The sequence below is a fragment of the Trifolium pratense genome, linkage group LG1 (assembly GCF_020283565.1).
Source record: "Trifolium pratense cultivar HEN17-A07 linkage group LG1, ARS_RC_1.1, whole genome shotgun sequence".
In the NCBI taxonomy this organism is placed as follows: domain Eukaryota; kingdom Viridiplantae; phylum Streptophyta; class Magnoliopsida; order Fabales; family Fabaceae; genus Trifolium; species Trifolium pratense.
The window spans coordinates 42,012,393-42,124,710 of NC_060059.1; the positions used below are offsets into that span (position 1 = coordinate 42,012,393).

At 32.6% G+C, this 112,318-nt stretch overlaps 15 protein-coding genes and 1 long non-coding RNA gene across 19 annotated transcripts; 8 read left to right on the forward strand and 8 right to left on the reverse strand.

The window, feature by feature from the left end:
- The first annotated feature begins 5,787 nt into the window (after positions 1–5,787).
- Positions 5,788–9,560, forward strand: LOC123886621 (inositol-pentakisphosphate 2-kinase-like). Of its 2 annotated transcripts, none has more exons than XM_045935932.1 (8): positions 5,788–6,110; positions 6,236–6,337; positions 6,715–6,924; positions 7,151–7,298; positions 7,735–7,775; positions 7,933–8,043; positions 8,191–8,787; positions 9,186–9,560. In XM_045935932.1, exons 1-8 carry the CDS (start codon positions 5,988–5,990, stop codon positions 9,315–9,317), a joined length of 1,464 nt encoding a protein of 487 aa, XP_045791888.1. In that variant the 5' UTR covers positions 5,788–5,987; the 3' UTR covers positions 9,318–9,560. The 2 variants fall into 2 exon arrangements, with proteins under 2 accessions (XP_045791888.1, XP_045791883.1); XM_045935927.1 differs by having other exon boundaries at positions 5,948–6,110; positions 7,151–7,334.
- A 1,346-nt stretch (positions 9,561–10,906) lies between these two features.
- Positions 10,907–15,929, reverse strand: LOC123886632 (phosphatidylinositol/phosphatidylcholine transfer protein SFH8-like). The gene is made up of 14 exons (XM_045935938.1): positions 15,659–15,929; positions 14,919–15,222; positions 14,297–14,396; positions 13,879–14,145; positions 13,699–13,776; positions 13,492–13,593; positions 13,299–13,348; positions 13,107–13,206; positions 12,897–12,995; positions 12,689–12,802; positions 12,439–12,574; positions 11,948–12,321; positions 11,294–11,368; positions 10,907–11,190 (listed from the first exon to the last, which is right to left on the reverse strand). The coding sequence occupies exons 1-14, from the start codon at positions 15,690–15,692 to the stop codon at positions 11,167–11,169; spliced, it is 1,857 nt and encodes a 618-aa protein (XP_045791894.1). The 5' UTR covers positions 15,693–15,929; the 3' UTR covers positions 10,907–11,166.
- Positions 15,930–20,537: 4,608 nt separating this feature from the next.
- Positions 20,538–21,861, forward strand: LOC123886641. Its single transcript, XR_006801298.1, has 3 exons — positions 20,538–21,139; positions 21,224–21,281; positions 21,392–21,861. It is a non-coding gene; the product is annotated as an uncharacterized LOC123886641 (long non-coding RNA).
- Positions 21,862–22,977: 1,116 nt separating this feature from the next.
- LOC123886644 (bifunctional nuclease 1-like) lies at positions 22,978–27,234 on the reverse strand. 2 transcript variants are annotated; one of them, XM_045935943.1, is made up of 11 exons: positions 27,007–27,234; positions 25,480–25,792; positions 25,134–25,298; positions 24,970–25,019; positions 24,744–24,800; positions 24,563–24,628; positions 24,377–24,451; positions 23,964–24,082; positions 23,760–23,851; positions 23,384–23,438; positions 22,978–23,317 (listed from the first exon to the last, which is right to left on the reverse strand). In XM_045935943.1, the coding sequence occupies exons 2-11, from the start codon at positions 25,781–25,783 to the stop codon at positions 23,311–23,313; spliced, it is 990 nt and encodes a 329-aa protein (XP_045791899.1). In that variant the 5' UTR covers positions 25,784–25,792; positions 27,007–27,234; the 3' UTR covers positions 22,978–23,310. The 2 variants fall into 2 exon arrangements, with proteins under 2 accessions (XP_045791899.1, XP_045791904.1); XM_045935948.1 differs by having other exon boundaries at positions 25,480–25,794; positions 27,012–27,202.
- Positions 27,235–36,418: 9,184 nt separating this feature from the next.
- On the forward strand, positions 36,419–37,832 carry LOC123886654 (bZIP transcription factor 11-like). The gene has a single exon (XM_045935952.1). It carries the CDS (start codon positions 36,971–36,973, stop codon positions 37,457–37,459), a length of 489 nt encoding a protein of 162 aa, XP_045791908.1. The 5' UTR covers positions 36,419–36,970; the 3' UTR covers positions 37,460–37,832.
- A 3,753-nt stretch (positions 37,833–41,585) lies between these two features.
- LOC123886661 lies at positions 41,586–45,775 on the forward strand. Of its 2 annotated transcripts, XM_045935958.1 has the most exons (6): positions 41,586–41,881; positions 42,649–42,757; positions 42,977–43,016; positions 43,149–43,481; positions 44,562–44,593; positions 44,692–45,775. In XM_045935958.1, exons 4-6 carry the CDS (start codon positions 43,154–43,156, stop codon positions 45,637–45,639), a joined length of 1,308 nt encoding a protein of 435 aa, XP_045791914.1. In that variant the 5' UTR covers positions 41,586–41,881; positions 42,649–42,757; positions 42,977–43,016; positions 43,149–43,153; the 3' UTR covers positions 45,640–45,775. The 2 variants fall into 2 exon arrangements, with proteins under 2 accessions (XP_045791914.1, XP_045791920.1); XM_045935964.1 differs by having other exon boundaries at positions 41,588–41,881; positions 42,977–43,481.
- A 4,933-nt stretch (positions 45,776–50,708) lies between these two features.
- LOC123886670 (sm-like protein LSM6A) lies at positions 50,709–53,401 on the reverse strand. The gene is made up of 4 exons (XM_045935969.1): positions 53,240–53,401; positions 52,996–53,133; positions 51,082–51,195; positions 50,709–50,992 (listed from the first exon to the last, which is right to left on the reverse strand). Exons 2-4 carry the CDS (start codon positions 53,099–53,101, stop codon positions 50,946–50,948), a joined length of 267 nt encoding a protein of 88 aa, XP_045791925.1. The 5' UTR covers positions 53,102–53,133; positions 53,240–53,401; the 3' UTR covers positions 50,709–50,945.
- Positions 53,402–55,336: 1,935 nt separating this feature from the next.
- LOC123886685 (probable pectinesterase 55) lies at positions 55,337–61,126 on the reverse strand. The gene is made up of 5 exons (XM_045935982.1): positions 60,894–61,126; positions 60,342–60,501; positions 57,165–57,368; positions 56,651–56,877; positions 55,337–55,689 (listed from the first exon to the last, which is right to left on the reverse strand). The coding sequence occupies exons 1-5, from the start codon at positions 61,124–61,126 to the stop codon at positions 55,527–55,529; spliced, it is 987 nt and encodes a 328-aa protein (XP_045791938.1). The 3' UTR covers positions 55,337–55,526.
- Positions 61,127–63,898: 2,772 nt separating this feature from the next.
- LOC123886677 (protein YeeZ) lies at positions 63,899–67,282 on the reverse strand. The gene is made up of 8 exons (XM_045935973.1): positions 67,050–67,282; positions 66,866–66,958; positions 66,119–66,197; positions 65,928–66,006; positions 65,747–65,786; positions 65,516–65,650; positions 65,135–65,275; positions 63,899–64,326 (listed from the first exon to the last, which is right to left on the reverse strand). Exons 1-8 carry the CDS (start codon positions 67,241–67,243, stop codon positions 64,026–64,028), a joined length of 1,062 nt encoding a protein of 353 aa, XP_045791929.1. The 5' UTR covers positions 67,244–67,282; the 3' UTR covers positions 63,899–64,025.
- Positions 67,283–69,220: 1,938 nt separating this feature from the next.
- Positions 69,221–71,755, forward strand: LOC123886712 (TLC domain-containing protein 5-like). Its single transcript, XM_045936007.1, has 5 exons — positions 69,221–69,991; positions 70,101–70,244; positions 70,668–70,787; positions 71,157–71,252; positions 71,375–71,755. The coding sequence occupies exons 1-5, from the start codon at positions 69,773–69,775 to the stop codon at positions 71,522–71,524; spliced, it is 729 nt and encodes a 242-aa protein (XP_045791963.1). The 5' UTR covers positions 69,221–69,772; the 3' UTR covers positions 71,525–71,755.
- A 144-nt stretch (positions 71,756–71,899) lies between these two features.
- Positions 71,900–76,012, forward strand: LOC123886722 (TLC domain-containing protein 5-like). The gene is made up of 5 exons (XM_045936017.1): positions 71,900–73,527; positions 73,639–73,779; positions 74,273–74,392; positions 75,304–75,399; positions 75,490–76,012. Exons 1-5 carry the CDS (start codon positions 73,309–73,311, stop codon positions 75,637–75,639), a joined length of 726 nt encoding a protein of 241 aa, XP_045791973.1. The 5' UTR covers positions 71,900–73,308; the 3' UTR covers positions 75,640–76,012.
- A 3,717-nt stretch (positions 76,013–79,729) lies between these two features.
- Positions 79,730–81,815, forward strand: LOC123886730 (TLC domain-containing protein 5-like). Its single transcript, XM_045936025.1, has 5 exons — positions 79,730–79,998; positions 80,079–80,219; positions 80,603–80,722; positions 81,056–81,151; positions 81,466–81,815. The coding sequence occupies exons 1-5, from the start codon at positions 79,780–79,782 to the stop codon at positions 81,601–81,603; spliced, it is 714 nt and encodes a 237-aa protein (XP_045791981.1). The 5' UTR covers positions 79,730–79,779; the 3' UTR covers positions 81,604–81,815.
- Positions 81,816–81,819: 4 nt separating this feature from the next.
- LOC123886702 (DDB1- and CUL4-associated factor 13-like) lies at positions 81,820–91,848 on the reverse strand. The gene is made up of 16 exons (XM_045935995.1): positions 91,571–91,848; positions 91,360–91,449; positions 91,154–91,265; positions 85,019–85,046; positions 84,586–84,684; positions 84,419–84,485; positions 84,295–84,329; positions 84,133–84,207; positions 83,941–84,036; positions 83,784–83,847; positions 83,521–83,574; positions 83,306–83,391; positions 83,154–83,214; positions 83,001–83,065; positions 82,718–82,823; positions 81,820–82,405 (listed from the first exon to the last, which is right to left on the reverse strand). Exons 1-16 carry the CDS (start codon positions 91,634–91,636, stop codon positions 82,154–82,156), a joined length of 1,356 nt encoding a protein of 451 aa, XP_045791951.1. The 5' UTR covers positions 91,637–91,848; the 3' UTR covers positions 81,820–82,153.
- A 1,398-nt stretch (positions 91,849–93,246) lies between these two features.
- LOC123886741 (peroxidase 9) lies at positions 93,247–96,223 on the reverse strand. The gene is made up of 4 exons (XM_045936037.1): positions 94,838–96,223; positions 94,537–94,728; positions 94,143–94,308; positions 93,247–93,930 (listed from the first exon to the last, which is right to left on the reverse strand). Exons 1-4 carry the CDS (start codon positions 95,105–95,107, stop codon positions 93,518–93,520), a joined length of 1,041 nt encoding a protein of 346 aa, XP_045791993.1. The 5' UTR covers positions 95,108–96,223; the 3' UTR covers positions 93,247–93,517.
- Positions 96,224–96,362: 139 nt separating this feature from the next.
- Positions 96,363–102,710, reverse strand: LOC123886738 (GTPase HflX). Its single transcript, XM_045936033.1, has 13 exons — positions 102,121–102,710; positions 101,903–102,045; positions 100,969–101,085; positions 100,357–100,471; positions 99,674–99,814; positions 99,364–99,459; positions 99,144–99,257; positions 98,759–98,827; positions 98,527–98,597; positions 98,311–98,404; positions 97,074–97,202; positions 96,866–96,955; positions 96,363–96,734 (listed from the first exon to the last, which is right to left on the reverse strand). Exons 1-13 carry the CDS (start codon positions 102,484–102,486, stop codon positions 96,636–96,638), a joined length of 1,644 nt encoding a protein of 547 aa, XP_045791989.1. The 5' UTR covers positions 102,487–102,710; the 3' UTR covers positions 96,363–96,635.
- A 5,320-nt stretch (positions 102,711–108,030) lies between these two features.
- Positions 108,031–110,245, forward strand: LOC123886750 (peptide-N4-(N-acetyl-beta-glucosaminyl)asparagine amidase A-like). The gene has a single exon (XM_045936045.1). It carries the CDS (start codon positions 108,147–108,149, stop codon positions 109,977–109,979), a length of 1,833 nt encoding a protein of 610 aa, XP_045792001.1. The 5' UTR covers positions 108,031–108,146; the 3' UTR covers positions 109,980–110,245.
- Positions 110,246–112,318: the final 2,073 nt, after the last annotated feature.

A 112,318-nucleotide genomic window follows, 5' to 3' on the forward strand; every position in this document is an offset into this window, starting at 1 on the left:
TTAGTGAAAAGGACATTGATAATTCAGTTTTGAGGATTCGCGGTGCAGTGAAGTACATTCAATCTTCCGGTACTAGGTATGATAAATTCAAGGCTTGTATTGATCCACAAAAAGTAGAATATAAGGGTTTTGTCAACTTAGATGGTGACACAAGATGGAATTCTACTTATTTGATGCTTGAGGCTGCTTTGAAACATATGTCAACATTTGCAAAGTTAGAGATGCATGATCGTGCCTATGTTAGGGAGTTACAAAGTGGGAAAGGTCTCCCTTTGCTCGAGGATTGGGAATATGTGCACTCAATTCTCCCATTTTTAGCATTGTTTCACGATGCTACAGTGCGCATCTCTGGTTCCTCCTATGCAACTAGCAATATGTACATGTTTGAGGTATTTGGGATTGGAAAGAAAATAAGGGAAATGTGTGATCATCTAGATTTGCGTATAAGATCGATGGCTAAAAGTATGAAGATAAAGTATGATAAGTATTGGGGGGAACCCAACAGCCTAAACTCGTTGCTTTTGATTGCTCTTATATTAGATCCCAGGCACAAAATGAAGTTTATCAATTGGTATGCTGAGCATTTCTTTGGTAGCGATGAGGCAAAAAGTTTCAAAGAAAATGTAAATTCAAGTTTGAATTCACTTTTCAACGAGTATAATGGCCAGGTGGGAGAGTCTCATGCTAGCTCACAAGAATACCGACCAAATGAAGGTGGTAAAGCTGATCCGTATGGCTTTAAGCCATTCTACAAGTCAAGTGGACGCAACAAAGCTGATTCTGAAGTAACAAAGTACTTGGATGAAATATTAGAGGAAGAAGGGGATTTAGATGTCCTAATTTGGTGGAAGGATAATTGTACTCGATATCCAGTCCTTGCAAGAATTGCAAGAGAAGTGTTGGCTATACCAGTCTCTACGGTTGCCTCTGAATCTGCCTTTAGTACCGGAGGGAGAGTGCTTGATGCATATAGGAGTTCACTGTCAGCAATAACAGTGGAAGCATTGATTTGCACACAAGATTGGGTTAAAAAAAAAGATCATGGCATTGAGACATCATCTTTGGTTTCATATGATGATCTTAACACTCTACAGCAACTTGAGCAAGGTAAGATTAAAAGATTGGGCTGCTTTGTTTGGTTTTTTAACTTTGGTTTAGTTACTTTGTTTGACTGTTTCTTCATTTTAGTTTGTCAATTAGTTTTCTCTAGTTTGTAATTTTTCTTCACTTCTTGCTGCGTGGTGGTGTTGTCTGAGTTAATTCTTAGCTTGCGAAGTTAGTAATAATGAATTCCTTTTTGTGTTTTGCAGATTTTTTATCAAATCTTGGTAGTTCTTCGGCTTCTACGAGGCTCGATGACGATTGAAGGTAATTATGTCCCAATATTAGTAATTTTTAGGCTATAATGATGGAGTTGAATGAGTATGATGAGTTGAATTAGGCAGTTATAATTATTGTGACAGATTAGTTTGCATAGATATTGTCTAGTGAGTTTCATTGTAATAATGCTGCCTATGTCCTTCTGCATAATTGAACTGGTGTAGTCAGTAGTGTACTTAGCTATTATCTTGTGAGCTTCATGGTATTGGTGTTTTGCTGTGAAGCTATTTGTTTTGGAATTAGTGTTTAATTAGATGATGCAAATGCTGTGAAGCTATTGTCTTGTGAGCTTCATGGTAATTAGATGTACAATAGTGATTTGTATAAAATTAGTGCTTAATTATATTGTGACTTGACTGCCATCAGGTGCTTGGGTTGGAAGTATGAAAGAGCCTATGAAGAAACTGAGAAATGCAAAGAAGGATATTAAATTGCTTGGATTTCATTATTGTTTGATATAACATGTGTAATGACTAATGAGTTACAACTTAGGTATTTGAGAGTTTGAGCTCTTTGTGGTTGGATCTCATTATTATTTGATTTGATATTAGAACATGCAGAGTTTGTTCTCAGTTGAATTGTACTGGCATTTGTATTTGGAAGTGATGAAATTGTGAACAAGTACTTCTTCTTTGTTAAATTTCACATCATTCTTCTTACTTCTTCTTTAGCTGTTTTGCCTCATTGCCTTTTCTCTTGCTTTTCTTGCACTACTACTTTCTCTTTCTTTTGCAACTTTCCAACACTCTCTCTGCTCTGTTATGCCTTGTGTGAGAAACAACTAAACAAATGGGAGAGAAAGTAATATATATGCGACCCACACACTAATTCATGACAACGCCTATGAAGAAGTATAAACTTTTTTCTTAAAAAAATCAGTTTTAAAATTAATTTGAGTAAAAAAAAAAAGGTTTTAAAATTGGTTTGAGTAAAAAAACCGGTTTAAAATTGGTTTGAGTAAAAAAAACCGGTTTAAAATTGGTTCAAGTGAATAATCCGATTTTTATTACAAACCGGTTATGAATTGGTTTCAAACTGGTTATGAACCATATCCAAATTGGTTTTATAAAATAACCGGTTTGTCATGAAATGGTTTTGGATCTAAACCAAAACCAAAAATTAGGTGTGGTGTGGTGTGGTTTTCAAACCATGCACACCCCTAGTTCTTTTGGTGTTGGTCGATCCAACATGTTTGAGGTTGCATTTATAGCTTCAACTATTTCTAAAATTACCCTTAACGCATTAGGTCCTGATGAGCAACCTAAGTCAGCAATTCCCATTTTCATTATTGGCCAACTTTTTGAGCATATAATTTCCATAATAGCTTTCTCTGTTGCTTGTTTTGTCAATGATATTATCTTCCTCTACAAAAAAATTATTTACCCAAAAAAATATGTAATATTTTCATTAATTGTATGCGTTTTTTTTATAATAATGATGGTCTAAGTTCGAATAAAGAGATTAAGCAGATATAACTTTGGATCGTAATATGTAACAAAAAAAAACTTTGGATAGTAATAATTCTCATAACATCAACTACAAAAATATGTCTAATCCGGTAATGATCCAAATTAAAAAACGCCCTAGCTAATACATATATGCGCACTGATTGACCTCCGAATAAAAATGAACCACAATTATTTTCCAATTTAATTTCAACAATCGACGAATATTCTGCCCCAAAACTTGCGCCAAAATACTTTTAGACAAAACATGTCTTGATTAGCTAAGTAACCACAAATGATCAGTCAACATTTAACTCAATTTTGCATCAAATCTAGCCTTTTAGTGTACTTCAATCCTTCAACAACTTAGTTAAATAAGCACTAAAGATACCTATCTAGCAATTTAGTAAAACCACCAATTCGTTGTCCCCCACTCTTCTAATTGAGAAGAGTATATTCGTTGACATGTGTATTTCAACCATTTTGATTTTGTCACATTATTTGTATATATTTTATTGATTTTTTATGTTGTGGGTTTGTGTCACATTATGCTCATAGGGAATGCTTTGTGTAAAGGATCATAATCTTTGTCTTTTCTTGAGTGCTTTCAAGTCTACTGTTCTGTTATTCGTATCACACGTACGCACTTGAACAACTTTTTTCGAGAGCAATTGAATTGATTTGGTTCTAACAAATTACATTGTCAATTTTTTTTAATCTATTAGAAAAAAGTCGAAGAAGTATGAACTTGTATTTAACTAAAAATAACTACATATATATATATATATATATATATATATATATATATATATATATATATATATATATATATATCTTGACGGTTACAACAATCTAGTTATTATATGTACTAATCAATATATACCTGGACTGAGGAGTTCATGGCATAGCTAGTTTCACCAGCTCCTTTGTTCATGTGAAGAGTTTCCACAGTTTCCATTTCTTTCAATTATAGGACACTAAATCTTAAGCAAATGAATATGTACATACATGACTAGATAGAGGAGTATAAATAGAACATGGAAAATGCTAACCGGTGCTCCGGGATACTGGTTAAGATAACTAAAGATAATAATATTATTTTAAAATTTATGAAGTTAACGTGTTAAAAGTTTAAATTTTTGTTTTTTCAATGCAATTTTTTTCTTTTCTTTTTGTTTTTAGTTCTTTAATATGACTCATAAAACATTTATGTGTCTATACCATGCAAAGCGTGTATCATCTCATGAACACAGATGAAACATATGGCAGTGATTTGTCCTAGGATCACATTCCCAGAAATAGAAATTAGTTGGCTACAACTCATCACATTAAAATTGGGTCAGGTTCTTTACCAAAAAAAAAAAAAAAAAAAAATTGGGTCAGGTTACTCATACAATGTGCATCTCTTAAATATACAGTGGTCCATCAAAATGACACTTATAATATTAAAATGTGACTATTTATCACATGGTTCACAGGTGGTCCATCGTGGATAAGTGATCTACTGAATATGAATTTTACAAAATTTGTTATTGGATTGAAAGTTTATATCGTATAGATCATCTATAAATTTTTTAAATTTTTTTGAAAATCATTTGATATGTTATTGATGTTAAATATGCTTGGATCTCAACCCCAAAAGCTAGCTCAAAGGGTGAGGTTGTCCTCACATATTTATACACTTCACATCCCGGGAACCTAAGCAATGTGGGACTTCAAACAATCTCAAACAACACAATAACACATTCAACACCCACCCTCACGCCTAGCGTGGTCCTGGGTCAAATGCCCACATTGCAGTCCTTAACCCGGCTCTGATACCATGTTAAATATGCTTGGATCTCAACCCCAAAAGCTAGCTCAAAGGGTGAGGTTGTCCTCACATATTTATACACTTCACATCCCGGGAACCTAAGCAATGTGGGACTTCAAACAATCTCAAACAACACAATAACACATTCAACAATTGAGACCCATCAAGATTTACATTATTTACGTTATTTAATAAACCGTTAATCTTGATGTGTCTCAATAACATATCAAATGGTTTTTAATTTTTCTAAATTTTTCTATGGATAATCTATATGATCTAAACTTTCAATCAAACGGTGGATTTTGTAAAATTCGTATTCGTTATAATGTTATTCGTGATCGGTCCACCATGAACTACTTGATGAAGTGGTTCATATTAGAATTTACCTAGTTATAAATTCTGGTGGCAATATAACTTCTTTCAGAGGTGTTGGGGTACTTGGTGGATGTCTTTCAAAGGTTTTGGTGTTGTGTATGGTGCAGCGACTCTTGTTTTAACTTAGGGGATGTTGTTTCGGTTGTGGTTGATGCGACGAGATTTCTTGTTAAGTAGGATTGGTGGAGATTGTTGGTATGTGGTTATTTTGCTCTTGTTGTACATTTGTAGGGCCAGTAATTAAAAAAATATTCGTCCATGTATCATTTCAATTTACTATAATTTTTCTATCATTCTCTTCTATCTTCTTCCTCTGGACACATGTTAGTATTCTAAAAAAAAAAATCTCACTAAAGTCCAAATGCGTCTCCTTCACTATAGTAAATTAAGCGAGATATGAATTAATTAAATGCACATATGCCCTTTCACATGTATCATCATGATCTTTGGCAGCAATATCATATATTGCCATTCCAATTCTTTTAAGTAATTAATTAACTAGTATCCCACTAATAAATATAGTGGATCTTGCATAAAAAAATAATATAATGGACAATATTTTTTAATTAATAAAATTAATTATTGCTATTTTTATAGTAAATTAAGCGAGATATAAGTTAATTAAATGCACATGCGCCCTTTTGTCATTAATATATTATTATAAGAATATTTATGGTTATATATGGTATCTGTTATACAAATTTTGTGGATCCCTCAAGAAAAAAAAAAGTTACTAATCAAATTTTGTGGATCCATCATGGATTGTTAGTTTGTTACAATGAGTTGTCATAAAAGTTACTATGTTGTTAGTAGTGTTACAATTGTTCAATTTCTCATTTCATAACACTTATAAATTTTGTCCCAATTCCAAAATCTCACAAAATTAGGTTTTACTACTCTTTTCTTTCAAGTTTACTCTGTACTGTAGTAATCAGAAATTAACTTTAGAGAAGTTAAGTTTAATTAAAAGCATAATGAGAATGAATATTAGAGAGATCATTGAAGAAAAAATGTTCTTAGCACTCCTAATTAAAACATTACAGTGTTGGTGTAACACAATCAAACAACACACGATCACAGAGAAACCCAACAAAAAGGTATCATTCCTGGTCCCACCCACTTTGTTCTTGTGGTTCAAAAGCTATGTATCATTTATATTTTGGAGTGTGTTCTCAAACTGTTTGATGAAATGCTAAACTGAAATTTTTATGTGAAAACACAGATGGAGTTGACTTTAACTGAAGAAGATGCAGCTCATTGGGTTTATAGAGGTGAAGGTGCTGCTAATATTGTTCTCTCTTACACTGGTTCTTCACCTTATTATGTGAGTTCTTTCTTCTTCTTCTTTTTTTTTTTTTTTTTTGTTTCTGCTTGTAACTGAATTTTGCTTAAGTTAATGTTTATCCTAATCCTAAGCCAAACTTGTATTCTGTTGAGAGTTTATTTGAATTTGTCATTGTTTCATGTTTGGATTGTAAAATTCCTTTATTTCAGCTTATTTGAATAAAATTTGCATGTTAGCTTATTGAATAAGCATCCAAGATCTCTTTGGATTGAATTGTTTGAACTTATCTATTGGCATCAACACTTTTGACACAGTTTGGAAGAACTTATGGAAACAAATTTTGACATGTCCATAAGAGCTTAATTTAGCTGTTGATCTAAACAATTAAAGTGTTTATCCAAATGTATCTTACTTAGATTGGGAAAGTGATGCGCATTCGTAAGTCTCCAAGGAAGGAATCAGCGTTGCAGGGAGTTAGGAATACCTTAGCTCTGACTCCACATGAACGCCTCATCTGGAAAGATGCACATGAACTTATTTCCTCTTCAGATAAAGAAATTGCTGGCCAATTATATGTTGATCATGTCATGAAGCCTTTGCTTGGTTCCAAGTATGTTGATGCTGGGGTATGTAGTGACTGTTCACTATTCCAATTAAACTGTTTTTATTGTCATATTGGAAACACATTAACCCAAAATGGTTCTTTTTATCATCATTACATGGATGCTTACCTTTAGGATTCCAAATCACCAACTTTTTTTATTGATATAAATGATTTTGTGAATGCCCTATTGCATGAATAGGTTTTTGTGATTATGCTCTCTGACCTATATCTATTTTGGTACTTTCTAGACTCACATTCTGGTGACCAAGGAATTCCTTGAGACAGTTGAGAAGAATGTTTTAAGTCAACGTCCTGCATCGCGAGTTGATGATTCACGGGTTGATACACAATGTGATTTTGGTCTTCTCATGTCGGATCATTCAATCTTCCCTCACGGTATTGTGACACGTATCATTGCACTTGATTCTGCTGGTTACCATTTCTCTTTTTTCATTTGAATTAAAGATCTAAATATTAGCAGTGTATTGTGTAGCATACCTTACTTGCTCAGAAATCATCAATTGTATTTATAAATGTGTGAGAAGTTAGTATTTAAACTTGAAACTACTACACTGCTTGGATTACACTGCCTCTCATTGGTTGTAATATGAACATGCAATACTGGTGGGTGTAAATGTTTAGTCTTATATGAGAACTTCTAACAGAAAAGAGTAATAATAATATTATATTAAGCTGCATAATCTTTCATTTTGAGCGCTGTCCCCGGTAGTATTTACCTAGTATGTAGTATTAAGCAGTTGATCTATGTCTTTTAAACACAAACTTGTCAGATAATTAAAAGTTATTTAGTAAGCTTCCTGTTTCATTTCAGGTAATCAAGAATCTATCCCCAGCATATCAGTTGAGATAAAGGTATGGTCTCCTCCATTATGTTATTGTCCTTTGGTTTTTTTTTCCTCCTATTAAAGAATAGCATAAGTTTAGAATGAATATCTCTATTTTCTCCCATCATGTTATTGTCCTTTGGCTTGATCGTAACATTTTAACTTTCCTGTTTCTCAAAAAATAGCCTAAATGTGGATTTCTTCCTCTTTCAACATTCATATCTGAAGGAACTGCTATCAAAAAGAGGGTTACTCGATTTGAAATGCATCAAGCTCTGAAATTGCAACGTGGAGAGGTACATCCTCAAATTTAATTTTGGATACCGGTCTTATAGCTTCTAGCCAGCATTTTATCATTTGTCTTTTGATTGATGTATTAAGAGAATATCCGTTATTTTTTTTCTAGAGCTAAACCTGTAAGAAAATTTTCAATATGTTTGCAGATTTCACAGCAGAGTGTGTACGACCCACTTGATCTTTACTCTGGATCCAAGGAAAGAATTCATAAAGCTGTCAAAGATCTCTTTACTACTCCTCAAAACAATTTTCGCGTATTTTTGAATGGTTCTCTCATACTCGGAGGACTAGGAGGTGGTGCTAAAAGTACAGATGCATGTATTGCTAAAGTACTTGAAGATGAACTTCACTCGGTCATTCAAGCTGATGATGGCCAATGTACGGAGAACTTATTTACTCTTGTTACCGAAGCCGTGCACAAATCAGGAGTCCTTGATAAGCTCGTGGAGGTTCAGAAGCTTGATAGTATTGACGTAGAAGGAGTCATTCATGCTTATTATGACAGTACTTCTCAACAGTGCAAGGTGTGTAGAGAACTGAGTGAAGAACAGGCAAAAAAATATACCTCTTTGCATTCTGTGTCATTAGATGAAAGCTTGCGAATCGTGAAGGACTACCTGATTGCCGCAACTGCAAAAGACTGCAGTTTGATGCTATGTTTTAGACCAAGGCAAGAGAAGGAGTCGGGATCAACCTACAATTCTATATATCTTGAGTCAACTAAGCAAGCTTTTGATTATAAGGTAGGCAGAACTTTACAGCTATTATTATTGGTTTAAACTTTTGGTGTCTAGTGCTCCGTATGAATATGTTCAGTTAATTTTCAGTTGGGAGATATCTAGGTTTTCCTTACCAGTGTCATTTTTCCACTTGCTTGAGAAAATAGCTCTCTCTATATTTTGTGATGATTGCAATTCTTTTGTTAAAGAAAATGCAATGACAACATGGGAAAGTTCTTTGCATGCATATCATAATTTTCATAATATAGTTATGAATTTCATTTCCTTTAAGCCATATTTTTGGTACATTATTGTCATTTTTGAAGAGTCCATTTTATTTATCTTTACCTACAAAAAATATTACAGCTATATAGCTTGTGAGATTAAATGTCTTAGCTTGCTTGCAATTTGATTTGTATTAGGTTCATTTTATTGACCTCGACTTAAAGCGTTTGAGTAAAGTGGAAGATTACTATGAGTTAGATAAGAAGATAGTGAGCTGCTACAAACAAATGATCAAAACGGATAATGGAAGAAACGAAGATGCAAACTAGCATGGACTTGAAGTTGCATACTGAGATTTCTTCCTCACAAAATGATGTTGTGGTGACTGGTGGTGCTTGTTGAAAGGTGAAGAAGAAACTTGGTATGAATATTTTGCTTCATTACCCTCCTAACCTGCTGTACTACCCTACTATCAATTTTCTGTATACTGAGACTATATCACATTAACTCTTTTACATAATGATTTTGTGTTTGTATTTATATTATCTTTCTATTCATTCCATTCTTTGTTGTCTCATAAATCATTATGATGCATTGGATTGTGGAGGCTTGTTCTAAGATAAATAAATACATTGAGGTTCCATATTTTAATCAAGAGACACTGTTTATGTGAGATGGTAATTAGTAGAAATATACATGTGATATGACAGCTATATAATCAAATACGTGTTGGCTTTAACATTATTATGTCTGGTTGCCGACTTGTTCCATTGACACATACAACTAACTTACAAGAACTAATAAGACAACCTCTTTGTCTCTGCTGTTAACTTGTAGTAAGAAACAATTCAGCCTGACTTTTCTGCTTAACAACATAAATTTTTTAAGCAAACAAAGAACAAATAAAAAACATGCATATAGCTAAAGAATGGTAAGTGTGTTTAGAAAATTTAAAACTGGAACATTGCGGTAGCTTTGAAGCTACTTCACTCTAGAGAATGATGAAAAGGATTTTGAGACAATGCGTAATAGATATTCGGTGCACTTATTTGATTCATGATTGTGGCAACTTCGTCATTGATGATCTAATCTCATTTTAAAGAAGTCTTTCATCCAATGATGAAGTTGTCACAATCATAATCTTGAAATAATAGTTTATCATTCTCCTTTTAGCTATGTAAAGCTAGTCAATTGAAACCAGCAAAAGAACCTGGTGCATAAATGGGAGTCTAGAACCACCTAAAATTTCAAATGTGCCCCCATTAACATTCAAAGCTTAAAAATAGACGTTGAAAATCTCATGATGAGGTCTTATGTATTTTTTGTACAAGATTTTAGAGGATAGGGTTTTGTAAGAAGCTCATAATCTGGTCGATTATATTAAGTTTTTCCTAGGCTAGATTATCTTTAAAAAAAAAATTGCTGAGTAATTTATTCAACAACTAATGAGAATTAACTATATAAGAAACCCAAAAGGTAAAAAAAAAAGGTGATAGAAATAAGATTACGGATAGAGAACTCCATAGATTTCGTCAAAAATTCCCCGACTTAAAAAAACAAATACAGCTACAAAACTTGTGAGCTGACACAGCTTGTCCTATTCACTTTCCTTTACATAAAAAACTCCGTCAAAGTTCTAAATAGTTAAAACAATTGATTTGGTCATGAAAGATACGTGGTTGTCTTGTTAATCCTATTAATCATTGAAAAGTTCTGAAAATTTAATATAGAGTTGAAAGTCCTTTACATTAAGGAATGAGTCATACAAACACCTATATCCACCAAATTCCAACCAACCAATATAGACCTTTGTAATGATCATCTTTCCAAATGGAAATTTTCCTAATAACGTCCAACTTTAACCAAAGGCATGGATGAAATGAAAGTATATAAATTATAAAAGTTCTAACAATGACTGTGGATCAAACTTTAACTTAAATTCAACTTGATAAATATCATGCTATTAATAATTTACAATTCAACACTCAAACTCAACAATATTAAAATTTAGAGAGATAAGTAGCCACAAGAGAAAATTAATATTGTTCCATCACACAATATAAATTTATACAGAAAATGTACAAGCCAACATGAAAAAAATGAGCAGTGGAAATATACAAGCAGAAAAGAAGTAAAATCCTTCACATTTGTGTAGCAGCTTCGTTCTGTACAGTTAACTCAAAACCAGCACAACTTCCTTTTCTGTTTTACAAAAAGAGATTGTACATTTAAAGAGTTTCCATGCAAGATAGTGTCAAGTATTTGAACTTTGAAACTATACAAAATGCAAATATATTTGACTTACCTCGAATTTTCTTCTTTCCTGACTGTCTATGTATGCCATAAGTTCTTCTTGTCTAATCAAAGCATCGTATAAAGCCTGTTTAACAAATAGAAAACACTTGTCTTTATACATATACCAAATTTATTGAACAGTTTAGCACTCAGCTAATCTTAGTTTAAACGGCAATGGCCAGGTGCCGAGGGATTGTATAAAAAGTGAATAAATAGTGTGAAAATATATATGGTCGGCCACAGAGTAAGCACGTAAGTTTTTCAATGCATGTCTAACACAGATCAAGTTTGCCTGACCCGTGAGATATAACAAAGATCTCACAGGTGCAATTTGGTAGACAAGAACCTCGACTCTAAGCAGTAATCTACCTACAGGTCAAGTGCATAACCTCAGACTCGGGAAATATGCTTATAATTTGTTTACATTTAATGTTTCAGGTTTATCTAAATAAACATGTTACTTAGTTAAGTTATAACTTGACATTCACAATCAGAATATGATAACTGAGCAGAGTATTGGTGGACAGGCAAATTCGTTGGCAAATGATATCACAAAATACAATATTTTTCCTTGAAATTGAGAACTAATAAAACATCAGGAATTTCATTTTATTTAGTTTGAAGCAATAAGGCAAGTTTAATTTTTTAAGTGAAATGCAGTTACCTTCTTTGTAGTGATCAATTCAGCTTCCAAGGCATCCACGCGATAAACAGCAGCATTCAGCAGCTCCTCTTTCTCACCTGGCATTACATTAGGTTTTGACTGCAGCATTTCAACCTTCTCTTCAAGCTCACAAAGGCGTTTCAAAGCAGACGGGACAAGTTCTTCCTTTGTCGATGTGGGAGCAGGTGATGGGGGACGAGATTCTTCCTTGTTTATTGGTTGGACACAGTCGGAGTCATTTTCCTTTATTCCCTTAGTCATACGAAATGCTATTGAACGAGCAAAAGTAAAAATGGCAACAAAGAAGCCAATGATAATAGCCCATATATATGCACGTTTTCCATCCGATCCTCCAGTCCTTAATTGATATTTTTCTGCAACAAATAACAAATACATTACTAACAAACATACATATTTTTCTTAGACGCAAATAACGAGTAAAATATCAATCAAAAATTCAATAACTATGCATCAAGTGTGAAGTGTCCAACCTGTTGTGCTATGTGAGTTTTGAGTCGTGACTTGTTTCTCCATCCATGCAACATCGACAGTCTTGTCAACCATCGGAACGTACTCATCATACTCAGGGAAACCGACAGAAAGACCAGCCCTACCAGCCAACCTTGCCTGGACAAACACCAAAGCAATTGTATTTAATTCAGAGTAAAAGGTATCTAGATCTAATTTATCTTTTGTTTCGTTCGTTTTGCAACAACAATATCAAATCCCATGGCCACTTACTTCTTCATGGACAGGAGTCAACCTAGGGTTTGTATAATTCCCACTTGCTTTGGGGGAAGTGATATCTTCAACTTCAGACCCTGATTCTCCTGTTGATGTATCACTACTTCTTATCTGCCCCCAAAATCCAAACAAAGAGCTTATCAGAAATATGCAATCCGAAAAATTCTAATATATGACGTATCTAAGACGGAATTAGAAACTATACCATTGGATAAGATGCCTTGTCACATTGAATCACTCTCCCCTCATCATTAGAAATCGTTACTATTTGTCTAGGACATTGTATTTCACCATTGAGAACCATCTGCATACATACTACTGCTTTAGCTGAGTTACAAAGAAGCCATTACAAGATAACTGGTATATATTTCGGAAGAAACAAAGTCTAAAATCTACATAATAAGAAGAAAAGAACCTTTAAAATGTTAGGATCTTGCCATGGCCCTTTATCAGACCTCATACAACCGCCTTGATCTATACAAGTACAACTGCCACCAAGAAATTCTGGCAGCTCACTGAAAAACCACACAGATAGTGAGAATGTCAAATGATAATGCAAGTTGATTGAAAAATAACACAATTAAGAACAGGAATGTGTAGTAGTTACCTGGCATCAATAATTTCAAACAACTTATTCTGGAACTTGTTTCCAAGAACCTAATGAAACATCAGAATATTAATTAATTTAATTAATGCTATATATACACTATAGATTAGTCTGTCAACCGTAAAAGTTTGTTATTAGATTGAAATACTAAAGTAAACAAATATAGTTAATAACTCAAATAACTAATACATACATTTATCTTTGAACTAGTTTTGGGATCAATGAATGTTTTCACCGTGTTCCAAAGCAGCTTGAAACCAGGACCAGCATTGATTATAAACATTCGGCATAGTGTCTGCATTGAATCATTTACAGGTTAGAATGGCGAATAAAACAATTAAGTTTCAGAAGCCATGAAGAATTGAAAACTATCAAAAAAATTATGATTAAAGTAACATACTTCAGGATAGTAATCACCGTCAATTTTCTGCAGCCGCATGATTAGTTCCCGTGCAGTCTTTGTGAAGTTTTTGAAACCCTACGAAGCATAAGAATAATGCAAACACATTATTGACTAAATTTAAGTCAAAATGGTTCCAAGGAAACTTTCAATTAAAGATCATTTATACAGTAAACTTACCACACCATGAACATCCAAAATGGTTGTACTGGAATCTATATGTCTCTTGGCAGCAATAGAACAAGCAGGAAACTTAACTGCAAACGTTTTCTCAAAACCCTGTACATGGTATTTTAAATACCTTTCCATGGTAGTTACTTGCATAAGCTTATTGGGATCAACTTTACCTAGTCTCTCAATATAAATAGGTCTTCCTTCCTTATCAACACCATGATAACCATGTGGATAGTATTGCATGACTTCGTCCAGCTCGCTAAACTCAAAATCCTAGAGAGAAAGAGAGGAAACCAAAGCGGGTATTGTATGAACAATGGATTCAAGAAAACTAAAATGTACGGATGATCGATTCAAACATGATCAATCAAAGAAGAAAACCAAATAAAAGGTTTAGTATACTTTTCTATATTGGATGACTCACCTCCATAATTGTATCGGTACCATACTCTTTCCTCCATTGGATCATGTTGGCCCACATCTGCTTTGCCTTCTCAATGTCAAATTTCCTTGCTTTCAAGAATCTACAAAAAAAAAAAAGTCAGATAATTCAAATTTTAAATTTAATCCAAGGTGAACAAGTCATTTGTAAAATCTCTAGTTTGAATTTGCAACGATATCCTCTATGCAAAGCACAAAATGTAGTGATTGAAACCAATCTACATAGATGACTCGTTGATTTAGTTCTGTAGTTGTAGGGTTCAAATTTGGTCCCGAACATTAAAAAGAATTCCAAAATGATCTCTGAGATAGAAAATCTTTAGTCACATAGTCACATTAGTACATCAAAGACAGTTTAGGGACCGAATTGAACAACCCAAAAGGATTAATCTAATCGAGAATTTTCAATTTCATCGACTATTTTTGAATTTCGCTAATTATAGAAACCAATTTACCCAACACCTACAATTTCAAAAACTAAATTGGTGAATCTAATCAGAGGTATAACAAAATCAATTAACCATGCATTTATTATGATATTAAAAATGATATTTATCTAATCCTCATTTAGTTAAATTAACTGGGAATCAATAGGGAGCAGTAACCTCAATAATGTATGATAGTCATCAAGTCTTGATGGCAACAAATTATCTGAAATAAGTAAATGTCGAAAACCATCCACTGCTTGTAACTCCTTAACATCTCGAACGTCCTCAATTGCAAGTGAATTACTCCGACTTGCATTCTTTCTCCGGCTTTTCTTCCTAAGAGAATGCCTAAATTTACTCGAAGCATTTATGGCTTTCTTTTTCAAACTCCCAATTCTTGTTCGCCGATCATCTTCCGAATTCTCAAAATCTGATTTTCTCTCCCTTCTTTCATCATGATGACCAGAAAAACCTTCAAAACCTAATCAACAAAGTTCCAATTCAATAATCCAGAATTAAAACCAAATGCAGAAGTCAATGAGATATAAATTCATTTCATAAAGGATTAGCGACGCAGATTGTTGTCAGCTTATCTTTCGTTCCTGTGTAATTATCTTGAATATATAACTTCAACTAATTAATCAAAATTATTTTAATCAACATTTCAGATATGAAAATGAGATTATACCAAAAATCATTACTAATTTGTTGAACCTAATACTAATACAGTATTATGTATATATGTATTAATTAATCTTAATATTAATCTAAATTCAGCTCAATTAACCTCAATTATAGTTAATTCAGTGACCTAAATCAGTATATAAGATAATTGGATTCAAGATTCATCAAAAGATAATTTAATAAAAATTCATAAAAAAATAAAAATAAAAATAAAAAACTCAAAAAAATCTTACATGGACGAGCGAAGCGATCAAGAGGACCTGACATGTGGAGAATGAATTGGTAAACAAAAATTGTTGAATTTTTTGTGAATTAAAGGAAGCATGAAAATAGAAAGTATGAAACAGGGGAATAAAAAACTGAAACAGAACAAAATTTAGAATTTAGAATATAAAGATCAAATTTTAGTTTCTTTTTTTGTTTTATAGTAGGTGTCGGCAGAAAAGGAAAAAAAATTGATTATTGGAATAAATTAATAAACGGTGAAACTGATGAAAAAAAGTTAAAAAGCTGTATAAATTAAAGTCAGAGATGGTTACCTCTTTCAACTTGCCAAGGCCGCCACTAATATTAATTTTTTAAAAAAATTATATACTTTCTTTGGGCATGTTGCCTTGTTACAAAAAAGAATATATTTTTTGAGTCATGCCAAAAAAGAATATTATATACGTTGATGTGATTTTTTTAATATTATATATTATTTAAATATAAATAAAATAGTTATGGATAAAAAAAAAATTACTTAGACAAACTTATCTCATATCATTATTTAAAAATTAAAATGTGGCCACTTAAATACTTATCTATTTTTTAAAATAATTTTTCATCTTTCAGAAGAAGCCGGTGGAGTTTCATTTTCACACATTGCACTATTTCTTGTTTTTCATTACGACAAATTCATGTATATTTTTTAGTTTTAATCTTCTAATTATCATAAACAAGGAGACAGTTCGACGCTCTAAATTCTAATAAAAAATTATTTTTACCATAATTCAATTTTTTTTCAAACTATTCATCTTGAAAAGACACCCGCCATGTCTATTTCTATAGGCCCACTATTTATTTTACGAAACTAGAGTACATCCAAATTCCAAGTTGTCATCTTCTATTTTCCCCTTCATTTTATTTTTCCATTCATTATTTTTTTTTTTATTTGTTGTTCATTCATTATTTTATTACATTGTATATCATTATGTCAAATTTGTATAGTATAATAATATGGAGTTAATATTAATTAACCAAAAGTCAATCATGTATAGTTTAACTGAGTTGTACTTCAACTACTATATATTCTATTAAGAAATCACAAAATCACAAACTCACATAAAGTTGATGAGTACTTAGTATTAATCAATATTTTAGGTGTAATGTGCACGAGTTGGGGGCCAAAAGCATGTATGGACAAGAATGGCTTTCCTTCAACCGAAGGCATTATTTGACCTTTCATTCACCCTATTATAATTAAATTTAAAGGTATAATATAATAACATCATTCACCTTATTGTAGACCCTGTGGCATTGCATTGACATGCTTATATTTACAATTAGTTGATTAGGACATGTGAAAAATGAAAGACGGTTGTTTACTTGTTTACATAAATTAATGTCTTGCTTAATTATGTAGTAATGTTTAAGAAATGATGATACTTTGACATCATCGTACTTTTAATATGTATGTAAGGTGTAAGTTATAATAAAAGATACAAAATAAAAAAGAAATAGAGACAGAGATAAATGTAAGAATAATAGGCCTTGCCTTTTCATTACATTGTGATAGGTTATATACAAAGAGAGTTTTCTATACAATCATGACTCATCAAATACAATTATTGACTAATCAAATATAATTATTACTAATCAAATATAATTATTGCTAATCAAATACAATAATAGTCTAATACACCCCCGTAGTCGAAACTGAAGGTTGACGAATGTTGAGACTATCACGAAAATCTTCAAAGAGTTGCAACGGAAGTCCTTTGGTAAATATGTCAGCAATCTGGTAACGAGAGGGAACATGTAAGACTCGTACTTGGCCGCGAGCAACTTTTTCACGCACAAAATGTATATCCATCTCGATGTGTTTGGTGCGCTGATGTTGAACTGGGTTGCCGGATAGATAAACTGCACTCACATTATCACAATAGACTAGAGTTGCTGTTGTAACTGGACAATATAGTTCTAATAGTAAGTTTCTGATCCAACAAGATTCAGACACTACATTAGCTACTCCGCGGTACTCGGCTTCTGCACTAGACCGAGAAAGAGTGTGTTGGCGTTTGGCAGACCATGAAATCAAATTGTCCCCAAGATAAACACAATAGCCAGAGGTGGATCGTCTAGTGTCTGGGCAACCAGCCCAATCTGCATCGGTGTAAGATACCAATTTGCTAACAGAGGAGGGATATAAGTGAAGGCCAAAATCAAGAGTGCCGTGAATATACCGAATGATACGCTTTAGAGCTGACATATGTTGCGTTTTAGGGTCATGCATGAATAAGCACACTTGTTGCACAGCGTAAGAGATATCTGGTCTTGTAAAAGTTAAATATTGCAATGCACCGGCAAGACTTCGATACTCGGTTGGGTCATGATATGGATTCCCAGAAGAGCCACTGAGTTTTGCCTTAGTGTCGACTGGTGTAGGTGATGACTTGCAAGAGGACATGCCTGCTCGTTCTATAATTTCCTCTGCATATTTCTTTTGAGACAAAAAAAGACCACTTGTATGTTTAGTGACAGAAATTCCCAAAAAATAACTCAAAGGACCCAAATCCTTCATGGCAAATTCAGAGCTAAGTTGAGACATAATAGAGTCACGAAGAGCATCAGAGGAAGCAGTAAGAATTATGTCATCCACATATAGAAGGATATAAGCAGTATCATTACCGTGATGATAAATGAATAAAGAGTGATCAGAAATACTATGAGAGAACCCCAATTTGGCAACATAGTCAGTGAATCTTTGGTACCAGGCACGAGGAGCTTGTTTGAGACCATAAAGTGATTTCTTGAGAAGACAGACATGCTCAGGATACCGCGGATTACGAAATCCAGGAGGTTGGTGCATATACACGGTTTCGTCAAGATTTCCATGCAAAAAGGCATTCTTGACGTCTAGTTGATGAAGACACCATGACTTGGATAATGCAATGCTGAGTACCGTGCGAATAGTGGCCGGTTTGACGACAGGGCTGAAAGTTTCACCACAATCGACACCTGATTGTTGATTAGCACCATTACCTACAAGCCGAGCTTTGTATCGCTCAAAAGAACCATCAGATTTCTTTTTGTGCCTGAAAATCCACAAACTTCGAATAACATTAGCATTAGAGGGACGAGGAACTAATTCCCATGTCTTATTTTCAATAAGAGCATCATATTCGTCTTTCATGGCCATTTTCCAATTATGATCATTTAATGCATCAATGGGATTTGTAGGCAAAGGAGAGATAGATTGGTGGGTTGATGTATGTAGGTTGAAAAGTTTACGGGGTTTGAAAATGCCATGTTGTGCTCGGGTTGTCATTTGAGGTGAGTGAGGTGCAGGAGGGGAAAAGGATGTTTGAGTAGAAGGAGAGGAGGTGGTAGGTGTTGTTTGTGTAGATGAGGTTGTTGTATGAGTCGTGGGTGTAGTTTGTTGGACTGAGGAGGTTATTGAGGGGGAAAAGGTTGTTTGATTCGTGGTTTGAGGGGGAGGAGTTTGTTGTGTTGCTGATGATGGTGGTTGAGTGACTGTTATGTTGGGAGATGAGGTTGGTGGAGAATAAAGAAGAGGGATATATGGTCAAAGAATGGGATGCAACTTTGTTGAATAGAAATATTATAATTATTACTAATCAAATATAATTATTGCTAATCAAATACAATAATAGTCTAATACTTATGAAAGAAAACCTGTCACTATAACCTTAGCTATAGTGTCTTATGTATAGTGATGGATGATTTATTAATTTACATCAATGGATCACAAACACAATTATCATCAAAGAATCACAAGCACAAACACTTTCAGTTACTAACTCTTGATAAGTCCACTTTACCTTATAACTTACTGATTACTAATACTATTGAAGTTTTCTCTCCCGACCCCGTCTTTCTTTTATATCCCCAAAAATCTCATTTTGTCTCTTGCGATTTGAAAAAATTTGGCCAACTTATTTTGGTTTTTATGAACCAAAATTTTTAAACATGGAAAAAAATTTGGTTTATATAAACCAAAATAAGATAAATTTACCCCCCAAAAAGAAGAAAGATTTATGTGAAAATTCGTGTAGAGCTACCTGTGGTAAATTTAGTATATCTTTCTTAATATAAGTCGTATGCTAATGATTTTTAATCTAGCGTAAAGGAAACAAAATTTACTACAAGATTGACACCGGAATTGTTAAATTTCATTAAGTATAGTATGAAAAAATCTACCTACAAGTTTGAGAAAAGTTTATGCAAAATGTTGTAGAGATACCTGTGGTAAATTTATAATAGCTCTCTGAATATAAGTCGTATGCTAATGATTTTTAATCTAGTGTAAAGAATACAAAATGTATTACAGGATTGACACCGAAATTGTTAAATTTCATTAAGTATAGTATTAGAAAATCTACCTACAAGTTTGAGAAAAGTTTATGCTCTGTTTCTGTACCAGTACCCATTATTTGGTCAAACTGAACCAATTGGATAGTTAACCCTCAAAACAAAAATTATATTTGTATTCTTGACACCCTAAGCTTTCCAACGAGTGGTCGTTTACTCAAATCGGACATCGTTTAGTATTTCAAATAAATTGTGGAAGTTGAGGGTTTCATGCATAATTTATGCAGGAAATCTGGAAAAAAATTTGGAACACAATATTTCGGTTTATATTAACCGAAATTTTTTAGCATGATAAAAAAATTTGGTTTGTATAAACCGAAGTACCCCAAGGGCTAAAACGAAAATTTAGGGAATAGAAAAGAAATGTGGGGGTTGGAAGAGAAAACTTCAATACTATTATATATACCAAAAAACATGTCCAAGAAACTACTGTCTTTAAGGGGCTAAAACACAACCAAACTCAATATTTTTTGAAAATTGCTTTTTAGGCCCCTCTATTTGCTCTGAAACCCCCCAACAATCCCAAAATACCCCTAAATTTAGGTTCCAGTTCAGTTCGGTTGCTGCAACCCGAATACAATTTTCTTTCGTATCGTAGGAACCGAAGTATTATCTTCCAAACTGCAGAAGGGGTCGCCCTATCTCACTTTTCCTTTCCTTTCACTTTCAACAACACCTTTGTCTAATGTTTCCATCTTCATCTTCCTAACTTGTAGATGAAAACAGAACAACAACACTTTTGTGTTCCGAAAACGCTTCATGTTCATCTTCCGAAAACGTCATCTCAACATCTCCATCTTCCTTAGATTCGGTTTCTATATACCGAAAAAGCTTCGATTCGGTTTCTATATACCGAAAAAGCTTCGCTTCGGTTTTTATATACCGAAAAAGCTTCGATTCGGTTTCTACCGTCCGAAAACGCTTAGATTCGGTTTCTATCTTCCGAAAACGCTTTAAAAGTCCATGAATTTGCGATTTGTTTTCCATGAATTTGGGTTTTCCATGAATTTAGAGCTTACTTCAGAAGTCAGATTGTGAACTTATTTGGTTTGAGATCATGTTACTATGAATTTTGCCAAAAGTGGAGGACATGGGATCTAGGGTTCAGAATGTCAATAAAGGTTTTTTTGTTGTTTCTCTCTTATTTGCATTTTTTACTTTAATCTGTATTTCTGCAGTGTGTGCAATGGTTCTTCTTTCTGCAGAATGACTAGGCTAATTCTGCATGAGTTGGAACCACAGGTACTAGAAAATTGCCATACGGTGAGTCAAAAATCCTATAATTTCCAGTGCAACCATCTTGTTGTGCTTGTGTTATTGCAGAGTATTTGTTCTGTGGACCTGCAAAATTGATTCCACTAGTTTGTCTGCAGCAGCTGTCACATTCTTTCCATCTGATGAAATTCGAGTCCCAAGTAAAGGTGCTTCATCATTGATTTTCCTCCTCTTTCTTGCTTCTGATGGCATCAGCTTGTTAATGATTGTTGTTTAGTGATCTAAAGCTTTAAAAAGTGAATGAATATAGTAGGTGAGGAATCTGCTGCATCGGTCTGTCTATTGTGAGATAAAAATATGCAAGTTTCACTGAAGTGGAAGGGGTAACAATTGAAGCAATAGCTGAGGCTAAAGGTAGTAACTAAATAGGAACTGCCGACACCTTACACTTTAATTGTTTAGGCGATTTGCTTGTGACTTAGGCAGAGAAAAGAGTGCCTTCATTTTGGCTCAATGCTATGAAAAACAATGATTTCAGCTGAAGAGGTAATTTGGAAAAAGGATTCAATTGCTACTTACCCTTAAATGCTTGAATTTTTTTAGCCATAAAATTAATTTTGTTATGATGTTTCCATGACTTTCAGTCTATTCTAATTTTGATTTTTCCATGGAATGTGATAATGCTAATTTTGTTCAAACATTCCATGACTTTTATGTTTCCACATCTAGCGCTAATCTAGTGCTGGAGAATGTTTGATTTTTTTTACATATTTTGCATGTTTTGCGGGGGTTTAGAACCTCCTCAAAATTAGCGCAGTAAGAACACAACATACCACAGTTGCTTAAAACCCCGCAAGTATGACATAGAACCCCCATAAAACAGGTTTAAAACCCCCGCAATTAAGCACGTTATTTTTTTGTAGCGTTTTCCCCATTTCGGTAGTTACGTACCAAAATAGTCTTGTTTCGTATTGTAGGTACCAAAATGGTTTTTAAGGGCAAATTGGTCAAGACGGGGGGCCTGGAAGTATAATAGGAGGGTCTAAAAAGCAATTTTCATATTTTTTTGAGAAAAACCAAACTCAATATTTTTGTATACCGAAAATAAAGATTACAAATTTACAAGTTCTATTTGATTATCAAAATAGTAAATACATAGTATTTATTATTAGACTATTATTGTATTTGATTAGCAATAATTATATTTGATTAGTAATAATTATATTTGATTAGTCAATAATTGTATTTGATGAGCCTGATGTTAGGATTTTAGGATCAGTACCTGATGCTTACTGATACCATGTAAGAATAATAGGCCTTGCCTTTTCATTACATTGTGATAGGTTATATACAAAGAGAGTTTTCTATACAATCATGACTCATCAAATACAATTATTGACTAATCAAATATAATTATTACTAATCAAATATAATTATTGCTAATCAAATACAATAATAGTCTAATAATAAGATGAGAGTGTCCAAACACATTTCACATTTTATAATTAACCTGACTCGGTTACCATACAACAATTCATGAGATGGAAGTTCCCAAAACACATGTACATCCAACCATAATACTAGAACCTTAACAAAGTGAAACTCCAATACATCTTTAATAGTTATACCGACAATTTTTGCTACCGTTGTGGGTTTTCACTATCGTTTTAATAGCACTTCGATGCAAAATGCAACAGTACATTTTAAAGTTTTCTGTTCAGAGTAATTGAGGTAACAATTGAAGTGAGTGGTCAATTGATTGCTCAATGTAACCAACCATGCATTTAAAGTTATCTATAAGCAAGTCTACCTAAATTTACATATAACACACACAAAACATAGAACTGAGTGCTTATGTAGCATTGTGCCATATAAGTTAAAAGCAGTTACATATAAACAGCTTCTGAGGATTGGAACAAGCATACGAAAAGTTACACGAGATATATTAACATTAATGTTTAAACATATACAAATATTCACAATGCCAGCATATATATAGGCTGAAGGAAGGGAGAGACGAGACTGCTATCAGCTGTATCGCGAATATTTAGATTGTGTGTACAATTTAAGAGTTCCATCAGGATCTACAACAAAATAAAATTGTCAATTTTATACCGGTGTAAATTTGTCATATAAAATTAATTCCATACCTTTTCTTGACGTTTTTACCAGCCCTATGTTGATTAAGTTTGTCCCTCCATAACGCTGGAGTTGCATCAGAAACATGAGATGTGAAAGTAACAAGATCAGAGAAGTACAGATACAGTTTATATTGTAGTCCACAAGAAATGTGGAACTTGCATGAAAAATGTTGGATTTTATTCAAACCATTAGAGAGTAACATGACAGGATCCTCAATATAGCTAGCTTATGAACAAAATCACTGGTATATTGACAGTTACTGTGATCAATCACATCACATGACATCGAAAACAAGATTGCCATACATCATATGTACATTTAGAACAGAAATCCAAAAATCAAAATCATAATCAGTAAATGAAATGATCAGAAGACAATAATTACCAGCATCACTGTAACGCTCTTCACCAACAGCTTTCAACATGTTGTTCAAAAGATTGAATTCATCGGTTTCAGCACAAGGCTGACCGTTTGGCCTGCAATGTCACGTTTAGTTAAAAAGTTAAAAGATGTCGTTTACGATGCAAAGGACTAAACTTACAGACAAGTCACATTGTCTTATAACTACGTAGTATTTCAGAAACATACTTGTCCATTTCTGTCAATAACCGGCCATCAAAACCAGGGAACTGTATTGACACTTTGCCTGATTCAATTACTCTCATTCCATCACTGTGCGCCAAGTACTTGTTGACTTGTATTGGCACCTACAACATTCATAAAATAGTAAAATGTTTGATGAACAATTTTCAATTTTAACCAGTATAAGTAAGGATTTGCCATTCAGCCAATACAATGAAATTATGCATCCATGGATATAAGTTTTTCCCCAATAATGAATCCTTTTGAGAAAGAATAATGCTAGGAAAAAAAAATGTCGCCACTTAACTTTTCTAACATCAAACATGCCAAAAATGATCAACTGTCACACCCAAGCCGCAAGAGAATGCAATATGCTTCAAGTGATGATGTAGCTGAATGTATGAATTTACAAAGACTACCTTGCATCTAATTGCAATATTGATAGCATCTGAAGGTCGAAGGTCAAAGCTCCTACATTCTGCCTCTTTTCCAACCTATACAAAATATATACACTGTCAAACAGAACTCAAGGTGAATGTTGCATGTTTTTATCCTTTTTTAGGGGTGAGGACTGAGGGGAATGAGAAGGAGTACAAAGGGAATGCCTTGGTAAGATACAACTGGGCAAAGTATGCATCATCGACTCTCCTAGTCACTCTGACAAGTCTAACCTGCAGAAGCACAATATGACATGATGTGATTATCAATATAATCATGGAATCTGATGAAAAGACCACAAAATAATCAAGATTAGGAGTAAGGGTATAAAAAGAAACAGAATCATACTTGGTAATCCATCTTTTCAATCATCTCCATCACTACTTCATATAAAGTAGGTCTAGCCTGATGCAGCAACCGAATAGTTAATATTCATGTGGCTAAATTACATAGAACCGTAATCTTTCTGGATCAAACAATTGATTTATTATACATCATGGAAAAACCAGGAAAAGAAGCCTTGAGATATATGTGACGGTAACATAGTGAAATTCAAGTGACAAAGAAGACATACAATTTGAACATTGCGCACTGCTGCCATTAGTAAGACGCTTGGCATCTCCGCTGCAAATAAAGACATTCCAGAAATTTAAATGGTAAACATATATAATTATCAGAATCAAATTCAAGAATTAGACTTCTACGATGAAATACATATAGCATGCGAGAAAGACATACAAACAATTATAGGGAGAAGTAGACCATCTTCCATCTTCAAAACAATAGCGGGATGTGGTGAATAATCTGGTAGATGGCCTCCCTGAGGATTGTTTTGGACGCATCTCAAGTGTTTTCCGTCCCTCATTTTGATAATGAAACCATCTGCTCCACTCTTCACCTCAACTAGTCAACAAAATCACAGAACAAGTCTGTTTCTTAAACAAATTTTGCAAAAGCTTCTTGCTCTAGAATAACACATATTTAGTTAGCCGAGTTTGACCATTCAACTAAAAACATACATTTGATCATACTTTCATTTACTTTCAATATTGATTTTTTATTCAATTTGAATAGCTAAACATACCAGCTTCAATCACACTTGACCTAACATAATCTTCATCTTTTTCATCGAAATTTTCTGCCGTACTTCCGCCATCATTCGAGGACGGATTTAAACTACAATGCACTATTGTCTTGCTTTTTCGCGTGTTTATGTGCCAAGAAAGGAAACCCGTCCTAGTCTTGCCGCTGCCACTAAGTTCCTTGAGTCCCCAAAACTCAGGTCTAACACAGCTAGCATTCATTGGCCCAATCATAGGAAGGCTACAGAACCCTGCAACTTTGGGATGAACAGAGGGACACATAACTTGTCCTTGCAGAGAACCCATTCTCAAAATCTACACACACAGAAAATTTCCATGTCCACATTATCGTCTAGGAATTAAAAATAATCCAATTGCAAAAATAACTCCGCAGAATTTATCAATGACACAAAGAATTTCATTTTGGACTTTGTAGCTGAGCTTTTAGCATACAAAAAATTTAGTAATACACACAAATTGGTTAACAACTTAAAAATATTTCATGACATGTCCCAACATACAACACTTGACAGTGTAAATTTTTTTACACATGCATCCAATAAAATCACATCAGAGTGCCACTTTTATAGATTTGTTCCTAAAATATAGCTCCAAATGTCTATGTGTCATGATTTGATCCGATGCATGTGTAAAATAATTTTACAATGTTAGCAAATATAAATTAAAGGGTCATGTTAACCGGTGCCCCCCGGGGGCACCGGTTAAGGAAACCAAAAAAGGAAAATTCTAAATTGAAAAATAACACTTTTTACACTTTCGATGAGTTGACCGCACAAACTCCAATATATACATTACTATATTTACTTCCTTAAACGGTGCCCCGGGCCCGGGGCACTGTTTAGCATTTTCCTAAATTAAATCCTATTATCTATAAGTCAAACAAAAAAACAAACTAGATTGGCATAAGCACTTGTGAGACTTTTCGGGAAAACATATGAAAACAACTTATGACATGTTCATAAGCAATTTTCAGCTTAATTTCATAAGCTCTCCAAGATAGCTTATGAAAATAGCTTACAGGTTATACGAAAACAATTTAACTTTATTTTTATGTTTTGTTATAGAAATAGCTTATAAGAAGCGCTGATCATGATAAGTGTTTATGCTATAAACCGCAAATTAAGTTGTTTATCCAAACATGATCTTAGACTTCAAAATCCATTTTAATTTGTTCTGATTCTGACATTCAAATCATATTGCTTCCCAAATCCCAATCATACGATGCATGATAATTAAGCTACTAAACTCTTAGATTAAGATTGATAATCCTATTTCTTTATTTTTAGTATAGTGAATTAAGTGATGATCTAATAATTTATGAAAACTAGAATAAAAAAGCAAAACTATAACGGTTGAAACATGAATATCTCAGATTGGTAATAAAATTAAACATGCACACAAAAAGGATAACAAATATATGATTAAATAATGAAAAATTTGATTAACCGCTAAATTAATTAATTAACTGATAGTAATAATTTATAGCAACATAGTTTATTTGTTCATACCTTAATTGTTTGGGAAATTATTACGATTAAGAGAACGAAAGCTTTGGGAGCGATCACCGAAACAAGTTTGGTTTGGGAAATAAGATAAGAGATTTTTTCTTTTTTCTTTCTTTGTTTGAGAAATGAAATGAAAAATGTCAAAGCTAAGAAAAAAAATTGAAAAGGAAAGAAAAGAAAAAGAAAGAGTGAGAAGTGAAAGTTTCGTTTCTCACGTAACCGAATTTACCGCAGGTGAAGCTTAGTGAAGACAAATGGACAATAAATTGTGATTTGTGTTGTGAGTCACTTTTTTAATTTTATTTTTTGAGGCTATGACTTGTATTTTATTTTGTTAAATTGAATTGAAAAAAGACAATAAATAGAACAACCTTAATGGTTAAAGAATTCATGAAATAATAACATTTTATTTTTAAGATGACAAGTACTTTAACTTTTATTGATTCATATGTATGTTATAAAGGATTAAATATAGGTCTTCGTGAGCTTAGTTTAGTTGATTAGAACATCGCATTATATATATAATGGTCGGATTTAAACTTCGAACAGTGAGACGATGAGATGGGTGGTTCACTTGATTAAGGATACATGGAAATGAATTGCGGCTAACATCAGTTGTATGATTTAAAATTGATGGTGATATGATTAGGGGTGATTACGAGTCGGGTTAGGTAAGTTTTGACCTAAAAAATCGTTATCCGATCCAATTAAAATTTAATTGTGTTGAATAAAATATCTGTATATTTTTTATATTAAATCCGTACCAATTTAACCTTATAGGGTCGGTTTGAGTCAAACAAAAATTTTATTGGTCAACATATTATTTTATTTGATCAAAACTCGTGACTTTACATGAGATTCATAAATATTAACAGTGATTAAAACATGTATTAGAGACTGTGCTTCTATCACAATTGATACAAAGTACATCCTTTAGTTTTTATATATAAGTATAAATTCTTTTTTCAGATTCATTGAATAACTTATGCGTTTGTTTGAGATTTTTTAAAAAAATGATATTTTTTGAAAAAAAATCATTTTCAAGAAAATCATTTTTTGTAGAGATTTTGAAAAAAATCTAAAGTTATTTGCCGTTTATTTACAATTATTAAAATCTATTTTTTTAAGATGGTGAGGAATGATGAATGATAAAAAAAAATATATTTTGATAAAAGCTATTGAAAATATATTCTCATTTTGATTAAAAAAATGATTTTTTTTTTTACTAAATTGATTTTTGAAAAAATCTGAAACAAACACAAGTAAGATAAAAAAGTGGAACTTTTTTTGGGAAAAATAAATTTATTTGATGAAAAATCTGAAACAAACATGCCCTGAATCCGCACAACCATAGCTCTTCGTGACACTACATTACTAAACACCCCCTGACATATGTTACAAACCTCTCGCGGAAAACTAATAACTCATATATGTTTCTATAAGCCTAGTTGTTTTACTTCGGCCCAAAACCAGGACCTCTCATAATCCAATACTAGTTGTTACCTAGAAGGGGCTGTTGTTTTACACACCCCATCTCATTGCTACAAAACCCATATCAATAATTAATTCTCGGGGTTAATATATTGATGAGTTTTGTAGCAAAAGTGAATACTCCCTCTATTTTAAAATAAGTGTTACACTTGACTATTGCACATATGTTAATGTAGAACATTGACGGTTAATATTTTTAGTTATATAAAGTATAATGTTAAAAATTATAAAAAGCTGGTATATAGAAAATTCTCATTGAGACAAATCCAACAATATCTTATATGTTAATATTTGTTTTTATATGTTAATTGAAAAAATATAGTCAAAATAGAATATGTGAATAGCGCAAATAGTCAAATTCTAACATTCATTTTGAGATAAACGAAATGATAAGTTATTTGAAAGTTACACACAAAGTAGAGGAAATATAGTTCAAACCCCGCTCATAGCATCCAATCCAATAATTTTGAATTTTTGATATTCTTTATCTATTAACCAATAAACAATTCCAATCAACACATATATAAAACATGCATTGATATTTAAAATTAAAAAGATATCAACACATTTACACATTATTTTTCTAGTTTACTATTTATTATACACAGTTAGTCCATTAAAACACGTTTTTGATCTGTCAAATTAATCTTGACAGCTTAATTTCTGTAACCAACCACCCACTTCTAGCCTAGCCACTACCATTATCAATAGTAGTAGTAGTACTTTCTAATATATACATTTATAATATTCATACTACATTAATAATAATGGATGCCATATATGAGTACGAGGAGAGGGAGTAACTGAAAAGATTATATATATGGGGTAAGTTAGTCAACAAACAACAGAAGTGGAGAGTTTGTTGAGGCTGTGTTTCTTTTGTCAGCTTCTGGAAGTGGAAGCAATCATATTTTTTAACCATATATATATTTATGACTTTAATTTTCCTTTCAATCTTCTAATTAACTCCCTTTTGTTACTATTAACATAATTATATATGTCATTCAGCAGCCAGAGATTTTGTCTGCCTTTGTTTGATTTGGCCTTTTTTCTTTAATTTGATTCAATGTTTCCATAAGCTAGCATATGAAATATTGCGGCCTCATGCATGTATATGTATGCACTTTTTTATCTTTCAAACTTCAACATGGTTTCTTTATTTGAACACAAATTACAGTTCTAATCAAGAGGTCTAGCTTGTAAATGAAATATTCAAACCAATTACCACATTTTTCAAAGAAGGTTGGCTATGTTAAAAATTGACCATTGTTTTCAAAGTAGGTCAAGCCTGTAAAGTTCGACTTGACATATGATTAAACATTACTTTTAGATAATTGCAATTTAAATCCATCTTATGCAACAATTCTTTTTAGTTTTGATCTAACAATTCTTCAATTGCACTATATTGTGCTTGTGCACGAGCAGATCCAATTAACCGAATTGAGATTCTTTCATTCATTCATTCTATGGAGGACATGACCATTTCTATTTATAATTATGTCTCTTATTATACCACTCTCTTTTGTTTTATTTCCCTCTCCTTTTCACTTTTTTCTCTATAAAAAAAATCTTAAAATCACCAAAAGGTAGGGTTACAAAATTAGAGAATTCCAATTAATCACATATAAGTGTGTGTGTATTATATTAATATGAGCTATGAGATATCACCATATGGAACATAATTAAAAAAAGCAACTTGTGCATGCTTCAACAATATTTCCACTAGTTTTTATTTTATTTGGTCATGTCAATAAATTTATATGGATAGTAAAACGCACTAAAACATAAAAATATCTAAAAGAACTATTGCCCATTTTCTATTCATCGATGAGTTCCATTCTTAGGGGACATTATACCCCGCAAAAGATATACTATAAATTTATCACACATGGCCTAATTTTGCCTTAGGGATTAAGGAAAACCAAAACTGAATATACTTATTATCGTGCACGTGCACTGTAGATACTAGGATGTACTTAAATTACGCAGGATGAAATTGAAAGATCTTTGAAATGACACCAATAGCCAATGTGGAACAATCGTAGACTATAAGTAATAGTAACCAAAAAAGTTTGCAACAAAAACATATCCTTCCAATCTTAAATATAAGAGAAAATCTATTTTTTTTAGATACATTGAAAAACTAATGTATCTAGTCAATAATATAGATCAAATACATTAGATTCTCAATGAATCTAAAAAATAGATTTTCTCTTATATTTAGGATCAAAGGAAGTACAATTTCACACTTTCTTTGACCTCAATCGTCAATCTAAAATCGAACGTTTAAATTAAAGACCGACAGACAATAACTATTCAAACACCTAGGGACATGCAACAAATTTATAATGTTAGACATTTCGTTCTTCTCATTAGTGATATTTAATTATGAGTTGAAATTATAACGAATTCCAGATTACCAGAAACTCTATTCTCAATTACCTAAAAGAAAGTGAAAGTATGATCGATAAAGAAGCAATGTTAAATGGATCTGAATTTCACTAGCTAACTCAAACAATTAGAATGTCTAAACACATTTATACATCCAACAATTATCTTGGGTCTCCGATTCAATTTTTTTAAAAAAAAAGAAGAAAATGACAATGCAATCGTACGTACATTGATGATATTATTCGTTTCTTTTGCAGTAGGATTGAAAGGAACAAAGCTAGCTAGCTATATATAGACCGTACTGAGCTATATATGATAAAGATGATAAAGGAGGAAATGGAGCTTCAGTTGAGTGCAACTTTTTTACTATTGTACAAACAAGCCAGCGGTGTCATCACATGTACATGGTCACATATATCATATCATGTGCTATACATTGGTCGTTATACGTAAGTAACAACTACTTATCTCTTTCAAAGTAAACGCACTTCATAAAGAAGCAAGCCATAGGCAGGCAGCAGAATATATATCATGCCAATTTTGTTTTGTACTATTAGGTTTCTCATTTCAATAATTCGATCTTGTTAAGATATGTTTGTATTTTTACTTGCTATAAACATTCTCATCCAATCTAACACTGGTGGTTGGTTGGTTGGTTGGTGCATGCACCATGTGTGTCTCAGTGTGTGTTGTAAGGTACTGGTTGCGATTCCTAATGGAAAAACATTCATGTGAATTGGAGGTCCAGGGTTTAAGTTTGTGCTGTAACAGCAGGCCGTAGTAATGCATGTAGACAGTCCAATTATAATATAATGGTTGAGATTGATTTAATTAACTAAAAACACAGTTTTTAATATCGGCCATCTAATCTCAAACTATCGTCTGAGATTAAAAACTATGAGTTACTACATGTAATAATTACTGCGGTAGATCCAAGTCCATATATAAGATGATTGTTTTGAAAGTAAAATGACACGCATATATATGGTGTAGTTTTTTTTTGTCCGAAGACAAAGCAACCGTATTATCTAAAATTTATATACGCAACTGCAAACTTTTAAATTCGATTTTATATAAAGATATTCAGTCTAATAATATCTATATTGTTAATTGTTGAAGTCTTGTGGTACAGTTTTTTATTGTGATGTCAAGTTGACAAGGAAGTATCTAAGATGGTATTCGTTGCCAATTTTGCAGCATATTATGCAAAAGAGAATGCATATTTGTGAAAGACAAATTCCTTGGCAACTTAAAAGCATACTTGGTGGAGCATAATTTGAAAATGTTTTGGGCATTAGAATAACTAAATTAAGTTTTATGATATATTTTTTTATCAATTATTTTATTCAAATTTTTATTAATTTTATTTTTTTATCGGTAGACGTACAAGCAATAAATAACTCACTTACAATTGTGAGATCTCAATTTAAACCGAGACAAAGGTATCGATCATGTTAATTAATACCAATCTTATTAGTTAAACTATAATTTATTGGACCGGTCATTATTCAAATTACTGCGTGATAAGCAAAGGTTATTTGCAATATATATATTATTATTTTTACACATTTATCGTTTCAAAATTAAGCTTTTTTTGCTCTTCATATACATGAAAGAAAATCATATTACTTAACATAAATGAAAGAAATTCATACACAAGATGCATATTTAATTTGAACCCACCAAAATACCCAAAATTTGAAGAGAATGACACCAATTATACGTGCATGAGATAAGAACACGGATACATTAGTCATAAATACATTATAAAATATTATTCTTTTAAAAATTAACTTTTAATTCTGATACCAAATTAAAATCATACGAAACGGATTTAATTATCTAAAGTGAAAGACCTAATTTGACATCTAATACGTATATGTATATGTTTCGAATAGAATTATCTCCGATGAAGTTAATTAATCAATTTTTTTTTAACACCAAAAATAAAAATGAGACTGATTAAGGACAATTGTGAGGACTTTTTCCTAACAAAAATAAGAAGACTAAAATTAAATTTGGGACCCCTTTGTTGAAAGTAGGAAAGCATTTGGTTGGCCCAAACAAACCGACCATCAATCTCTTTTCCACACCTTGTCTCCTTTTTCAATTTGTTTTTATGATAACAATTAAAGAGCTCGTACGTAGTAGTAGAAAGAAACATAAAGAGGTACTCATCACATCAATTATTGAACTACTACTAACTATTCCAAGAGGTTGTAATAATAATGGAAAATGAACAACATGGTCGACATAACATGATTTGGAAGTTTTTCTTTTTTCTTTTCCTTTGGTGGTTCCAGAAAATTCTTCAAGGCATGTTTTCATCCTTTGTCAAATAAAATACTCAAAATAAATATTGTTACACCTAAATAAATAAATATACACTTTCATCTTCATTTGTAAAAATAAAATTGAGAGCAAAAAAAATAGATCTTTCTAGGTTCAGTTAAAATGGAGCTACCAGCTGCTATTAGGACCATAAATATGTAGCTAGCAAATGAAAAAACAATGCCTAATTAATTGGTAAATTGGGCCATAAATAAAATTTAAAAAAACTTTAGAATGTGGGGCTAATGAAATCTTCAAATTTCCACTGTTTTTTTTTTTTTAATAACTCTCCAAGCCAATAATTATACACTATGATAAAATATCATTAATTAATCGTCCATGTGAGTTTAGCTTAGTTAATAAGGACATTGTAATATATATGCAAGAGTTGAGGTTCGAACTCCGAATACTCCAACTTTTATCGGTTGATTTGGTGGTTAATTTGAGACTAAGGTTTCGTATGCGAATCTTATTCTGAGTTTCCAAAAAAAATTAGTATTAATTTCTTAGCCACTAATTGGTAGTAAGGTCTAAATTATACAATTGAGATTTTGGATTTACTATGGAAAGTATTAGAATTGACATTGCCTCTTATAAACATGGTTTTATGGAAATTTAGATATTTGGTTCCTTTAGGTTTTGCATTAAAGTAAAACCATCACTCAGTTTTATATAAAAAGTTTTGCTTTTACTTTAGTTAATACATTCACACTAAGATCGTTCCATTTCAATTTTAATTAAAAAAATATTTCAAACTACTTCATTTTAAAATCATGTTATCCATCATGATGTGGTAAAACTTTATTTGAATATATATATAAACTTACGGTGAATTCAAATTAGCACTACTAGAGTATATTCTTTCAGCTGCAAGAAGATCCTACTTATGTTAATCACTTTTAATTATCCATGACGTAGTAAAACTTTATGCTATTGTCCGGGACCAAACTAGAATTAGTAGCTCTTTCATAAGTCATTGGTGATTATTTTTTTATTTTGTTTGTAGAATATTTCATTAGTGGTTTGGTATCATAGCATTCCACTTGTGTATATTAATTTAATTTAATCACGTATCCAAATGGAAAGCCATACACAAGAGAGCAATCAACAATAATTTTTTCTAAGTAATAAGAAATTTGGTCCTATGTGATTAGGAGTTTAATTTCTAACTCATATGAATAGAAAATTTTCGGTTGGGAGGAGAAAACACACCTTAGATGCTCCACTACAGATTTTTCGACGAAAATTAGTTATTATTAACGGCGGTGAAAACTTTATATTAATATCATGGTAACTAAAACAAGTATATTGTAATCGCTAGCATTATAGAAATACTTTTTTTTTAGGAAAAAAAAAATACTATTTGTACTGATGTAAAATCTCTAATAATAAATTATATTTGTAGGAGTGTGTTAATAGTTGCTTTTACAGAACACTTGTATTAACAAAATCTGCAATACAAATATTTGATTAAAAAGTACATTTTTTAAAATAAAATGAAGACTGAAAAAATCTGAGGTTTTATGCAAACGTCATTAAACATACTCTTTTTGGGAACCAATATAATTACTTCAAAAGTTAGGCCAAGGGAACAATACATGACCTCACTAAACTGATTTTAATTTTGAATAATTAATTTAGATCCTTATTATGATTCATTGATTTGTAGGTATATATATAATAATGCAATGCAAAGATAATTTTAAATAACATTTTCTTGTACCAAAAAAAAAACCATTTTCTATACATTAGGTATAAAAAAAGATGCATAGCACTTCCTTACGAGTTAATAATTTGAATTTGTTTTGCAACGTCTCCTAAAATTAAAGATAAGATAAATACATTATGTGATTTTTAATTATATATTTAAGAATTAAAAAAAAAAACCATTTTCCTAACAAAACATTTCATGCAAAATCTAGAGCATAGAAAGCTATAAAAGTCACCATTATAAAAAAAAAAATTATAAAAGCCACCAACATGGCAACATCTACTTGATTTTATTTTGGGTACATAGAAATATATAGCAACCTTAACCAAAAAAAAGGAAGATGTATATAGCAGCCTAACCTATAGGAATACCCTTTACATGTAATCTATGACTCTATTTCTATGTCTTTGTATCGAAGCATTGTATGTTTTTGTTCAAGTTTCTTACAAATGGAATTCAGCTTTGAGGATACTAATATAATCTTTCCCTCCCAATGTGAGGTTACTATCCCTTGAGGGACCACTTTGATATCTCTACCTACATCAAAAAATATCACTAGCACTAACTGAACTTTACACTCTATCAACAAATAATTGAGGTTAGTATTCATGTGTATGGCAAAAGCACTTTTTCAACAAGCGACTTTTTAGCGTTATATTTTGTGTTTTGTTTTTTCCTTACATGTTTTTAGGATTGAGCTATATTCATGTGTACGCTATAATACTTAATTTTGTTTGAATTCAAATGGAGAGTTTATATAAATAAAAAAATTGGATTCAAGTGATTAATGAATTTTATACTTCTCTTTCTGTGATGATGTGTCGATCATTTGCATCGTTGATTTCAGTGTCAACGATGACTGCCCTGAAATACGCAATTTTGTGCTATCTTGGGGGTCGGGTCATCTCCTTTGCTTTAAGAGGGTTGGGCCTCGAGGGTGGAGTTGCATGGGCCATTGGGTGCCTGGTGTAAGCATTAGTTATAACGACGATTGTTAAAGATAATTCGAGTTCAAATTCTAGTTGAAATAATTACTAGTCAAACTTTTTTTACCTTTAGGTTCAAAATCATAATGATCAAAGTCTCCTTCTACCAAACAATAAATTGATGATGCTCGGATTGAGATTTTGTATCATCACAGACTACCTGCACAATTTACTACCGTCTAATCGAGATTGAACAATTCCAAATTTATAATTGATAATTTTTAATTTGAAAAAAAAAATAAAAGCATATTTTTATAAACTATTTGATCTCAATCGAATGGTCGCATATCACCGGACTGTACACATCTTGCACAGAATCCTAATTCAAGATGCCCTTAGTTGGAATTGGAGGGTTGTGAAAGTTGTTTGTTCTCCACCCCACATTCCAAATTACGCCTCCCTCTCTACCTGTCCCACCACCATACGTCCATACCCTACACCTTTTGCTTTTCCTACCTCCATTTTCAATATTTTATTTTCTCTTCTTCCCTGTTTCTTTATTTTTATTTTCTTAATAATTAAATAAAATGACGTTTTTCTTTCTTTTCCACTCCCTCCCACCTTTTTTTTTCTCTATAAATTAACCCTTCAATCCCCTCTATTACTTCCTCTTCTCCTCTTTCCCACTCCCACCTCTTGTTTTACTAATCACACCTCTATATTTCCTCTATTTTGTTCTGTTTTTTTTTCTTCTTTTTCTCCACATGATATTTTCTTAATTAATTTGAATATTGATGCTGAACATTTTCATATTGTTCATGCTTCACATTCATGTCTCCAGTTCTTAGTGAAATCCTTCGTTCCGGATTTATCACTGATTCTTCTCTAAGACGTAGGACTCACTTAGTTCAATCTTTCTCTTGCTTTTTTCTCTATTGGTTCTACGTTTTTTCATAATTATATAAAATAGTTCTCATTTTATAACATAGTTATAAATATTTAGCTATATTAATTAAACCAAAAAAAAAAAAAGCTAAGATTTCCAACTTTTAATTTTTATTTTTATTTTGTCTTTGTTTTGGAATTATTAAAAAAAAATTGTTAATATTTTTATCCTATGATGGCTACATCTAGTGGAAACTCTAGTGTGTCAACAAAATCTCAAAGCTATGGATCTGAGGAAGATTTGCAAGTTCTTATGGATCAAAGAAAGAGGAAGAGAAAGCAATCGAACCGCGAATCGGCAAGACGATCAAGGATGAGGAAGCAGAAACACATGGATGATTTAATGGTTGAGGTGGAAAGACTAAGAAATGAAAACAATGAAATCATGACAAGGATGAACATGACAACACAACACTACCTTAAAATTGAGGCAGAGAATTGTGTTCTAAGTGCACAAATGGTTGAACTTAATCAAAGGTTACAATCATTGAATGATATCATCAACATCATCAACACACCTACTACTATTACTAATGGAGTTAATTATCAAAATAATGATTGTTTTTTAACAATTTCAGATAATTGCTTCATGAATCAAATGAATATGTCTTATCTTAATCAACAACCAATTATGGCCTCAGCAGACATGTTTATGTGGTGAATTATTGTACCTCAAAAAAAGGAAAAAAGAAAGTTAAAGTCCAAGGTTGTTTTGTTGAAGTTGTTTCATGCATGTGGTGGAATTATTGAGTGAGGGTTAATATATTAGTGACTAGGGTGAGACTATATTTATTAAGATAGATTTTATTAAGATTATATTAGATTGGTAGAACTTAATATTAATTAGTAACTATTAAGTTGTGTTCAAGGTTGTTTCTGTTGATAGGTTGCTTTAGTAGTACTCAACATTGTCCAATATTTTGAAGGAAAAAAAAAAAGATGTTGTGTACTGTAAGTGCTTTTCATGCTTGTATGTTGTGAGTGTGCTTTAATATATATTAAAATATTAATGGCTCTTTTTCTTACCAATAAAATAGGTGCTTGATTCCCTTATATAAAAGGTGTTTGTCTCTATCAATTTTTTTAAATTATAATGAGAATCTTTATTTGATGGCAACATGAAATATGCTCACAACTTTAATCTTGTTCACACATAAAAATTACACAACTAAATTTATCAAAAATGCAAAATTACACTATCGAAAAATATCTTTCAGTAAGACAAACTTGCCAAAAAATAATTTCTACTAAATGGAGAAATTCATAAAGAGGGAAAAAGTTGTTAGCTTCATCTACTTGACGAAGTTACATTTTCACATTATAAAATTTAATAAACCATCAATTTAATCCTTAAATCCGTCTCTCTTTCAAATTTAGTCCTTAAATTATATTAAATTCGTCAATTCAATCTTTAAAATATATAAAGCTCTATCAATTTAATCTCTAACATATTAATAGTACGAGATAAATTGACGAGTTTTATATACTTTAAAGACCGCATATTATATTAATTTACATAGTTTTAAGTACTAAATTGAAGTGAAGCTAATAGCTTAGGGTCATAATTTGATGGTTTATTCAAAACTAAATGAATCAAGGGTTGGAAGAAATTGTAAATTGTTCCCACATGATACATTAGTTCGATCAACACAAACATATATTGTGATTTGTGACATTGTTTAGTTTAATGACTAAATACGTTTCATTTAAATAAAGTAAAAAAATTGCTTGTGGTAGATGTTTTAAATCAAGTCTCAAATTTGGGTTTTCATAGAGAATATTCTTTTGTAGCAATGGAATTTTGAGTACTTGGCTCCAAATTCTTGCAAACTCTCTGGAAAGCACTTCCATTGGTTCACGTAAAGAATTCTTAAGCCATTTTTTTTTACCAAATAACCTACTTGAACACCTTCCATGTATGCTTTGCATTCCCCCATTAATTTCAAACCACACTTAAACATGTGTGAGAAAAAAAACTTATAAAAACATACTCCCTTCGGTCCTTGAAAGATTTTACTTTTTAGATTCATTAAGAATCTAATGTATCTAGTCTATAATATGAATAAGATACATTAGGTTCTCAATGAATCTAAAAAGTAAAATCTTTCTTATATTAAGGACCGAAAAGTATATGGTATGATCATCTTTCTTCCTGTGCATTCTTCCTTCCTTCGTAAACAAGAAAAGTAAATACTCCAGTAAGAAAAACAATTATCCAAGTCCCAAGAACTTGAAGCATATCAAGGCTTGACTGATGGGCGAGGGTTGGTGGATTCTGTTTTGGTCACATCTATGCTAAGAAATAATTTTGGACATGCAAATTTGGTGACAGTTTGGGTGTATGTTACAAAACTGTGTTGGTACTGTTAGTAAATGAATGTGTACGTTTGTGTTGGACTGTGTGTGTCCCGAAACTGGGCCATTTGGTTCCAGTCTGTTTTAAAAAGTGGGCCGTGTTAGGTTTATAGAGAATTATTTTTGCCGCCCTACCGGTTACTCGTGCGCCTTACGTCTTTTCCATTTTACCATTTTGCTACTTAAGTAGCGGACATTATAAAAATTTTAACGTTTTGAAAAAGAGGATGTTATATAAGTGGGGTGTTTTTGTGGGGTGTCCGCTACTTAAGTAGCAGACGAGAGTATTTTGGTAAATTCGTAAGACGTGCGGGAAAATGAGTATGGTGATAAAAGTAAATCTCATGTTTGTAGATAGACTCTTAAGTGAAAAATGTGTTCATAATTTTTTTTTAAGTCGTCTAGTTCTCATTTTCACAAACCTAAGTATAATTTAAACTATGATTTCTGCATATATATCAACATTTCTGCAACTATTAATTGAGTTGTACATACATACAAGACAATCCGTTCAATATTTTAGTCATTCAAAAATAAAAATATATGTTGACACATTTTAAATGTACTATAAGGACTAAAAGTGTTTGCAAAAAATGTCTCTTTATGCTTATCTCAGTTGGTATGAACATCATTTTATATGCAAGAGTTGAGGTTCGAATTTTGAAAATTTCACTTATTCACCATAAGAGTGAAAGTCTAACCACTAGGTTATTTGACAAAAAAAAAAACCTCTTTGCAAATTATTTTTGAATGAGACTTAAAAATGTTTTTTTTTTGTTTACATATTATGTTGCAAAAGAGTAAAACTTGATAACTGTATAATAATTAAAAACATATTTACTCTAATATGAGAAGTGTTAGAGGATTCTGAATTAGAGAATATGAGTTTTACATGACTAAAAATTGTTCTAGTGAAAAAATCACTTGATTTATGTGTTGGTTGTATAATTCAGAACTACTACTGGTATTTTATACAAAATCATTATAAATTCACACACATGAGTGCAGTAACCGAATTTCGAATTCCAATCATGACATTTAACCTAACAATTTTGACATTTTTTATTAGTGAAGTAGTACTTGTAACGACGAAATGAGTATATTATTAGAGTCACAATCAAAACATTTTCCACAAGTGGAAAATTACAACTCAGATTGCACCAAGTCGGCAACCTTCATGATTTATTTATTTGACTTCTAAAATAAAAAGGTTGACTAAGCAAAGTTGAGTTGAGTAGGTAATTTCAATTTAGGTCACTAATAAGGTCAAGTCACTTTCATAATTTTATTTGTGATAGTGGTCATGTGGTCCATATATATTTGAAGTATTGTTGTATGTACCAAACATCAAATGAAGTTGTTTGGTAAGTATTTTAGGTCAATAGTCGTAGTGATACCATATTACAAACTCATTAATCTGTGGTAGTGGAAGCAAGGTCAAAGTTGATGAATGAATGATTCTCATCCTTTCAATTTTTATTTCCTAAATTGATGTGTTTATTAATTTCAAAAACTACATCACATGAACATGTGAGAATTTCCATGAAGTGATTTGAGTCTGTTTAGTTTACCTAACAATTTTGTGTTTGATTTCAATCTTAAAAATAAAGTAGCATTAAAAATTTAGAAGAAAAACTTTAACCAATATTGTGATTATATTCGACTTGAATTATTAATTTTCACAGGTATATACCACGACGGTTAAAAGAATACTAAAATGTGAACTCGGCAAATATAATGTCTCTATAATCGAATATGAAGTTCGGATATTCTTTAGATTAGGTTGTTGTCAAATACACGCCGATACGATATCAGATACCAATACTTATAATTACATTGAATTGTGTTATTTTTTCATGTCGATGTCAATGTGTTAAAGTCCGTATCATATCTGATGCCTGTGTCATGTGTTTGTGTTTTTTTTTTTGATGATGTCATGTGTTTGTGTTTCATTAATAGTGTACTTTATATTAACATTTTATTAAAATTAAAAATAAATTAATTATTAGTTGGTGCAGCGGTGATTGCCGTTGAACTTGTTAAGGAGGACAATAGTTTGATACTCGTAATCTTGATGGGTCTCAAAAATATATCAAATGATTTTCAATATTTTTAAAATTTGACATGGATGATCTATATGATACAAGCTTTTTATCAAACGGTAGATTTTATAAAATTCGTATTCGTTATAGCAATATCAGTAACTTGTTCACCATACACCACTTAATGTGGTCGTTCATGTTAGACAAAATCATGTTTAAAAATGAGTTAAAAAAAATATATGGTTATAAAAGTAAGTTTAACAAAAGTAAACTTGTAAAAGTAAATTTAACAAAATGAAAATTCATATAAAAAAAATTCTAAAGTGAATAAAAAAAATCTAAAATAAAATGTCAATATCAATTGAAGAATAAATTTTTGGCTCTTGAAAATGGAACACACATAAATGAAGAAGCAACAAAAGCAGAAAAGAGAAAGAGAAGTTGGCGTCTCACAGTCATAGAAATAGAAATAATAGCTGAAAAATAAAAGTCACAGTTTACAAACAAATACACCACCGTTAACACTTCCGTTACTTATAACGATTTCTGCTTCTGTTTCCACCGCAAACACGTACACGGCGTTATATATATATAAACCTCACTTCCTTTCTTCTGCTTCTGCGTTTCGAACACGATGACCGCTCCATAATCATTTTCCCTCTTTTTTCTCAATTTCCAGTTTCAGAGTAAGATTCGCACATGCTTCATCGTTAATCTTTCGTTTATTTCTTAATTTAATCAATCTTATGTATGAATTAACTTTTCCAAACCCTAGAATTTTTTTGATGCAACTATATAAATGCTTAGGTTGAGCTCAATAATTAATTCTTTGATTTTTTGAAGTAATTATTTATTATTGTTATTTTTTCAATCGTAAAAGGAGCTGAATTAGGGGTTTTTAGTATTGTTATTGATTTATGCTTTCATTTTTTAGCTTGATGTTGTTAGATCATATTGTATTTGGTAATTAATATGTATCTGCTTGTAATTACTGCACATTTACTATGAAGCACTGACATAGACACTATTGATACGGGACACAACACTGACACTGGCACGTCGACATTTGACAAAATGAATTAATTGAATGTTTTTTTTTTTTTGAACGGCAATGATTTTATTATATATATAAGATGAGAAAGTACAAGTGGTACTCTACCCGCACCGGTAAGAGAAGTACATATAGTACTCTACCAAAACAAAAATCGATCCAATCAAATACAAAATCATAGATCGGATAAAATCACCAATACCCGCCCAAACTAGCGAAGTATACAATCAAAAGGCTCAACACACCATTCATAGAATAAACATGGCGAAGTCGCCTTTTTGGAAAGTTACCACAGGCACACCTTTGATCGGATGTGTCGGTGCTACAGAGGTCACATATATGTAAATCTTGTATTCGAACTAGTTTTGAACTAACTTGCGAGATGGTTGAATGTTTTTTCAGGTTTTGCTTATCAATTGAGATTTATAAAAAGCTGGAAATTTTCAATTTTCGTTCTGTTTTTGGAAGCCGTTGTGGTCACGGTTGAAATTGCTGTATAAGTTATTTAGAGGTTGGTATTTAATTTCTAGTTGTTGAATGCAATTAATAAAATGTTTGTTGATAATTGAATATTATGATGGAATGCTCACTTGAACTAGATTTGTAAGGGCATCGAAATCAGAGCATTAGTGTGCTTCTTTATTTAGATTTCGAATATGGATTTTGTTAATGCTGATTTGTTGCTTTGAAATCTCAGTTTAATCTTATTTCCGTCTTGTTTGTTCTTCAGGAGGACGTAGGATTACAGTTCCTTGTTGTTGGAAATTAAGGTTGGCTTTTGAGTTTTCTATTGTAATATCCCTGGTGTAGATAATTTGATTTTTGTTTTATTCATAGGCATATTTGGAATAGTATTTTTCTATATATTTACTATTTATATTGACCATTTTGTATGTATGCAGTTAACATGGGTGCAGCTTGTTGTGTTGCTGCAAAGGATCGTAGTATTACTAACAGAACTGGAGGTGAAAGTTTGCATAGGGATGTCACACGTTCACCGTCATGGAGCTTTCGGTGGGATAGTCTGGGGCGTGTTGCTGATGAAGTTCAGAATCCTTCCTATTCCACGTCTCATGTATTCAGCAGAAATACCAGCATGGAGTTTAAAGGCTCGCTAAGTTCTGAAAGAGGTAATTTATCTGATGGGGGAAGCATGCTGGACAATTCCGCAACTATTTCGCTGAAGTCCCCTGTTAGCGAGGCATTGGCTGCAAACATAATGACACCATCTTCTGGTAATTGCCAAACTCCAAACTTCTATAAGTTTGTCCTTCACAATAAGGATAATGATAGGAACACTTTATATCCAGTAGAGGGAGATTATATTACTATATGAACTGAAGTGTGATTACAAAACAAAATCAGAGCCAAAGCTCCCAGCTTTGGCGGAAACTCCTAGCCCAAGGCACATGCTCAAAAACAGAAAAACAGAATGATCCTTACGTGAACCCTGTTGGTTGGGCCCTTATACAAACATTTTCTCTCCCAGAACTAACTCTGCAATTTGAACACATTCTCTTTCGTTAAATGCTTTTCCTTCAATGTTGCTAAATAGCGGCTATAACGGTCCTTTAGTGCAGCGGAATTTGAACAAATTGCTTTTGTTCCACGATACTTTTCTGCAACTCACGATGCTGATTTCCCTATATGTGCTGCTTTAGGCCTACCGGAATAGACTTGTAGGATATTGGGCTTATTTTTCTATTTTGGCAACCCATCACATAATCTTTGGTGGGTCTAAGTAGAGGTTAGAGACTTACTTTTGCTCAACAGTTAAAACAGTTGGAATTCAATCTCCCGTTTGTGAAAACCTTTTGTGGACAGCAATTATCCCATGGGAAATAATCCTCGGTTACCCTTAACCGATCTTGTCATTAAATTTATGAAAGCCCTTTAAGTATGCTTATCCAAAAATTAAAGTCAATCAATATTTATATCAAGGCAACAAGAATGAATACATAATATTAAGTAAATAACAAGACTGTATGTTTATATTATAATTGGTTAGGAACGTAGGTTTATAGATATCTTATGAAGAATGAAAAACTTTGCTGTTCAAGACATATGTGCATAGGATCTCAATCGTACATATGTTTTCTTTATATTATGTGTTATTTTGTTTGTGGCCTTTTGCTATTTCCAATCTAGTATATGGTTTTTGTACTTGGTTCGTTTTTTGAATGGTGCTAGATATTGTTTATTGACATTCAGTTCCTGATGCTATCTTTTTATGCACTTCTGTTCTTTGGTTGTTCTTTCCATGTTTGTCATTGATTTTTCTTTTCTTTTTTTCTTCCTCTATGTGCTTGTTGCAGATCTGTCCATGTCAAGCAATTTTTCTACAGTGGTTAGTTTTGATTATCTGATTTGAGTCCATAAAATTTATGGTAAATAGTGTGATTTTTAGGCTTTGTATGCTCACTTTGAATCTTCATTTTTGTTTAGGGGAAGAATCCAGGAGAATCTTCAATACCAAATCATTCATTTTCAATACCTTCAGTTTTCTCAACACCTATAGCAGGTCCTTTATCTAATCATGGTTATCAACATCTTCCCAATTCTACCCCAACAAGATCTGCACATCGATCTCTGGGACACCCACTGTTGAGACAGATTTCTGATAATCAGATCATGGGTCTAAAATCACCAGACAGCTCAATTTATGAAGGAAGGGTATCATTTGTACTCTCCACTTGCAGCAATGAAATTGAAGCTATATCCCAATGTGGATCGTCTGATGGTTGGTCGATGCACACCTTTTCTGAGCTGGTTGCCTCCTCGCAAAGGGGAAGGTGGTCTTTTGACAGCGAGTGTTTTGGCTCGGGTCGTCGCAAGATAAGTGGATCCAGCAGCAGGCTGTCATATTCACCTTCCATGGATCTACAATCTTGTGGGACGTGCACAAGGCTTTTGTCTGATAAATCAGCATGGGGCAACCACAAATTTATTGGCAACAGTGACCTCTCAGTTGTTGCCGTACTAATATGTGGTCATGCATTTCATGCAGATTGCTTAGAGACTATGACTGCAGAGGCAGATAAGTATGATCCATCGTGTCCAATTTGTATGGCTGGCGGCGATAAGCACTTTCTAAAGTTGTCAAGAAAAGGTTTTCGAGCTGAAGCAGAGATGAAGGCCAAGAACCACAAGATATCCAGAAATCGTGTAGTTGATAGCTACCTTGATGGTGGTTTTGATGTTTTTGATCGCCAAAAAGATATTGAATTGGGAGGAAATGTTTCAAAGATGGAGGCTAGCTCCAGTACAAGGAGCTCAGTTGGAAAGCCCTTCTTGAAGAAGCATTTTTCACTTGGGTCAAAGTGGAACCGATCTCTGTCTGAGAATGATTGTGCAAGGAAGAAAGGCTTTTGGGCAAGATATAAAAAAGATTGAGTTCCATTTGTTGTAAGAATCAGCCATTTCTAATTACAGAAGTAATATTACAGAAGTAACATAACATTGTCGATTTAGAATTTAGTATTTTCTATGTAGTCTAACTTTACTGACAATTTAAATCCTTTTAAGTTAATTAATTTTGACCAGAAAGCCCCGCAAGTGAGCGGTGGGATTGGTCCCCTTGGATTAGTCGGTCCTAAGGTCAGATACTATCCTAAGGCCAGATACTAAGTTTTTTTTAAAAAAAAAAATTTGACCAGAAAGTCCGGTCAGAATGACATGATTCATATGGCTTCCCTTTGGCAAATGTTGAGCTGCAGCACTGGTGAACACGGGGAGGCAGAGGAAACAAATACATGTTTCACGTTTTATGGTTACCGAGTATGGGAGGCTGCTTTGTGTTATATAATATAGATTTATCATTTATGTATTTGTTGTCAAAATAGAAGTTTAAAAATCGGACGCCAAAAACTTAAATATGTATTTATATAAACTTTAGATTCTATCGAGGAATCATAGAGTTCAATCAAAAAAGGATCATCATATAGGACCTTACGCCCAAATTGAGAAAGGAATATGTTCCAAATATTATTGGAACTTGTTTGAAAAATAAAATGCTAGGGATACAAAGTAATTTGTGAACATGTGTTAAAGAGAGATGTGTAAGTGTGTGTAGGGAGCTGTTTTTTATCAACATAATAGAGATATAATTTTAATGATATCAATACAAAAAAAATGGTTCCATATGCTCTTTGTACGAATTTTTTTACTGCTAACAGCAGTAACTAAATTTTGTCAGAAAATTTATTGAATACATAAAGTAAGTTCTTCCCTCTCAACTCAATTTTTTCCATATGTAAAAATTAAAGTTGAACTAACTACTTGCTTAAGAGGCTCAGAACTCTCATCACTTAGACCAACTGTTGTTAGATTAACATTAATTTTTAATAGAACACTAAACATGTTCTCTGCCTCATCAATATTTTTTTGGTAGAAACCTTAGTTGTTAGGGTTTATTTATCCTTTTATTATGTAGTTTAACTTTTCTGATTGCATCTAGGTATTCTGAGAATCCTGGTATCTTTCTATGGATATTTTCTGCATTCTTTGCTTTATCAGTTAGTTCCAGACAGTTTTTGTTTATATATATTAAAAGAGTCCAATAAACATTGATATTGTGGATATGTTAGAAACAATGTTGGCTTGCAATTCCCTGTTTATAGTTTGAGCATATGATTCTATTTGTGTCACATTTGTTTAAGGTGGCTCTGTTTGGGCACCTTCATACTATTTCAAATTTAGGTTGACATCTTTTTATCTGAAAATAGCACATACACTGATCACTTGACTTAATTAAGACAAGAACAGAGCAAAATTAATTCAGTATTGAACTAGTTGGTCTAACCTCCAAAATATTTTAAAACAGAGTTAGACAACGATGAAATCTGGAAACAATCTTTGGCCATTCCACTTCAATGAGATTGATAGAGTACAGCAATATATAACCATTATACAAGGCGAAAAGGGGACAGAAATTCATTACCCCGGTATAGACATGTTCATTACCACTGCCTAAACTGGTAGTATAAAGTATCCAAAAGTAGTCTAAAGGGAACATGAATGAAGTAGTCCAAAGTTACACAAAGCACAGACACGATACATGACACAATATATTTAGAATTTTGGGTTAGGCCTAACTCAACCTTACAAAAGCAGCTTGTAAGGTGGGGATTGCCCCCACTTATAAACATATCTTCAGGTCATCTCTCATATAACGAGGGGCTCTTAACACACCCTTTCATGCCAAGTACCATTGGGCTTGGTGTGCATGAATATAAATGGTGAGTGACCCGATAGCGAAAAACTGATAGCAGGTGGCCAACGGATCTTGGAGTAGAGTCTTATACCATCTTAAAATTTTGGGTTGGGACTAACTCAACCTTGCAAAACTGACTTGTAAGGTGAGGATTGCACCCACTTATAAACATATAATAAAACAACAGAATCATTTATAAGAGATTTAATTCAACATTTCAATCATCTAAGATGATTTTTACCCACAACAACTCACATTTGCCTTGAGCAATGGGTCTGAAATCTGACTCTGCAAAACTTCTTGGCACCACTTTTTGTTTTTTGCTCTCCCAAATAATCAAATTACTTCCTAGAAATATACAATATCTGGAAGTGGATTTTTGTCTACTTAAATAACGAATATGTAAAAATAGGACGCGCGAGGCGCGAGTAACCAATAGGGTATAGAACAAGCATACAAGCCTTGGTGACACCGCGGAGATACTAACATACTAGTATAACACCACGTATCCCATAACATGAGATGAGGTGGCTATACTTATGAATTTGTCATTCTCTATTGTTGATACTGTTTGGTCATGTTGAAACACTGTTGAATAGGCATGGCACACTGATACAATTGCTGGGAATGGTGTGACATTAATCATTGTAGCGGTGATACGGAAGACAACACGTTAGTTCAATATATTATTTAAAATATTTCATTCATAAAGTCTTATGATAATGCTTGCTAGCTAACTTGGCAGAAAATTTACTCTGTTAGGTAAAAAAAGAAAAAATTGTAAAACTCTATGTAACCCTAATCCGTGTCAAATCCTCTCAAAGAAAGAGTGTTATCTTTTCCTTAATAATAGTTAAATCATACTTAACTATTTGTATATAACTACTTTTCCTAATTTCATGATAAAAAATAATTATAAATTTATATATTAACAGGTTACTAAGACTCTGAATAACTTAAAACTCTATAAAAGACACTTGTTTTCTTCAACGGACTTATTTTCTTCAACAGACTTGTTTTCTTTCAATTCACCACTCCTCCTTCACCTTCTTATATATTTCATTTTAATGTTGTTATAGATCCAGTTGATTTGATCCATGACTCATTATGATTCTAAATATGTAACTTTGGTTAAATTGGTTGGTGAAGAAGACCTAAAATGGAAATGCACGGTAATATGTTTGAGGGCCATACAAGCATGTCAAGATTGGTGGAGATCAGACATCTTAGACATTTTTGTTGAAAGTGAGGAAATTTGGAGAACAGACCTATCTTATATGTTAGGAAAAGTAAGCTCAGACATATTACATTATTTTTTTTTTTGTTAAGAAGCATTAGTTATTAGTTATTCATAGAGAAGCATTAGTTATTAGTTATTCATAGATGTTAGATGTTTATTTTGTTGATATTTTGTTTGCTTTCGTGAAGTGTGTAACATGCAGCTGATTTATGTTCTGGTCCAATTACTTAACTTTCCTTCATGTGCATTTTATAAGTGATAATAAATGGTTTACTTAGTACATTTTTGTTGCGATGATATGTAAAATCTTCTTTTGTTGTTGTGATAATATATTCAATCTTTTGAAGTTTAATATTCTATTAATTATTTTCTCATCTAAAATGACGGTGGGTATATATTTAGCTATCAAACACCATATGAATGGCGGGTGCGAAAAAAAATTCTCACCTTTGTAAAATCAAAGAACAAATCACTTGACCCAATAAGCCATCTTGGGCCTCTGTTCTGATAATTTATTTTTAGGCCCCCCTTGATTTTGTTTACCCACAAAAATCCACTTTAAAAAATTCGATACGCAGAAATCGAAGTTTTTTCTAGTTCAAATTTAGTAAAAATTTGGTAAATAGAAACCATTTTATTTTTTCAAAGCAAAAAAATTCGATAAACAGAAATCGAAGTTTTTATTGAAGGAAAAAAAAAATCTAAAGGGTGAAAAAGAAACATGAGTCCTAGTTATTAGTTATCAATACATAAAACTACATCAGATTCAGTATGATTAAAAGGGCGTTGTTAAAAAAGAACCTCACTACAAGCATGGTGAGCACAATCAGTCCTTGAGATTTTGGCCGCCATCGCCATCGGTGGAGGAAGTAGTATCAAAGTCTGTCATCCGGTGCCGGAATCTGGTTCAGGATTTCAGCAGCTACAGTGATACAATGCTAGGGTTTATCGTAATTTCTCAGAAATGCCCTTCCAAAACCAGCTCTAACTTTACAAATGAAAAACATAATAAAAAAATAGTAAACTTCAAACAACTAACCAAAGAAAATGAACCGTTTCTTGGTGTTTCAGTGGAGGGAGTATCCTTTCTTATTTGCTGAAATAGCATTTCTGTTGGTTAGAGACAATAAACAGTAATGGGCTAAAGGATAAAGGTCAATATTCTAAAAATGATTAAGGTCCAATATATATATATATATATATATATATATATATATATATATATATATATATATATATATATATATATATTAGTTAAAAAAATGGCAGAATCATGAGGATTGAGGAATAATGTGACGTGGCGCCAAATTGTCTTTACTCGGTAACCTGTTACGCTCCAGAACAGAAACCTTCAGCGGTACCTGTTTATGCCAAATCAAATCTGATAGTGCATCCATAGTGGTGAGTAGGTTATAGGCTTGTCTCACAGAGTAACCACCAATAGACTGCAAAACAAAATCATAAAGAAGGTTCCTACACTCCCCTAACATGTTCTCCTATCACGCCCGCAACTGGCGGCGCCATTGCCACGCCTCCCCTCCATCGTCCCACCCAAGCTCACACATCGCAGCTACTGAAACCGACTTATTAGAAGAGAAATAAAAAAGACACGTGAACTGCACACTCAAGGGAACACGGGTTTAAGAAGACAATATATATCTTCAAACTGATTTAAGAAGACAATGCAGTCCCTAATGATAGGATTTATGACAATATATATCTTCAAACTGATTTAAGAAGACAATGCAGTCCCTAAAAGGACAGTGAAGTTAGTATTCTACTAATATTGAATATTCATGTATTGACATGGTAAAATTAGTTCATACTGCTTAAATACCGGGCCACATTTATATATGGTGCAACCAGTTCAAGAACTATATACTTCAATGGTATCAATTATTGAAATCCAGTTTTAAGTTGAGGAGTTTGCCTGGATAGAGAGAGTTAGGCCAATTTTATAATAATCATTTATTTGTAGAAAACATCATTATAAACATTAAAAACACTACATTGAAATGATAACATATTACTATTTTAAAATTCCATACTAAACTAAAGTTACAAACTGGCTGTGCAGTTTTGCCTTAATATATAAGCATAGCAACTCAATTACCATGACAAACTATGAAGTAAGAAAAACTTCAGACAAATAGGTAACAGCTGCTACATACAGACAGTCAGCATAATACAAAAAGTTACAACTGTTTTTCAAAATTGAAACCAACATAAATTTGGATTTCGGTAATTTTAAGCCCCTTCTGCTAGAGTCCTCTTTGAGGTACTGATGTATAGAACTGCATTAAAGAAAATAAAATTTCAATTATTCCTGCAATCAAATATGAATAAAGAATCAAGAATATTTGATTTGAAACACTAGTAGTACCATTATTTCCTCGAATGAAAGCATCACCATACTTATTCTTCAGTTGTCCGTTAACATACTCCTCTGTTTGTTCCATTGCAATATTCATATAGCCATCTAGACAAGCTAGGATACCTGCAAGATTAACCAGAAAGATTCAGTCTAGTTTTATATATACCTGGATAGAAGCATAATGTAACAAATAAAGATGGACATACGCACCAACCTAAACCAATAATGGGATAGAACCAAACTAGTAACAGAGGCAACTTAATGAACAATAAAAATAAATCATCACTGATGAAGTTGTTCCTGTTAGATAATAAAATAATAGTCTATGTTATTAGGCCTATTAGTTTAGAGTCCATTAGGTTTTATTATATATTCTCTCCAATAACCTTTTGTAATGTTAAGCTAATGCAATGATATTTTATTGAAACCCTAGCCGTCTTTCTCTTTTCCTATTTGTGTATCTCTAATTCTAACATGGTATCGAGAGCAAGGTTCGATCCGCCTTGAACCACTTGTTGCTTCCGCCGTCAAAATTCCCAAAAATTTGGGAATGTTGGGTGTTTGTTTCCGTTAAATTTCTAGTGTTGGTATTTTGAATTTTTGTTGGGTCTTTCTCAAGTTGTTTTGAAGGAATCAGCTTGAAAAGAATTTGGTTTACAGTAGGTATCATTGGTTTGAACGGTGAAATTTGTTTGTTTGTCCACCAAAAGTCATTAGTTTGGTGAAGGAATTCAAAGGTCATTCGTTTTGCAATGTATCTCGGTTTGCTATTGAAGTGTGATTTCTTATGCAATTTCGATTTGTTGCAAGTTTTGTTGTGATGTTTGGCTTAGATCTTGTTACGGTGGTTTGGTTTGACTTCGTTTGGTTCAATTCCGTTTGTTTTGTTTGTTTGATTGATTGTATTGCACTTCTGATTGTATTGCACTTCTTCTGATTGCATTGCACTTCTCCCCCTATTGCACTTCTTCTTATTGCATTGCACTTCTCCCTATTGCACTTCGGATTGTATTGCACTTCTCCCTATTGCACTTCTCTTTTGATTGCATTGCACTTCTCCCCCTATTTCACTTCTTCTGATTGCATTGCACTTCTCCCTATTGCACTTCTTTTCTGATTGTATTGCACTTCTTCTGATTGCATTGCACTTCTCCCTATTGCACTTCTGATTGTATTGCACTTCTCCCCCTATTGCACTTCTTCTGATTGCATTGCACTTCTCCCTATTGCACTTCTTCTGATTGATTGCACTTCTCCCTATTGATTCTTATGATTGGTTTAGTTTGAATTTGTTCGATTGATTTGGTTTTTTGGTTAGCTTGGACCGCATTGGATTGGATGTTGGATTAATTTGATTTGGTTCTCCCCTCTTAGTTGATCGTGATCTTAATTGAGTTGATTTGTTGTCAGGGCTAATTTGTAACAAGCTTAAAGCTTAGTAAGCTTTAGCTTGAGGGGTGATGTTAGAAGTTTATTTTATTTGGTAGTTTATTTTATTTTCGTATTTTGTTTGACAAACTCATAATGCTTCTTGTTGATGCATCATGAGTTTGAGAGTAGGTGTTAGATAATAAAATAATAGTCTATGTTATTAGGCCTATTAGTTTAGAGTCCATTAGGTTTTATTATATATTCTCTCCAATAACCTTTTGTAATGTTAAGCTAATGCAATGATATTTTATTGAAACCCTAGCCGTCTTTCTCTTTTCCTATTTGTGTATCTCTAATTCTTAACAGTTCCTTCCAGCAGGTTCAAAGGGCATTTTGAAAGTCAGGGTCCACCCGTGATGAAAGGATACTTAAAGGTTGGGTTGTTCGTTCCCCACTATTCTACTTAGTTTTTACACCATCCACTATATACATAAATGTTTATTTGATGAAAAGTGAATAAATCTGAAAAGGAAAAAAAAGAGAGTGAGCTACCTCGATAATCGACGCCGGAGTTGAGCTTGACAACAACAGGCCTACCACGAATGGATTTGAGGAAATCAGCTGGGGTTTTTGTGCTACTTTTCTCTGTTCCACTCATCTCTCTTTCTTTCTTTACAATTATCGACAACCCTAAAAAACCAAATTACCACGAGGAACTAAGTTATTATTATAGAACAAACAAAACCAAATCAGAAGAAGAAGAAGTGATTGATTGATTGATGTAGTACGTACGTACCTGTGTTGTTTGGCTATGGAAGGTGAAATCGCGGTGGAAGGAAGGTTGTTTAGATTAGAATTGTTTTGAGGAACAGAGCGCCGCAGAGAGAGAGAGAGAGAGAGAAAGACCTGATTTGCTCGCTCGGCGTAACTTGGAGTCTTGGAGAGAGAGAAAGAGACAAGTGATAAGTGATATATACGGTTTAATTTGAATCCATTTTTTGATATCCAATTTATATATTGTAAATTTTTTTATTAAATATTATTATTATTATAAAAACACTATAAACCAATAGTTTGATATTTTTGCGGTTTTTGATTTTTTTGAGTCGGTTTGTAGTTTTTATTTGGATTGGTTTGGATTTGAGCATCCGTAAATTTTTAGGGAGTAATTTGTTCCGTTCACATCCCAGTGCTCGTGTAATTTGTGGAGTTAATTTTTGTCAACATGTTATGGATACAAAATCTTTAATTTATATATTATTGGTAAACTCCTCGGTAGGAATAAACCAAAGAGATCTAGTTCTTCCTACATCTGTAAGGATTTCTGTGGTTGCTATAATTCTTATGTTCGGAGCACATCCTCAACTAGAACTTCGATCCGTACGATGTATGGGTTTAATTAGTCTAATATGTAATAGAAAAAAATCGTAATATTAAAAGATATTTTAAAAAAACTTTATTATAAGCAAATGATGTGGGTTTGATTCCCACCGTAGACAAATGTAATATTTTTTTAAATTTAAAACTGCAATAAAAAGATAGGGAAAATGAACGGGAAAAAGATTAGGGTAAAAAGAGAGGGAAAATGAAATTAGGGTAAAACTTATTTTTTGGACCAACCTTAGAATATAAGTGATAAGTGATATGTGATGGACACTCATTATATTTACGGTTCACAAATTCTAGCTTAACTGGCAGAAATGTCGAAATTGTTAGTGTAAGACGCCATGCTCGGCGTTCGAACTTCGGTCGCTCCATTTTGTGTATGTGAGTTTTTAATGGCTTTGTCATTTCAGACTATTGCCGGTTTCTTTATTTTGTTAACCCATTTTCAATAACATTTCGTTTTATAACTTTGGACCATTACTTCACAAATGATTTGCAAAATATTAAATTTAGATGCACTGCAACAACATTTCCTATTACTAAAATTGAGCTGTAATTGTGCCGTGAGCTTAGTTCAGTAGGCAGGACGTTGCATTATATATGCAAGAGATCAGAATTCGAATTCTGATTATCCCACTTATCCACCCTTAAAAGTGTAATTTTTAACCACTAGACTATTTAGAAAAACGAAGAAGTTGTAATTAACAACAAAAGATGCCTAATAAATTGGTGAAGTTGTAATTAACAACAAAAGATGCCTAATAAATTGGTGAATTCATGTCTTTTTAATACATCAAACCATAGCAAACAAGATAGTCAAGTAATTTAATCTACAAGACTACAACTTCACCACTAAGCAGTTAGATTGACCTTAAAAAATCAAACCATGCATGCTATGTTAGTTTAATATTCAATTCAATGGGAAGTTGGTGCTTTTGAAACTGAGAACTTGTATCAGCCTTCTAGCAAATGTCATGGTTTGAAGTTTGAACTTGATTTATGATATTAGTGGTGTAAATAAATACACAAATTTAACGAGAAAACATTGTAAGACATGACATGAGATATAAGATATAACAAACAAAAGTATATGTCAAGTAAAGGAAAATTACTCCGTCTGTTTTCTTTTCTTTGATTTTCCTCCATGAGAATGTTCAGAAGACACCGCGGAAACGCCAGAGCTGTGACCAAAATATGGATTGATAGCTACTTACATTAACAAGAATCAGAGTCTTGTGAGATATAATGACAAAATAAGGCTACAACAAAAATATATCGGTCGATTTCATGAATGAATTGATAGCTACTTACAATATAGCGAGTGAAGTCCTTACGCCCCTTTAGATAGAGATAGGGGCGCACTAGCGTTATAATTATAATAAAAAGGTTAAGGGGGCTGAGAAAAGCTTGCTGTCTACTTCTCTTAACTGCCCCGTTCTATAACTTCCCTTCTTTAGTTCGTCCACGAGGCTGTAAAAAGAGAGAGGGGCCGGCTATATAGCTGGTATCGGTTTGGAGCACCATTTCGGCATCCTAAATTTTTATTAATAAAACCCAGAAAAGTCTCGAATTTGCTAAAACACTTTACTAATATTTTTACAAAAGAATAATAAAAAGTTAGACAAAGGAATTCTAAAGATAGAAATTTTGTTGGGCAACAAATATTTTTACAGATTATATGCACTTCCAAATCAGATTTAGTATGGTTGATAACCAATCCATTGTTCTGGTTTGTTGACGAAGTTCATACTTGTCATTTGTTCAATTGTTGCTAAATCCAAACTCTTAGCCCAACTCACTCTCTGGGATGTATCAGCACCAGGTCCAAAATTACCATACTCTGCAAATGTTGTTAGTCCCCTGCAAAATTTCATTTCAAGAGATGAATTTCTAGCTGATAAACAAAAATAAATGTTCGCGGATGTCTAATATAAATCTGGTTGAAAGAAAGATTTTTTTATTTATAACAAAGTACTATTTCTATTTTGAATATAAGCAAAAAAACAATTTTCTAGATTCATTGAATAAAATATGTATCTGAACCATTTTATAATTCAAATACATGCTCTGTTTATAGTCCAAATATGTACTTGATTCAATGAATCTAATATATTTTTTTTTAATATTCAAAATCAGAGGAAAGTAGACCATACTATTTATATGAAGGTGAACCTTGTTGTTATGAAATTTAATCTTTTACTAACGATAGTAAATATCCACCTTTTAAACATTTGAAAATTCCATTTTGAATACACATACATCAATGTGAGAGCCGGTAAATATAGACTCGGTCTAAAATAGGATTAACTATTTAAATATAACGATGTGTCATATTTCCTCCGTCCTAAAATATAAGATTTTATTAACCATTACACGTATGCCAATACATAATTTTAATTACAAATATCTTTAATTATGTATTAGTAAAAATTTCATATTTTCAAAATATTCATCGAAACAAATCAATCAAGATTTTATATAATAATATTTACATTTATGTACTTTTAGAAAAATACGGTCAAAACAAACCATATAAATAATGCATTTAGTTAAAATGAGTCTTATAGAATGGAATGAATGAAGTACTATTTATCTAAAAGTGAACCTTTTTTTTATTCGAAAGTCCCATACTAAACACATCGTGTATAAATGTGAGAGTCATCTAATATGGACCTGATCGAATAATGGACCCTATTATTTTTAGTATTAAAATATGGAAAATGCTAAAAAATTATTTTTATTTTAGATTTTTTATTGTTATAAAATTAATTTATTTTAAAAAAAATGATAAAGATTCACTAAGGAATAAGGGGGAACTTACTCATTGCCTTCAGAATTCCATGTGTTCCAACCACTAGGTTCTACAATGTTGGTAAGATTGGAATTATAAAATAAGACTCTAGCATATTTTCTCCAAGGCCTTCCTAAATAAGTTGTTGCATTTCCAAACACAGCACAATCTTTGAAAACAAAACCTCCTGGATCATTTGCATCATCTCTACCTTGTGCTGTTATAAAACCACCACCAATAACAGATATGGCACACCTCTACAAAAAATTCAATAAGATAAGACATGATAGTAATTGCCTCATTGTTTAACATTCACATAGTTTTAACTTTTAAGCATTTTATATTTGTGTGATGATGGAATTAAGGTTGCAAGAGTCGAACACATAACCTGTCGCACCATAAATGCCTCACTATCCATCGGGTTATATGTTGAAATCTAACCATTGATTTGAAGTCTGAGGAGATCTCCTCAGACAAATTCAATGTGTTGAAAAATGTTGTCAGAGGAGAAATCATCGAAAAATAAAATAGAGAAATTATTTACCTCGAACAAAGATTGACCATCACCAAAGATAAAATCAATTGCACCTTGTATGGTACAAAGCTTGTAATAATGTCTTCCTCTATCGTCCCACAAAGTGTCTTGATAACCATAGAAACCAACTCTGTAAAAATAGCTCTGATCACCACTTATCATTGCAGCTACAGCAGCTACATGGACACCGTTACTATCTTCGTTGTATGTATTCTGCTCCAAATTACAAGTAAATTATTACTACATCCATCTTACAATATAAATTGATTTAATAAGTATTATACCAATTAGTTAAGAAATTAAATGATCAGATGAAAACAATTTTTTTGTTTTATTATTTTTTTTTGGCTTTCACGAACAATTTAATCTGGTTCGGAGGTCAGTTCTGACATCAAGTGATTCCAGTCCACTCTCGGTCGCGGTTGGAAAACGAAAAATTATTGTTAAAAAAAAAGGTGAAAAACGAAAATATTAACATTTATAATTATTTATTTTAATATAAAAATGATTTAACGGAGAAAATGAACTTTTGTTCTAATAAAATGGCTCAATCTTTTTTCTTTCACAAATCCTAGTTCAATTGGTAGAAATGTCGAAATTGCTAGTGTCGGACGTCAGGACTGGGGTTCGAACCCCGATTACTCCACTTTGCGTGTGTGTGAATTTTCAATGATTTGTCATTTCTTCTATAAAAAAAAGCTCAATTTTTTGGGTACAAAAATGACTCGTAATTCTCCTATATAGTTACAATTTTGTAAGAAAAAGAAAAGGAATATCTGTTACTGTGGATTTGTTACCTGTCTAAGGTATAATTTTTTTATTTTTTTGGTTAGTTTTTGAGAGAAGAAAATGAATAGGTTTATAAAAAAAATAATATTAATTAGGTTTATAAAATGAATAGGTTTATAAAATTATTAATTAGGTTTGATAAAAAAATAAATAAATATTAATTAGGTCATATCAAGAAATCTTATATCAAATAATTTTTATTTTTATTTTTTTATGTATATGTAGAAATCAAATATCACCGAAATGGTAGGGTTATCTCCAGTCACATTTTTCTCCGATTAAATCCACACCATTCATTTTATATTTTTGCATTTGTCTAATTATAACAAAAATTAATAAATGATACTGTCAAAAAAAAAAAATTAATAAATGATAGATCTTAAAACTGGACACCATTCCATGATATTTAGACGGGGAGATCACCATCCAACTGAAATACATACAACTGCATAGTCCGTGATTCAAAGTCAGATTAAAATGTTTAATATAATAATATCAATATATTGTCAGTTGAACTAAATCGTACGAATAATTAGTTGTGTTTTTTATTTGGTACAAAAATAATTTGTTCTTTATTTAGCTAAATAAATTATGCACATAGTTTTGGTTGAAATTAATCTTAAACAGGCAGGCACATTATTATATTGGGTTTCTAACGAACTTCACCCAAACATTCTAAGACCAAATGCAATAGCTTATAGCTTAGTCAATTTTCCTTCAAATAAGGGTTTGTTGGTTTGGGGGTTTTGGAGGGGAGGGGAGGTGAGGGGATATTTTAAATTAATTGTGTTTGGTTCAATTTTTAGGAGGAGAGGGGAGGTGAGAGGAGGTGAGCAAAATACCTCCAAATCCCAATTTTTGCTTCCCCTCAAATTGGGGGGATTTGGAGGGGAGGGGAGGGAAGGAGAAAGATATCATTACCATTTTAATTATTTTGACATAATTGTCCTCATAATTATTTTAAAATGCCAAAATTATCCATTTTTTAGTTCTAATTTTTTTTTTCAAACTTTTTTTTATTGTTACGCATGTCTTTTTATATTCATAAACTGTTGTGCTAATTTTTTTTGTATTACATTGTTATCTTGTAAAATTCATATAATTTTTTGAATCAACGTTGTTATTTTTTTTTTTTATAGAAAATCAACGTTGTTACTTACTTTTTACTTGCATCATATTAGTTAGTATTTATATGCACTATTATATTTTTTTAAATATCATTAAGTTTGTTACGTTATAACTTATAATATACAAGAGTTTTTTTTTTTTACATTAGTATTAGTACAAGATCTTTATACTTATAAATAAATATTACTTTTTTTGTACAATATTAGTACCAGTACAAGGTTTTTTTTTGTTAATAATTATCAAAAAATTCTTTTAAATATATTTATAGGTAATTTAAACTTATAAATATTATTTTTGGGTTATATCAATCATAAAAATGGAGAAAATATTGTGGATATATAGGTTAATTCGCACCAAGTAGCTATAAAATTGTCAGACTACATGAAAATTATAAGGATAAAAAAGTAAATTAGTTTTAAAATTTCTCCCCTCCCCCTCTTGAACCAAACATATATCTAATTAAAATCTCTCCCCTCACCTCGCCTTCCTTCTTTTGAACCAAACATATGTGTAAGTACAAATTTCACCTCCTCTCCCCTCACCTCCCACCCCCTTCATTAAAATATCTTCCCTCCCCTTCCCCTATGTTGAACCAAACAGACCCTAAAGAAACAATGCTAATTTAGTCCTAAAAAAAAACAATGCCAATTAGTCAATTAAACGCACCCTTCACGCAAAACATAAAAGGTTGAGATTTTATTCTTGGTGGGATATACCACGTATTAAAAATAGAATGATCATAATCCTAATTATTTTGATAAGATCATAATCCTAATTTGGAATATGATATTATATTTCTTTTTGTATATAAGCCATATTTGGAACATGATATTTAAAAGGAAAAAAGTTTGACATAATTTCTTTTTATAAATACCTTGAATTTTGTAACCAAAAAAAAATATACCTAGAATTTCTTTAAATTTCGTTAATAATGTCCAGCTACAATTCTCATATTAATTTTCTGTAACTCTTTTAATACATAGAATTTCTTTAATACAGACAGATCATTTGCTAGCTTTTTTTTTTACGCAATCATTTGTTAGCTACATTTTTTTTAACAAAGTTACATTAAAATTAATGCAAAGACCTAGAAAAATAAAACTAATGCAATGTCTAAGGCTAATAGGAAAAATATAATTCTCAAAAAAAGGAAAATGATAATTATAAAAAAAAAAACTATGGAAATTTTTTTTGAATGTAATATAGAATAAGAAAAAAGTTTTAAAAGAGGCAATGAAAAACATGAGTAATTAATGGATTATTTCTTACCCTGAAACTTATGGTTCTGACAACAGTATTATTTGCCAATGATGTGAAGGTAGGACTTTGATCAGTTGAACTATGGTCATTCCACTCAACAAAAGTTTTTCTCTTTCCTGCTCCTTTCAATATAATGAAAGGTTTCTCCCTTGGAATACCTATTTTTTCTCTGAAAAATAACAATTTTATGGGTAAAAAAAAAACTAAACTTAATTTTTTGACAAAAAAAATTAAAGTGTGAAGCACTAATTTGGGCTGCTTGATCCTTAATCTGATCGGACAGAGATTGTAGGCAGTACTAATTTCACGTAGTAGACAATCTCAGCGAACGATATTTAACTACTTTTTCACAGTTTTAATCACTTTTGATCGGACGAGTGTAAGTAGTTACTCGGTTAAAGCAGTAACAACGTTAATCCTGTCTCTTGGGTGGTGTTATTAGAAGGTGTTATTAGAAATAACAAAGACATATACAATTGAATTTTTTGGTCCATTTTAGTGCATATAATTTGTACCTAGTTATTGAAGATTTTAAGATGAAAAATGAAGATTAAATTTTACCTATAAATACCGGCCTTCACTCTAATTGCAATCCAGCGATCATTATGAGAAGGTATCGAATCGATGGCAGATTGAATAGTTAAGAAACTCCCGTCTTGGCCAGATGGATCGACATATATTGTCGAATAAGGTAAGATTTGTCTTCCAAATGTTTTGTAAAGTTGAGCATTAGCTTCATCAACTCTCAACACCACAAAGGGAATGATAAAAGCAAATAAGAACAAACGAAACATAATGATGATGAATATTAGAATTTGGACAATTGTTGAGAATTCTTTTACTGAAAGATGTGTGTGTATTTATAGTCAAATTTTTCCAAGTGATTTAGAGAGAAGGTTGAAAAAAGGAAATGTTTTTAATAGTGAAATTAAGAGGGTATGCAATAATAAATTTCATCAATTACGACCTTATAATTTTTTTTGATAAGATCAATTAGGGCATTACAGAATATTTGATTATCAAAACTCAAAAAGAATTACGGAACAGAGTAATAATATACAATTTATTTCTATCCATATTTAGATCGTGAAATATGTAAATATTTATGGTTATCACAAAGAAAACAGCCAAAAATAAATAAAAAATCAAGGAGAAATAATTAGCTCGGTAAAACATCCATAATGAAGCTTTATATATTTTGGATCAAGATTCTCTGCAGTTGGAAATCACAAAGTTACACACTGTTTTAGATCTCATCCGTCCATTTCAGATCGGTCGGTTCATATTGAATCTATACAAAATCAGTCCAAATCAATCTGAACCATTCAGATTAGATCGGATGGTCCTTGTTTAAAACAGCGTGAAACAGCGTGAAACATTTACTGCAGGAAATCCTATTCCATATATTTTGTGCTAGATGTCAACTTACATTCCCATTTCCCAATGACATCACTGTCAAAACACCAGAAAAAAATTTGGCCATCAATTTCTCCATGCTAAATTAAGAATGGAAGTAATTCTAAATAATAACACCAAAAAAAATGCATCCAAAATAAATTAGGGTATAAGAATATTATGTGCATTAATTATTCATATGATACAAATATAATCTCTCAACTTACTCAAAGACAAACCCAAGTGAGACTTGTGCTAGAAATTTGATTATGGCAACCCAGTTGAAGGTCTCTCAAAAAAACCATCCGATAGAAAAGGGTATAAACCACAATAGCCACCCTCGACAAGAATAAAGATTAAGCTTTCTAGAAGACAAAATAAAATACATTACATGCAGAAGAAAAAGTGAAGATTAAAGTTCCTTAAGTTGAAATAGTATCTAAAAGTGTGAGTTCCATCCCACAGACGGCGCCACTTTTTTATTTTATTTTTTTTAAAAAAAAATAGTATCTAAAAGCCCAGTCCGTCCATATTATCCAAAGCTGTATAATGAAAAACTTTGTTTTTTTTTTATTGGACACGCGTACCGACACACATAAGCCAAACACGGACATCCCTAGCCAAACACGGACATCCCTCGGATTAGCGTGTCTTGACACCGACACGACACCGACTAAGACCAAAGAAAATAACTGCATCTGATGGATTGGAATTTTTTGAACAAGTCTGATGGATTGGAATTATTCTCTGAAGCAGAAACAGAAGCAGAAAGGGAAATTGAAAACGAAAGTGGTGGTTGTTCCTCCGTGTTTCTGGTAGTAAGTAGTGATAGTGATTCTTGTTCTGTCAACACAGCCATAGAAAGTAGCAAAGTAAGAATAAATATGTGTTAACGGGTGAAGCCACTATGTTTGCTCTAGTGGTGAGGGGTTTGGTAGTACGTTATAGGTCTGGGTTCGATCCCCAGCTCATTGTAAACAAAAATAAATAAAAATGTATTAACATGTTAGGATTACTAAATTACCCTTTTGAGTATTTTATTATTATTATTATTATTATTATTATTATTATTATTATTATTATTATTATTATTATTATTATCATTATAAATTCACACCCACTTATTTATTCGGCTTAGCTCAGTTGATACAGTGACATCGCACTATATGTTCGCAGGAGTCCGGGTTCGAACTTAGGACACTCCACTTATTCATCTTTAAGATAGATTTTCTAGTCACTAGACTACTTAACCAAAAAAAAATCACCCACACAAGTGAGGGAATCGGAGTTCGACTTAACAATTTCGACAATTATTTATTAGTTGAGTCCGGAATTGTGGATTGATTTTTCATATCTCCAGAAAAATTGATAATATTGATTAGGGATATGTTTATAAAAAGAGTAATAAATGCATCTAAAAATCTGTAGAGAATTTATATTTTTTATTTCATAAAAATTATCTTTTCTGCACTGATTTTTGATAGTTTTATATGATTACTATTACTATGTAGAATAGATTTTCAAGATTGTAGATATGTTAACTGCTTAGTGGAAAAGTTGTAGATTGAATTACTTGACCATCTTGTTTGCTATGGTTTGACCACTACCAGAAATTTGCTATTTTCCTGCGGAAAATAATCCACATGTATTCCCAAGGATTTTTCTGCAGATTTTTGCACTCAGGCCATTTTTCTGCGGATTTTGATATTTCAAGAAAATCTGCAGGCATTCCCAAGAATTTTCCTGCGGATTTTTGCATCCAAACCACTTTCCTGCGGAGTTTGATATCTAAGAAAAATCCGCAGGTATTCCCAAGGATTTTCCTGTGGATTTTGACACCTCAGTTTCCTGCGGATTTTACTACTTCAGAAAACTCCGTAGGTAATGTTTAATTTATTTTTTTAATTTAAAAATCTTACTTTCAGATTCAATTCAAAATTAAATAAGTTTTTATTCTTATTTTTATATTGAATAAGTTAAAATTATAGTATAGTACTGTATATAATAAAGTTTGCAAGACTCTCTAACGGATGTTGGTCATGCTAAATTTATGCTGGCCTAAAGTTTCAATTAATAAGAGAGTATGTGTTCAAAATAATATGTTGGATAATGTGTTTAATAGTACTCATCTTTAATTGAATGGTTTTTCTACTTTAACATGGGAGTTTATCTTTTGGTTAACAAAAGTGTGGCTCATGTTTATTGCATGAAAACATGTTTGTGATGAGTCAATGAACTATTATAGTGTCCTATTACATCTTTAAGATTGAAGTTCATATTCAACATTTCATATTATTATTACAATGGCATTTGACCAATATGATATGAATCAAAAGGGCTCTCAATCTGTTGATCAATTATACTCTGCAAGCCAGATCTGTAATCAGGATAAAGTAGTTCCACCCCAAGTTCATTCTTTATCCGAGCATTCGACACTCGCTTTTCGCCCCTTCCATTCCTTGTTTTTACAAGTAACCACTCTTTCTGTTCCAAAGGTTGTAAGTTGAAGTCTGGCCACTTTTTCTCCACCAACTTTCTTGCATATTCAAATACTTCTTCCCTTGGAGCTGGATCATCATCAACAATATTATAAACTACCCTGAAAATGACATATCCAAGATATGGTAAACTCATGTAGTAAACAATTGTAATAATATAGGAAAAAATGAAAAACAAGCTAGAAAGAATGCATTTTTAGGAACAATGATGATTTAGCATGACCCTATAAGTTTTACCCTTTCCAATACACATTCTGAAAGCATTGAAAAAAAAAATTGAAACTAAAGATTGAGTTTCTATCAGCCATGAAGACAGTTCATGCAACAGTCATAAACCTTCCAACTACTTCAGACTAAACCTACTTTTTTGCTTTAATGTTGGAAACTTTATCCTAGCTTGTTAAGAAATATTTCACAACCAAGTGACATATAATATGACTTATGACCAACCCCAAATAAATCCAAAAAACGAAGATTTACGACATCAAAAGGCAGGGTAGACCCAAGGGTAAGTGGGCCAACACAATTAGTTAGGCATTGTTAGTTCTTGGTTGAGAGCAGGTCATGTGATAAGATGTTTATAGTTAGTTGGTTTGTTATAAATAGAAAGAAAAAGAAGGTTGAGAAGGAGGCAGTTGGTTGGTTATTAATTGTGCGACGAGCACATACATGATATATCAGTACAACTATACAAGTACTAGTATACAACTTTTCTTGTTTCTATAATTGCCAATTTCTGAATTAGGAATCGCGGCGGTGGTGAATTTGATGAATTTACGGTGGCACCGTGATTTTGTTAAAACTCCAAAGTGTAACTTTTGTTAAAATCACGATGACTCACTACAATTCTGTCAAACTCACTGTCGATTCAAACATGCACTATGTCGGTTAATTATGATGGAAACTCACCTGGAGGAAGAAGTTGCGTAAATAGTAGCCATAAGTGCCTGACAGATATCCTCAACATGAACTCTGGACGTATATTTTTGGTGTTTTCTCCTCTTTTGACCTTCTGACAATGGCTTCTGCTTGATTATTGTATCGACGGCACTAAAACAAAAACAAAAAAACTGTTTATGCCAAATCAATATAAAATACTGTACGTAATTCAATAGAAAACTGTACGTAATTCAAATTTTATAATTTATATTCCTGATAAGAGCCGGTGTTTCAGATTATATGCTATTTAACTATTACAATGATATGTTTCATATCCTTGGAATGGCAAGCTTGAATTGATATTAGAGAAATCTTACTTGGAAGATAAGTTAAAACAAAAAAGGTGAGTACCTTCTACCAGGGCCATAGATGCCTCCCAGACGAAATATTAGTGGCGAGAACCTGAGATGGTGAGCCAAACTTGACCAGCCTTGTTCAGAAGTTAACCTTAATTTAGCCAACTCATTTTCTGGAATTGTAGGATAACTGTCACATTACGACATACACAATAAGAGCCAACTAACAGAGAAGTTTCAGTAACTTTGGAAGATAAAATTGTTCTATTTCGTTACACTATCTTACTCCTCATCTACCAATTCACCATCACAATCTCCATAGACACCTGCAAACAAGACAGAAAGTGTCTTTGTTTATTTCAGAGCATTTTTTCATGTCTAAATCGAATCCTATCTTAGTATCTTTATACATATGAAGAATCGTGCTAGCTTTTTTATCTTTACAATATAGTTCATTGAAGACTTACTAGTTGAAGACAAGTAACAAAGCCACCGAAGATCCCCATTGACTAAATAGCTTCTTATAAGTTCTTCATGCTGAAGCATCTACAAATCATTAAAATATGCATAAAAAGGCGAAGCTGAAAGAGATTATCCCAAAAATACAATTTATTCAGCATGGTAGTAACACATAAGAATTGTTATAATAAGATCATACCGGGTCACCAATGCCCACAACAGGAGGGACGGAAACAAGAAAGTGAGTATAATTTCTCAGTAGTTGTAGGATACTCAGACTGCAAAATAAGTTTTATGGCTAATCAAGAAAAAAGAAAAAAGAAAGACAATGGAAAAATGAAAATTAGAGTGATGTTTACCAAAATTACAACTTATTATGGGTAATTATGGGTAAATTTGCCGGCATTTCTTTGAATATCATAAAGTTAAGAAACCTTGTACAATAACATAACATATCACTGGCATTTCAGATTGAAGCAGTGTTGTCAACTGCAGATTGTGGAAAATAGCGGTTTGTTCAAATTATGCTACACAACAATGCAATAACGCCACTATTTGACAACATTTTATACTAAATTTAGTATTGCAAAACAATAACAAATGCAGAGACTAATCCCTAGAGTCTTGTGCGACCCAATGGGCGGAAAAACTCTCCCTAAGAGATTTATCGCTGCTACATGCGCAAGCCAAGGATCGAACTCAGGACCTTAGTTAAGCTAGAAGAGAACTGTGTCATCTCATCTAAGCGCTCTTAGTGTTAGATTGAAGGTATAGATGGTGTCTGACATGTGTCAGAGTATGACACCGACACCGATACATGTTGTTACATTCAATCATTCCATTTTCTCAAATTATTGTTGGTGTTAGTTTATGTGCATAACATTAATACTACTCAACAACATTTATGAATGGGAAAAAAATGTCCATTATCAATAGACTCACTCACTCAGGGTAGTTTGCATCAAAAAGGTGAACATGAAACCCCATATCCTCAAGCTTCTTCTTCTTTACATGTGTTGTGCAAGTCCCAGATACAACCCTACAAAAAATCATCAACCCAATAAGAAAAATATGAACTTTAAAGAATCATAAAACAGAGAAAGACAATTAACAGAATCTTCTTATCTAACCATCCTTGGTTTTGGAGCTTGCGTGCAAGGGTTTGACCCACGAATCCCATTCCTAAAATAAACATTCGGTTTTCAGATTTTGTTGACAACGTTGGCGTTGTTGACATTGAAATACCAAAACTTCTCCGAAGATTTCCATGTCCATGGCGATGGCGGAGACAAATTTCTGAACCTCGTATTTGACCGATTTCCATGCCTTACACTGTAACAAAGGGAAAAACATGTTTTTACTAGAAACATAAAACATGTCATAATTGGAGTTTTTTATTTATTTTTTTTTATAAAAACTTATTTTAATTAATCACAATTCATTATACATTTTTTAAATAAAAAGGATTTTTTTTTAAAAAAAATAATACACACATTTAGTGTAAAAAATTATTAATTATGGATATTGTTAAAAATATGAGAAAAATGTATATGCAAACTAATTTTACACTGTCAATCAATATCAATCGTGTATTCCGTCAAATCATCTCACTATAATTGTATGATATGGTGAAATGTTCGATTCCTATTGGATGTTAGTGTAAAATTAATTTACACTGACATAGCGTATCCATTGAACTATAAAAAGATTTAACTTTAATCACAACTACTTTCAAAATCTACAAATAATTTTATTAAAAAATAAATAAAATGAAATATATTAACAAAAAGTATTCTCGGCATAAGGTGTGCCAAAATAGATTACCAGAGTTTACAAATAATCACAGAGATAAATACAAACATTCATACAAGGTCCAAACATAATAAGAACTAGACCACCAACTATGGTAGTTTGAGACTAAAGTAACATTTGTCGTCTTCAACCACCATTAGGAAAAAAGTTTGATCTTGTCCAACAACTGCTGAATAGTACCAATGGAGCCTCTGAACAACCTGTGATTTCTTTCTGTCCACACAACCCTTACGCTAGCAAGTCAAATTATGAGCTGCAAAAAAGACCGACGTGCTCTAGATCCACCAGCTGAGAAAGTAAACTGAATAAAATGATCCCGGATAGAAGCAGAAAACTGCCGAAGAAATGTCAATCCAAGAACGAACTAGATCCCAAAGAGAACCACAAATAGTACTATTTAGGCACACAACTATTATTAATCAATCTTTGTATATTTAGCTTTTTTAAAAATATGTATGTGTGCCTAAGGATATTTAGTTTATGCTTGTGCCTATGTAAGTGTTGCTCCTAAAAGATATATGTTCTGGACTGAGCCTTGAGCCCAATGGCAGAAAATTCCTTGGATCGTCGAGCAAAGACCCAATTGAGGAACAACCCACGAAGATATCTACGTGTCAACGGTCTCAATGTTCGACGCATTGTAACGGCCGACCATCGAAATGATGAGCATTAACTACTCATCATGACTTTCCAGCCGTTTTTCGGTAGCCACTTGATGGTCATTAATGTCATCAAGGGCTTTGACCCAGCGTTGAGGACTATATATACAACCTTCCCATGCATTCACAAGGTAGGTATTCATTTTCTCAGAGAAAACTTATACTCTACATCAAACCTGACTTGAGCGTCGGAGTGTCTGCAAGTACACAACCTCCTTCGCTTCACCAAGGGTCTCAACGGAACAATGTCAGACGCAGTCACATTTTTGATCAGGGATCAATATCTTTGAACAATATAATTTTCGGTGTTAGTGTTGCGAAAGAGATGAACAATCACCTTCAAACTTTTGATGCAAATTATTGACCAAGTTGTGAATGAATAATGGAAAGTTAAGGGCGTTAATTAAATATGCATAGTGTGAAGTCCACATAATATTTAAAACTTGTAGAACCACTCATGTTAGTTTGACTTCATTCAAGTATCCAATGCCCTTCCCATTGGCTCTCCTCCCTTATATGATGTTATATTATAGCACTTTTTTTTTATTTTTTATGGTGAACTCATGCACTTGGTATATATAACAGCATATTCCTCCCATCCTAAAATTAGCATAAAAAAATTATTGGATTCTAAAACGAATTTGTTCATGAGAATCCAAATTTAATTTTTTTATATATATGAGACGGAAATAAGTAATTTTTTAATTATTATTTTTTCTTATAGCATAGTACTGAGTGCTTAATTATTTTAAAAAGTTGTCGTATTCATTTTTTAATTTATGGACACCACACCTATATGTATAATAAACATGGTAGTTGCATAATAATTTGATGACAGGTACAATTCTCTGCCCTTGTCCTCATTTCATTATTAGCACCTTTTTCTGGTGTCTGTTGTTCCATGTAATACAGGTTATAATTTTCCTTTTCTCTATATATATCCCCTTTGTCATAATAACACTATATTTCATATTTTGTTACAAAACTTTTTCAATGTCAGTACATAGTTATTGCTTCTCTATTAGAATTTAGAATTATGTTACCATAAACTTAGAAAAATTGAGAAAATCTTCCTTCTTAATTGCAACCACCATAGCATATATGAGATAAGGATTAAACGCAATCATAGCAGGACGCTGTAATTGTTCTCAACCGTCCTTCTTCAAAAAAAAAATTGTTCTCAACCGTCCGATCAAAGACCAACGGCCGAGATCGTTTCAGATAAAAAGACACAATTTCTAATCTAGGTCGTCTGATCTTTGATTGACGGTTTAGATTAAAAATAGTGCGCAATAATTACTGCAGCCAACCTTGATCCAGCATATATCTCTCTATTTATTGCATTGAAAAGCATATTTTTCAGTTGAGAGCATCATAGGGAAATGGAAGATTACATTAAAAAGACAATTGTGGTTGGAGTTTTATCATGGACAACAACTTTTGTAGTAGTAAGGAAAACATTTCCAAAACGTTCATTTGATTTTTGCAATAGGATTGTTTCTACAATTCATGCAATTTTAGCTGTAACATTAGCTACTCTATCTGTTCAAGATTGGAAATGTCCAATTTGTCCTGTGGCCGCAAAATCTTCACATCAACAGGTACTAAATAATCACTATACATGCAATTTTTATTATAGTTATGAATTTTGTTTATATTTTGGATTAAAAATGGAATAATATATGTGTGTTTGAACTTTTTTTTGTTCAGATGCAAGCTCTAGCAGTGAGCCTTTCATATCTAATATATGATCTAGTATGTTGTTTATTAATGGAAGAAAAAGTAAGTTGGGATAACACTATTCATCATTTGGTAAGCATTGTTGGAGTCATAGCTGGTCTCTCCTATCAAAAGGTAAATTAATCGCTCAAATAATTCAATTATTCTCCTGTATAAGTTATCTAAAATACCAAAATAATTTTTTGTCTACCAAATTTGTTCAATACTCTAAACTTTGTCTTATACTATTTTATCTGGTTCCTACTTATATTTTACAAATCAAGGGGACCCTTAAATATTTGGTCATTATGTTACTAAAAATTTGGAGATAACATAAGTTTGTACGTAACATTTATTTTGCAAGGGAGTACATACATTAAATTATTTGTTCATCATCAAGTAAAGTCTGGCAGTAAAATTTTGGACTATCTCTCTTTCTCAATTTTTGAATCTTGACAATTTGCATTTTTTTTTATTAAAACTTTTGTGTTAATATTAATTGGGATTATTTGATGACAAGTTTGTAACATTTTATTTACTATATATGTGACTGAACAGTGTGGATCAGAAATGATGGGAGCAGCATGGGTAACTGAGATGTCAAGTCCATTTTTACATTTGAGGGAAATTCTAAAGGAGCTTGGTTATAGGGACACTCCCCTTAATTTGGCTGCTGATGTAAGTAACATTTGAGGCCACTAACTTTTTTTAATACTAAAATCAATCTTCTTAAACACTACATTGATAGATCGAGATACAATATTACCATGAATGATATGATCTAGGAAGCACCAACACTCCTCAGATTAGGCGTGTCCGTGTCGAACACGTATCGGTGTTCCTGTCCGCCACCGACACTGACACTTATGATTACACTAAATTATATTATTTTTTCAAATTTTTATCGGTGTCGACGTGTTAGTGTCCGTGTCGTGTCCGGTGTCCATGTATGTGTCCGTGCTTCATAGGATATGATTAAAATGAATTTTAATATTTTGATTGATAAGTTTTGACTAGAATTTAAAACAATTTGATTGAATGGTGCAGATTCTATTTGCTTCAATATTTACATTTGCTAGGATGATGATTGGACCATGTATCACATACGTAACATTAACTTCAAATAATCCATTTCTCATAAAGGTATTTTAATTTGTTTCTCTTTATTTTTGGTTTTCATAGGAACATTTTTGTAAAATATATATACTCTAATTCCTTGGTTTTGTGAATCACAATATTTGTCCAATTTCTTCCAATGTTTACAGGCTATGGGATTGAGTTTGCAGTTGGTATGTGCATTCTGGTTCTTCAAAATTGTGAGAATGATGAAATACAAATTAACCAAGAAGAAATCACCAACATCCAAAAATGGCATCAAACACACCAACAACATCATGAAAAAGATAGCTAACTAGCTCACAATTTCAACATAGCTGGAAATCAATCAGGGGCAAACACAATCGTAAAAGAAAATTATTTAGACACACATTCAATGAAAGAAAATTAAAACAAAATACAATCTAGTCACATAATTTAATATTATTTAGTGATTTTTCCTTTTAAATTTTTTATTTTATGTGTGTCCATATGATTTTAATTTGGAGTTGTGTTCAAGTAAGTATTTATCATCAATGAGTGTTTAAGAATTTAACATTCTTTTAAGAGAGATCATATTTTGATATAAATTTTTTGGCATATTATAGCTATTATTTAAAAGTTTAATTTGGTTCGAGGGTCAGTTCTGGCATCAAATGATTTCAGCCCTTGAGATCAACGGTTTTTTTTTTTTAATATTTTTACCAACAATTTAATCTGGTTCGAGGGTCAGTTCTAGCATTATTGGAATTGTAAAGGATTCAATACAAGGAGTTTTCTTTGACTGAATGATAAAATGCTTCATACTTTACATTTTAATTTTTAGGCTCTTTATATAGAGCTGTATATCTATTTGTCTAGCTGGCAGTGCCACATCACCTAGCTGTAACCGATTGTCTAACAAACTTAAGTCATGTCAGCAAAGACTACAATTAACCTTCTAACTAATATTTCCTAATTACATTGAGCTATTCTATTATACTCTAATAGGTATCAAATGGTTTCATCCCGGGATCGAACTGCGGTTCTCCCTACCAAATTCAGTGTCAATCACCATTGAACCAACTAATTATTTGTTAAAAAGATTCACGGATTGTTAAACATCATAAAACAATAAAGTCAAATGCATCACGGACTAAAATTGAAGGCTATAAAGTTAATGCCGTTAAATATGCTGTAGGATAGGATACCCCCCACCCCAACACACCACCCCCTTTTGGTGGTAGGTTTAAATTAATGGTAATGTGATAGGTTTAAATTAGATTTCAGTAAAGGGAAAGTATATAGTTATTTCATTTTGCTAAACCATGCCTACTAACTCATATAACTTTGACTTTAATTCAAGTATGAAATGCCCTTCCCATTGAATATTGATGTTAGTAATTTTTCTTTTTATGATGAACAGATGATCTTAGCACTTAGCATATTAAGTAATACATTACATAGTACATTATTTATCTCTTAAAAAAAATTAATTATCTCCGGTCTCAAAATAAGCAACAAAAGAGAAATATATTTAATGGTCTAAAATACAAACAATAGTATTAACTACTTCTACCTTAATAAAATTTAGCCGTTCAAATAAAAAAAAAAACTACTTCTAAGTTCTACCTTATCTGATCGATGATATTATTTTTTATTACCTTCAATTAATTTAAATTTTATTTTTATTGTAGTAATTTATTGCAGGAAGTTGGTCTTATTAATTTTTCCTATTTATGGTCACCTATATATAATGTGTGGTAGTTGCATATCATAATTTGTTGACAAGTACATTACAGTTCCCTTGCACCACACTCAATTATTATTTTCACGATCCGGATCGCCTGCAATAAAAGAATCATGTTGTTTCACACTATAATGAATCGTAGCCATTAATATTAGATTGATCGGTTCATATTATATCTACATAAAATCTGTAGAAAACAATTTGAGCCATTGATTCGAAATCAGACGGCTATAATGTATAGTAGCACGCAGTACCTGCGTGTAATTCTGTTCCTTATTTTAAAGACGAAAATCATACTTTGTTCTTATACTGAAAACTTAACTGCATATTTTCAGTTGAGGAGAGAAATTTGTTAAAGAAAAAGCATATAGAGAAATGGAAGAGTACATTAAAAAGACAATTTTTGTTGGAGTTTTTTCATGGACAATAACTTTTTTTCTATTGAGGAAAATCTTTCCAAAACGTTCATTTGATTTTTGCAATAGGATTGTTTCTACAATTCATGCAATTTTAGCTGTAACATTGGCTACTCTATCTGTTCAAGATTGGAAATGTCCAATATGTCCTGTGGCCTCAAAATCTTCCAACCGACAGGTACTAAATAATTAACTTCATGCAAATTTCTTTGTATTTTTTGTATTATGATCTTTATTTAATTGGTGTTAATTAATTTTGTTTATATATGTTTGAGCTTTTTTTGTTCAGATGGAAGTTCTAGCAGTGAGCCTTTCATATCTAATATATGATATGGTGTGTTGTTTATTTGATGAAAGAATCAATTGGGATAACACTATCCATCATTTGGTAAGCATTGTTGGTCTCATGGCAACTCTCTCCTATCAAAAGGTAATTAATCACTTAAATAATTTAATTATTTCTCATTCTGATTAATAATTTGATTATTCGGATTATTAGATAGTGATAGAATGACCTTTTTTCGAGCTTACTAAATCTATAATTGTTTGACCTGTTAGTCAAAATATATAATTGCATCATTGTATAATTGTTGACAATCTATTTCCACTTAGAATAATTTGGACTTTTCCCAAAGTTTGAGAAAAGTTAGTTGGAATTAGTTGCAAGTTAGTTAAGATTGGTTAGTTTTGTTAGAATAAAATATTTCTATGTTTTTTATACAGATAAAATATTGTGTCATGAATTTTACTAGTAAAACTTTGGATTATCTCTTTCTCAGAGTTTCAAAGCTTCCAATTTGCATTTTTTTTTTAATAAATATAACTCTGATTAGAACTATTTACTCTAATTTTTTGTGTTAATTAATGGAATGTCAAAATAAGTTTGTAAATGTTTTTTTTGCCATATATATGCTACTGTGCAGAGTGGCTCAGAGCTAGTGGGGGCATTATGGGTATCAGAAATGTCAAGCCCATTTTTGCATTTGAGGGAGATTCTAAAGGAGCTTGGTTACAAGGACACTCCCCTTAATTTGTCTGCGGATGTGAGTATATCACTAGTAGAGCTGGGTATACGGATCAAGGTCCGCGGGTTGACCCGTTTAACTCGCAGCCCGCACGGATTTAAGATCAATTTTTTTTGCCCGTTTATATTTTTGTTCGTGTGGGTTGGACCGTTAAAACCGCGGGTTATGCGGGTTACATCCGCGGGATCGCACGTTGACCCGCGACCCGTCTTATTATATATATATATATATAATTATAAATTTTATCACTTGTCCATGTTCAAATCCAAAAAAACTTAGTCTAAAAACCCTAATTATAAAAAAAAACAACAACACCAAAACACACTCATATTTGTTTTTTTAACTTTATTTTTTTTATTTGTTACTTACAATTTATATGTTGTAACATAAAATTATTAACAATATAGTTTTTTTTTAAAACTTTTATTCTATCAATATTTTAGTTTATTTTTTTGAAAAAATTGATTTTATTTTTTATTTTTTTGTAATAGTATGCAGGTTAACCGTTTAACCCATGGGCTTACGCGAACCCGAATTCGGGTCTACATATCATAACTCGTTTACATTTGCTGACGGGCTTGTTCGCTTCGTTTAACATGCGGGCTTATGCGGGGCAGGTTAAACGGGGCGGGCCAACCCGCACACTCACCTCTAATCACTAGGACTACTTTCACAAAATATAAACAAAAATTCACTCAATAATTATGTATTTAGTCTATAATATAGTGTTAATAAGTAGTAGTGTGAAGGATTGAAAATATAATTGCCGAATGTTAAAATATCGTTTGTTTCATGATAGGAGCACTAAAAAATCGTTGGTATAATTGGTGAATAACTCGAACCAATTAACTTCTATATTTATTTGCTGGTTATATTTGTGAGAATTAGAAAATTATATATAAGCTAACATCTGAGTTTGTATGGTGCAGATTTTATTTGCTTCAATATTTACATTTGCTAGGATGATGATTGGACCATATATCACATACGTAACAGTAACTTCCAATAATCCAATTCTCATAAAGGTATAACCATTTTTTGTTACCCTTTATTATACATGTAATCTTAGTTGGTTTCCTGAATTATATTTTCTCCAATTCCTTGCACTGTTACAGACTATGGCATTGGGTTTGCTGCTAGTAAGTGCATTTTGGTTCTTCAAAATAGTAAGAATGATGAAATTCAAATTAACAAAGAAGAAGTCATCAACATCCAAGAATGGCATCAAGCACACCAACAACATCAAGAGAAAGACAGCTAACTAGCTCACAATTTCAACATAGCTAGCTAGTGATCAATCATTATTTAAGAATTTAACTTTTTTTTTAAGAGAAATGATATTTTAATATTCATTTTTATGTGTATTTTTAAAAACATAATATTGTTTATTAGGAAGACAAGACACAATTTCACTACATGATTAGCGAATGAATGTTGGGCCACCTCGAATGGCATGAACCACATGCGAGGAGATCTGCACATACGGTTTTTAGGGCGATCTGGTCGAAAGACCGGTCGGCCCCCACCCGACTAGAGGGACGGAGAATTGCACTACTTTAAAGTTGTTATTACTAATTTATCCATCATATATTTTCTATATTACCATACGACCCTTGTGTGGTAGGGTTTCTACTTTCGCCAAATTTAATTTTGTTGATTGATTCTTGTACTAGGCAACAATGCTCTTTTTAAAATGCATGTTAGAAGATAAAAAGTAAGAAAGAAAAATAAAGATAAACATCTATCGTGTCACATGCGGTGTATTTATTTATTTTTTTTTTTATTAATCATCTAATTTTCAGGGAAAAGAGGCTCGGTAATTCAGAGTTCGAACGCGAGGTAAATAAAGTCTGGTAAAAAATTATTTTCACCACAAATGGAATTCAGATTCTCCCAAACGATTTGCGGTGTATGTATTTCATATAGTTTTTTTTTTTTTTTTTTGTGAACTAAGAGCATAATGACGTCAAAGGATCTATAAGGAATTCCAACTAAGTTGGCACCCCTCGTAGACCCTCATCTTGCATCAAGTGCTCATAATAGTATATATATATATAGAAAAAGGAAAAAAAGAGTACAAGTTAGGGGGGGCAAGACCAAACCTAACTAAAACAAACAAAACAACAAAGCAAAAGCAAGAGAAAAATGAAAAGGAAAAAAAAAACCTAAGAAATTCTTAAGCGAGTATAACCAATCGATCCACAATGAAGTCATCATAAGCAAAGTGAGGCAAATATGACCACCATTGAAAGTCAACAATGGAGAAGCCGTGACTAGCCAACTTATCCGCACACGACTTTCTTCTCGAAAAGTCATCACAAGAAGCCCGAGGAGGGGTCGGCGCCCGCTTTTTTCATATAGCTCAATATTGTTATATATTTTTTTATAAGATAAACATATATTCCATCAATCTTTCTCCATCGCTCTCTCTCTCCACCTCCATCACTATCTCTATCGCTCTCTCCATCCCTCATTTTTAAAGAATCCAAACAAATTCCAAGTATAAACTCAAGAAAGCACCAAAATTTCTTGCATTGGGATACATAACTGAACTAAGAAGTAAAACATCAGAAAACTAGCTTCTTTTTTTTGAAACAATCAGAAAAACTAGCTATTGATTTTCACCAATGCTGCATACTTTACATCTATTTAATTTGCCTAGTAAATCAGTATAGAATCACAACAACAACAACAACAAAAAATCACTACCAAAAAAAAAAATCAGTATAAAAACTCTCACCACTTCATAAATATATGGCTTAAATGCACTTTTGGTCCCTTATTTTCAAAAAAATGAAATTTTGATCCCCTATATATATATTGCATTTTCCAGGTAATGACTTTGTTGTAACACGATCCTAAGGCATTGTGAGTTTTTCTTCTCTTCCCCTTTCTTTTCCTAGAATCAGCAATAATACGCCAATAACTTTAAATTTTAATTTTTAGTAATCATTTTATTCACATGGAACTAGTTCTTATGATGGACAATTTAAAAAACATAATTAGTTTTTTATTATTTCTTTGAAAGAACTAAGGGCCCGTTTGGTGCGCAGGATAGCATAGTGACAGGATAGGATATAAAACAGGATAAGGATAGGATAAAATAACAGCAGGATAACAGTTATACTCAGTTATCATATCCTATGTTTGGTGCACACAGGATAACAAACATGATAACTATTATATTTTGTTTTTAATACATACTTGCTCATAATAATATGATAAGATATATAACATATTTAATTGACAAAATTACTCTTGTAAAACAATTGTTATTTTTTTTAAAATTATTTTGTAATACTTTGAATTTTATAAATAAAAAATATAAATAAGTAATCAAATAACTTTATATAATTTAAAATAAAAATCATGAGAAAATAATCAAGTTTAATGTTTAATATGAATCATGATCAAATAAATAACTCAATAATATTTACATGTTAGATAAGCCAAATAAATATATGATATATCTCATACGTAAATAATAAAACTATTATTGCAAAAGAATTATATTTAATTTTTTATAAAATTTAAATTAATATCCCTATTTGTCAATTTTTTAATAATCATTTTACTTTAAAATATTGTAATTTTAGTAAAATTTTGATTTTTTAGAATATATAAATTACAAAATTACCCCTGTGAGAAAATCACATATATATTTAAAAATTAATTATTTAATTATTTATATTTTATTAATTTTATTTTATGTATTTTAAATATATTTTATAAAATAAATCAGTAATTTTTTTTCTTCTTATCCTATCCTGCTGGTAACCCAGCTCAAATTCAGGAAAAGAATTATAACTAGAGAGACAGGATAGGATAAGCTTCAGGATTAACTTATCATATCCTGCTGTATCACCAAACACTGGATTGCGGCAGGATATGATACAGTTATCCTATCTTGTCTCTTATCCTGTGCACCAAACGGGCCCTAATGAGATTAACCATTTTTCTTAAATAGTCTTAAATTAATTTTTTTTTCCTTATATATATGAGAGGGAAAGAAGTATTTATTTATTTTTTCTTCTTATAGCCTAAGAAATTACTTAAATTGCTAGAACTGAATGCGGAAAGTATGAAAAAACATCTCTTAATGTATTTAACCAAAAAAATTATAGTCTCTTAACCATGTGGTTAGAGGTTCGATTGTTGGTTCATGCATATCGAAAAAAATTCGGTTGAAAAGAGAACTCACAATGTGTGCCTCAAAAGTTTTCCAACGAAAATTAATCATCATTTAACGACGGTAAAAATTTCATATCAATATCGAGGTATATTCATTTTTCAATTTATGACACTCAATTTATGACACCATAAATCATATTGAACGTGTGGTAGTTGCGTCATAATTCGATGCATGAGAGGTACAATACAACTGGTGTCTATCCACACTCCATTACTTGCAACCTATTTCTGGTGTCTGTTGTCCCATGCAATACAACTTACTAGTTACTAGTTAGGTATTATTTCCTTTTACACTTTCCTTTGTCATAATAACATATAGTACTCCTTGTCCCTTGGTCAAATACCCCAACAAAATTACTTTCAAAATATTATATTTTACTTTGACCAAATAATTGATAAGGTTAGTTTAATAAAATTGTATATCTTTTTACAATATCATTGTATTTTTTTAATATATCTATATGCAAAAAATTAAACGACACTTATTTTGGAATGGATAGAGTATTTATTACTACTAAAATTGAGAAAATGGTCACTCATGTATACTTATCATAAACTTAGGAAAAATGAGAAATCTTCCGACGTAAATCAGGTATCTTTGCGTGCAGCTGCACAGAGACTAATTCTCAGAGCCGACCAAAGGATAAGGCAACCCAAAAAAGGGTTTTAGGCCCCCGAAAAAGAAAAAAAATTATTAAGGAAAAAAGACCCCTTTTAAGTCATAAGTTCATTAGTTTATAGTAGGAAAAAACCTCGGAGAAAAACATGAAGGCTTCTGAGAAAATCTGATAATAAAAATGAGACAACAACTTTGCAACTCTTCAAAAATTCAAGCAACCCTGCCAACTCTTCACTTTGGAATTCGCTTTAGGCCTCATTAAGTGTTGGGCCAACCCTGCCAATTCCCCGAGCCTTGTAGGACGCAAATGAGTGATAAACTCTCCCTATGAGTTTGAATGTTGCAACATGCCCAAGTCAGAGATCAAATTCAAGACCTTCATTAAGTTATAAGAGACTTGCGTCATCTCATCCAAAAGCTTTTGTGTGAAAATCTTCCCTCTTACGTATGCAACCATAGCATAGATCAAATTCAGTCATAATTGTATAAGTACTCTCTCTCTCTGAAATTTCTACTATTTAAACAACTTTCAGACACATAATTTTTTCCGTTGAAAACTTAATAACATATTTTTCAGTTGAGAGCATATAGAGAAATGGAAGAGTACATTCAAAAGACAATTGTTGTAGGAGTGTTTTCATGGACAACAACTTTTCTTGTATTAAGGAATATCTTTCCAAAACGTTCATTTGATTTTTGCAACAGAATTGTTTCTATAATCCATGCAACCTTAGCAGTAACATTGGCTACATTATCTATTCAAGATTGGAAATGTCCAATTTGTCCTGTTGCCTCCAAATCTTCCAACCAACAGGTACTTAATAATTACTTCATGCAAATTTCTTTATACTTTTTTGTCTTAATTACTTAATAATTGGTGTTAATTTTGTTCAGATGGAAGTTATAGCAGTGAGTGTTTCATATCTAATATATGATATGGTGTGTTGTTTATTTGATGAAAGAATCAATTGGGATAACACTATCCATCATTTGGTAAGCATTGTTGGTCTCATGGCAGGTCTCTCCTATCAAAAGGTAAATTAAGAACTCAAATTAAATAATTTAATTATTTCTCATTCTCATATATTTGAATTATTAGATATTAATTGAATGAGTCGTTTTTCATCGATACAAAACATGTCTAAAATATTAATTCCGAATGTGAACTGTTTGACCTGACCGTCAAAATTTGTAACTACGTCAATATACGATAGTTGACGGTTCATTTCCTCTTAGAATAATTTGGACTTTTTCAAAGGTAGTTGAAAGTTGGTTGGAATTTGTTGGAAGTTAGTTAAGATCGGTTAGTTTAGTTAGAGTAAAATATTTCTATTTCTAATTTTTTGTGTTACCTAATGAGGATTTGGTGATAACATAATAAGTTTGTAATTTTTTCTTTGCCATACATGATTGAACAGTGTGGCTCAGAGATGGTGGGGGCAGTATGGATAACAGAAATGTCAAGCCCATTTTTGCATTTGAGGGAGCTTCTAAAGGAACTTGGTTACAAGGACACTCCCCTAAATTTGTCTGCTGATGTAAGTAAACCACTAGGACATTGTCTATTGATGTAGGGGACGACATTTTTTTCTCAAAATTTTACATTTTATAACATTCGTTATTTAATGTAAAGTTAATTCTGAATGTGAACCGTTTGATTAGACTATCAAAATCTGTAACTGCGTTAATGTAAGTTATTAGTTAGTTAAATTATTAATTAATAACTCAAATGTTGTTAGTATAGTTAGGCGCGCGAGAAACTCATAGTGCTCCAAAGAAAACTCATAAGGCGCGAATATTTTTATTTCTTTAGACTTGTAAGAATTATCATATTGTCGTAATAAGCTAACAACTGACATTTTATGGTGCAGATTTTATTTGCTTCAATATTTACATTTGCTAGGATGATGATTGGACCATGTATCACATACCTAACATTAACTTCAAATAATCCATTTCTCATAAAGGTATAACAAATATTTTTGTTACCCTTTAATTTTTTGTTTTCGGAGGTAGCACTTTTATGAAATGTATATATAATCTTCGAATTTTTCTCTTACTCTTTCTCTTCCTCCCTCCCTCCCTCCTATCTTTCTCTTATCCCTCCGAAATTCCTTTTTTTTTTATTTTTTAATTTAGAACGTAGATTCCGAACTTTATTCTCAGAGGCAAAAACAAAATTTCGGAGCGATAAGAGAAAGATAGAGGGAGGAAGATAATAATCCATAATCTTCCATGGTTTTCTGAATCACTTTTTGTCCAAATTCTTACACTGTTACAGGCTATGGCATTGAGTTTGCAGCTAGTAAGTGCATTCTGGTTCTTCAAAATTGTAAGAATGATGAAATACAAATTAACCAAGAAATCGTCAACATCCAAAAATGCCATCAACCGCAACATCAAGAAGACAATCAGCTAGATAACAGTTTCAACATAGCTAGGGATCAATCACCGACATTCTTTTAAGAGAAATGATATTTTGACATCAAATTCCTTTGACGTCAAATACAATATCATTTAACTTTTATGTGTATCCTTAAAATGCATGTAACATGTAGAAGATGAAAAATCCGATAAATAAAGGTATCTGAATTTTGATGTTCAAATAACACAACTCTTCTTTCAATGAATCCAATGAACGACGTAAAAGTATCATTTCAATTATATATCTCTTCAAATCCCTTTAGATTGAATTGAAGATTTTGTTAGAGTTCAATAGTGTTATATTTCATCACATTTACTAATTTGAACTTAAAAATATCAAGTATACTAATAAACTCAAGAATACACCAAAATTTCTTGCATTGGTCAGATAACTTCACCAAGAAGTAAAACATCAGAAAACTAGCTATTGATTTTCACCAATGTTGCATACTTTACATCCATTTGCCTAATAAATCAGTATAGAAACTCTTGCCACTTCATAAATATATATCACATTTTTCAGCATGCTTTGGCTCGGAAAAATCTCACTCAACTTCTTTGATAATTTTTCTTATACGTCTTGGCTTTGTTGTAACACTTCCTGGGGCACTGTGATCTTTCCTTCTCTGTTCCTTTCTTTTCCTAGCATCAGCCATAATACGCATAAGCTTAGTAGCTTTGTATATTGGTCTTGGCACGTGTCTATGTCTTGCAATACGCTTAATTTCATGAAGGTGTCTGTAGCGTTTCTTTATGGCCTCGTTATATTGGTGCTTCTTCTTTTCCCTTGGGAGAATCTGTCACGTCATCATAAACAAGTTATTCTCGGGGAATGAAGGGTCTCTCAGAAGATAAATAATTAGGATAAACTATAGATGTATAAAAAACAAAATTATAATATAATTTCAATCTTTTTTTTTTTGACAGTACTATAATTTCAACCTTAGTATAACATGAAACACAGCTAATAGATTAACAATTTATTTCATATATATATATATATATATATATATATATATATATATATATATATATATATATGTGTGTGTGTGTTCATGTGCGGGCGCGCAGAAAAAGAGGATGAATAATCAACAATGAAATAAACTTACTACTCCAAGTTGTTCTGATGCATTGGCCTTCCAAACCCTGAGGTTAGCATCATCACTTCCCGAAATCACATAACTTCCATCACCGCTGAACTTGACACAGAATACCCTGTGTACCAAAGGTAAAGATTAACCCGCTGTAAAGCATGATAAGAGTATTTCCATAAACTTGGCACAAACAGAAAAATAAATCTTCTATACGGCCGAGGTTTGCATCGTTTGAAAAGACAAGCAGGCGATTAAACACAACAGAATGCTCAGTGCACAATGTGTAAATTAAGCGAACCTGCCCATTCTTTTAGTAGAGTAAATCTCCCGGCTGTGACCACCATTATAAGGGAAGATTCTCAACTGCAACAAAAGTGAAATCGTTATTAGATATGACTCTTATTCAGTAAGAAAAAATGACAAGATTATAATGAAGTCTAAGAGAACTAACTGATTTATCATAAGCTCCAGTAACAAATTCGCGGCCAGTTGGTGAGTAGTCAATATCCATTCTGTAGAATGAAGCATGAAAATGTTAGTACGACGGATTGCAGAATTGCCAAATCAAATACAGTAAATATTTAAACAAAAATCCATTATTACACAGCAGAAACATGATCTTCATGAACACATTTGGCTTCGCTTAATTTCCTGGAATCGTAACTGTAGCAGCTACCATCTTCATTTGCCTGCATGCCAAAGAAATTTATCCATAAGAATTTAAATATCACTAAAATTTTGAGTTTGAAATAAAACTACAAAAAACGTAAACAATAATAACTTCAGAATCACTGGTCAATTTGATCAGATAAACTTACAACTGTAAAATTTATTGGTTCCATGGGATTCCAAGCTATAGAATTGGTTTTGGTCTGTCACAGTGGATAAAAGTTAGTATAGTCATGAATATATTTGGAACGAAGATCAAAAGATATGAGAAAGAAAAAAACGGTATGAATTATGCAGTTGAAAAAATAGTAAGGACCTAAGCTATAGGTCTAATAATAAAATTGATAACAAGACATACCAAAATCTAAATCTGTGCAGTAATTTAAACTAATAATTGATAAGAGATCATTACCTGCATTATCATTTTCCTAATAGGGGAATCCATGCGCAAATCATACAGATTTATGCTCCTGTCACTGAAAAAGAACAAACAATAAACAGGTCAAAATACTCTTTTAAAGGAGAGTGTCGATGGATGTTTTATCATTGACATCAGCATCGGAATGTACCTAGCTGAGCTTGCCAACAGATTTGGTTCTCCCGGATTAAAGCGGACAGAAATCACCGTATCTGATCCCCAAACAAAACTATTTACTGGCTGAGACCTGCAGAAGGGAAGTAATACCAACATAAAATTAAGAGTCTACAAAGTAGTCTCTGATAGTATAATATGAAAACTAATCAGAAATTGATATCAAGACCTGTTATGATTCCATATATCTACTTGCGCGCCACCTGTGGCAAAATGCTCGCCATCCCACTGGTGATCAGCAGCACTAAAAAATAAAGAAAGGCAATTTCTGTAAGCATAAAAATATAGTAAACATGAAGTTCCAACTTATTATGGAATAAGAATAACTTACCGGAATGCATTCTTCCAAGGATAAACACTTGCCGGCTAGGGAAAAAAGTTTTAAAAAAAAATTAGTATATCCAAAAGAGAATTTAAATAAATAAAAAACAAAATCTTCCAACACAAAATTCTACCTCAAGTTGCTTAATTAAGGCATATGGGTCCACAAAAGAAGAAACGGGAACATTCCAAAGTCTGACACTGAACACACAAAATTCCAGTTCACATCAAAAGAGTTACACGGATGACTAAACATGAGTTTAATATAATAGTGGAAAAAACAAAAAAGGCTGATACTTACGTGGAATCAGTTCCACATGAAACAAGAATGCGTCCATCAGTAGATACTGTCAGGCCTTGCACGCCACCTTGGTGACCAGGGAACTGACAAATGGTCCGCCTTTTTTCCAAAACAAAACGACAATATTAGATACATAATAACAGTCCCACAATTTGTAATAACGAAAATCCAAATCCTCCTTCACATCATTTTCTCTAAAGGCTAATTAAATAAGCTGATGCATATTGCATAGGGTGTTCGCCAAAAAATTTCTTATCCATATACACAAGTTTGATGTATTATTAAATGATTTTAACGATACAAACACATGCGTGTCTATAATTCATGCAAATATCGTTCGATGCAAAGCAAAGATCACACCATACATCATGCCCTTATTCTAAATTCCCGATAGAAACAGAAACACTTAAAAATTGAAATAAGCATATTTTACCTAGCAGATATATCCCAGAGACGAATATCTGCAAGCACGACAAAGGCAAATGTTAAAGGTTTTCAACTCATATGGAGTAGTGTGAATATAATGTTTAAAATGGATTGAGCATTAAGGAAAAGGAGTAATCATTAGTATAGAGGGGGAAAATGTGAAATAAAAAAGTTGAAAAAAGAACCAAAATTATACAGCCAGATGGCAGGCATGTAAAGGAGGAGTAACGACGTAAGATACAGAAATTGTTGAATATGTAAATTGATTTTGGGTTTGTTAATTTTGGGCCTTAGGAATTTTAAGCCCAAACTTAGTAATAAGTAGTAAGTCTAAAGAATGTTCTAGAGATATGTAGAAATAACTAGTAGAAGTTATAATATGTAGTAGTAGAGAGAAGTGTGTAGAACTCTCTCATAGAATTATGTAGAACTCTCTCTTAGAAGTATGTAGAAGAGTCTCTAGGAGTATGTAGAACTCTCCCTTGAAGACTATAAATAGGGGAGAGGTAGTCATTTGTAAACCAAGCCAAAAATTACAAACACTCAATAATATAAGTAGCATTCCCTTCCAACAAGTTTCATATCCTCTCTAAAATACTTAAACACTTTCTCCACCTATTAAAGCTTCCTTCCAACAAAGTGGTATCAGAGCTTGAAGGTCCTCTTAAAGATGGCGAATAGTGGTGTTCCTCTCCAAGTCCCGATGCTCACAAAGAGCAACTACGACAATTGGAGTCTGAGAATGGTGGCTCTCCTTGGCGCACACGACGTGTGGGAGATAGTCGAGAAAAGCCTTGTAATCCCGGAGAATGAAGGTACTTTATCTCAAACTCAAAAGGATGGTTTGAGAGACTCAAGGAAGAGAGACAAGAAGGCTCTCTGTCTAATCTATCAAGGATTAGATGAAGACACGTTCGAGAAGGTCTCGGGAGCAACGACGGCTAAAGAAGCATGGGAGAAACTTCGAACTTCTTACAAGGGAGCCGATCAAGTAAAGAAGGTACGTCTTCAAACACTAAGAGGAGAGTTTGAAGCTTTGCATATGAAAGAAGGTGAACTTATCTCTGATTACTTCTCAAGAGTTTTGACGGTTACTAATAATCTAAAAAGAAACGGAGAGAAGTATGATGATGTAAGAATCATGGAGAAAGTTCTTAGATCGGTAGATCCAAAGTTTGAGCATATTGTCACCGTCATCGAAGAGACAAAAGATTTAGAGGACATGACAATGGAGCAACTTCTTGGGTCGTTGCAAGCTTATGAGGAAAAGAAGAAGAAGAAGGAAGATATCGAGGAGCAAGTACTCAAGACACGACTCGATTCACCTAGAGAAGAACATGGCCGGAGCAACCAAAGACGAGGTGGCGCTCGAGAACGTGGACGTGGTCGTGGATATGGAGGCGGACGAGGTTGGAGGCCTAATGATGACAACAACCAAAGAGGAGAAATCTCATCAAGAGGTCGTGGGAGAGGATCTCCAAAACCAAGGTACGATAAGTCACGGGTTAAATGCTATAATTGTGAGAAGTTTGGGCATTATGCTTTCGAATGTAGAGCTCCTAGCAATCATAGAGTTGAAGAGAAGGCCAACTATGTTGAAGAAATAAACCAAGAAGATGGAACATTATTGTTGGCACACAAAGATAATGAAAGAGGTGGAGATAATCAATGGTACCTTGATAGCGGTGCAAGCAACCATATGTGTGGGCGAAGAAGCATGTTCGTAGAGTTAGACGAATCAGTGAACGGGAACGTGGCTTTCGGAGATGAATCAAAAGTGGCAGTGAAAGGTAAAGGAAACGTTCTCATCCGCTTGAAAAATGGGGATCATCAATTTATTTCCAATGTTTACTATGTGCCAAACATGAAGAGCAACATCTTGAGTCTAGGACAACTCTTAGAGAAAGGTTATGACATTCAATTGAAGAATAATAACCTTTCTATAAGGGATCATTCAAACAAGTTCATTGCTAAGGTGCCAATGTCAAGAAATAGAATGTTCGTGCTCAACATACAAAATGATGTTGCGCAATGTCTCAAAATGTGCTACAAAGAAGAGTCGTGGCTTTGGCATCTTCGATTTGGGCATCTTAATTTTGGAGGATTAGAGTTGCTCTCTAAGAAGGAAATGGTCAGAGGGTTGCCTTACATCAACCACCCCAATCAAGTATGTGAAGGATGTTTACTTGGAAAGCAGTTCAAAATGAGCTTCCCTAAGGAGTCGAGCTCAAGAGCGCAAAAGCCGTTGGAGCTCATACATACAGATGTGTGCGGTCCGATCAAGCCAAGATCACTCGGTAAGAGTAACTACTTCCTTCTCTTTATTGACGATTTTTCAAGAAAAACATGGGTATACTTTTTGAAGGAGAAATCAGAAGTGTTTGAAAACTTCAAAAAGTTTAAAGCCCTGGTTGAGAAGGAAAGTGGCCTCGTGATTAAAGCAATAAGATCCGACCGAGGAGGAGAGTTTACTTCAAATGAATTCCTTAAGTATTGTGAAGACAATGGCATTCGACGACAACTGACGGTACCAAGATCCCCCCAACAAAATGGAGTAGCAGAGAGAAAGAACAGGACAATCCTTGAGATGGTGAGGAGCATGCTAAAAAGCAAGAGACTACCAAAGGAACTGTGGGCAGAAGCTGTTGCGTGCGCTGTTTATCTATCAAACCGTTCTCCGACAAGAAGCGTGTTGGGAAAAACACCACAAGAAGCATGGAGTGGAAGAAAGCCTGGAATTTCTCATCTAAGAGTCTTTGGAAGCATAGCTCACGCTCATATACCGGACGAGAAAAGAAGCAAACTGGTTGACAAAAGTGAAAAGCACATCTTCATTGGTTACGACGCCAACTCCAAAGGCTATAAGCTCTATAATCCTGATACGGGGAAGACTATCATTAGTCGAAATGTCGTTTTCGATGAAGAAGGAGAGTGGGATTGGAAAACAAGTAATGCGGACTACAACTTCTTTCCACAATTTGAAGAAGATGATGTGGAACCAGAGGAACCAAGAATAGATCCTGCTACCCCTCCGGCTTCACCAACTCCGAGTTCTGAAGAAGGAGAAAGCTCTAGTGAAAAGACTCCTCACTTAAGAAGTTTGCAAGAGATTTACGAGGTAACCGAAAATCAAGACAATCTTACTCTTTTTTGTCTATTTGCGGATTGCGAGCCCATGAATTTCCAAGAAGCATTTGAGAAGAAGACTTGGAGAACTGCCATGGACGAAGAGATCAAGGCGATAAAGAAGAATGAAACATGGGAGTTGGTCTCACTTCCAAAAGGGCACAAGGCGATAGGTGTAAAGTGGGTGTATAAAGCAAAGAAAAACTCCAAAGGAGAAGTTGAAAGATACAAGGCAAGATTGGTGGCAAAAGGATACAGTCAAAGAGCCGGCATCGACTATGACGAGGTATTCGCTCCAGTTGCTCGATTAGAAACTGTTAGACTAATCATTTCATTGGCAGCTCAAAACAAGTGGAAGATACATCAAATGGATGTCAAGTCAGCCTTCTTAAATGGGGTCCTTGACGAAGAAGTCTACATTGAGCAACCACAAGGCTACGAAGTCAAGGGAGAAGAAGAAAAAGTCTTGAAGCTAAAGAAGGCACTCTACGGGTTGAAACAGGCCCCAAGAGCTTGGAATGCTCGAATTGACAAGTATTTCCAAGATAAGAACTTCATCAAATGCCCATATGAGCACGCACTCTATATCAAAGCACAAGGCGGAGATATTTTGATTGTGTGCTTATATGTAGATGACTTGATCTTCACGGGGAACAATCCAACCATGTTTGAAGAGTTCAAGAAAGAGATGACAAAGGAGTTCGAGATGACCGACATTGGATTAATGTCTTACTACCTCGGCATTGAAGTGAAACAAGAGGATCATGGAATCCTAATCACTCAGGAAGGTTACGCTAAGGAGGTACTCAAGAAGTTCAAGATGGATGATGCAAACCCAGTTAGCACGCCAATGGAATGTGGAATCAAGCTATCAAAGCACGAGGAAGGTGAAACAGTGGATCCATCACTCTTTAAGAGCTTGGTTGGAAGCTTACGATATTTAACATGCACGAGGCCTGACATCTTGTATGCGGTCGGAGTTGTAAGTCGATACATGGAGCATCCAACAACAACTCATCTGAAGGCGGCAAAGAGGATTCTTCGCTACATCAAAGGTACAACAAACTTAGGCTTGTACTACTCTATTTCTGATGATTACAAGCTCGTTGGATATAGCGATAGTGACTGGGGAGGAGACGTGGATGACCGAAAAAGCACAAGCGGCTTTGTTTTCTATATTGGAAACACAGCTTTCACATGGATGTCAAAGAAACAACCGATTGTCACTCTTTCCACATGTGAGGCGGAGTACGTGGCGGCCACTTCATGTGTTTGTCATGCAATCTGGTTGAGAAACCTATTAAAGGAGTTAAGTCTGCCGCAAAAGGAGCCAACCAAGATATTCGTAGACAATAAGTCAGCAATAGCTTTGGCAAAGAACCCAGTCTTCCATGATCGAAGTAAGCACATTGATACACGCTATCACTATATTAGAGAGTGTGTCTCTAACAATGATGTGAAGTTGGAGTACGTGAAGACAGATGACCAAGTAGCTGATATCTTCACCAAGCCTCTCAAGCGTGAACACTTTGTCAAATTAAGATATTTACTTGGAGTAGCAAAATCAAGTTTAAGGGGGGGTGTTGAATATGTAAATTGATTTTGGGTTTGTTAATTTTGGGCCTTAGGAATTTTAAGCCCAAACTTAGTAATAAGTAGTAAGTCTAAAGAATGTTCTAGAGATATGTAGAAATAACTAGTAGAAGTTATAATATGTAGTAGTAGAGAGAAGTGTGTAGAACTCTCTCATAGAATTATGTAGAACTCTCTCTTAGAAGTATGTAGAAGAGTCTCTAGGAGTATGTAGAACTCTCCCTTGAAGACTATAAATAGGGGAGAGGTAGTCATTTGTAAACCAAGCCAAAAATTACAAACACTCAATAATATAAGTAGCATTCCCTTCCAACAAGTTTCATATCCTCTCTCAAATACTTAAACACTTTCTCCACCTATTAAAGCTTCCTTCCAACAGAAATCCCGTGATTTTAACCTCTAAACATTTAAAGGTTGGTTGTTTGATAAGTCTACGTAATTGTGACCACTCATCTTCAAGGGGAAAAGAATGTTGGTTTTCTAAACTTATCCCAGTTAACATATAATGTCCTTTTCTCAAAAAGAATTCTAGTGTTCCTGGATCTAATTATCTCCTGAAGTAAAAATCTAATTATCTCCTGAAGTAAAAATCCATTATCCAACTCACTCATATTTTGAAAATTGTTAAACTGATGCACTTTTCCATAAAAAAAAAGGTATAAAGTGTAAGTTTTATTATTAGAAAAGTATTTCTTCAGAGATGTAAAACTGACCAGAAGTTTCTTGACTAGGAAGTCAAATTGTGGCCGATGTTTTGTCTCTAGAAAAGCTGTGTTTGTGACCAAAGGCAAACTACAAATATATTAGCAGAGGAATCCTAGTAGATGTGCTGAAAAACCGCCATTAAAACATGGGTCTTGTACGTTATGGTACCAGACCAAACTTTCTAGTTTCTATGACTGCATCAACCGATCACTCTCCCAAACTTTCTCACAACCCATTACCATTACTATAACCATTCTAATTTCTAATTTTTTTCAAATATCCTTTTGAATCAATCCAAAGAATGGAAATCCATCATATCACAAGACAAATTACCAGCTCTTCTCTATTAAACTGTTCCACTCCAACAATACAATTAAGCTATTAGTTAAGCTTGAAACTGAAGCAACATAATTAAGAGTCTATTTGGATTGACTTATTTAATTTTATCTACTAACATAAACACTTGTAAGACTGTTTTGGAGAGCTTATAAACAACTTATGACATGTTCATAAGCTGTTTTCACCTTATCTCCATAAACAGTCCAGGATAGCTTATGAAATCAACATAGCCTATACAAAAACAATGACTTCTTCGTATCCTTTGTTATAGAAACAGCTTATATATAAGTACTTATATGATAAAATATATGCTATAAGCACTTAATTAAGATGTCTATCCATTGAGCCAGAGACTCCAAAGTAAGTAATATTGAAATACCTCCATCCATTGAACCAGCGAATATCTCTTTCAACTGACTAGGGTTTCTCGCCATAGACGAAATAGCATCTACATGACTATCCATTGCTCCTATAAAAGGTCTTGCAAAAATCTAAATTCACAAAAACAATAAAAAAAAATTCAAAATCAGAAGAAAAAAACATTACAAATCCTATAAAAGAAAATTCACAATAAAAAAAACTTACTTTGTCCAACTTCACTGCATTAAGAGCACGAACATACTCCACTCCCTTCTCTAGAGGACGAAGACTTGGATCATAATTTTTAAACACAGGCTAAAAAAAAACAAAAGGGTAACGTTAGAATAACAAAAAGATGATAAATTTACAAGAATTGAGATGAATAGAGAAGTGTAACGATGAAGGGTCGTGTTGTGTGAATTGAATGAATTACTACCTGAAGGTCTTGGCTTCGTTCTCGAGTGAAAACTTCTGCAGAGCGTGATATAACTTTGACTTTCATTGCTGGTTCAAGGTAAAGGGAAAATCTGGATGACGGTTTTTAACGGCGGCGGTGGCTACCTTCACCGATAGGGTTTTCCGGCAAGGTTGAGTTCAGTCGGACTTGTTTCTGATGCAAGGTAAAGGGACAGTTGATGGGTTTAACAAAAACTAGGTTTTTTTTAAAAAAAAAAATAAAATAGGTTTTTTTTTTTAAGGAACAAAAAATAGGTTAATTGGACTTGATGAAAATCACTTTTTTTTTTTTATTATTTGAAAAATAAGTTAATTAGTATAAAAGATTAATTCTTATGTATTGACGGGTGCAAAACTTGTTTACAATGAGAAACCACCACTATTCTATGTCATATAAATAGTTTCCAAATAATCATACATGAGTCGGGTGATATGGCAGAAAGATAAAACATTATTGGTTGCTTGTGTAATATTGTTTTACTCTTTTTTTGCTTATATCATTTAATCTCATATTATAGATCCTTTAAAAAAAATATCAACCTATTGAATATAATTTATATATCCACCGTCAGTGTAAAGTTATTTTACACGTGCATCCAATAATATAATGACACATCATATATGGTATTTAAAAACACATGATAGGTCACATTCATTAAATCATGTGCCAACACATCATTGGATGTATGTATAAAGAATTTTTACACCGACAGTGCACAACAATTAAACTCCAACCTATTATAGGGTGGGTTTGATCTGCTAAACAATAGGGAACTGAATTGGACAACTTTTGTTGTATCCTGTTTGATTTGAAACTGGTTATGGGACCGGACAAATTAGGTAGCAAGGGACAGGACAAACACAATAAATTTTGTCCCCCACTGAACCACGGTACAACTATAAAAAATATAAAAATACTCATTTTATTTTTCAATATATACCAAACCTGCTGAGGGTAATTTTAGCTAAACTCTCGTCAATAGAGTCATATAGATTAAAGATATCATATTGTCTTATCTTACGTGGTTAAAGGATATTGATATGATTTTTTGTGTTTTTGATATTACGAAATTTGGTGGATATATTTTTATGAAGAAACGGAGAAGAAATTATATTGTCACTTTTTTTTTTGTATTATTCATATATATGACTCTATATATAGAATTACATAAAAGAAATTATATATTTTAAATAACAAACTATCCTATAAATTTTAAATAAATCCTTAGAATTCTAAACATAAATATAAATCATAAACTCTAATATTATTTTATTTTAAATACAAATCTAAAATATATTAAAATCTAAAATCTGCAAAAAAAGATATTTAAACATTATTCTTAACATATATGATAATTATTTTTTCGAATGGTCGGGATGATGCTAGTTTGTCGGGGAGGAGTTTGGTTAGATTTATCGAGTGACATAATTGTCCGATTAAAACCAAACAATTTAAATTTTATAGTTAAAATATTTTCAATTTAAAAATTGAAAATGCATTAAAATTCAAATGGTTTAATTTTGATCAAACGGTTGAGAGCTGGTGCGAAAAAATTATTGCTTTGAATCCATTCCTTATTGAAGGGTGACATATATATAGGGGCAACATAAATCTCTATAAAATAAATAAAAAATAATAAACACTCAACTACTTACTTTTCAACACCAAACTTTATATAGAATATATGCAACACAATTCAAACCCTCATAACTACCATAGCCTACTACATCTAAATTCTTCCCTCCTTCTACATTTTAAAAAGAAAAAGAAAGGCAAAACATATAGTGGTGCTTCATTTCATATAGTACGTACCATGTTATTATCATTAATAAATAAAAAACACAAAACATAACACTGAATGATTCTTAATTATTACTTTTGTGACTCAAAATCACTCTTAATTATAATAACATATGATCATGCTTCTTAATTAACTCGACGACAATTCTTTCTAACTTCACCGTTAAATCCAGTGAGAGGACGAAGATTTCCCAACTTGATCATAGACAAGGCAAATTGCTCAAAGAAGAGACTCTCATCTTGTGCATATTTCTTCACCAATTCATGAGTTTCCTTAACATTCCCTGTGAGAAGCACTTCATCTGAATTAAGCAATCCTTTTCCTCTAAGTAAGAGTTTGTAATAGGTATTATCAAACATTCTTGGGGAACCAAAGTCCAAGGGAGAAATTATGTTGTCACCACCTGATTTTGGACACATTGTTTTCAAACCAAAGTAAAATGTTTTTTCTAGATTCTCATCTGGTTGGTTGTTTCCATTTTGGTTGTATAATCTTTGCTTGAATGTTGCACATCTTGCTACACCAATTGTATGTGCTCCTACATTATTAGAAGAAAAAAATAGTTAAAAAAGGTGACTCGCTCATTAATTACTATGTGACACTATTAAGGGTATGTTTGTTAGAGCTTTTTTAAAAATAAAATTATATCTATATTTATTTATTTTTATAAAAAATATTCACTTTTGAAAATTTTCATCTCTTCGTTACATTTTCTAAAAATTGCTTCAAAAGAGAAGTTGAAAGTCCCACCTGAGAGGGCAACAAGGTCTACTTCATCAAGACCTTGACGCTTGAAAAATGTTAAGAGACCTTCAATGGTGGCATTTGGTGGGGGAATGTTTTTGTTCGAGCCCCTTAGGCTTGCAGTTTTTGAGTCTCTCCGTCCCAATGGTAGCTCCCAATTGGGTCCTCCACTCTGTTTCATAAGAATATTGAAGTTTCAAACTAAGCATATTTGTATTATTTATGTTATTTCCTTTAACCATGGTCTATTTAAAATTTGTTTCCATTTCATTCTTAACAATAATAATACAAAAAACATATTATCTTAGATTATCAACATATTTAAGCATATACTATATGACATGCAAAGTATATAAAAAGGTGGTCATCTCAATTTGAGCCATGTTTGTTTTTTTCTTACAAGAACAGTGGATCCTCTAGCAGCAAGGGCAACAATGTCTGCACACGAGACTGTCCGAGGACATGCTTGTTCCAACTTAGATTTGATCTCATCAATCACATCATAACCTCGGACAGAATTTTTGTTAGGTCCACCATTTTTTTCACTGACTATTGTCGCACTATCATCCAACAAAATTGACGCGTCGCAACCCTGTCGTAAAAAGTAAAATGAAGATAAAAAGTTAAGCTCCTTGGCCTATGCATGCAAAAGAATTCGAAGCAAACTTAACAATTACAAAACAATTATGTTTGTAATTCACCTGGACGAAACAGTCGTGGAAGTGAAGTCGAAGAAGAGAAGCTGCTATTCTGATATCCTTAGCAATGGCCTTCTCCAAGACTGACATTACAATGTCATTAGCTTGAGGGCATGAAAACTGATAGAATTGAGGAGAAAGACCAAAAGACATTCCTCTAGTTCTTCCACCATGATAACCACCCCATCCAAAGTTGAAGCCTGCAGGGTGAGCTTGAGAAAGTGTAACCGAGAGAAAAGCTGTTACAAGCAGAATGACTTTGTTGAAAGACATGGTGACAAAAACAAGTGACAACAAGAGATTTGTTTGATGATTATATTTTTGTGTGTTCTATTGAATTGGATTGTTTGATATATATACTGCTAAAGGATCAAACTACTCACTACTAGCTTCAACAAGTCACCTAATGTGTCAAGTAAACTTATGACTTTATCAACATGTTCTGTCCTAGCCCCCCCACCTATGATGCAATGTGTAGTGGTTCTGGTTTACCTGCTCTTGGACCTGATCAAAAACAGTGTTTAACTGTTAAAAGGATTTGATTCCAAATACTAGTGTAAGTTAGAGGGTGAAGTGTAGTGCAAAGTGGGTAAAATATGTTTCCTAAGAAGCATATTTTCTTTTCTAGCTGACGCATTTACGTGTTGAAAATTAACAGTACCTTCATGTACCTGCAGAGAGACCGTGTTAGATAGTTGTGATTCAAGATAAACTTTTTCTTCTTTGTGTGATATTCTTCTTGAGATGCAAGAAAGGAAGATGAGTGGCATTCCATATACAGAATAAGCAGTGTGAACACCCATATAGTGACACAGACTAATGGGTGTGTGTGTGTAACAGCTTCATAGCTCTCCTACGGTTATGATTTATGACTTGGTCGTAGAAAATTTAAAGTTATAATGCAATCTTTGAGGGGATTCAATCAATAAACTACGAAGAAATTCTTATACTCGAACAAACTTAATTTTTTTGATACAATGAACAAACTTAATATACTCAACAAGTAAACAACATAATAATTAAGCATACGTGTTAATGGGTTAAATTTAAGAATTTTATCCTAGGAGCTTGTAGAAAGTTTATTTTTCCACTTAAATGGCGTCAAATTCACCCAATTATTACTGTACTTAATTTTACAGTCTCATTGATATCAAGGCCAAGGTGACAGTAGAATTTTATTATCTACTTTGTTATTCTTTTTAATTTGTAAAATATTTTAAATCTTGTCTTACTCATTTAGATATTGTGTCTTGTGTTTTCACGGTAGATAGCAGTCGAATGTCCAGATAACCCAACACTACAATAGGTAGTTTCCCTTAGTTTCAAGGGAAACACACGGCCATTGCTTATATGCGGAAACACACAGATACTTAGAAGAATTACAGAAACCACTAAAGATGGTGGATCATGCTATATTGCTGATGATAAACATTGAGTTACCTATTTGATGGAAAAATACAATAATATATATCTCAAGAGTATTGCAGAACATGTTATGTTAGAATTGAATATGTATGACAAACTGTGGTTGTAAAGTGCAAACACACTTTGCATTGCTATCTTTCAAGGATTTCAACAGGGTCCCCATTTTCAAGGGCTTGCTAATCTGACATCACTAATTACATACAAATATGTACAGCTTTACTCGAGACCTGTTATGCTGCAAGCCATTATAATTGTTTCTCTTGACCATGGCATCAATCATAATTGATGCTAAACCGTATTAATCATTTTCTACACCACCGAATGACAGATATGTATGAAAGGTAATATTAAAAAGATATATACATATTTAAGAAAGTTAAGATCGTGGTACACACAGTTGCCTCATAGGTGTAAGCAATCTTGCAAAACGTAGGGGTACATGAGCCTTGATATATGTCCCTTGCTCCGTATATTCCTATATACAGATTAGATAAAATGTCAGGAAATCAACAATAACAAGAAGGAAAGCACAATATACAAAACAAAATATGCCAGACTATGATCAACAGGTAGCAAGCAATTGATAAATGGACGGGTAATACTTACAGTTTTCTCAACCATTCCAACCTTGTGAATGGTGCTGAGAAGATCCCCATTTTCGAATGGTAACAAAGCTTCCACCCATACCATGGTGTCCTGTTAAAGAATAACAGAATTTTAACCGGAAAATGTATAGTTCTAACGAATGGACAAAATGATAGTGAAAGACAAAAAGTACATCTAAATTATATTTAGACTGGCTTCAATTTTGTACCTTTAGTTTGTCTTGAACTGCATTACAGAATTCTTGTACGCCATCACCACTTAAAGCAGATATGCAAACAACATCATCTCTTTTTTCAGCTTCTAGCCTGATTTTCTGGGGATCACTAGCCTTATCAATCTGCCATAAGAAAAAGATATGCCAGAATGTTCAAGCTGGAATTCATGCTGTAACAATTAAGCTTCAAGTACAGAGTGACCAACATAAAAAGCAACAGTTAGTCTAATTTTAGGATAAGAATTTCATTGCTGTGAGAAACAGATAAAAAATATTAAAACGACAGCCAATTTTGAACCAAAAAGCAGTCCATAATCCAGGAGTTTATTTTAAAGCATTATGGTTACTTCCCAATATACAATAATTATGATCTTAAACGATGTGATATTATAAATAGAAACAGGGCATAAAAATGTCAGCATGGCAAAATTTTAAGATTAAAAGTCATATTCCCTCTAATTTTAGGATAAGAATTTCATTGCTGTGAGAAACGGATAAAAAATATTAAAACGACAGCCAATTTTGAACCAAAAAGCAGTCCATAATCCAGGAGTTTATTTTAAAGCATTATGGTTACTTCCCAATATACAATAATTATGATCTTAAACGATATGATATTATAAATAGAAACAGGGCATAAAAATGTCAGCATGGCAAAATTTTAAGATTAAAAGTCATATTCCCTCTTGTTGCCCTCACAAACCAACTACCCTAGAAGCTATAGGCACGTGAATTTGGGTTTGAAAAGAACAATACATTGACCCATCTATCTTCTGATTTGTTTTTGCAGTTTAGAATGGGGGGTGGCAACAATCAAACTTTTGACCAGACTCTAAAAACAAATCATGAACTAACTATCCTAAAGGCTTACACAATTGGTTTATAGAACATGAATAGACATTTAGCTAGAATAATCTCAAATATATTATTTATCCACTCTGCTTTCAATTGTTTCGGTCCTTAAGCTAGTCCTTCACATAAGTGAACTCAATTTCATCCCAAATTATGTGGTTGTTTAGATTTTGATAGTGTTCGGAATATAAATAAGTTAGGGTGTGTTTGGTCGAGTGGATTGGAGGGGAGGGATTATTTTAAGTTTGAGTTGTTTGGTTCAATTATTTAGAGTTAACAAGGATATCATTATATTTTTTATTAACTGCATCAATAAAGAAATTCAAAAATGAATTCTATGCAAAGGAAAAAAGAAGAAAAAAAAAACCATTCTCCTAACCTTGTTCCAGACAATCAATCTTGGAATTGATGACACATCTAGTTCTGACAGGACTTTGTCAACGGCATTTATCTGTTGCTCAGCCAAGGGGTGACTGCAATTCATGAAAATAATTGATGAGATATGTGGTAAGACAACACCAGTAGATGTCTAGTTCTTCTAAATTCCTTTTCTCAACAAATTAAGTGACTCCCAGAACTTTTACTGATATATAACCTGATATCAATCACATGAACCAAAAGTGATGACTCTGATATCTCCTCCAGTGTGGCTCTGAAGGCAGCAACCTACAGAGAGAAGAAAAAAATCACAGTTCTGGGGGATCATTTCATAATTTGGGTTATGTTTTAATGTGTTAATTTTTTATCATAAATCAGGTAAAAAAATATTAATATCAATTGTATAACACCAGAAGCAAAAAAAGTTGTAACGAAGGTATCTTTCTTACTAGTGTAGTAGGCAACTTCTGAATAAAACCAACGGTGTCTGTTAGGAGAAACTCCTTTCCATTCTTCATCTGGAAGCAAGCAAAGAAACAAAGCACCATGTTAAAATACCTATAATTCAACCCATACATGGGACAGTGTAAACATAGGAATTGTAGCCATCCCACATCCAAGGGACACTATAAACATAGGAAATGGCTACTGTAAGGTAAATGCCGATATAAGGTTTTGGACTAGTTCTTTATTTAGCAAAGAATATAATCTGGTATTTGAGTCTTGTAATTAGAAAGACATCCACTACACAATAGTTGAAAGCATTCAACAATGAAGACATTGTATAGGTTGTGAATAAAAATTTGAAATTATCCAGGTAAAATTTTAACTGACCTGTACCCTCCTTGTAGTTGGATCTAAAGTTGCAAACAATTTATCCTCGGCAAGAACATCTGCTCCAGTTAATTGATTCAAAAGCGTACTCTTACCAGCATTTGTGTAACCCACCTAAAATGATGGCAAATAAGCATATATCATCATCATCTTATATAAAACATACATTACCATATCAGTCTAAAAAAGTGGCCTCAAATATAAATGTTAAAAAACTAACCAAGGATACCACTGGCACGGGTACTGAGACACGCCTATTACGGTACTGCTTTCGATGTTTCCTAACAGTTTCTAGCTCTTTTTTAAGAACAGCAATCTGTCAAAGCCCATGCATTAGATCATTCTGCGAAAACAGAGTTCTAGGGAACAGAAATAATCATGAAATTTAGAGAAATGCATAATGTATGAAACAGGTAGGTTACTAATCATAGTATTGCACTGGCATACATCACACTAAAACAATCAAATGAAGCTGATTTTTGTAGCCATGAGATAACTTTGACAACGATAAGATAATACTGTATGCTCACTTGGTCGCGCAAAATACGCTTGTCCACTTCTTTTTGTTTTTCACCCATTCCCTTCACCTGTCCTCCTCCTGATTGACGCTCAAGATGAGTCCACATTTTTGTTAGACGAGGTAGTTGGTATTCCATTTGTGCTAATGCAACCTAGAAATCAAAAGAAGGTAGAATTATTAGAATAGGGGTCTAAATTTCTCCTATTTGCCAAAGCTGCAGTTCTGGTAATAACATTAAAATATAAATACAATACATATTTGGAGATTTCATCAGTACCTTTTGCTTTTCTAAGGGTATCAGTAGCCCTAGCCAAATCAGTGGCTAGTATTTAGCAGCATGCCCCACTTAATTTAAATAGAAATACAATACATCCTTTGTGCCGATACTCGACTTTTAAATTTTATTTTCTTAATCCACATCTAAAATATCTTATATTTCAAAATAAAACCAAAAATTTAATGTAATTTTTAATTAGAGAAAATGCTCAATTAATTAGTTTTAATAAAAATAAGTATTGAAATAAGTGATAATATAAAACATAAAACACCATAGAGAAGTCCTCTTATTTATATGCCAATTAGTGGATTACATTTCCAAATATTGATCAATAGTTAATCGGGATACTGATTAGTGATACCCTATTAAAACAAAGGATACTGGAGAAACCTCTTTTTTAATTTATATATAATTGCCTGTAAAGATGCTTCATGTGTTGCTGCTCGCTGATTAAATATATCAAGGATGAGAGCAGTTCGATCACAAACTCTCACATTTCCACCAAAAACTTTTTCCAGGTTGCGCAGTTGCCTAGAATTAGCAGGGATCAGTAATTTTATATGAGATTCAGAATGGCATGCCTTACACAACAATGTAAGTATAATAAATTATTAATTTTTGGTGTAGTCACTGTAGTGGATCAATACAGTGCCATATAGACCAGGACAGTTTGGATCTATAAAAGAATAAAGGAAAGTAATAAGAAATATGCAACACAGTCTAACTCTAAGCTGCCTGTGAAAAGTTTCCAAATCAACATTGCCATTTATACAGGAAAACAAATTTTCAAACAGAACCTCTAGAGGAACCTGGTTCTTATGGCTCCAATTATCTCAAGTCAAAGCTAGCAACAACATCAAAATGTTTTTTTTTTATGAAACTTTTATGGTCAGTTTTGAAGACAAACTACCTTAAGTAAATGAAATAGTCAAATGTCAACAAAAAGTAGTAGTCGGTAAAAAAATAGTCTTAACAGGAAGTATGCAGTTGGATAGCATAAATGTGAGACACAGAAAAAGGTCCCTTACCCAGCTGATAGTTCATCATCAAATATCACAGTTTCAACGTCCAATGCATTAATTGCACTCTTAATTTCAGAAACTTTGCCGGAGCCAATGTACGTCCTAGGGTTTGGAGAAGCAAGCCTGTACCATTTAGATTAACTCTGAAACTGAGTCAAATGACAATATGATGTCCCAAACGAAGAAGGAATAAAAAGGGAACTGAGACATATGTATGCAGCAATTGAAATGTCTCAAAGGGAATAAAGATAGGATTACTGGTTATGGCCTGTAAACAAAATTGTGCAATGCAAAGCAACCATGGTCGGAGGAAAAATGTTTGCATATTACTCCCTCCGTCCCAAAATATAAGCAAAAGTGAGTCAAAGAAACTTGATGTATTTAGTTAAAGATTTGGAACAAATACATCCACTTTTGTTGACTAACTTTTGCTTATATTTTGGGACGGAGGGAGTAACTGTTAACCATGGTCCATTATCTCCATAATTACGGCAAAGTTTGATTCTAATATTCTTCCAAACTCACAAAATTAAAATTAGAAAATGGTTGGGGAACAAAGAAAAATTACATATAAAGCAATGTATGCAGGCATGAACGTGCAATGTTCTATTACCATCATCATAAAGCCTATAAGAAAGTGGCATTCAATTGCATGACAATAGACAGCAAACAAAGAGTTTAATAACTACACACCAACAACAATATAGCCTAACAGTATATTACATGTCGGTTATCTCAAATCATATTTACATGTCTGTTATAAAAATGGTTTATACATAAACACTTACTATATGATAAACATTAATTTATACTATAAGCACCTAATTAAGTTCTTTATCCAAACACAGCCTAAGAAGATAATTAAAGTTCAAATAATTATCAAAACGACACGAAATCGAAATACTAGTAAAGAATAAGCAAGAATAAAAAAATGATTTACTTCTGATAAGTAGAAGCAACAACCAATAATCCAGCAGTATCAGCTAACTGTTCCAATTCACTCAAAGAATCTTCTATACCAAAAGAATCACTAGCTTCACCTTTTCGCTCAACACCAACTAGATAAGCTTTCTCTTCAAAAACCTAAAAATACCAAATCAAATCAAACAAAGTAAAATCGAAATTGAAATTGAGAACTGAGAAATATGATTTACGAACCTCTTTTCCATTACGGAGCTTGAAACGGTTATCGATGTTGCTACTACTATTATCATCGTTTTGTTCTTTCTTCTTTTTAAGCTTAGTAGTAACTACTTTATCTTCATCGGAGAGAACAAACGGAGTCGGAGGTGGAGCTTCTTCGTTTTGTAGCGGTGGTTGAAACTGAATCGGAGTGTTTTGGTTTAGAGGTAAAACGGCGTCGTTTGAAGAAGAAAGTTCAGCTTCAATGTTACGCGGTATAGCTTTAAGAGAGAAAGGTAATGAAGATAAATAGCGAATAGGAAATGAAGTAAGGTTTAGATAATGATGAAGATAGCGTCGTTGAAATTGAATTGAACTGTTAAGGCATGTGCATGTCTTCATCTTTTTGTTTCTTGTAACTGAATTCTGTTAAGTGATTATGCTTATTTTATGCCATAAGCGAGTTTTTAAAATCGGATAGGTAGTGTTGCGCACTAGTATGTTCTTGTTGTTGCAGCTTATGCTTGCTTATTGATTAACTTGTGGCTGGTGATGAAAGGGATGTGGATTGTATGCAGTTAAAGAAATGTGTGGTTTCATGTAGCTTTTAATCTCGCCGTTTATTTAAGATATTGATATTGTAATACTATAGTGTAGGATAGTGCCTAATTGCCACTTATAAAATGTTACAATTACAAATAAAGGCACGGTGGTTGCCGCGGCAAGCTGACAGCGCGCTGGTGGCCAGGATGTGAATGAAGTAGAAGCTACAACGTTGTTGATGGGGGCAAGGTTGTCAAACTCGTGAGTCTACTCAGACTTGCAAAGGGCCGTAGATTCGACTTGCAGACTCGACTCGTAGACTCGTATGAGTTTATGGAAATTTAAAAATGAGTTTCAAAAGTCTATAAGTTACTCATAAATGACATAAAATAGAACACCACTTAACATAAAAATTGAAATTTCAAACTCCAAACAAGCTTCTTATTGTTAACAAAAAAAACTCGATAATAAAACAAACAAAATAGCAAAGTATGTAAATAATGTACTAGCTACTTTTTAATTGGCTACTACATACAGAAAAAATCATAAAACATATATGATAATGTCTTCAAACATCCAAAGCACAGCGACAATGAGAAAATGAAACACAAACCCGGAGGATGAGAGAGATGATCGTGAAAGCACCGCTACAATGAAGGGAGGAAGAGACTCTTTAGACGTCGTTGTAAACTTGCCGGCAACTAGTTTCAAGGTTTCTAATTCTAAACGTTTGGTACGTAGTACATATATACATATATATATATATATATAGGTTTAAGGGTTTTCAATATTTTTTTTTTTAAGTTTTGTATTTTGGGGATTTTTTATAAATAAAAAAATACAAAATAGTTTTTTTAGAAAATTTATAGACTCGTAAATTTGTCATAGACTCGCGAGTCTATACGAGTCTATGCGAATCTACTTGAGTCTACGTGAGTTTATCATAAATCGATTATATGCGTGATTCAATTCGTTTTTGCTTTCTAGATACATAAACTCGTACGAGTTTAAGAATCTACTCGCGAGTTTGACAACCATGAATGGGGTTCAATTTGCGCATGACATAGGGTTGGATACTTGGATGCGGTGATTTTTGAGTCTAACTGCAGCACCATCATACGGGATTTGAAAGCGGATGAGAACAACATAGTGGTATTGGGATAGTATTCTTAGAGTGGTACATAGAAATTTAGGGCTCTTCTCCAATTGTAGGGTCAAACATATGCCAGATATGCCACCAGGAACTTGGACCTTATTGAGAGAAATTATCACATACCAGATCTAAACTAAGTTTACATAAAGTAATCGAAGTTACATGATTTTTTTTTTTAACAAGTCAAAATTCGAAGTTACATGAATTTATTCCATCTTTTATATTATAAGCTTGTATACACAAGCAAACTCTAAACCCTAATTTGTTTTTCCTGTTTTCCCTCCATTTTATCTTACAATTTTTATTAAAAAATAATACAATTTTGTCTTGACTAGGATTTGAACCCACAACCCTTCAATGCAAGGCAATATTACCAACCACTATGACAAGTATACCAATTATGATTAAAATTATGTGCAATAATTGATAAACACCATCAATTTTAAAAGTATATCATATCAAAATTATTGTTGACTATATTATTCATCACGAAATATTTTTATGTCTTTCCTGATCAATGATTTTTTTTATCGGATCATAAATTTAGAGAATAATTATCATGTGAGATTTGGAAAGTTATTATCACGTGTAATTTGGAAAGTTATTATCAAACTCAATTCTGCTAAATCAATTTTTTTTTTGCAATACAACCAAACACAACCATATTCATGTCACTAATCACATTCATTATTTTGATTTTAACATTGCAGATTTAATATTAACCGATGACCGATTGATACAATATGCACTAGCAGACCCATTGTGATTTAAATCATGTCCACAAAGTGTTAAGCTCCATCAACTTTTATAGGAAAGATTTCATACGACAATTAAGCACCATCAATTTTCATTGCACAATTTAAACAATCAAAAACTGATAATCTCTTATCTCTTATATTATAAGCTTGCTAACATAAGCTAACCCTAAACCAAATTTTTTCCCCTCTCATTTTCTCTTTCTTTTTATTGCAGCTTTATATTCAAAAAATACAGATTTGTCTACGATGAGAATCGAACCTGCATCCCTTACTTACAATATAACCTTTCAACCGTTAAAACATGTGCTTCAATTATGAAAGAATTTAGGAATCCTAATATGTTAACCCTGTTTTCAATAAATTTGAACTGCGGAATTAATCACAATTTCTATTTATTTATGGATGTCTAATTAAGTTTATGTTCTTGATTGTGTCTTTAATTTTTTTTTAACCATTAATTATCATCAATTTCTTAACCTTTAGTTATCAACAATCTTTTTTAATAAGTAAACAAAATGATGGGGTTCCAAAATTATTTAAACAATATATAAAATATAAAATAAGCACATAAACAAATATAGAATAATTAGTCCATGAAATTCCCTATACTACTCTTATTAAAAATGCTCTTAAAATTTTTGTATTTTATTTTTTATTATTACATATTACAGTTAATTAGCATCCATGCATCGCATGGGTCAAAGTTCTAGTTTTAATAACCTTTATATAATTATACCGATGAATAATTATTTACAATATATATAAATATCATCAACTACTTACTTGCAATCTAGTTCAAAAATAATATTTCTCAAACTAAAAACTAAAATCCACATAAGCATTATGATATAAACCCCAAGTTTCACAATCAATTGTTTGAAGATTCATAAGGCACCATTCTATTATTGCTAACAAAACAGCCTCGATCATCTCCCATAACAAAGTTGTTGAAAAGGTGCTCATCAACATTGCACTTGAAGAGCCATTAAGTGGCTGTCCCTAACAAAGGGAGAAGTTATTATACATAAGTGTAATCCTTATGCATGGTACATAAGTCAATAACATCCATTAGATTGAGCATCCACATGTAATAATCCTAGCCAATCTCAACTCACACACTCACACCTAATCTCACACCCCCCAAATTTCTCACGTACCCCCCAAATTACTCGCGCACCCCCAAATCTCTCGTGCACCCCCCCCAAATTTCTCATGCACCCCCCAATTTCTCGCGCACCCCCAAATTTCTAGCGCACCCCCCAAAATTTTTCACGCACCCCCAGATGACTTGTGCGCCCAATTTTTTTTTAACCCCCCATATTTCAAGCCTAAACCATTTTGCTGTGGGAATGGTTTCAAAAATATACACTCCAAAACCATTAAGTGCATAAGATGGTTTTGAAGTACAACCTATAATTAGAATCATAATTGTTTTTTTTTGGTACAATTATAATCATTATTTAAAACCAGTTAAATGGTTTCAGATAGTTATACACTAAAACTATTTGTATTGTAAAATGGTTTTATGTGTGTTTTTATGGTTTCAAAAATTCTGGAAACCATTATGCTGGTTAAATGGTTTCAGATAGTTATACACTGAAACCATTTGTATTGTAAAATGGTTTTATGTGTGTTTTTATGGTTTTAAAAATTCTGGAAACCATTATGTTGGTTAAATGGTTTCAGATAGTTATACACTGAAACCATTTGTATTGTAAAATGGTTTTATGTGTGTTTATATGGTTTTAAAAATTCTGGAAACCATTATGTTGGTTAAATGGTTTCAAATCACAATTATTGTTTGTATTCTAATTATAGGGTTGTACTCTAAAACCATCTTATACACTTAATGGTTTTGGAGTGTATATATCTGAAACCATTCTCACAACAAAATGGTTTAGGCTAGAAATATGGAGGGGACCAAAAAAATAAAATTGGGGGGCAAAAGTCATATTGGGGGTGTGCGAGAAATTTTGGGGGTGCATGAGAAATTTGGGGGTGCACAAGTAATTTGGGGAGTGCACAAGTAATTTGGGGGGTGCACTAAGTAACTTATGCATGGTGCATAAGGATAGCTTATGTATAATAACCAATCCCCCTAACAAATATTAGAAGGCACGTTTGAGACTTATGATTTAGATGCGTATGCTGCCAAAGATTGGAACAAATGCTAAAAGGTAAGTACATGTCATACTAAGCTCATTAAATAACCAAAAGGACAAAAAATTAAGGTTACTATGTTGAATATACAATACTTTGGGGATAACATTCACCAACCAAATTAAACCGTAGCACAAAATTTATGTTCAAAACAAAAAGAAGATTGTCTCTTGCAAACCCTTTATGAGTTCAAAGTGAGAAATTGGAACTAAAGATTGATAATAATATAATAATAAAATGAGATTTATATTTTTCTCACACAAAAAAAACGTTATATATTTATATAGTTTTTAATTTTTATATTATTTATTCTCTCTCGTTTTTCTCTCTCTTCTTGACTCTAACTTCCATACTAGTTTGTATAGTGTCGGGAAACTAATATTGATGTGTGTCTAAATAACATACCTCCTTCTAATAAAATCCAATTATGATATTTCTCATGTTTTTTGTTGCAAACAAGAAGACATATACTTGATAAGAGAATAACCATTTCATAATTTAAAAGGGTGAATGACTCTCGAATATTTTTAATGCATTTTTTTTTATGATAGAATTAATGCATATAGTTTTATTTGAGTAATCATCAACTCATCTCTTGAATTAATGAGGTCAAACATTTAAAACTTATTTATTTATTTATTAGTCTTGAATTATATCACTTACAAATTAACATAATGATAAAATTGTCCAACATCATTCAAAATAGATATTTCTTTGAATTTAATTTATATGCACCGTCGGTGTAAAGTTATTTTGCACATGCGTCCAATAATATACCGACACATCATGTATGGTCATTAAAAACACATGATGTGTCACATTCATTAAATGATGTGGCAACGCGTCATTGAATGTATGTGTAAAAAAGATTTACACCGACGGTGCACAACAATTAAACTCTATTTCTTTTGCTATTCCTAAATTTTAGTAGTGTAAATATGCAATTCTTACAACAAATAAGTGTATGTTTGATTTTGCAGTAAGAAAAATTGATTTTGAGTAAATTTATTCCCTATATTTTTTTTTTTTTGAAGGATGATGTAAAATAATTTATTCTCTATAGTTAATTTTGACAAAAATGGAGATGATGTAAAATAATTAATATTTTTTTTGTAATTAAAATAATTTATATTTTAATACATTTATTTATGTAAAGGTTAGTCAAAAAAATAAATTTGATGATAAACATCAATTATCAATTATAAAGTCACGAGTTAGAGTAGAATCAATTTTGGAAATAAAATTTCTTGGCTTTTACAAAAAAACAAAAAATGGAGATAAAATCGATTCTATTTAGAGAAACCAAACACATCTAATAAATTTTGGCCCCCCTAAAATTGGAACTAAATATTACTTTAACAGTCTTTTCCTGTTTTTCTTCACTATTATACTACGTTTTCACTTTGTCTTGTTACAATTTCATAGCTTTCTTCTCCAAAATCTTAACCATGGACAACACTTTCTTAACCATTCTCTTCTTCCTCTTCCTCTCTATTCTTCACCACCCTATTTCTGCATCAAATCTACACAAATTCAAGCAACTAAACTCAGATTTTCTTGCTCAATCCACATCCTCACACCATACTCACACTCCACCATCACCAACCAAATATTTTGAGGTAACAAAACCCATTCAACTCCCAAAAACAAAACCTTGTTCATACCATGTTCTTCACCATGATTTTGGTTACACATATGGAAGCCCCCCAGTTATTGCTAATTACACCTCTCCTTCTCATTGTTCATCTAACAAATTTTCCAAAATTGTTCTTGAATGGAAAGCAACATGTGTTGGAAGACAATTTGATCGCATTTTTGGTGTTTGGCTTGATGGTGTTGAGTTACTTAGAAGCTGTACAGCAGAACCAAGAACAAATGGGATTGTTTGGATTGTTGAAAAAGACATCACAAGGTATCAATCTTTGTTGTTGAATCATGAAAAAAATCAAACTTTTGCTGTTTTTTTGGGTAATATTGTTGATAAAACTTATACTGGTGTTTATCATGTTGATGTTACTATTCATTTTTACCCTTTTGTTGTTAACACTCATGAGACAAAAAAGATAAATTCTTTAGCATCTGGGAGTGGTTTTCATGCTGATTTGATCTTGCCCATTTCAAGGAATCTTCCACTTAATGATGGGTTGTGGTTTGAAATTCAAAATTCCACTGATGTAGGTTTGAAGGAATTAGCTGTTCCTCGAAATGCTTATAGGGCTGTGTTAGAAGTGTATGTTTCATTTCATGAGAGTGATGAGTTTTGGTATACTAATCTTCCAAATGAATATCTTGCTGCAAATAATCTTACCAATAATACCCCCGGGAATGGACCCTTTAGGGAGGTTGTAGTTACTCTTGACGGGAAAGTTGCTGGTTCGGTTTGGCCTTTTACTGTGATTTACACTGGAGGGGTTAATCCCCTTTTGTGGAGACCGATTACTGGAATCGGCTCATTTGATCTTCCGTCTTATGATATTGAAATTACGCCTTTTTTGGGGACAATATTAGATGGAAAGTCTCATGTGTTTGGGTTTAGTGTGACAAATGCGTTGAATGTTTGGTATATAGATGCAAATTTACATCTTTGGTTGGATGCTGAGAGCAGTCGAACAGAAGGAGAACTTGTGAATCACATTGACAAACCTTTGGTTGAATCGCTAGTATCTGACTTTATTGGTTTAAACGGAACGTTCTTGACTAGTGCAAAGAAGTCTATTTTGACTACCGGATGGGTTAGATCCTCTTTTGGTAATATCACAACGAGTTTCGTTCAAAATTTTGATTACTACAATAAAATGGTAATGGCGAAGGATGGGGGCAAACAAACTGTGAATCAAGTTATATTTTTCAACGACAGTGTTCGAGCTAAACTTCCATTGTCCTATCTAGATTTGGTCGATAACACACACCGAAGGTTTTCCCTTTACTTGGACACAGATGAACTAGAGCAGAATAATGACACTTATTTAGCTGTTTCAAATGCTACATTAGGATTTGGTGTGAATAAGTCTCGGAGCAAGGGTTCTGGATTTTCAAATAGCTTTCTAAATAATGTGCAAGATGGCCAAGGTAAAATGGTTGTTAAAAAGAATCTGGTTATTAGTGGAGTCGGTGAAACACAGCAAGATTACGGATATAAAAGTGATGAATCTTGCTACTTCAGGAAAATTGGCGTCTCAAATTACACAATTCTCTATGATAAAGTAAAGAATTCATGCAACAAAAGAAGTCGCTCTCGTTTTGGCCTTAACTATATCAGAAAGTTGCCCATTATGCTGTAGAGTGAGTCCCTTTCTAGTTTCAATTATGGAGATTACTTCTGTAATGACTGTTAAGTTCTTTTTATTTTGCATTACATATGGAAATACTCAAGTCTTTCGAATTTCTTTCTCTCTATTGTTGTTGTTTTGCGTAGTTTCTCTGTATGTGTTATGGTTTGAAGTTTGTTGTGTGTTAATTAATTTGAGTTTGAACTTAATGAACATTGTGGAAACTTAATTTCTGTTTTTTAGTATTAATCCGATGCTGAGATTTCTGTTTTCTGGAATGAGTTTCTGTTAATTGCAAGATAGCATGGAATTGACAACAATTAGTCTTAACCGGCTTGTTCTTGTTGAAACCAAATTCAATTGATTTTGCATTGCCAACTATTGGTAGCATGATTATGATGAGGAAAGTTACACTTACACCCCATGAATCTGATGTGTCGTGTTAGTGTTAAGCATAAACTTTTATGTTTTTTGTATGTGAAGTTATACTTACATAAGCTTCTAGCCGTTTTGGTTTCATAAACTAGCTGCAATAAGCACACTTGAATGGATAAGTTAGTTCACTTGCTAAACAATTTGATTTGCCAATGGTTCAGAATAGCGCATCATCTATGTAGAGTTGGCTTTATTTTTGTTACCAAATCTGGTTTCAATAGTTATAAGATGCCTTTCATGTAGATTTTGACCTGAGTGATAGATCACTTTATGCAGTCTGCGCAGTCGACAAATCATGCCTATCATGTAAAGTTTGTCCGTCTTGATATTCTGCCTCTGACTCACCATCCTACAAATCTATGCTACTATTTTTTCTCAACTTCATGATACTAATCAAGCAACCAGAAAACCCAGCTCAAAGCAAATGGAGAAGTGTATTTCCCAGCTAATATGAAATTCAGGCATTTATCCTTCAAGAAATCAGAACATGAATTTCCATTCTCATCCTTTAATGAAAGTTTCTTCTTTCTTACCCTTATAACATTCTAACAAATTCATCAACTTTTTGTATTGATTTCTTAAGCTTTCTTTCCATACCTTAGTTAAGTAACCTTATAGCCTTCCGTACACAAACCAGTGCGACAAATCTAAGCAATGTAGCTTCTGTTGTATCCTCAAAAGCTATTGCAGGTATTTCAGGCAAATGAGATTGTGAACAACCAGGATCAACACCAAAAGCTATCATGCAAACATTATCAAAAGTGAGCCTAAAAAAATATCTTGAAGATCTATGGAAAGAGATTTCTTCAAAGATGAATCTAAGTCAGATATGAGCCTATTGTAATTTAGGGATGGCAATGGGTAGGGTATGGGTAGGGTACTATAGTACCCATCCCATACCCGCATATTGAAAAAATACCCGTACCCATCCCCATACCCGCGTGGGTAACAACTTTTGCCCCCGTCCTCATACCCTATGGGTACCTAGGTACCCATACCCGTACCCGTTACCCGCATTTTTACTAAAAATAAATTGATCAATTATAAAATATCATATAATTTTAATAGAATTAAAAAAATTTCAAAGATTTTAATATTGACTAATGAAAATTATAAACAAAATTATTACTAACTTTATGTTAAAGTTCATATTTATGTTAAATATTCACATTATTTTTATATTATGTTATAAATAAATATTTTTATTAAAAATATGTAATAGTTTAGTAGAGTTGTATTGTTTTAAATTGATTTACATATATTATAATATAATAATATAAATGAAATAAATAAATATATATTATGCGGGTATGGGGCGGGGTGGGTACTAAGGTACCCGCACCCATACCCGTTCATTTTTGCGGGTAATTACCCATACCCGTGCCCGTACCCAAAATGCGGGTTTTTACCCTACCCGTTGTGGGTAATTTTTGCGGGTACCCTTTGGGTATGGGTCAAATTGCCATCCCTATTATAATTTGTACACAAGCTTAAACAATGTCTCAGTTGTTAATTTCCTAAACTTTATGGAATGAAACTCGGTGTTTTTTTTTTCTACGAAGAAACATGATGCTTGTCGTTTTCCTTTATTTCTGCCATGTTTCATTATCAGCACTGACAATACCATCTCCTAATTGTGAGATTCAGACGTTATGATAACACAGCTGAGGCTAGTGAACTGGGAACCATGGCCCTTTGAATCTTAAGGTTCCCTTTGCTTTCAACCCTTGTGTTTTGCATGAAGATGAGGTACTCATTTTATAACATGCAACTAGCGTTTGAGTGTGACTGAATTCACCAAACTTTTCAAATTCTTCATCTTCTCAATCAAAAGAAGTGATGATTTTACTATTTTTCATCTTCAACTTCATAAACCAAATAAGAAATAAGGCGGGTAAAGAATTTCATGTGTTTTA

Excerpts from the sequence above, each read along its gene's own strand:
- LOC123886750 (XM_045936045.1), top strand. The coding sequence starts at position 108,147 with ATGGACAACACTTTCTTAACCATTCTCTTCTTCCTCTTCCTCTCTATT.
- LOC123886702 (XM_045935995.1), bottom strand. The coding sequence starts at position 91,636 with ATGAAAGTCAAAGTTATATCACGCTCTGCAGAAGTTTTCACTCGAGAA. Across the intron at positions 83,392-83,520 it reads AACCAATAAATTTTACAGTT|GCAAATGAAGATGGTAGCTG; the intron begins GTAAGTTTATCT and ends TTTGGCATGCAG. Across the intron at positions 83,215-83,305 it reads GAAGATCATGTTTCTGCTGT|AATGGATATTGACTACTCAC; the intron begins GTAATAATGGAT and ends TTCATTCTACAG.
- LOC123886644 (XM_045935943.1), bottom strand. The coding sequence starts at position 25,783 with ATGGGTTCTCTGCAAGGACAAGTTATGTGTCCCTCTGTTCATCCCAAA. Across the intron at positions 25,299-25,479 it reads GTCAAGTGTGATTGAAGCTG|TTGAGGTGAAGAGTGGAGCA; the intron begins GTATGTTTAGCT and ends TTTGTTGACTAG. Across the intron at positions 25,020-25,133 it reads ACTTCTCCCTATAATTGTTT|CGGAGATGCCAAGCGTCTTA; the intron begins GTATGTCTTTCT and ends CTTTATTTGCAG.
- LOC123886621 (XM_045935927.1), top strand. The coding sequence starts at position 5,988 with ATGAGAATGAATATTAGAGAGATCATTGAAGAAAAAATGTTCTTAGCA. Across the intron at positions 6,111-6,235 it reads CAGAGAAACCCAACAAAAAG|ATGGAGTTGACTTTAACTGA; the intron begins GTATCATTCCTG and ends GTGAAAACACAG. Across the intron at positions 8,044-8,190 it reads TGAAATTGCAACGTGGAGAG|ATTTCACAGCAGAGTGTGTA; the intron begins GTACATCCTCAA and ends ATATGTTTGCAG.
- LOC123886661 (XM_045935964.1), top strand. The coding sequence starts at position 43,139 with ATGTATGCAGTTAACATGGGTGCAGCTTGTTGTGTTGCTGCAAAGGAT. Across the intron at positions 43,482-44,561 it reads CATAATGACACCATCTTCTG|ATCTGTCCATGTCAAGCAAT; the intron begins GTAATTGCCAAA and ends TGCTTGTTGCAG. Across the intron at positions 44,594-44,691 it reads CAAGCAATTTTTCTACAGTG|GGGAAGAATCCAGGAGAATC; the intron begins GTTAGTTTTGAT and ends ATTTTTGTTTAG.
- LOC123886632 (XM_045935938.1), bottom strand. The coding sequence starts at position 15,692 with ATGTCAGGTCCTCTTGATCGCTTCGCTCGTCCAT. Across the intron at positions 13,207-13,298 it reads TTTGAAATTATTGATGCCAG|TGAGCTGCCAGAATTTCTTG; the intron begins GTAACTACTACA and ends GTGGTTTTTCAG. Across the intron at positions 12,803-12,896 it reads ACAAGGCATCTTATCCAATG|ATAAGAAGTAGTGATACATC; the intron begins GTATAGTTTCTA and ends TTTTGGGGGCAG.
- LOC123886738 (XM_045936033.1), bottom strand. The coding sequence starts at position 102,486 with ATGAAGACATGCACATGCCTTAACAGTTCAATTCAATTTCAACGACGC. Across the intron at positions 102,046-102,120 it reads AGCTCCGTAATGGAAAAGAG|GTTTTTGAAGAGAAAGCTTA; the intron begins GTTCGTAAATCA and ends TGGTATTTTTAG. Across the intron at positions 96,735-96,865 it reads TTGGAATGGTTGAGAAAACT|GAATATACGGAGCAAGGGAC; the intron begins GTAAGTATTACC and ends ATCTGTATATAG.
- LOC123886712 (XM_045936007.1), top strand. The coding sequence starts at position 69,773 with ATGGAAGATTACATTAAAAAGACAATTGTGGTTGGAGTTTTATCATGG. Across the intron at positions 69,992-70,100 it reads CAAAATCTTCACATCAACAG|ATGCAAGCTCTAGCAGTGAG; the intron begins GTACTAAATAAT and ends TTTTTTGTTCAG. Across the intron at positions 70,788-71,156 it reads CCCTTAATTTGGCTGCTGAT|ATTCTATTTGCTTCAATATT; the intron begins GTAAGTAACATT and ends TGAATGGTGCAG.
- LOC123886741 (XM_045936037.1), bottom strand. The coding sequence starts at position 95,107 with ATGTCTTTCAACAAAGTCATTCTGCTTGTAACAGCTTTTCTCTCGGTT. Across the intron at positions 94,309-94,536 it reads CTAGAGGATCCACTGTTCTT|AGTGGAGGACCCAATTGGGA; the intron begins GTAAGAAAAAAA and ends CTTATGAAACAG. Across the intron at positions 93,931-94,142 it reads AGACCTTGTTGCCCTCTCAG|GAGCACATACAATTGGTGTA; the intron begins GTGGGACTTTCA and ends CTAATAATGTAG.
- LOC123886722 (XM_045936017.1), top strand. The coding sequence starts at position 73,309 with ATGGAAGAGTACATTAAAAAGACAATTTTTGTTGGAGTTTTTTCATGG. Across the intron at positions 74,393-75,303 it reads CCCTTAATTTGTCTGCGGAT|ATTTTATTTGCTTCAATATT; the intron begins GTGAGTATATCA and ends TGTATGGTGCAG. Across the intron at positions 75,400-75,489 it reads ATAATCCAATTCTCATAAAG|ACTATGGCATTGGGTTTGCT; the intron begins GTATAACCATTT and ends GCACTGTTACAG.
- LOC123886685 (XM_045935982.1), bottom strand. The coding sequence starts at position 61,126 with ATGTTTCGTTTGTTCTTATTTGCTTTTATCATTCCCTTTGTGGTGTTG. Across the intron at positions 60,502-60,893 it reads GTGAAGGCCGGTATTTATAG|AGAAAAAATAGGTATTCCAA; the intron begins GTAAAATTTAAT and ends GTTATTTTTCAG. Across the intron at positions 56,878-57,164 it reads ATGGTCAATCTTTGTTCGAG|AGGTGTGCCATATCTGTTAT; the intron begins GTAAATAATTTC and ends AATTTTTTGTAG.
- LOC123886654 (XM_045935952.1), top strand. The coding sequence starts at position 36,971 with ATGATGGCTACATCTAGTGGAAACTCTAGTGTGTCAACAAAATCTCAA.
- LOC123886670 (XM_045935969.1), bottom strand. The coding sequence starts at position 53,101 with ATGAGTGGAACAGAGAAAAGTAGCACAAAAACCCCAGCTGATTTCCTC. Across the intron at positions 51,196-52,995 it reads CTCCGGCGTCGATTATCGAG|GTATCCTAGCTTGTCTAGAT; the intron begins GTAGCTCACTCT and ends TTAATCTTGCAG. Across the intron at positions 50,993-51,081 it reads TTTCATTCGAGGAAATAATG|TTCTATACATCAGTACCTCA; the intron begins GTACTACTAGTG and ends TCTTTAATGCAG.
- LOC123886677 (XM_045935973.1), bottom strand. The coding sequence starts at position 67,243 with ATGGAAATCGGTCAAATACGAGGTTCAGAAATTTGTCTCCGCCATCGC. Across the intron at positions 66,959-67,049 it reads AAGCTCCAAAACCAAGGATG|GGTTGTATCTGGGACTTGCA; the intron begins GTTAGATAAGAA and ends GATTTTTTGTAG. Across the intron at positions 65,787-65,927 it reads TTGTTACTTGTCTTCAACTA|GTGTCTATGGAGATTGTGAT; the intron begins GTAAGTCTTCAA and ends TCTTGTTTGCAG.
- LOC123886730 (XM_045936025.1), top strand. The coding sequence starts at position 79,780 with ATGGAAGAGTACATTCAAAAGACAATTGTTGTAGGAGTGTTTTCATGG. Across the intron at positions 80,723-81,055 it reads CCCTAAATTTGTCTGCTGAT|ATTTTATTTGCTTCAATATT; the intron begins GTAAGTAAACCA and ends TTTATGGTGCAG. Across the intron at positions 81,152-81,465 it reads ATAATCCATTTCTCATAAAG|GCTATGGCATTGAGTTTGCA; the intron begins GTATAACAAATA and ends ACACTGTTACAG.